Source organism: Phoenix dactylifera, chromosome 18, assembly GCF_009389715.1.
Source record: "Phoenix dactylifera cultivar Barhee BC4 chromosome 18, palm_55x_up_171113_PBpolish2nd_filt_p, whole genome shotgun sequence".
Taxonomy (NCBI): domain Eukaryota; kingdom Viridiplantae; phylum Streptophyta; class Magnoliopsida; order Arecales; family Arecaceae; genus Phoenix; species Phoenix dactylifera.
In genome coordinates this window covers 9,661,342-9,803,853 of record NC_052409.1, presented here as the reverse complement: position 1 = coordinate 9,803,853, position 142,512 = coordinate 9,661,342, and the positions used below count along the sequence as shown (strand labels likewise).

Here is a 142,512-nt window from a genome sequence, read left to right as displayed (position 1 = left end):
GGGGGGAAGCTCTTCTCTTATTAGAGGAAGATTAAGGAGTTTCAGACTTCCTGACATTGAATGGACAAATAGACCTGAGTTTCTCGGGCCTAGGTTTACATGGTGCAACAATCAGCAGGGCCGGGCTAGAGTTTGGGAAAGATTGATAGAGCTTGTGTGACAGCTGGATGTCAGAGTTTTCCAGATATCGTATTAGACACCTGCAGAATTGTGTCGATCATAACCCTTTATTGATGAGTAAAATGCCATATCCAGTCCGTTCCCTTTAGATTTGAGAAGTTGTGGCTTTGTTACCGCGATCATGGGAGATGGTGAGGGAGGCATGGAGTGCACCAGTCAGGGAGATGCTATGTACCAGATGTCCACAGATTGGAGTTGACGAGGAGACGATGAGGAGGTGGATCATGAGGAGGTAGGAGATATTTTTAGGAGGATCGAGGAGTTAGAGGAGGCTTATCGCCAGGTTAGCAGGCTCAGAAGGCTCAGGAGGGGGGTCTATCGAATGAGGGAGGGGGAGGGAAAGCTTAGATTACTATTGGCCACTGCATGACACCCTCCTTAGACAGCAAGAGATATTCTGGAGACAGAAATCGAGGGTACAGTAGATTGTGGAGGGAGATAGAATAACTAGATATTTCACCAGGTGACCAATGATCAGGAGGCACCAGAACAGGATTAGCGTTATTAGGGTGAGGAATGGGCAGCTGTCGGAGGATCCAGATATGATCTGGAGGACTATTGAGAGTTTTTTCAGGGCTAGATGGACAGAGTAGACTACGGGTGGGAGGCCTAGTGGAATATACCATCGCCTTTGGTCGGGGTGGTCAGAGGAGGAGACTGCAGCATTGATCAGGTCGGTATCGGAGAGGGAGATTAGAGAGGCGGTGTGGTCCCTTTAGGGGGACAAGGCCCCAGAGCCGGATGGTTTTTCCACCTTTGTTCTTCCAGGATATTCCCGGTCCCTATCATGGGGAGTCTGACAGGCTAGTATGGATGCCGACGGAACGGTTGCGGGTGCGAGCTAGAGATCTTCACGCTCTGATCAGTACGGAGCCAGCTCGATAGATTAATGGTGGTTGGATATGGAGGCTGCGGATTCATCCCTGTGTGGCGCTCTCGGCTCTTCATCTGGAAGGTGACTTGGGGCTGCCTTCCAACCATGAGCTTGTTAGTTCGGCGTTGCATGCGGGTCACTCATTGTTGTAAGATGTGTGCAGATATCGAGAAGACCACCAAGTATGTTCTTCTGCAGTGCCCTAGGGCCCCGAGAGATATGGAGGAGGTTATCGGTCCTACTACCCGACTCGGTGGTATCGACGCAGGACCTGACTCATTTGCTGAGATAACTCCCATGCGGAGACCTAGATCTGCTGAAGTAGGAATTCTTATGGCATACTTGTCCTACTACATTTGGTAGGAGAGGAAACGCCGGCTTGTTTGAGGGGAGGAGGTCGTCTCCGAGGATGGTGGTAGATAGAGCGACGCTACATACGGGGGGGTCACCGCGGCTTGTCGCTGTGTTTTCTCTGGGATGGCTAGGGATAACCTGGGGGTACTTTTTACGCTGTTTCAGCACCCTAGTTTGCCCTTGTTTCTTAGATACCCCCACCCTTTGGCCATCTCAAAGTAAACTTCGACAGCAGTAGGTCAGTGGATAGTGTGACTGAAGGGTGGATATGTGATCAGGGGACCATCTTGGTAGGATGATAGTTGCGGGAGGGCGGCGCACGCCCAGGACTTACAGTAGTCGGAGCCAGAGCTACGAGCAGCCTAGGAGGGTATATCCTATGCGAGGCATATAACTTGGTGTCGAGTGGGTGTACCTTGAGGGAGACTCATCTATAGTAATCGATTGGATCCGTGGGGTGGATAGGTATGCGTGATGATCATCCCCTTATCTGGGAGACTCGCAAGTTGGCTCAAATGATGAGCGGTTTTTAGGCAGCACACATGTTCAGAGAGGCGAACAAGGCAGCAGACTGGGTTGCCTCCTTTGTTGCCCGACACTCCGGAGATTTTTTTTGGACGTCCACATCAGACGTTTCTCCTCCTTTGTATTTTTTACTTTTCCGTGATCTGGCAGGATGTATTCACAGTAGAGTTATATGAAATGAGTAGCCGTTTTTACTATAAAAAAAAAAAAAAGAACGCTTGTAGTATCAAGGCAGTGTTGAGGAATTATACCCTGCACCTGCTTTGTAATATTCTACTAATCCATTTGCTTTGTCTCGTGGTAGTCAAACCATTTGGCTTTGTCTTGTGGTAGTCAAGACCTTCGGTTCATGTGCAGCCCTTGACCAATAATCGGGCTTCGTAACATTCTAACTGAACTATCTGCTTTGTACTTCATTTTGCAGACCAATTTGCATACAGCGGTTTGTTTGCCTGATGATAACTCCCATCTTGTCTAGGTGTTACTCTTTTCAAGAGTTGCTATTTCCTGAGCCATGGCCTCTTAGCAAATGAGAAAGGAATGCAGAATAGGAAGGTAAGAACTTAGTGTAGGAAACAAAGTTTGATACGGGGTAGGGAATATCCCGGAGGAGGGGAGACAAACAGGTCCGGTTGAACCAGATAGGGCTTGGATCGGATTTATAATAGATTAAAAATTTGTCTAGTAGAACTTGACCCATTTATTTAACTGGTCAAAAATCCAAACCCGTATCCGTTCATTTTATTAAACAGGTAAACTAACATGACTTATAACAGGTTGAAACAAGTTAAACATTAAGCATTGCCACCCCTATCTTGGAGTGGAGTAGAGGAAGCAAAGCCAGTTAATGCTGTTTGATGGTTGATAAGGACCCATCATCATTAATGGGTATCTCAAGGTTGATGGTTATAAGTTGGGATGGTGATGTAGGCATGTACAAAAGTCATTGGAGTGGTGGCAAAGAGGAAATGCAACCTCATCTTGTGGCTTATCATCTAGGTTTGGTTTCTCTCTCTTTGATCAAAAGCTTTTGTTTCTCACCTGAACCTAGATGTTCTCTGTGGCCTAAACCGCCTGATTCAGGCATCCGGAGCTGTACTGACAGCGAACTGGGACAGTTTTATAAACGAAAATGAGACCGGCGGATGGAGAAGGAGAAGAAAAAAGAGAGAGAGAGAGAGTGGGGGGGGGGGGAGGAGGGGGAGAAAGAGGGAGAGAAAGGAAGAGAGAGAGGAGTGGGGGGAGGGAGGGAGAGGCTGGGGAGCGCCGTGCGGAAGAAACGGAGGCCAAAGAGCCGCAGAAGGAGGGCTTCGCCTCTGGTCCCCTGTTTTATTCGAAACAGGGCCCAAAGGGAGCCTTTTTATTTTTTACATTTTTTAAGTAAAAAGTCGGTAAACCTTGCCAACGTTACTTAATGGGTTTGCCGACTTTCACTTAAAAATCGCAAAAATAAAAGGAGCTCTTATTTCGAACAAACAGGGACCGGAAGCGGAGCCCCTCCTTCGCCTTCTCTGCGGCAGCTCCTTGGCCTCCACCTTCGTGCGGTGGCTCCTGGCTCTCATCTCCTCCACACGGCAGCTTTCTGGCCCTCCACTGGCCTCCCTCGGCCTCCCCCTTCTCTCTCTCTCTTTACCTTTCTCTTATTCTCCCTCTTCTCCGTCTCTTCTACCGTCGGTACAGGCCCGGTAAGGCACGGCACAATGCGGGTGCGTACCAACCCGTGTTTGCCAAGCAACCGGTCGGAGGCCCGGTAGCAGCACAACAGATCCCTTTCTCTCTCTTTTTTTCTCTCTCCTGTACTCTCTCTCTCTCGCCTCTTTTATTGTGTCAGTACAAGCTCGATACAGTACGACGTGGCACGACGTAAGCCCGTATTGACCCGTGCTGCCGAGCAATCGATCCGAAGCCCGATAAAGGTATAGCAGACATTGAATGTACCAAAAGAAAAAAAACAAAAAAAATTGAATGTCCAGATCAATCATCAACAAGTGTAAGAAAATAAAATAGTAAGCTCTGGTGGGTGAGGGTGTTGGACGTCCTCCCAAAATATCAAAGTGAATTAAATCAAAGAATTGCTTTCATTATGGCTCAAAGAAAGGAGCTCTTTCTCTGTTTAGAATGGCAACAAACATAAATTTGTTGGATAAAGGAATACTAGGAATCATGCTCAAACATTGAAAAGATGGGTGCCCCAACCGCATGCATCACAATGAGTAGTGTCCTCTCCCACTCCAATCAGCCTCCTCGAGATAAGATCATGGATGAGACACGGGGGGAAAAGAACATGGCAACAGAGTATGAATTCCCACTTAATTTGCTGATAGAAAGCAAATCGAAATTGAAACCTAGAACACAGAACATTGTCTAGCACTAGAATTGTTGTCCAAGGTGTTCTTCATGAATGGTTATCTAAAATAGTTGATCCATTTGGTAATCTCAGAGGTCTGCTATCATTCCACCGTAGGCGCTGCACTCATAGTTGATCATGAACCCAGTTTCGAGCCTAAACTATATTCATTTTTATTTCGGCCGGATCTATTTAAAAGTTAACATGATCAGCTCTAGTCACACTTCCTTTAGTAAGGTTACTAAAACAAGATATGGCTGGTTCGCCTTGCTCCGATGATTCAATGCAACCAGAGCCCGTACCAGAATGATTTTACTTTGACTCACTGCAACTAGAGCTGGTTGCAATCTCGGGGCCCAACATCCTTCTGTATTTTTTTCTTAGATAACAAATGCACTTTCGATTTTCTATTGCTACATTTATGTTTCTCTCTATGTAGTTTTGGCTAAATTTCTTGCCTCATGGACACATGGTGCTAAGCCAACATGGATCTACATAATAATTAAATGAGTAATGTTATGGGCTCTTATCATATGCACACAAAACAATTTTTTTTACCATGTGGAAGGATCAGTGCAACTTACAAGATTTAATATCAAACACGGGATTTGCTGATTATGAAACTACCAAATCTGCGGGTGCGAGCTTGATGAACTTTTCATCTGCAAATGAAATATTTATAAAAAAGATTCTAAAAGAAGTAATGCATCCAAGTAATTCCAGTGTATGGCTGCAGTTCTATGTATAAACCAATGCTATGGTATCTTGCAGTCCATAACCATTAGATCGCGTTATATAACAAGGATAGGTATCATTAGATTGATGGCTTATGTCAGTTATAGACCTTTAGCAATGTGTCAACCCTTACTATCTTCTTCATTGCAGAAGGCTTATAATATAATTAAGATAGAAACCAAAGTGCAACCAAAAATAAGATGCTTAGACTCTCAATGAGAGATAAGTCTCATTTGTCTTCCTAACAGTTTAGAAATATATCCATCATTTTTATACCATAACACAAATTTTCTTTATCGCGGCTCACTCTCCACCAGCTATTTTTTATCTCCACACCTATATAAAAGAAAAAAGTCATTAGATTTAATAGGGGAATATTAACAAAGCTGTTTCAAATAACCATGGAGTTTTTTTTTTTTTTTTTTTTTTTTTTTTTTTGAGGGCCGGGGGGGGGGGGTGGATAAACTACATACAGTAGAGATGCCACAAATTAGTTGAAAGGGATGCAAAAAATAAGCAAAATTCAGAATGCAAGATTTGAGTTTTGATACTCGACATACATAGATATCTCATATGCCAAATATAAATAATTTAAATGGTCAATTAAATTACATTACGTACCTTTGTTCTAATTTTCGATTTATTTATAGTTCTATAAATACACAAAAAGAAACATCCGATTCTTCTCTTGCATTTGATTGTAAAAATCGCCAAAACCTAGCAACCAATCTTAGCTCATCTGGTGGGGACAACCCTCCATTTTAAAGAGGTCTAGGATTCAAACCATTGATAATGGCATCCTTATTCTCGAAAGAGAGTTGCAGGGGAGAAGTTTAACAGATGGGCCTCATTTCAAGTACTCTTGTTCTTCTGAAACCTTGTTTGTTTCAATTTTTCCCTCGTTGCCAGTTAAAATAGAATTTACTGCTAGTTAACGTAGAAATTACTAATTAATAACGAAAATGTCATAATCTAATTTATCATCTTACAAATGTAGACTGAAAGGCTCGTTTGTTGCAAAATTATATATATCAGATCATTTTTTTCTATCCTATGCCATTTAAAGTGTTCCGACTAAATACACATCCCCCCCCCCCCCCCCCCCCCCCCCTCTCTTCCTGATGACACCAATTGCTGCTACAGGACATAAGAGGGAATAGAACATTCCAAGCCACGTTCAACGAATAAAACATATCCAATAAGTAACAAAATTAAAAAGATTTAACATCCTAGACAACACCAAGTTCATTCATGGAATAAAACATGAAACAAATTTAATGACGGAAGGCTTCAGATAGATCCAGTGATCCGTTTGGACCAATGTTCCCAGATTGCCTCAGGGCAGAAAGGCATTCACCAGTGTCCAAAGGAAAAGAATTACTAGGAGTATATTTGTGAGAACGCCACTTATATTGATTGGCATACTATAGCAGTTTCATAGTAGATTATGGAGTTACATCATCTCGAAAGTCTGAAGGTCACCGAAAATACTCTGACATGCAATTGATGACTGGTGGTCGCCTAGCATATGCAATCATTTCCTCGAGGTAAAAATTGAAGTGTAGTAAATGACAATAAGGAAAACTGGTTCAGGGTACACACTGTTGCTCCACATGCTGAGTGATGACATCTGGGCAAGACTGGGCTCGGAGTAGTTCCAAGCGATGGAAATGTGGGACAAACTGTAGGACATAATCTTCATCTGCAGGCATGAGTTGATCAATGCAAGTCATCCCTCATTTTTTGATAATAATAGAAACAGTAATCCAAAGCACATAGAGGAAAATAGACTGGTCGATGCTACAAAAACTTACTCTCTTTAACAGTTCCGTAGAGCCAACATAGAACCTCATCGGCAAATGCCAGGCATACCCCACCCTGCAATGTTTAGAACACATCTTTACTACCCAATGGAATTGCACTCAACATTAACCACTGACTGAATAATCATTTTACCATGTACAGACGATTTTATGCACAATATACCTAAATTCAGATCTAGAAAAGTTCAAAGTGAATATTTAGCTTAGAATTATGGGTAACAACTTCAGAACTAGCTGGTCACAGTTGTGGATAAAGACTACCAAAGGAATGGAGTCTTAAAAGTACTCACCAAGACTACACTAAGGAAGAAGTCAGCGAAAGTGATCTCATAACTAAGAAAAGCAGTATCAGAAACGAAGAATGAGGGAGGTACCACTCTCCCATTGGGAACAGTTAGAAATCATGTAGTACAGGGGTGGAAGGTGAATTTTAGAAGGATGAAACAAAAACAAGCAGCAGTGTGCACAACACGGCAGATTGCCTCCTAGAATGCTATATGGGCTAGTTTTTGCCATTAACAGATTTTGGACCTGCTATACTTTAACTTATAGCTTGATATTCGAACCCTGCCCCTCTATTGGAGGACAAGAAAATTAACATTTCTAAGCCAAAAAATAACTAATACGAGCTCCTTGTTCATTGAAGTAATCTAGTTAGACATAATAGGTCATATTGATAATGAGCTCCTTTTTTTTATTCTTCTACACAATAAAACATTTGGTCCTAAATATAAAAAACAAATCACAATAGTTCAAGTAGACCTATTGGTTTTCCAGCCTTCATACCCTTATGCTTAAAGTGCAGTTGAAGAGATGGAATTGTATGTTTTCCAGAAAATACACTATCTAGTACTTCTTAAGCAGGTAGCCACACGTTAAAATGATAATGAAAGGTAGGAATTGGAAAAGACAGCATCAATCTCCTCATTGTATTTACATGTATTAATTTGCATACCTGCCAATAGTTCTTCATTTTCACTCTCTGTGTTATATCTTTGGTTCTTAACCTCTCAGTCCGGACAAGTATCCCAGCATCATTCCTGCATTAGGCAACAAGTTTCAGAGTATTAATAAGCATAAAATGTTACAAAATCTAGCAGAACAAACAGCTCAAATTTATTGTATGATCTAACCAGCTCCAGTAGTGAAACCACCAACAATAATCAAACAGTAAATTAGTTTGGCCTCTCAACCAAACCATTGACCATGAGTAAAGTAACACCATTTAATGGAATTAAATCACCCTCTAATTCTTAAGCTTTTTATTAACAAAATAGAAAATAACAGCATTTTAAAATGAGGGTGCATGCGGCCACATATGCATATGCAATCCTTTGACTGCACTGCATTGCCTATATGTAGTTAATATCTGCAGTCATGCCGCATATGGACCAAAAGGCCCACATAACATTGTGCCGCAGCATATACAGCCTGCTTAGCATGGTGCTGCTGCATATATGACATGCTTAGCATTGTCGGTTCACATATGTGGCCCACTTTTATGTGGACTCATGTGGATACAGTGGCTTCAAGCTGATAGTTTGGTTGGATGCCGATTTTCAACAGGCTGGATAGAGGTATTAAAAAAGTCAACTTGTTAACTATGTTACAGTTGTTTCTGCTAGGTGTAAGCAACAAGTAATTTTATGTAGACTCATGTAACTGGAGCAGATTCAAGCTGCCGGTTTGGTTGGACGTGGACAGGCTGGATAGAGGTATTAAGAATGTTAATCCGTTAACTATGTTATAATTGTTTCCGTTTGTTGACCCTAGTATAATTTTGATGTTTACAAAGCCATTGAGGTCATGTGGTAGTACTAATGCCATTAACTCAATTGATCTAGTACATAAATACTTAAGGAAGAAAGAAACGATATATTCTTGATATGCTCTACATATACGATTGAAACAACTCTCAATAACCCATCTAAAGACAAATTTAATAGAAAAACTTAAGGAAAAACCTAAATTTCAGTTTGACAAAGTTAAGAGTCAAGTTTCCTTTGTTAAAGGGCAATTCTGTATTTTCCATAGTTAAAGAGATGAAATTTTTATATGCCATGCATCCTAAATGAAAATAAATGACTCGCTATGTCTTATATTAGTTTTGTGTGCAAATCTAACCTAAAGATGCAGAAAATCAGGATTGGAGTCGACCCCAGAAAGTTTGGAGCCGACTCTGGCAGATTTGGCACAGTACTAGGGTCGGCCCTAGAAATTTGGCACAGTACTCGAGTCGACCCTAACCAGTTTCAACAGAAATTTGCTCACTGGATTTTCTGTCAGAGCCGACTTCACCAAAGCTCGAGTCGACCCCATCAAAATCCGAGTCGATCCCAGCTTGTATCGACAGAAAAGTGTTCTCTGGAATTCCGTCAGAGCCAACTCCATCAAAACTCGAGTCGACCCAAGCTCGACTGACAGCCTAACGGCTAGTTCTGCAGATGTACTTTTTAAGGCTCCAACGGCTATAAATGACTAGTTTCTTCAATCCAACGGCTAGAAACTGATTTTTGGAGGTTGGAGAAGTATTTAAGAGCCACTATTCATCAGAAAAAAATATCCTTTTGAGAATTTAAGTGAGCATTCAAGAAAAAGAGATATTGAAGAGAGTTTCATTCATTGCTTCAGTTCAAATCCAAAAGAAGGATGTTGAGCAGAATTCAAGTGCCTTCAAGAGCTCAACCAATTCATTAAAGAGTGAAGCAATCTCAATGAAGAAAAGAAAAGTGCCTTCAAAGTGATAACATTTCTCTTTTCTTCTCTTTAATGCATATTTGTCTTATTTGCTCATTAAAGAGCTTTATACTTTGATTTACTTATTCTTCTTGTAAGGTTTGTTGGTGAGCCCGTAAAACCAACTATGTAGGTTTGTTGGTGAGCCCATAAAACTAATGGTGTAGGTTCTTGTTGGTGATCCCGTAAAATTAACTGTTAAGTTTTTGGGTTATGAGCCTGGTAAAACAATCCAACTGTAATCCGAGGGGTTATAGTGAATTTCCAATGGAACGCTTGGAGAGTGGATGTAGGTGCCTTGGAGTGCACCAAACCACTATACGTGCTTGTGCTTGCATTGTGTTTACTTTGTGCCACTTACTTTATTTCCTTTATTATATTGAGTAGTTGCTCTAGCTTGATTTCTTAAAGTGATTTAATTGTAATTGCCTAGAGTTTAATTACTCTTGCTTCCACTGCACTTATACTCTTCACATAGGCCAGATTGAGTCTTCATTTACAAATTAATTTGAGGTCATAAAATTTAAAAAATCCAATTCATCCCCCCTCTTGGGTTGTCACCTTGGGCAACACCGTTCAGTGTTAAGCAACAATTAGTAAGCATTTATTGTTAGCTGTTCTTGTTACTAGTATTGCTATTATTTATCCAAAAAATATTGCTAACACTACTGTTTGTATTCAACATATTTATATTTTTGAACAGTTAAAAATAGTAAATGTATTATGCAACAGCACACACGGCCCGCATATTGCACGCGCACTATGAGGTCCCTTGACCGCCCACGTACCGCTACTGCTACCACTTCCTGAAACATGAGGAAAGAATATGATCTGCATGAAAATATATTGTTGCGGCTGTTGCTGGAAATTGGACCCGGGGGCTGCCGCGAACCGAGAGGGGAGGAGCTCCGCTGCCGGGACGGTGGGGTGGCGGTGCGTCGACTGGTGGCGTCCTCCTGGAGAATCCTGCAAGAAAGCCGGTGGCCGGGCTTTCCGGCGCCGGCCCTCCGAAGCTTAAGTCAGAGGGGGTTAATATGTGGGGAGTCAAGGAGGAGAATGTTTGTTCTCTCTTTTTTGTGTATATCTGTGTCCGTGTGTCTCCTTTTCCCCCCAGGTTCTCTTTTATAGGAAGATATTATGTTACCTGGGAGGTGACAGAGAAATTTGTCTTCTTTTGTGATAATTGGGCACGATCACGCTCATTAATGGCATTGTGGAGAATAAGGCCGGATCAGGCCGGAGTCAGGGAGTTGTCACGGTTGATCGGACCCGTTGGGGTGGTTGAACCGCCGGCCGTGGTGGGCCTGGGGTTCGTAGATAGCAAGTGCATTGATTGCTGAGTGAACCGGTGGTCAGGGAGAGCCATATGCTTTGATGGTTCAGTGATCCGGAGATCATCTTGAGCCGTGTTCATTTAATGGCCGAGTGCATCGGAGGCCTGAGGGGGTCTCATGCATTAATGATAGGGCGTGCCGAATGCCGGCAGAGATCACGTGCCTTGATGACCTAGGAATGGTGGCAGATTGTAGTGGAGTCATGTATTTAGTTGTCAGATCCTTTAGAGGATTAGTTGGAGATTGGATATTTGGCTAAGGTACGGGCCTGGCTCGGGTGCTGAGCCGAGCCGGTTGCTTAGCGGAGTGTCCTGTGGCGGGGTTGCTTCTCTTGGTCGGCGCTCTTTGGTCGAGCACCTCTCTGGTCGGCGCTCTTTGGCCGAGCGCCTTCAGACTGGCACGACTTGGGTTTTTCCCCCAACACTACCCCCCGACTTCCGAGTTCCAGCTGGCCACCAGCTTGAGCGCGGGAAGTAGTTTTAGTCGGGCCATTATGAGTTAAAAGAGAATTTTGAATTATCGCGCGTTTCGAATTATCGGGCGCTTCGAGGTGCCTCTAATGGGCGGCGTCTCTTCTTTTCCGAAAATGCCTCATTATTGGGACGCCTTCTCCGAAGCGTCCTCGCGTCGTGGGCTCATGATGGAGCCGCATGATCCGACGGGGCGCTTCTGTGTTCGAAGCGTCAGCCCGAATTAAATGTGGCGTTCCGTCTTTTGGGTCAACACGCGTCGTGATCCGAACGGGGAGCAGCGTTTTTTCTCGCTGATCTGGGCCGTTGGAGGGATTTATATAAATCCTCACCTGGCCTCCTACTGCTTTCTTATTGTCTCCTTCCTCCAGCTTTTCTCAGTCCGAAGTTTCCTTTCTCCGGTATCTTTTACAGGTTCCTTTTCCTCTCGAACCTTTTCTCTTCCTTCCTCCTAATGGGTTCCGGTCCGAATGAAGTCGAGTCCACCATGGGTGTACTGGAGGTCGAAATGACCGAGGAATGGTTTTTTCCTCTACAAGGGTTCCGTTTGGAGCCCGCCAGGCGGGGGGATCGGGTAACCAGTCCTCAAGGCACTCTGGGCCGGCCTACGATTTCCTCTTCACGGGTTCGTGAACGAGTTGCTGACGGAATACCAGTTGGTTCCGGCGCAGCTCGCTCCGAATGCCTGGAGGACAGTGGTCGGTTTCCTGTCGCTGTGTTTAGCGTACGGAATTCCGACTTCTGTCAACGTTTTCCGGCGACTTTTTATGTTGAAGTCGAATCCGGGAGACGGAGAGTGGCTCTACATCGCCCTTCGGGCGGGTCGGCCACTCTTTCAGGGCGCTCCTTCGTCCATTCATGACTGGAAGAAGAAGTTCTTCTTTCTAGGTTCTGAACGGACATGGGGGTTTGATCCTAGGTGGGGGCCTACCCAGCTCAGGTCCGTCAACAAAGTCCCCAAGCTTTCTCCGCGCGAGCAGGGGATCATCGACACCATCCGCAGCCTCGGGGATGGTATTTTACTGAGCGGCCTCATAAGTGAGGACGCTCTAGTGAACGTTGACCTGAGCTCGACGCGTCCTCAGGGTAAGGGTAACAGTAGGGTGTCTTTTCCATTTTGTTACAGTTCTAAATTCTAGTCCTGCTCGTCCTTGCAGATATCGCAAAGATGGTGACCAAGAGCGAGGTTCTATACGCCCGGTTCCAGAAGAGGGCGGCCGAGCTCTCGGGAGAACCGACCGAGCCGAGAAAGAAAGCAAAGGTCTCGGCGACCGCAGCGGTCGAGGCGGGCGCTCCTCGCCCCGCGCACTCCGAAGCTGGTCGGGGGGAGGGCGCGGGCTCTAGTGGAGCTACGGTGGCGCTCCCGTGCCCGGCGCCAATTTCACGGATCCCTGGTCGGCAGGAAGCCCCAATCGCCGACCAGGGGGTTAGTTCAGCGGGTTTGGCGCTCGCGCCCCCCGCTCCGGTTTTGCGGCAGTCAGATCGGCCGCATGTCCGACCCCAGCCCTCCAGTTCCGAGCCGGGGAGCAGCCAAGGAGCTGCGGGGTCGGCTCCGCCCAGGTCAGCCGAAGTCGGCCTTCCGAACCCGTCGGGCTCACGGGAGCGGGTGCCTTACGCTCCCGTCTGGTCGGTCTTCGAGGGCGATTCGGCCCTCGATGATCCCCAAGTGGCGCGCGAAGTATTCCGGGTCGCGCTACTTCCGGCCGATCAGGCCAAAATACGGTCCATGAACTACGGCGCCTTCATGGACTCCACTCTTTGCTCTGCCGTCCGGGTAAGTTAGTCTTCCTGTTTGTACAGTTATGCAAATTTTATTTTTAGTTTCTCATGTTTCTCACGTCTCTTTTACAGCATCTGCACGAGACGGAGACGCTGATGCACATAGTGCAAGACTACCGGGAGCGGGCCCGGAGGCATCAGCGGGGGCACGAGGAGGCCGAGGCAAGGTGCCAGGCGTCCGAGGCCGAGCGCCAGGTGCTCCAAGTAAGGGTGGGAGCGGTCGAGGACGAGGTTCGAGCTCTGACTGCCGAGCTCGAAGAGGAGAAGGGCGCGCACACTCTGGCCAGATCCGAAGTGCGCGCCACTGAGGCTCGTCTGGCTGAGGCCGAGCTGGCGCTGGCTACCCGCGAGCAGGAGGTGGGGAACGCCCGCCTTAAAACCTTAGAGCTCGAGCGAAAAATAAAAAACCTCGAGCGGAAAGCCGCGTACCACGAGGCTCGGGAGTTAGAGGCTCGGGAGCAGGCCCAAGACACGGTTAGGCTCTTCCGCGAGTCGGAGGAGTTTCGTGACCTTCTGGAAGAGGAAGGCGTGAACGGGCTGATCCAAGGCTTCAAGGACTTCCTCAACCAACTGCGGCGGCTCCTTCCTGACTTTGACCTGAACATGCTCAGACCAGGAGCAGGGGTCGAAAGGTCGGAGGTGGAGGCAGAAACTCCGAAGGCCGACCAGGGAGGTCTGGCCGAGGCTGTCCCCGAGGTCACCGAGATGGCCCGAGGCTGTTCCTGGCGCTGCCGAGGAAGAGGCTTTGATCGCAGAGCCAGCCATTCCTGAAGTCGCCGAGCCCGAGCCTTAGTATAGTTTGTTTTTTTTTTATAGTTTTTTTTTTTTGGTGTAAGTCGGGATGGCCCCCACACTTGTTAAGGCCGAGCCCGAGCTTTGTACTTAGCCTACGGGCTTTTTGAAATAAATATACATATTTGTTATAACTTGTAGCTTGACTTGTGCTTTGGTTGACTTAGATTTCTTTCACTTGGATCCGCTTTTAGGCTCCAAGGGATTGGGCTCTACGGCCCCAACTTCGTTCGCCACATAGTTGGACTTGCGTTTAGGCTCGGCACAGCCGAGCTTAGGTCCGAGTTTCCGTTGCTCGGTCCTAAGATCAGTAATATAGCGACGCTTATGTCTAGGATGCGCTTGCGCTCGGGGGGTCTTTTCGAGCTTAGCTCAGAATTCGACCGAGCCCTAGGACTGGTCACTAGATTTAAAATTCCTAGTGAACTTTGGGCCCGGATCTCGGGTTGCCGAGGCGGATGATCGGATTTTTTCCGACATACGAGTTAAAACGTCTGTCAGCTTGAGATGGGAATTCATCGAGCTGACGGCACAGACTAAGCTTGCCATTGAACGGTGTACGTAGGAGGGGTGAGGCCGAGCGATGATTGGCCCGGCCAGGTACCTCGACGATGGTCGGGGGTTCATTCAGGTAGTTAATTAACCAAGAATGAAAATAAATGAGAATGTAAAGACATTAATTGAATGGGTACCTGGTACCGTGAGCGTTCTTACGCCGAGGCTGTGAACTTCGCCTGGCGACTGAAGACGCTCCTCCGCTCGGAGTCCGTTCTTTGAGGACGCCGGCAAGATAGAGGAATCCAAGAACGAAAATAACCGAGATTATGTAAAGACATTAATTGAATGAATACCTGGTACCGTGAGCGTTCTTACGCCGAGGCTGTGAACTTCGCCTGGCGACTGGAGACGCTCCTCTGCTCAGAGTCCGTTCTTTGAGGACGCCGGCAAGATAGAAGAATCCAAGAACGAAAATAACCGAGATTATGTAAAGACATTAATTGAATGAGTACTTGGTACCGTGAGCGTTCTTACGCCGAGGCTGTGAACTTCGCCTGGCGACTGAAGACGCTCCTCCGCTCGGAGTCCGTTCTTTGAGGACGCCGGCAAGATAGAAGAATCCAAGAATGAAAATAACCGAGATTATGTAAAGACATTAATTGAATGGGTACCTGGTACCATGAGCGTTCTTACGCCGAGGCTGTGAACTTCGCCTGGCGACTGAAGACGCTCCTCTGCTCGGAGTCCGTTCTTTGAGGACGCCGGCAAGATAGAAGAATCCGGTTTGTTGTCAATCACGGACTCTTCGTTGATCACGAACAGGAGATTGAGTCGAGCTCCGTGATCGATGGAGAACGAGCCGGGCTCGTTGGTTGATGGAGTCCGCATCCCGAAGTATCGGGGCATCCCGACCGTGGTCGGGGTAGGAGAACGAGCCGAGCTCGTTGGTCGATGGAGAACGAGCCGAGCTCATTGGTCGATGAAGACCGCATCCCGAAGTATCGGGGCATCCCGACCGTGGTCGAGGTAAGAGAACGAGCCGAGCTCGTTGGCCGATGGAGAACGAGCCGAGCTCGTTGGTCGGTGGAGAACGAGCCGAGCTCGTTGGTCGATGAAGACCGCATCCCAAAGTATCGGGGCATCCCGACCGTGGTCAGGGTAGGAAAACGAGCCGAGCTCGTTGGTCGGTGGAGAACGAGCCGAGCTCGTTGGTCGGTGGAGGCCGCATCACGAACTCACGAACATCTTCAGGGAGTCCACGTAGGTACTCCGTCATCCCGAAATATCGGGGTATCCCAACCGTGGTCAGGATAGGAGAACGAGCCGAGCTCGTTGGCCGATGAAGAACGAGCCGAGCTCGTTGGCCGATGGAGACCGCATCCCGAAGTATCGGGGCATCCCGACCGTGGTCGGGGTAGGAGAACGAGCCGAGCTCGTTGGCCGATGGAGAACGAGCCGAGCTCGTTGGTCGATGGAGAACGCATCCCGAAGTATCGGGGCATCCCGACCGTGGTCGGGGTAGGAGAACGAGCCGAGCTCGTTGGTCGATGGAGAACGAGCCGAGCTCGTTGGCCGATGGAGAACGAGCCGAGCTCGTTGGTCGATGGAGACCGAGCCTGGTACCATGAGACAATTTAGGAGAATTGGTGAGTTTGAACGAGTGCACAAGCCGTCATAAAATGAAATTTATGGTTAAATAGTAGGGGACCCCTCAGGGTTCTACTGGTAGTACACGCGGAGATTTTCAGAACTCCAGCTTCGTGGAATGGGAGTCCCATCTAGAGACTCTAGCTTGTAAGTTGCGGGCCGGCGGATGCGCGTGACTCGGTAAGGCCCTTCCCAATTTGGAGCCAGTTTCCCTTGCTCGGTTGGTCGGGAGGCCTCGGCTCTTCTGAGGACAAGGTCCCCTGCTTTGAAGGATTTGACTTTGACCCTGGCGTTGTAGTACTGTGCTGTCTTTTGCTGGTACCTCGCCATGCGAACTCGGGCGGCCTCCCTTGTTTCCTCGATCAGGTCAAGGTTGTTCCTAAGCTGTGAGGAGTTGGAGCCGGCATCATGGAGTTCTACCCTCGGAGAAGGGAGCCCAATCTCCAACGGGATGACAGCTTCCGTTCCATACGTTAGATTGAAGGGAGTCTCGCCGGTGGGGACACGGAATGTAATCCGGTAAGCCCACAGGACATTGTATAGGTCTTCGACCCATTGTCCTTTGGATTTGTCGAGCCTGGCTTTGAGCCCCTGCAAATTAGTACGGTTTGTTACCTCGGTTTCTCCATTCGTCTGAGGGTGCGCGACCGAGGTGAAGCGGTGGTCGATGCCAAGCTCGGAGCAGAATTCTCTGAAATGGAGGTTGTCGAACTGGCGGCCGTTGTCGGATATGAGGATACGGGGAGCCCGAATCTGCAAATTATTGACTTCCAGACAAAATCCCGCATCTTCTGCTCGGTGATCCGGGCAAAGGGGCTCGGCTTCTACCCACTTTGTGACAGTCGATGGAGACAACCAGAAATTTTCTTTATCCGGTAGCCATAGGAAATGGTCCTAGAATGTCAATTTCCCACTGGGCAAAAGGCCAAGGGGAGCTGATAGAAGTTAAGGGAGCCGAGGGTCGGCTCTGCCGTTGTAAGGCTCCACCTGGGGCATCTTGAACCGCGGCGGGACCGACTCGTCTTCAATCTCCTGGGAGAAGGGAGACTTTGTGGTGAACTCGAAGTCACCATCATGTCCCGGTTTCCTTCCGTGGAGTGCCTGGATCTGGCGTTCCAGCTTCTCGACCTTCTTGTCGAGTTCATCATTCTGGGGGATCGCTGCAGCGGTTCGTTCTGGTGCAAGTTGCCCTGGAACCGACTCAGCCTCCGAGGGTTGTGGCCAGCCACCAGGGCCTCTAACTGGATGTTTTCTCCAGAGGGAGGCCTGGACTTGAGAGTCCTGACCTTGAAGGGGAAGTCCGCTTGTAGGAGGCTCCGGTTGAACTGGAGCCGGAGGGAGCGGTGCCGTCGGGATGCCCCTGGGTTGCAAGCCTTGGACAGCGGTGGCCAAGGCCTGCACCTGTTGCACCAGGGCATCAAACTGCTCCGGTCGAACTTGAGGAGTTGATTCGGCCGGAGGCGGCGAGTTCTGGACAGAGTGTCCAGGACTAGGTGGAGGACGTCGAGAGGCATTGGAAGCCCCCTCACTTCTTAGTTTCATGGCAGCAACTCGGGCCCTTCCTCTAGCGCCAACTGTTGCTAGAAATTGGACCCGGGGGCTGCCGCGAACCGAGAGGGGAGGAGCTCCGCTGCCGGGACGGTGGGTGGCGGTGCGTCGACTGGTGGCGTCCTCCTGGAGAATCCTGCAAGAAAGCCGGTGGCCGGGCTTTCCGGCGCCGGCCCTCCAAAGCTTAAGTCAGAGAGGGTTAATATGTGGGAAGTCAAGGAGGAGAATGTTTGTTCTCTCTTTTTTGTGTATATCTGTGTCCGTGTGTCTCCTTTTCCCCCCAGGTTCTCTTTTATAGGAAGATATTATGTTACCTGGGAGGTGACAGGGGAATTTGTCTTCTTTTGTGATAATTGGGCACGATCACGCTCATTAATGGCATTGTGGAGAATAAGGCCGAATCAGGCCGGAGTCAGGGAGTTGTCACGGTTGATCGGACCCGTTGGGGTGGTTGAACCGCCGGCCGTGGTGGGCCTGGGGTTCGTAGATAGCAAGTGCATTGATTGCTGAGTGAACCGGTGGTCAGGGAGAGCCATATGCTTTGATGGTTCAGTGATCCGGAGATCATCTTGAGCCGTGTTCATTTAATGGCCGAGTGCATCGGAGACCTGAGGGGTCTCATGCATTAATGATAGGGCGTGCCGAATGCCGGCGGAGATCACGTGCCTTGATGACCTAGGAATGGTGGCAGATTGTAGTGAAGTCATGTATTTAGTTGTCAGATCCTTTAGAGAATTAGGTGGAGATTGGATATTTGGCTAAGGTACGGGCCCGGCTCGGGTGCTGAGCCGAGCCGGTTGCTTAGCGGAGTGTCCTGTGGCGGGGTTGCTTCTCTTGGTCGGCGCTCTTTGGTCGAGCGCCTCTCTGGTCGGCGCTCTTTGGTCGAGCGCCTCTCTGGTCGGCGCTCTTTGGCCGAGCGCCTTCAGACTGGCACGACTTGGGTTTTCCCCCCAACAGCGGCCAATCAAGAACAACTCCCACCATTAGGGCAAAACATATATGCATCAGTGATGGTGGTAGGACTGGGATGCTGATGCCCCTATTAGAATAATTGTGATATCCTACGGGTAGCCCTTGTAAAATCTTTGACCTTTTCTTGATTTTTCCTCACCACGCAGTCTATCAACACCCAATCCCCGGCTATCATAGTCTTCCTTATATCTTCATCACAATTTACATCAAGGTTTTCCTCAATTTTTAGCCAAAGAATAACTGAAAGATGCATCTTCCATCCAAGTTTGCCAACAGAAAACTCACCTACCCACCATATATTGCATAATTTTTTATTAGATATAATATGACCTGAATGCAATTCATGACAGCGCAAGTACTTCACAATGGAAAATAAGGCGGGCGAATCTAGGACTCTTACAAGTTTTCAAATGAGACCTCCCAAAGTTTTCTAGTCATTAGAAGCGGCCATTTATGGGGGAATGTCCAAAAATAACCCCCACGAGTATTTGGCATTTTATCAAGCACATACAATGGATTTGGAATGTAAATTCAAGCCTTACTTTGTAAGGAGAACATTTATGCTATCATAGCTAACCTATTTGTTCATAGTCTTTAGAATGTGTGCTCTAGTTATTTTTAACAAATTCACGCTCTAGTTTTTTTTTTTTTTAACACATTCACATCCATATGATTTGTCCAGATGCAACTGAATGGGGCCCTTTATTGTTGTTCCACTATTTATTTCCTTGTGCTTTGGAAATGATCTCAATAAACTGTGCAGCTTACATCTCAGATCACAATGAGGTTCATGCTGTACATCACTAAGCTGTCTTAGCCTTTTAATGGTTGGTTATAGCATGGTTACTTAGGTTACCATGCAATCAAATCAAAGGAAATGCAACCCAACATAGTATAAGCTATTATGGCAAGAAAAGGGGATAAATGATGTTTAAGAGACAGAACTACCTGAATCCAATTACAATATATGGAACCCCAGCAAGAAATGATTGGATCTGCAAGAATGAAAGTCAAGTTAAAATCCTCAATGCCATAATGAAGCATGCCATCCATATAACAAACTTAAGATTCCACATGACAGAAAAAAGTGAAGTAATCTTGTTTAACATCTCTTAAACTTATATTTAATTTATATCAGGATAACTCACAATGCATTGTAGAACCAGAACTTCGAAGGCATATATACACATTATAAGAAGATCGTTATAATCCCCTTTTGTTGGCTAACTGTACATCCCTTATTAAGCAGGCAAATGCCTTACCACAAACCAGACTAAAAACTGAGCCAAACAAAAAATAAAAGCAGTACTAGAATAAAATTAAAAAAAAAAGCCAATTAATTAACCACATATATTCACATTAGAGCAACCAGCCCCAACGGGCTCAAGAGCATTGGCACGAAAATGGCAAAACCAGTCAACAACCAAAATGCTGCAGATTAAGCAGATCCTGGTAAAAGACGACAGCAGTGCTAATAATATGTAACATGTATGGACAATTTACGTTATCCAACAAACAAGGAACTCTGATGTTCCTGTATGACTCGTGTGAATCTTTTTTGACATTTTGCAACTTATCAAGGATTTGGCTTTAATTATTTAAGGTGCCTGATAGAAATGATGGGAACAGGAAGAATCAATGGATGAACGCATGATCAACTTGTTTGCAGCTATTTAAAGAATGTTTTTGCATCAGTTGCTACTTAAAAAAGCTTCTTACACAAAAAAATTGCTTCATAAAGTCAAATCATTCTGTTGTAAACTCTATTCTGCCAAAGAAACGTTGCAAAAAACTGAGAAGAATGAATACATGGTACTTTACAAAACATTAGGAGCATCAAACAATTTCAAACTCAATTGTTATATGCACAGTTTCATGTTCAGGCAAAACCAATCCAAAAGCAACAGGTATCCATCAAATTTGATCAGTTTCAGGTCACGACGACAAAGCTTGGTTGAAAACAGTCTCCAAGTTTCATTTTAGCATCTGGGTTTTGCTTATGGATAATAAATTGCACAGCAGGAGAAAATTTTCAAAGATAAACTCTAAATTTTGCGAGTTTTGAGAAGTTCTATAAGAATTTGGGTGCTCGAGTTTGATAAAAAAGAATTTAAAATATTTTTTATGTTCAGGCTGCTTCCAATAGGTCTAGAACCATGAACTGTCAAAAGACCCTTAACAAACAAATAAAATGCAATTACAGAAATTCAGCAGAATTTTTTTTCTTATCATGAATTTGATAAATTGATGATGAATTTAACTTCTTAATTGTTGAAGACTTACATTAAAAAATTAATCAAAACATAAAGTAGTCCCATTTTCTCTCTCATATTCTAGTAATTTAGTCGCGTTTACATCCATGTCTATCATAAAGGAGGACTGGAAGCAGATCTGACTTTGTTATCCAACTGCATCATTGACATCAGTTATAAGTTGATTTATTAGCAGCTTCTGTAAGAACTGTCTGACTTGATCGGTAGCAACTAGCAAGTAACTTTCAAAACCATCAAATATCGATAATGCATTGGTCTATCTTGAGTTTTGTCCAGCAGCTTAATATAAGCAGATCTCAGGTGCTCCAAATGCACAAACACATATCAGCTCATCAATGTGCTTCAAAATGTGCACAATGTCCAGCTTCACAAATAGAGCGCACGCATGCGCAGCTCAACTTGTCAGTGCACTCCAAAATGAGCAAAAAGACCAGTTTCACAATTATCATAAGTTCTCACACACACAAATGAACTCATCAATGTGCTCCAAAATGTGCAAAAAGACCAGCATCATAAATAGCATAAGCAGATTCAAGTGTGTAAAACATACATCCACACATATCAACTCATCAATGCACTCCGAAATTTGCAAAATAACCAGCTTCACAAATAGCATAATCAGTGAAAAATATACAACAAGTCTATGCTCTATTACTCTCCACATTATATATCCTTCATCTCTACCATATACACACACATATATCAACTCAACAATGCACTCCAACGGATCTATCCTCTATTATCCTGTAGGATCAATGAAGTCTTTCACATTATATATCCTTTCGTTCCATGAGATTCCTTGCAAGTTTTAGGTGCCGAAAAATGTACTAGTGCTGTCTAAAATTGAAGTGTTGCCCTCACCTCTATAGATACTCCTGCAAGCATTAGCAAGAAGTTCTTCACATTAAATGCCCATGTCTAGAGGATTCCTTAAAAATATTAGCTTTTTGAGAAAGTACTGAGATTTCCTTAAAAATTGATGCACCCCTCTCACCTCTTCATATACTTTCTCCTAGAAGCAACACAACAACCAGTATATCTTAAACTCTCACAAAACAAATTTAACTTCAGCACCATTCCTTCGTAAATCTGAGTGCTACAAGTAACCATGGTTTTTATTTTTGAAGAAAATATTACAATATTATTCTGGCAAAGTTTTTCAGGCAATTGGTTATTTAGAGTTTTATGGAGTTTGTCTCTAACGTAGGTCAGTTCAACAACCTACTTCAACAGGAATGTCATGAGTAACAAGAACTCTCTCAATGTTGTTAGAAGAAATGTTAAATTGGTGGCACATAGATCCTTCCTATCTACACCACTACCTACACTGAGCCATTAAGGAAATGAAGATCATAGAAGTGGCTACAGGTGTTACCCAGAACTTCAGACAGGTGACAACTGTCCTTGAGTCCTAATGTGTCTGACCATTTTTATATAAAATTTTATAAAAATAAGCATATCAGAATAGTAACATATGTAGACTGTTAATCTAAGTGAACTAATAAATGGAGCATTTTCCTTGCATGACACCTAAAAGCATCGATAAACTTCATGTGATATTGTTTAACATTTGCTACAGTTGAATGTTTCTAAAAGTAAACTCCAAAAGGATGTCCCATGCACCGATACTTCCAGCTGATGTAAGCAGCATGCTCCATCTTTTAGTGCCAACCAGCATCATGCTATGTTGTGTCAAATTGATGAAAAGAGACAGTTCAGTGTTCCTGAATATGCACATGTAAGTTGCAGTACTAGGCATTCACTTTTGGTCTTTCACATTTTAACTTTTGGCTTTCTCATCTGTAGGTGCTTTGTGAACTTTCTTTCTTTCTTCTACTTATCAACAATTAAATAAAACAGGGAGCAAGAACTCAGAAAAGAGCAAAAGAAGAGAATATTGATCAGAAAAGGTACAATATACATGAATTGCATGATTAAATTGCAAATAACTAGAGGATCCGGCAAGTAGGATTTTGACTTTAAGAAGTCATATGCATTTACAACAAAAAAGTAACAGAATCATACCCAGAATTTCAGTAGCTTCTCCCGTTCGTATCTTTCTTCTGTACGATAATCCAACTGTAGTGAATGACAGTCAAAAACCAAGATTAGATGAATAGACTATATAACAACACACTCTAGATTATAGAAAGAAATATTTACCTCCCGGCTTGTTTTTAACTCCACATAGAATCTCCTTCCATCATCAGTTGAATCACAGCAGTCCATCTCCGCACCCATAATAATACGATGTGCACCTAATTTGGTTTTAATTACAGAACAGAATTCTACATTTGCATCAATGCCTTTGCCATCTGCATCAATTTCTCTGGAGTTCTCAGTTGCAAGGTTCTCAAAAGCATAGCCCCAATAACATCTGCCATAAATACAAGCAAAATAGGAGGTTTGAGGTGCAACTCTTCTATAATCCCCAAAACAGAGGATACTAGCTAGATTGCAACTTACCACACATTTTTTCAGCCTTTATGCAATTTTATGAACATAAGAGACTATGCATGCAAAGCTAGCAGCTTCAAGAACTATGGTGGAGAATTGAAAGATTCGGAATATTTGTTTTTGGAAGGCATACATGTCTACATTCCATCCAGGCTCATTTGCTAGACCAATACTTATCACTATATGAGAAAGAAGGAGCCAAAGAAGTAAAGTTATCTGAATTTCACAGCATCAGTAAGTCTTAAGTCTCCAAGAATTGATACGTTGATTTTATGCTACCAACCATAGAGTAAAGATAGAAAGTGGTAAAATTAAAACAAAACCTACGATTTTGATGCCACAAGACACTAAAACAGTAAGGATTACCTTCGACGGTCTACTTCACTTTGTGGTCTTTCAGGAAGCTTATGCACATCAAGATAAACAACACCATTTCTTTTGTGCACACCCATTTTCCATGGCTCATTTCTTATATAAGCCGTAGTCAGTATCTGATGATACAACAGCAAACTTTTGACATTCAAATCCATATAAAAGCAAACATGAGTTGCTTCTCAACGCTCAAAATTTTAATATTTTCAGTCAGATAGAATTGTGATTTGAAACTGTAATCTAGAAAGCAGGTGCTATAAAGTCTACACAATGGAAAAAGTGCATACCTTGTTGAGATTGTTACGGAAAGTCTGCCAAACAGCCAATAGACAACATAGAATAAGTTAAAAACAGAACAGCATGCATCTTAGTTACAAGCATGAAGCAATTATACAATTCTTGTGTAAAGAGAACAAGGTTAGATGATACAAGGGTATAGAATATTACCACAAAATGTATATTTTGAAGAGGTATATTTTTGTTTCTTATGCAAGCAAGAAGATCACCAAAACCTTCAGAGCCCAAGTCTGAAAGAGAAAAAGAACAGGAAGTTGCGGGCATAGTTACACCCACTGAACAAAACCATGACAAACATGGTGATAAGTGTAAAGAAAACCATTACCGGACTATCAGGAAACTTCAAATAGCAAAGTATCAGAAATTACAGACAAGCAACCAGTTTCTACTCTCAGCAAATTACTTAATGATAGAGAGTTGCTCAATTAACTATAGTAGAATTGAACGACTTCTATGTCAAGTAGAAAAAAGAAAAGGACATCAAGATAAGTAGTGAAAAACATAAGCGGACTGCCATTGAAGTCATAGCATCAAAAATTCACCCATCTTTAGTTAATAAACACCACCACCAGGAGAACATAAAAAAATAATGCCACCTCAGGCAGAAACAGACAAGAAAAAAAGTTGCAAGACACCAAATCGCACTAACACCTCCTGCACACATGCACATGCATGCATATGCATATGCATACCAAGAAAAAAAAAAGGATGGGCAAGCACGGATGGAAGGAAAAGAGCATCAAAGTGAAACTTCAAAAATTAATTAGTTAGATATAAACAATACATTCATGAATATCAAGCAAAAGCCAAAAGAAAAAAATGAGCACATTAACTTTCACTTTTCAATTCTTATATAATTGATTAACAGAAAAATTCTATCAAATAAGGATTTTAGCATCAATGAAATTAAAAAAATTAGAAAATCAATTTTTTTTCCAATCAACGTTAAAAAGGTGTCTTTGGTGTCATACTTCTTTTATGTTGTCAACTCTCAATTCACTCAGATCAACAGGTAGACCCAACTCCCAAGCTAACATGTCAAAGAAATGCATTAAACTTCTCTTGGCAGAAAATCATCAAATCCTTTCTTAAAAGATCCATGTACCTAAGGATTGAATTTTTGACTGAAGCTGATCAATTCTGCTGAAAAGATCAGTTTCGGCCTGAAATGATCCAAAGTGATGCATTCTTTTAACCAGTTTCAACTGGTCACATCCAGCTTTGGCCAGTTTTTGTTTCAACCTAAAAGATCAAGCCTGAATTTGTGTAGATGGATCTCTTGGAACAAGGATTTACCCCTTGGTGGGGGCAAAAGCAAAGGTATACAGCCCACCCGAACAAATAGGAAAAATATTATTAGTTACAATTAGCTATATTTCCAATTCAAGAACATGGTATCATATGATCAAATGATCAGAAAGAAATTGAATAGCTAGTTTCATGGTTTTATTTTCGAGATTATGTGAGAACCACACATGTATTGGTAGGCAATAATTATTACCTCTTTTTTCAACAAATGATTCAAACCCTTGATTCAGATGTGCTCCAACATCCTGACAAATAGAGCGTTTGAAAAGTCTCTGGAAAAATTAAATAAAAAAGAGAGAGAACACAAGTTAATGTGAAATATTGACATGTCAAAGCCTCTGTATAAGCAATACATAATCTCTGCATTGATGTGCATCAAATTAAGCATGCAAAAATACCGAAAATCCAAATATACTTTTGAAGAGGTTATGGAATTTCCAATATTATTACAGCACAACGAACAAGAATCAGACCAAAAAAAATACCTCATCAACTGCAGAAAACATTTTGGCAGATTTCGTAAAGATAATTGAGGTCAGAGGAACAACAAAATTAGCTTGCACTAACCACAGATACAATCAATAAGAGATATTAAATAATAGCTCAAGACTCTCACCAAGCTGCGGTCATCCAGAAGGAGGTTGAAATCAACTCAATCAATGAGAAAAAAAAAAATGACCAAAGTGAAATGTTACAAGAAGATCTACCACAAACAAAATTAGCTTGCACTAACCACAGATACAATCAATAAGAGATATTAAATAATAGCTCAAGACTCTCACCAAGCTGCGGTCATCAAAATAGACATCTCCACCTTCAACCCGGCTATAGCATGCAATCTCACAAGGCTTTCAGATGAATTTCCAAATGATTACAAATGACTCAGCATATCAATGTGATGAAAGAAATGCAATAACTAGCATAAAACAAAGGGAAATGTCTGAAAGTACCTCTTGAATTGCAATGGCTTTCCTCGACAAAGTCTCTTCACTCTTTGTAAGCTTCATTTCAGAGACAAAGCGTTCATCATTACGCCCATTTGCATGTGAAAACCTACCATAGCCAAAGTTTTGCCTTTGCATATATCCTGGTCGTGGAAGCAGAGGTGGACCTCTATCATTGGGGTATCCAGACTGCCATCTACCACGTCCAAAATTACCTCTACCATGGTTGTTAGTACTTTGAAGAGGTGGTAACACTGCCATACAGAATTTGTCATTGCAAGTGAAATTGGTTATCAAACACATCAAAAACCATAACCATCAAGCTCCCAAATATTTAGGTCAGCTTTATGACCATTTGTTTCCACAATGTTCATATGAAGAGCAACCCTAATAAGAAAGCAAAATTTACTTCGTTGCCTCTGGTCTGCATGCTCAAAAAGTCTATGATAGAAGTTCATAAATCCAAATTTCCTTTAAGATAGCTGCTATCTATGAGAAAACTTGTAATTTGATTAAGTTGACAAAGAATTATTTTACTAAATGCCTTCCCAGTGAAAGGACAAATTATTAAGGAGTTAAAGACTCTTGTCAAAGTGACATGTAAAGCAAGAAGCATGAATCCAACCCAATTCCATTAAAACTTAATTAACTGATGAGGAAAAAAAATCAATTGGAAGGAGCAAAATTCTAAATCAAAATGGTAGAAAACTGCCAAACTAAGGGCCTTCATCTACTTAGATTCACATTTACACAATCTTATCTCATCAATTTTTCTCAAAAAGGAATTACGTGATGCACTCAAAGCTTCTTTAAGAATAAATCAGACTATAGAACCATTCAGGCGGCACAAGTGAATCACTTCCTTCGCTATATTTTCATGGAACTAAGATTTAACTGGAAAGAGCTCATTTACTTAGTTCTGATTCACACAATCGCCAAAATTGAGAAACAAGCCAAACTAAACTAACTTTTCATCCATCAAAGCAAATTAATAAAGCACACAATCAGAAACCAAACATCACTTCGAACTTATAAATACATCCACGCAAAATTCATAAAATGTGCAAATGTCGGAAAATTAAAAATGGATCGTCCAAAGAAAAACCCTAAGATATATATAATCTATCAAATTAGCTCAAATCCATCAGAATTTAAAAAGGGGGAAAACAGATAACTTTTTGGAATCCATACCGGGAACTGGAAACGGGCTACGAGCCGGCGTTCGCATGTACTCCTCGTTGTCGGAACCAAAGAGATCCCTCTCCTCTTCTTCCACCGCCCCGGCCCCGATCGTGGTCGCGACCGTGTCGTCCTCCTCCCCATCGCTGCTGCTCCTACTGCTGCTGCCCCGGCTCCTCCCGCTGCCACTGCCGCTGCTGGAGGAGGATGAGGCCGAAGAGGAGGCAGAGGAATCGCGGCTGCCGTCCTCCTCCTCCTCATCCGCCTCCCCGCGTCCTCGCTCCTCTTCCTCCTCCTCCACCTCCTGCTCGAAATCCTCCCCAAAGACGTCTACGTCTTGCTCGGAGAAATCCATTTCTTTCGCTTTCTCCCTCTCGCTCCCGGTTTCGGGTCTCAGCACAGAGAAAGAGCGAAGAGAAGAAGCGCGAGTGTTTGATGTTTTAACTGAGAGAGATGATAGCGTGGTGGCGAGAGGCGAGAGACCTGATAGATTTCGGGGTTGGGGTACCTGGCCCTCTCGTACTGGAGGAGCCGCTCGAGGTGTCAGAAACCGCGAGCGAGCCCCAGACCGAGCCAGTTGTTTCGAGGGTTGGCCGGGTACGGATGGAGATAAAAAATTGTTACATGTATATTTGTACCTATATTTTTTAAAAAAATATAAATATAAATATAAATATTAAATATTAAATTTAATATCTATATTTATTTTAAATAAATATAGATATAAATTAGATATTAAGTATATCTGTATTTGTTATAAACGAATATGGATATGAATCGGATAATAAATATATCCATACTCTTTTATTCGAATACAGATATAAATCGAATACTTTTTTGGATATTAATCAAATTTAAACAAAATTCAAGCTATGTATGTATATAAGCGGGTCCAAACTATAGGTAGAGTAGCGATAAAGCTAAAATTTTCGAATGATGAAACTTGGGGGGTGAATAATTTGCTTCAGCCTTCTTCGCTATTTTTTATTGGTAAGGCTAGAATGATTGCAATGTTAATTTGGATCGAACACTAAATTCTAATTTTGAACAATACCATGATAGAACGAACTGACCATCATAAATGTGACAATTCGAGTACTCCATGTTCTATGTTATTATTTTCTGTTCTTTTTCCTAACCTCTTTGACACTGTAGATCCTGTCTAATCATTGAAGTTGAATGTTCATCAGCCTATGGACCACCTCATTAGTACCACCATCCTAAAAATACTTTTGAAAATTAAATAATCTATCCAAACTTATGACAATCTATAAGGTTCATAGCCATGCTTGAACTGTACACATTTATAATCAGGATGGTCTTGGTTATCTGAACCTAAATAGATTTTTTGAAAAGCATCCTCACTTAAATCCATTTATGTTAAAGATATTAAAATAAGTTGATTAGCTCTAGGTTAAAAATTTCCAGCCCTAAACTCATGGATGTTCTAGTTGGCCCACACCTAACCAGGTTCAAGGTCTCTATTTGACCAACCAAAATAGCGAGCCGCTCGGTCATCCTATGGGTTATCCTCTCCAGGTATATAGGGCTCGTTTGGTTCGCAGGAAAAAGAGGGGGGAAAGTGTGGTCAACGGGAAAGTAATGAAATGCCTCTTGTTTGGTTGAAGTTTTCAAAGGAGAAAGATGGGAAAGTTGTATTCCCATGAGAATATGATTCTCACATTTCATGGAAAAGTCTTTCCCATGAGAAACATGGGAAAATTACTTTCCTATGAGGTGGGAATCACTCCTTTTTTATTTTTTTCCAAAAAGACCCTTCAGCATTAAAGAAGCATTAAAGAGGCATTAAAGACCTAATTTTTATTAAGGGCATAATAGGAATTATACATAACTTTCCTAGGAAAGTGGATGGTCAACCAAACATAAGCACTTTGGAAATTTGTCATTTTTCCATGGTTAACCAAACATGCCAAAAGTACTTTCCTAGGTATCCTCTTTCTAGGAATCTGATTCCCAGGAATCATATTCCTAGGAGGGAAAATACTTCCCGCGAACCAAACGAGCCCATAGTGTGCAACTGATATCTTTCACCATATCTCTATTGGCTTTTTCTAATTTATTACAGGTCGTCAGAAAAAAGAGGGTAATAAATGAGGAGCATCGTTTGCCTAGCCTTCTTTGAATCCACCACTTATTCAGACAAGTCCACATACATCTTTTATAGTTGGTACAAGCTTACGAAGAGAACGGGGTAAAAGTAGCCGGATGAGAGAAGAGAGCAAAGGTGGAATCTCACCAAAAAATCCATGAAGTCTATGGCGTAGATATCTTTGAGGAGGCCATGATAGAAGTCGATGAGGAGATGACCCCTCTCAAGAAAGAAGACAGGCTAGCCAGCTCCAAAAAAGGTTAGGCTAAATGGTTGGTTTTTTTTTCTTTCTTTCTTTTCTTCTAGTTTATTTTCTTGTTTTTGGTTGATAGATTAAATTACTGCAATATATTGCTGATCTTAGAGAATTTTGAGAAGAGGCTGAGGAAGCTTGATGAGAAGGTCTATTTCCTACGAGAAAAGGCGGCTAAGGTTGAGAAGGCAATTGGCACCACCAAAGGTATCTTATCTATCTCCACCACCTCTTCTTCATTTTTTTAATTGTTCTTTGATTGCCTTTTGCTTCGGACAAAGTTCAGTAAAACTACTCACTTGCATTTTGATACTTCTATATTGCTTTTTTCTGACATTTCTTAAGAGAACATAGAATATGTATGGTAGTGCATCATAAAAAGTGTTTATCATATAAGAATGGCAAAGAACTACCTTTAGGAGAAGCTTGAAAAACTCGCTTTTTGACATATATTTAGAAGTAACATCTACTCTATCTTAAAAGTTATGATTTTGCCTTGTGCTAAGAGCAAATATACTGGAGGTCCAAATGGAATAGTAAATTTAGATTTAATTAGCTCATGTGAACCTAGAAGAAATCCTAAATATGATTTTGTGATTCATTTTGAAGCCTTCATTTGAATCACAAACCCTATAAAGTTGGATTTGGTTCTATTTAAAGGTAACCCTGTTGAAACCGGATGTGTTTACAAAGTGCTTCTTGCTATGTTTTACCAAAAAAACAATTAAGTGCTTCTCCTCAAAGATAATGTGCTTCTTAAAATACCGTTCTAAAAGCATAATAAATAGCAAAGAGAGGCTTTTATGGCTTTATAAGGAAAAGCCAAAAAATACTTTTTGATTAAAAATTTTGTTTGATAGTGTTCAACTAAATTTGTTGCTTATGCAAGTAAAAGTAAAAATATTCTTTTAGGTTACATTAGAAAAACTAGTTCTACTTGTTTATGCTTTTACGGAGCACCAATTTGGTTTCCGTAGAAATTGTAATATGTCTCCTTTTGATTTCATATTAGATATGGGAGTTGTTGCAAATCAATGTCAATTAGGAAAACTCATATCTATTTATGTCATCTTGAACCTAACCCAAAGCTAAAGTACAATTCTATGGGTTGTTGAAATCCTTGATTTAGACTGAAATATATACAAATTTGGAATTAAAACTACTAGAGTTGGATCCAGCTCTTGAACTAAAAATGCTTTTGCATTATTTTAAATAACAACAAGTAAGTAAAAAATATATACATAGATATATAGATACACACACATATGTCTTTTAAAGAGATATGGAAGGGACATCCCCAAAAAATATTTCTCGATCACTTATGATGTCGTATGAACTATACTAGAGTTATAATTTATAACATAGTGACATGCTGATAATGATTAATGCAATCTCGAGTTCAACCTTCACATTTGTCTTACTGTTTACATCCAAATATTAATTAATCATCAACTAACTATAATAAAATACTTGATAATATTACATCAACCAAGATTTAATTAATCACATATAAGTTGATGCTTGGAGAGATCATGGATAGCTACTTCTCACTCATAAAGGAGGCCATATTTGGATGGCTAGTTGCTGGAATTAACTATCCAAAAGGAGTTATTAGGATGAAAAGGAGTTACTCATACAGGTAACAACTAATAACTAGCAAAGAGATAGTTACTAGGACAAGGAACTACCAAGAGAAGGTAGTTATTTTGAAAATTAATGCCTGTCTACATCATAAGAAGAAAAAGAAGGTTTTTCTTGCAAGGACTCATATCCTATACATATGAACATTTGACTACCTTGACACAGAAAAGGCTTCTATGCCTCTCCTATGTACAATGATTAGCATCAAGCTCTTGCATCCTTAATCCTAGTCTAAAGTTCTTTAACCTAAGCTCTCATTCTATCTTTGAGGATATCAATTGAGCATCAAGAGGATCCTCCATCCTTAACTCTTATTAGCTTATCTAATTCTCAGATGTGATGATTTTCCACCCCGAAGAATATTTGTCATATACCCCATTACTTTCTTTTCATGCAATCATGGAATGCCGTACCGGCCCGTACCGGCCGGTACGGGCCGGTACGTACCGATCCGGCCGTAGACCGGTACCGGAACGGATAAAAAACCGGTATTTCCCGGTTTTTTATCCGAACCGACCGGTACGGGCCCGTACCGGCCGGTACCGGCCTCGTACAGGTGCGAACCGGCCGGTTCGCACCGGTACGATTTTTTTTTTATAGAACCACAGCGTCGCGCGCTGTGGTTTTTGAAACCACCGCGTACTGGCCGGTACGGCGGCGCTGTGGTTTTTGAAACCACCGCGTACCGGCCGGTACGGGACCGGTACCAGCCGGTACGTACCGGACCGGACCGGTACCGTACCGGTCCGGCCGGCCACCGGTACGCCGACCGGTACCGGTACGGCGGACCTTGCATGCAATCAATCTTTTATTGGTATATGTTATTATTCTCTTATTTTCTTTATTTCTTTATAATATTCTTCACTTATTGCAAATTTTATGTCCTTTTACTAGGATAGTCAAATATACTCTCGTTGATTCATAATTCTATTGATCGACCTAGTCGATCTAGCATGCCGGTGATCTAATTAACTAATAGTTGTAGATTTCAGAAAATATTTTTGGTATGCCTAGTGTAACCTAATAAAATTAAATGCCAAAAAAAGCATTGAGATGGTAAGTGTGGGGGAAACTTTTCAAAGGAATAATCATATGAAAATTGTTAGTTGGATGAATTTATGATCGAGGAAAACGACGAGGAAGAAACTTTTGATTCTTATAGAGAAGTCTATATGGTTGAAACTTCTCAACAAAGCCACAAGTTGGCCAAGGGGACAGCACATAATACTAAATTTGGAGACCACAAAATAGCTAGCATATCAACAGGGAGATTCATTTCGTAAAATCGACTAAATGGTAGCTTGGACTAAATCGTAGCTTGTGCAGACTTATAGGCTACCCTGATAATTAAAGATATCATATAATTATATTTGTCAAGTGCCATCCCAAAAGGATCAAATGATGCAAATAATTTATTCATCATGAAAAAATATCTAGGAGGCAGTGTGTGACAATAAGTGATGCTAATAATGTTGCATTAATTATCAAAAAAATATGACTATGATGCACTTTCTAATAGTTGCATGTGTTTTACCATTATTCTATTTTGAATTAGTGGATGCATAGTCCCAATCATGATACTACTACCTGCATTTTTCTGCTATATGTGAAATTATCTTCTCTTTTTTCTCATAATTTATGTTCTTTATTGGACATTTTTTGAGGTTCTTTTTTAATTATTATATTCTCTTTTTTCTTTGTTATGGTTAAAACATGTTAGAAGACTCACATGATGCTTTTGTAAACTTGGATGAAAAAGAGGAAATCGATTGCCATTCCATTTTTGTCGGAAATGTAAGGCTTTCTAATCTTTGTTCTTTGTCGCATAGCTTTTCATGATGCGGTTTATTCTCGAGTTCAAATTATATAATGAGTTCTGTCTTAAATGTAGGGGTAAAATCCATGAAGGTTGTGCATCAAAACTACCTTTTCATAATTGAATCTAGATTGAAAAAAAAAAGATATAAGGCCCATAAAATTTATGCAAAAGGAGTAAAAGGGGAGAGAGATGGAGAGCTAACTTTTGTGTGTACTTGCACTAATCATCTTGGTCTCAATACTTATTTATTTTAATTTGAATAGATTGAAGTTGTCCATTGATCGGAATGTCTATTTAATAGGCCATATTATTATGCAACACCTCTTATTATGAGTTTTATGACCCACCAATTCTAAAATGCATGATGGATGCAACAAATTTGAGCTTCTACCCACTTTCCTTTTAAAGTGCCGGAAAGATGCAAATAACTTGAACTTTTACACACTCTCAAGCAATAAATTTTGACTTACAAATCATATTAGATATAGAATGCTTTTAGTTGAAATTGCTTTTACAAGTTGGTGGTACCTAATATCAATGAGAAAGTGTTTGTGGAGATCTAATTAGGTTATGATTAGATAATTTGTTCAGATGTCTAGAACATGTGATAGATAATATTCAAGTTAGATTTCTAACAAGATATAAATGATTTGAAAAAAGGATATGCAAGTAGCATTAATATTAAGATATCGGTGGAAGACAATTATAAAAGGATTGATTTGAATTTAGATCCCTTAGATTATGAAAGTCTGTCGTAGCATGTATTTAATTAATTTTACGGATGACAACACTCAAAATACAATGAAAGGTCATCAAGATAGATATTCTATGTGTTGAGAGTGGTAATAATCACATATCAAAAAGGTAGTGATGCTTATACAATCATTGGCCCATCTACCTAATAGCTTAAGGTTTTGGTTCAAATTTTTATTATGGTATCATAGCTCAAAATCCCACTTGCTTAATGATCCTCCATCACTCTCACTTGCAATCCACGTGTCGCCCCTCTCGAGTTCCATGCTAAATGGAGAGGAGGTGAGAGAGTGGCAACAATCTTATATCAGGTAGGACATCTCTTAGTGGTGCTTTTGTACTCATGGAGTCATGGGCCATCCAGTTTCTAGCTTAAGCTTTTGGGTTGGGAATTAATATGGCATCAGAGCACAAAATTCCTTTTCCACATCATTCCTCTTCAAATTTCATCCCCTCTCAGGCCCTACACATGAAATGGAGTATTGAGAGAATGATGATCATCCTACATCAGGAAAGGAAACAGCCTTAGTAGTGCTTTTCAGGTTGAAGTTTAACATGGTATTAGAGCAAACAATCCCTTTTAGTAGTGCTTATGTACTCATGGGCAGGGGCGGCCCAAGCCTTAGGCGACCTAGGCGGTCGCCCAAGGCCCCGTCTCGAGAGAGAGCCCCGCGCGATGGCATCATGGCATCCTAGGCTCCTAGCCTCTCAGCTCCCGCTCCTAGCTACAGTGTCCGTAGAGTAGAGGTAAGGCCGCAGCCGCAGGAGCCAACGGCTACCTTGACAAGACGCGGGTGCTCCACTCCTCCTCAATGGCTCAATCCTGATCCCATATTCCCATCGGCCAGGCCATCGCCCATCATTCCTCTCTGGCTCTCTTTAAAATCCTCATCGTGCTCCGCTCCTCCTCCACTCCTCCTCCACTCCTCAATCCTCTTCTGTTCTGTTCGACTGTTCCGTGAAGGCGTGACTGCCTGGGTGACTGGGTCGTCTACTCGTCTCCTCCGCGGCTCCGCGGCCAGCGCCTCCGCCAGTCCGCCTCCCCGCCTCCCCGGGCCCCGGCATCCCACGAGGTTGCGACGGTCCCCGCCTCCCCGTCGGGAGGAGACGACCGCGACCTCCTCGCCTCCCTCCCGGGCCCCCGGCTCCCGTGAGGCCGTGACCCCGTCGGCCCGTCCGGCTCAATCTAGCGAGCCGGCGAGGTCGTCTCCTCCGCCTGAGCGGCGAGCGCCTCCCCGGCATCCCGGCGATCCTGCGAGGCTACGACCTCCTCGCCTCCCTCCCGGGCCCCCGGCCTCGGCTCCCGCCTCCCGTGACCAGTGAGGCAGTGCCGCAGCCCGCAGTGACCTCCACGGCTCCACGGCTCCACCTCCTCGCCAGTTGCCTTCCTCCCCGGCCCCGGCTCCCGTGACCGTGAGGCGTGAGCCCGTGAGCCCGTGACAGCGTGACCTCCTCGCCTCCGGCCTCCCTCCCCGGCCCCGACGGTAGTCCCGTCACCCCGTGACCCCGTCACCCCGACGGGCCCGGCCGTCCCTCAGGCCCTCACGTCCGTCTCACTGGGTCTGTCAGTCTGTGAGACTGTGACAGTGACTCAGTGCCTCAGTGGGTCAGTGGCACCGGTGTGATTCTTCTAATCCCCTCTTTGTTTGATTATATTTTCAACATCCAGCGTTTAATTCCCCTAATTTTGTTGCAATTTCTATAATTTTGTTACAATTTTTCTCTAATATTTTTTCTCTTTTATATTTTAATTTGTTTGTAGTAATTGTCTTAATTGTTTTGTTTGGTAATATAATTTTTAGATTCAAATGTCTAATAGAAAATATGAATGTGGATATGAAAAACTTAAAAAAAAAAGAAAAATCGAAAAACTCGTTCAATCTCAAAAAGGAGCTCTAGATAGATTTATTATGACAAACAAACAAAACACTACATCAAGTTCAATTCAGGAATTAGCAACAGAACAAGCACCTGAAATAGAGCTAGAAGATGACATGAAAAGAATGAAACAAAATGAGATTGACAACCATATTCATGGTGAAGAACACAATGAGAAATTAGATGGAGATAGGATAAATAAGGATAGTGTAGAGCTTAATGAAATTAGTTCTATTTCTACAAATATATACGATCCAGGTCAATGGAAGCAAATCGATACAAAGTTGAGAGATCTATTAGTAGAAAGAGGTCCAATTAGAGATTATGATCTTCATTTTCCTAGGGATGAAAATAATAGGCACTTCTCTACGCTACATTATATTCGTAAATTACCTAATGGTGAAAAATATGATAGAAGATGGTTAGTGTATTCGAAGGATTTGGATAGAGCATATTGTTTTTGTTGTAAATTATTTGATTCAACACCTAACACGAGTCACTTAGTCAATGAAGGAACTAGGAATTGGAAAAATCTAAGTATTATGATCAAAAGTCATGAAATAACTAATGAACATATTACTACCATGAATAAGTGGATTAATTTAGAAGTGAGATTATTAAAAAATAAGACAATTGACAAAAGTCTCCAAGAACAAATAAACTAAGAGAAAGATCATTGGAAAAAAGTATTATTGAGAATTATTGCTGTCGTAAAAAATCTTGCAAAAAATAATTTAGCATTTCGGGGAAAGAATGAAAAGATCTATCAAAGCAATAATGGAAATTTTTTAAGTCTTATTGAAATGATTGCAGAATTGATCCAGTAATGCAGGAACATGTTTGACGCATTCAACATGGTGAAATTCACAATCATTATTTAGGTCATAAGATTCAAAATGAATTGATTCAAATGTTAGCATCTGAAATTAAAACTATAATAATTAAAAAGATTAAAGAAGTAAAATACTTTTCTGTAATACTTGATTGCACTCCTGATGCAAACCATCAAGAACAAATGATCCTAGTTTTAAGATGTGTAGATACTTCAACAAGTCCAGTAAAAATAGAAGAATATTTTTTAGAATTTTTAGAAGTAGATGTTACATCTGGAAAAGGCCTTTTTGGTGCACTTATAAATATAATAGAAAAATATAAACTTGAGGTTAATGATATAAGAGGACAAGGGTATGACAACGGGTCTAATATGAAAGGAAAACATCAAGGTGTACGAGAAGATTATTGGATATAAATCCTAGAGCGTTTTACACACCATGTGGATGTCATAACTTAAATTTAGTATTATGTGATACTGCTAACTCATGTCCTAAGGCTATATCTTTTTTTGGAGTAATACAACAAATTTATACTTTATTTTCTTCTTCTACAAAATGATGGAAAATTTTACAAGATAACGTATATACATTAACTCTTAAACTTTTGTCACAGACACGTTGGGAAAGTCGTATTGAAAGTGTCAAAGCAATTAAACATCAAGCTCCTAAAATAAGAGATGCATTAGTTCAATTAGCGGAAACTAGTGAAGATCCTAAAATAAAGAGTGAGGCTATATGTTTAGCTACATATGAAATTGAAAATTTTGAATTCTTGTTAGGCATGAATATATGGTACGATATATTGTTTGCTGTTAATTCAGTTAGTAAGAACTTACAATCTGAAGACATGCATATTGATGTTGCTATAGATCAATTAAAAAATCTTGTTTCTTATTTGAAAAGTTATAGGGAAAATGGATTCATGAATGCTTTGAATTCATCTAAAGAAATTGCAAATGAAATGGAAATAGAACCTACATTTCGTGAAAAACGTGTGATCCGTAGAAAAAAACAATTTGATGAAAATAGTAATGATGAAACAGCAAGATCAGCTGAAGAATCTTTTATAATTGATTACTTTTTATATATAGATTTCTTCAATTCAAAATAGGTTCGAACAATTCACCATATATGAAGATGTTTTTGGTTTTTTGTTTAATTTTAGAAAGTTAAAATCTTTGAATGAAGAGAATTTGAAAAAGTGTTGTCTTAATCTTGAACGGTAAATATTCTGATATTGATGGTCTTGATCTGTTTTCGGAGTTAAATGTTTTAAAAGAAATTTTACAAATAGAAACTAGTACCCTTATTGATACTTTAAGTTTTATTAAAAAAACAGATTCTTTTCCAAATGCATTCATTGCTTATAGGATATTGTTAACAATACCTGTAACAGTTGCTTCTGCTGAAAGAAGTTTTTCAAAATTAAAGTTGATAAAATCTTATTTGCGGTCAACTATGTCACAAGAAAGATTAAATGGATTAGCTATATTATCGATTGAAAATAGTATTTTAATGAATCTTGAGTACAAAAATTTGATTAGCAATTTTGCATCTTAAAAAGCTAGACGGATTATTTTTAAATAAAATTTTAAAATATTTTATACTTATTAAAAATTTATTATTATTATTATTATTTTAAAAAAGGCCTCATTTAGTGAGTTCGTCCTAGGCCCCCAAATGCATTGGGCCGCCCCTGCTCATGGGCCCGTCCATATATTAACTCAAGCTTTTGGGTTGGATTCTAACACAATGAAAACACCAAGAAATATTGTTATCTTAATCCTCGAATTGTTTTCCTTTTGATTGGGTGCCATAAATTATAAAATACAATGCAAGTTAAGATGCTGCTGGCCCAATATTGTTTTCAGTAGTGCAGTTCATTTTATCAAGTGTCCTTTTCAGCATTGAATTTTAAACTCACATAGGAGGAGAAGCTTTAAGCTTGTTCGATGTATTATGCTATCTTTTGCTTTCCAGTTTGACTTGGAACGGATATACAAAAGGGTTTTAAGGGCATAATAAGTTGGAATTGGCAGTTTCTAACACAAGGAACAAAAACTAGTTAATATTTTGTAGAGAAGTTATAAGGGACTATATTAATATATAATATAAAGGTCTATGTGATGATTGATGTATATATCATAGGAAAAAAAGCATTGACTCATCCTACTTTCTTAGATACCAATAGGACAAATATCTAAAATTCTATCAGATTATGCATTTGTATAACATATCAAAATTATAATATTATTATTATCCATCTAATAATTGATGATCACATTTTTCCAGGTTGATTATGTTTGCAGTCCTGAGGAGGTCCAACAACATTTCCAGTCTTGTGGCACAATAAACAGGGTAAAAATTTTGGCTAACAGCTTAGGCCAGCCCAAGGGATATGCCTATGTGGAGTTTGTTGAAGTAGATGCTGCTCAGAATGCTCTCTTGCTGAATGAAACAGAGTTGCATGGTCGTCCATTGAGGGTTTGTCTTAGTTGCTTAATAGAATAGCTTCATTGTATAACTTTTTCAGACAGTAACTTGTTAGGAAGAATAGCTTTGCTAATATGACCTTTGTAAAAATTTGTGTGGACACGCAGGTGTTACCTAAAAGAATTAACATTCCAGGAATGAAACAGAGCTGGGTTCCTTTTGGTTATGGGTAAGCTTTTTTTTTTTCTTAGGCTTTCTTGGCTTTATTTGCTTTTCCATGTTCAGAACAAAAATTGCCTTCATGTAGTTAAGTTCTTTTATCAAATCTTGAGTTCATAGGATTAGAGCATTTTCTTGGCCTTCAGCCTAGAGCATACTTGTTCACATTAAACTCTAAGATTAGCCTTGTAGGATCAGAGCTCACTTCTAGTGACACTAGAGTGGCACATAATTGAGAAGTGCAAGCTGACTCTGCAACTTAAATGTTTTCAGTTTCATTCTTTAGAAACGTAGGCTTCCTTTATTATATAGCACTGATGTAGAATATAGAGTTGATGTTTGATTAGAGCTTGCGGTCCAATATTGCTGATTTTAGTCAGCAAAGGTTGGACACTAAGATTGAATGTCGAATAGAACTATATAAAAAGATTAAAATTCAATCTATGAATCATATGCTTATTCTGGGTTGCTGGATATGATGATAAAAAATTCATTTGAAGAAATTTAAAAAGGAAAAGAAGATGGGATTGTGATCTTGGGTTATGAACTCTACAAAATTTAGTGGAAATACTAAAAAGGAGAATTATAAAATGGTTTTAACCACTAGGACTAAAAGAGACTTTTGCTGCCTGATTTAACTTTACTGTAAAGTTGCTTGCAGCTTGCAACTAGTGTCACACACCATCCCCTATTTCAATTTTATTTGGACACTCAAATAAAGGTCTAAGTGATTGCTTGTTTAAAATTTTTAGAAATTCTAATTTTTAGAACAAATCTGCACAATAGAAAGGTTTCTGAAATGGTAAGGCCAATTGGTTCTACTCCAAGTAGTACATTTAAATAGGTAGCCAGCTGCAAATGATGGAGGTGGGAAGCCAGGTGACATTTTGCTGTGAAGCCTTGTTACAATTTCTGACACTTTGAGAGCTGGAAACATAATTGAAGTAAGTTTAGAGCCAAGAGACTTTCAAATTCATGCCTTCTGATGGACTTTTGCATACTGAAAATCCTCATGATATCCGCACCTAGTGTGATCAGGATTCATCTGGAAAACAATTTCATCTGTTCCATCATTGGATGTTTATATGGCTGTATTTTCTTAGGGCTGGCGAAATTTTTTGTCCTTTCCTTTAATATGTTCTCTATTTGTTCAGATCAAACTATATGACTAGTGTTCCCAGCCTACAGAAGGTGGTTCTCAGAAAATGAAAACTTTTTCAGGGATTGACCAGAAAAATAGAAACAAAAGAGTCATTCTATGGAACTTGAGAATACTATATATCTTCTCTTATACTTTGTTCAAAGGAGGATACCTTGTCATAGAAAACAAAGTTTGATATCTATATCCTATGTTTTTTTTTTCTTTTCTACTTTTATGTCTCATTTATTTGTTTGTTCAGTTATTTTTCTTTTGTATCATTGATTGTCATTTTCTTGTGGGGAGATGACATTTCTTTGTTGGATCTTCTTTAGTAATGCAAGAAATTTATTTTATAATATCAAAAAACAAAAAGATCAAACCCAACCTAAAACTGTATGGAAACACTTATTTCTGTTGGAATTTGAATGAGTTTTAAAAGTTTTAAAGAAGTGTTAATAAAAAAGCCTAAAATTTTAAAAGAATTGTTGTAACCTTTAGGTATTTCAAATTCCATTTGGAAGTTTCAAAACTTTCCATTATATTTCTATGTCCCTAATGAGGCCATAAGTATTCAACCGCTATGGTTGGATTACAAAAGGCCAATATATATGGGCCATTCCGTGCACCTAAAAATAACACAAAATATCTTCTTCTCGCTCTCATAGTCTCTTCCTACCACCATTCTCTCTTATATAATTACATATATTATTTTATATTTTGGGCAATCGATATAGACTAGGTAATCTGTCTGCTATAGACGTGCACTGTAGATTAGATCCGCTGTGAGCTGTTTGGGTTGTATCTTGGAGCCGTTGTTGACCGCCAATACCTGCACGTGGGGAGGCAATAACAGTTTTAGACAGTGCGTCTCTTGGCGTGCCTCTCACACCTCACAGACCAAATAGTTCTTTGCTACTATTTTATTACAATTGTTAATTTTTTTTATATAATTTAAATATTTATTAAGCATCTTGTTAGACCAATAATTTCTAGGCAGCTTTTTGAAACAAGTTCTTTCTTACCAACCGGTGAAAACCTTCAGCTTTTGTGGAGTTGTTGAGAAAGCTAGAAGAAATGTTAAAAGAGAGAAATCTTCTTTTCTATGATATGTCAAAAAAAGAAAATTCAATGAGAGAAAAGTAGGGAAAGAATAAACGGCCAATTTTCTCTAGGGGGTAGTGATGTTGAGAGGAAATAACGAAGCAAGCGGATAAGTCATACATAAACTACTCTCTTAACAACTTCCATTGTAGCTCTCTCAACTTGACCAAAGAAGAGAATTATTACTTTTCTTTTCTTTTCTCCAGTTAATTTGCTGTTCTTTCTTTCATTTGCTTGGCAATTGTAAACAGCCTTTGAGTTGTTATCCAAAATCTTCCCCAGTTGTCTCCCATGGAACTGCATTCCTGAATTCGCATTACTTGCCATCTACCTTATAGTCTTAGGATGGTACTAGGTGGCAAAGTATAGTTTGAATTTTTTTCTGAAATATATGATTTTGATCATTCATTTATACAAAATATTTAAAGAAATGCCCAAAGTGTTGTAGAAAATTCTAGGCTTGTTTATAAATTCTCCCAACATCTCACAAGTCTTAACAATATTTTGGAACCTCTTGAGTTTATCCTTGGTCTTCCATAATTCTAGAGACTCATAGTCTCCCATCGCCTTGTTCCATAAATCCATGCCACAGGAAAGTAGCTGTCTAATTATTCATTATGTGAACTTGCACCTGCATGCCTTGCAGTCTGTTCGAATTGACTCTTTGACAATCCACCCCACCAAGTCATGACATAAATAATTTTTTTCTGATACTTCTACTTGATGTGAAAGTTAAATTGCTTTTCATAACACTACAATTGGCATTAATCATTTAACTATCATTCTAGAATTAGTATTTGATTTACAGTTTATATGATAAAAACATCATGCTTGCATTATAACACTTCATCTCATAAATAATAAGAACTGATTTATAGCTTCTTTATTTTTTTTGTTAGTGTAGATGTCTATGTGTTGATATTGAGCCCCTCTTTCCCATGGTCATTTTGCGTAAAAAAGGAAATAATAAAATGAGAACAGATATTTTTAATATAAGATCGAACAAGTTTAACAAAGATATTTACGAAATGTACTTCCTTGTCTCTATCGTAGAATTTAAGAAGTTTTTAATTTATAAAGTTGGGTACATGAAAGAATTTATTGTCTACGAATGTTCTTTTTTCTGCCTGCTACCAAATCGCTGATCAAAACCACCTGGAGGATGTACCAACACCCAGTAAATTAAACAAGAGGAGGCATGTCTTATTTTATAATGTTAATGTCTATCATTCATACTATGGGGGGCTTTGAACAAGTTAATATGAATTATTGAGAAATCGATATTAGCAACATAAGGTTTGGCATAAGCCTTATGCTTACCAAGTGGATCAAAAACAAGAATAACAAAGAACTAATTATTTCGGTCAAACCTTGTGATGCAGGAAATTCTCTTGCTATAGCAAGAGAAGGCTGTTCCTTCCCCTAGACCTACATCTCAGGACATAACCCCAGTGCTCAATCTTCTTGATTCCTCCATCTTGATTATGTATCGATAGTGAAGTAATTCCACCTTTTTATTAGCCAGATTAGCTGAATGTAGAACTAGCTACAGCTCACTTTTGCTTTCGGAATGCTGAAAGAAGCTTCTTGCCAAGTCCTTGCTTCTGTGCCTGTAAGGTAATCTGAATTCATAGGTTGCCCTTATCAGTCAATGAGTAAAATCTAAACTAAATCAGAAAATAGTCATCTTATTGTCAAGCTCTTCACCATGGTACTCATCTTGCTGCATGTCAATTCACTCCCTTTCTTCCTCCTCTTCTTCTTCTCTTGGAAGCTTGCAAGAGATCTCAGAACAAAGCTCGGTAGCAATATCTTCTTCCAGTCACCTAAGCAAGTTGGAGTTCTCCTGTATTTTTTGCGCTTGCGAGAAACTGGAACTAACTATATTGGAAACATTAATCAGTACCTTGACATGTCTAACCATTTAGAATGGTGATCAAGTTAGCAAATCATTCAAGAATAACCCAAGCACCAAGACCTTGTTGTGCTTTTTCTCAGGAGTGTAGGAGTTTGTTGTGCCATAACCCGGTGTCGTTGCACCATGGGCAAGTGCCCTCAGGTGCTGTGCATAAAGAAGCAGCTCAGCTTTCCGATCGTAGCCAACACTTGAATGTGGTCTTGGTCTGTGGCGATCAACATGGTGATAGTGGTGATGATGATGGTGGTGGTGGTGATTTATATTTGATGAAGCCTTTCTCCTAGTTGGCTTTATGGTGTATACTGTCACAAGCACTGCCTTCTCCCTGCGGCACCAGCCCTGCAATTAGAGACAGACCACGTATCCTACATAACATAATCTAACCAAATATAAGCAACATGGAAAGAGGAGAGAACTGAACTCACTGTTTTCTGCATGGAGAGAGAGAGAGAGAGGTATTGTGGAGGAAGATGGTTTGAGTGTAGTAGAGCTGCTTGGGATTGGTTATTGCCGGACAATGGCAAATGGCCGGCTGCAGGCCAAAAAACTAACAAAAAGAAAAAGAAAAAGGTTAGTACTTTGGTCAGATGGAAAGCACGAGGTGAATTGTTGCATAACCAATTGTAGGAGGCATTCCTGCCAAAAGTTAGGAAACAAAATGAAGACACTAAATTACTGATGATTTGTTCATCTACATTTTTTCTATTGCTTTTGGCACCTAACGTTTGGATTTTTATCTCTTGTATCCGTTGAAACCAATTCTATGAGATGGACCTTACCTATGCTTTTTTTATTTTAATATATCAACCTGCCTTTTAAGACCATCTTTTGTCTGGTGGTTCGGTGAAAAGATGTTGGGATTCACAGAAAGCTGAGAAAAACATGCATTTAGATGGACTGTGATTAGGTGTGATTAGAAATTCAAATTAAACTATTCAAAAGCTAAAGAATATTAAACAAAAGAGGGCGACTATCGGGACCGGTGCGGGCGTGTGTTTAGTCCCACGTCGGTTATTCATTGGGCAGATCTTGGGTACTTATACAGGATTAAGAAACCAAAATAATACCTTTTGGCTAGCTATTTTGGATGAAGTTCTGGATTGTTACAAATAGTATCAGAGCGGATCCGGCTCATAACCTACGTGAACTAAGAAACACTGCAGCAAGGATCCATTGGGGCTGACTACGGACCGAACGTGGTGTTTATGATTAGATTTGAATGGATTTGAACCCTCAACCTAACGAAAATGCCAGGAATTAAACGGGGGAAGTACGTCAGAACTGGTGCGGGCGTGTTTAGTCCTATATCGGTTATTTATTGAATAGATTTTGGATACTGATATAAAATTAAGGAACCCAAATAATACATTCTGACTAGCCATTTTGGATAAGGTCCTGGATTGTTATAGTGACATTAAAAAATATGTAATTGTACTAAATTCTAATAGTTTTTATTAAACATGCATAAGGCATGCAGTTTGAGATTTATAGGAAGTTGAAGGGTGCCGAGAGTTGGTAAAGCCTCGTTTCGGTACTGGAGACTTGGGCTTGATCCAGGGCTCCCTTTAGTATCAGGTCAGGCTTCCACTTGTTTTAGTTCCTATAAAAAGTGTTTTCTTTTTTAATGATAAATGCTAAGTAAAGAGGATTCATAAAGGTTTTAGGAATAATGAAGTGTTAGACTGGATAGGCATCACAAAGGAAGACTTATATCGAGATAAACTTTTAAATGTACAATTTAGTTTCACATTGCAAATAAGCCTGTTATTTCTACTTGGTTTATTTCTAATTTATAAGATGAAACCTGAAACCTTAATCTATTTCCTACTTTCAGGTTTTCCCTTTTTCCTTTTTTTTTTTTTTTCTATCGAATCGGAGTTTCCTGGAGGGACTAATAGAGGGAGAAATCGGATTGATGCAGAGAGGAGTAGGTGCATTGATGCCGCAAATTTGGGGTTCCAGAAAGAACGTCAAAGAAAGGTGACTTAGACTTCTCCTTCGACTGGTCTTAGGACTTTTTGACAAAAGCGCCAAAGCCGTCGAAAGGTAACTGATGCAAAGAAGGAGCTGTTCTCTTTTCACGAATCCAACTGACATAGGGGCAAGATCTTGACTATTTAAGGTATCCCAATTCGATTAGCTCTGAACTTTTGTGTGTGTGTGTTCATCTTTATGATCTGCTAGACTTTATGGATAAGCTGGTGTGAACCTAATTTTGATACAATCATCCTTGTAAGAAATCAAAACATTTTTCTTATAACTTCTAGTGAATCCAATAAAATAACTATTCTAAGGCATCCAACATTATCCATTTGTAATGTTCATATAGAGTATTTCAGTTGAAGCAATATGAAAATCTTTGAAACTATGTGAATGAACTGGTTTCTCATCAAGAACATGGAGCACAAAAGAAGTTGTGAGGGAAGTATTTTGCGAGTCTCCACAAATCTCAGATATAATGATGCTAGGCTTATGTGCACCCTGGAATGGAATAAGGTTGATTAGAGAAATTATTTATAAACATAACTAAAGGAAGAATCGGATGGAGGAAAAATGGACAGATTTTTCGGTGGTCAGCATAATCGACAAGGTTAATTCAACCCAAAGATGAGATATAGAGTTTGCTTTGCATAGTTCAAGCGGATGGTGTTTCTTATAGGCATAGAGATCTACAATAATGCCCAGTGATTATCTAATATAGAAGGACCGGAGAGGTCGGTTAGATGAAAGAAACAAAGATAACCTGCCATAGTTATGAAATGTACCTCAAAGAGGCTTTGGAGACTTGCTATGTCTTGACTTTTTTTAGATGTATCCATACTAGAAGTGTATGAGATATCTGTGGCAATAAAAAAAAAATTAAGAAGATTTGGAGAGTCGAGAAGATGTAGTTAGATGCAGCTAAGCAGGAAGGCTATGCCGTCAACAAGCAAGCAAACAAACAATAGGGTAGATAAAAGACCGAGAAATAATCATCATGGTAAATTCTAACTGTGGTTTTCACTAATAATTAATTCAACCTGTTACAAACAACAATACTTCTTTTATTGCTTCCATGTTTTTAAACATATTATTATGCAAGCAATGTATAGACATATTGCATGAGAAAGTCATAGCAGAAAGAATTGCTTACATCCGTTTAAGAAGTAGCACCTGAGTTATCAAAATCCTTTTCTCTAGCAAATCCATGAATTATGGCATTGTAGATTGCCAAAGAAGGGACATGACCATACTTGTCCATATCATGTAAGGTAGACATTGCTTCTTTCATTAAGCACACCTTCAACACAACAACCAAATGATTCGCGAGTAATTAGCATCATTAATTTGGGTCATGTCTTTGCTTTCCAAGAAATATCATGCACTGAAGGTCATGAATTTCAATACAAACATAACAATTAGATAACTTCTTGGAATTTAAAGAATTTAACTAAAGAAAAACTTCTGATGCATCCACATAAACTTTCAAAAATGCTAACAACATTTCTACCTTAACTACAGCTTCTGAGAAGAACCATGAATTCCTCGATCCAACCAAATTGGGACGTGATTGATCCATATGAAATATTGGGGGCTGATCCTCTTTCTAAAGCGGAGGCGGTAGTTCTTTTTCCAGAAGAGGACTCAAAAGCAAATGCTTTGTTGTTCGAAGCGGCTGAATAAGCCTACTATTTCCATGAAAGGAAGGGCGTAGTTTCTTTTCTTCCACCAAAACCAGGAAAGGAGTTTGGGTATAGACTATAAAAAAGATATTTTACCAGATTCAACTAAGGATGAAAGCCTTGTTTGTTGTTGATCCTATGTATGGAAAAGGATAAGAGAAGAGCCTTTCAGGCTAAAGAAGCTTATTTCCATGATGGGAACGGGCAACAACTCATATGTAAAGGTTGATGTCTAACGCGAAAAAGGTTTTACAGGCATACGTACTGGAGCGGGGATAGGCCGATGGCTAGAAGGCTACTGAACGTCATTCTCAAAGAAATCCCACGAGGCTAAGCAGAACCAGGTTCATATGAAAAATGTTTAGTGGACTATTGCAAGAGACTTAAATGAATCTGAGTAGATGTGTGCCCATTAATTGAGTATGCATCAAACATTTTAGATACATATTAGGGAGTTGAACTGCACCAACAATGAGCGGAGAACAAACTCGAATAAATTCTACCATAATGACATCACAAAATGGCATTTTGTTGTTTTTGAAGCTTATTTAAGGATGGAGTTTTTTTTTACTTCCTAAATAATCAAGAAGTCAACCAATCACAATGAAAGCTTCTACTAGATACTCAGCGCCCATTTGGGTAATTCAGAAGAAATTGAGTTGAAGTTGCTGCTGAATACGTGGATTAAAAAATTTATTTTGGCATGGCCTATATCAATTAAATATTTTTTTGGTCCAAATCTTATGTAAGACTAAAAAAATTTATGTTTTTTTTTTTTCCTTTCCATACACAAACAAGCCAACAAATTGAAATTTAAACGGACTAAAAAGTGGACTATCCCTTTCTATCACAATATTTTATCGTGCACCGCAAGATCTCGACCAATCAAACGCGGCAGATCCCACGACAAATCCACAGACCCGACGGGCTTCCCGGAGATTAAATGCACCCGCGGGTTGATCATACCGCGAGATTCTTCCAGCGAGACCTGGTAGAGTCGCGATAGGCCTGGCAGGGGGTACCATTGTAAATAATTTGCAACACCGGGTCGCATACATTTTAGGAAACTACCGCGAAGCGCGCACAGTTCGGGTGGTTCTATATACACCCCCCCTATTGCTAAGGACACCCCCCAAAAACCAAAAAGAAAATACCCAAACTAACCTTTAGTGTAATTACCATATTGCCCTTGAAATTTTCTCAGTACACCCCCCCTTCCTCCTCACTGCCGCCTCCTCCTCCTCCTCCTCCGCCTCACTGCCGCCTCCTCCCCTCCCCCTCCTCCTCACTGCCGCCGCCTCCTCCTCCTCCTCCGCCTCCCCCATCACCCCTCCTCCTCCTCTTCCTCCCCCCCTCCCCCCTGCGCCCGCTTCCTCCTCCTCCCCATCCCCACCTCCCCGTCCTCCTCCTCCACCTCCCCCCTCCTACCCCTCCTGATTCCCCGCCTCCCCCATCACCCCTCCCCCTCCTCCTCCTCCTCCCCATCCCCCACCTCCCCGTCCTCCTCCTCCTCCTCCGCCTCCCCCAGCACCCCTCCGCCTCGTCTTCCTCCCCCCCTCCCCCCTGCGCCCGCTTCCTCCTCCTCCCCATCCCCCACCTCCCCGTCTTCCTTCCTCCTCCTCCCCATCCCCCACCTCCCCCCCTCCTCCCCTCCACCTCCCCGTCCTCCCCCTCCCCTCCACCTCCCCGTCCTCCTCCTCCGCCTCCCCCCTCCTCCTCCGCCACCTTCTCTCACTCCTCTTCCCCCACCTCCCCGTCCTCCTTCCTCCTCCTCCCCATCCCCCACTTCCCCCTCCGCCTCCCCCCGCCTCCCCGTCCTCCTCCTCCGCCTCCCCCCTCCTCCTCCGCCGGCGAGGTGCTCGTTGCTCGGGAAATGGCCGGGAGGTGCTTGAGGCGAGGTTTTTTGGGCGGAAGGGAGAAGCCGGCGGGTGTTTTGGAGGGGAAGAGCGGGGTGGGGGGGGGTTTGGGGGGTGTAGAGAGCAATTTAGGTGAGGGGGTGGGAAGGGTGGGGGGTAATTTAGAAATTTTTAATTTTTTAGGGGTGTCCGTAGCAAATGGGGGGGGGGTGTAGAGAGTATTTAATTTTTTTTTAATTTTTGGGGGGTGTCCTGAGCAATAGGGGGGGTGTATATAGAACCACCCGCACAGTTCGGGGGCTATAAATATCCATTCCAGTTGCCTCTATCCGGTCGCAGGGTTCTTTTTTTTCCGCATTTCTTCGGTGTCTTTGGTCGCTTTCGCTGTGGCACTCGGTTTCATCTTCTTCTTCTCCAAGAAAACCCTCGAAGCTTTTCGTTTTGTTTGAGAATGGATTCCTTCTTCCAGTCCCAGGCCGGTTTTGGAACCAGTTGGAGCTACGAATCGCTGAAGAATTTTAGGCAGATCTCTCCCGCCGTGCAGAATCACCTTAAGCTGGTTCGATTTGACCCCCAGAATCCCAACTTTTTAGTTCGCCTTTGGTTTTGATCGATTTATTTGGTGCTTGCTCGATTTTTTATTTTTTTGCCCTTTGCGAGGCTTCTTGTCGAATTTCTTAGAATTTTTCTTAATTTTGATGATTTTTGTGTGGTTCCTCTCTATTGATTTGACCGTTTCTTGATTTTATGGTGGCTTGTGGAGGAATTGTTGAGGAGTTTGCTTGTCTCTGTTTTATATGTTTAATTGATGGAGCTTCTCCAATTTTAGCCGTCTTCTTCCCTTTGCTTCTTTGTATGCTTGAACCTTCGTGGTGTTATCTTGACGATGTAGTTGGTGCTTGCTCGATTATTTATTTATTTATTTATTTTGCCTCTTTCAGGACTTGTTGTCGAATTTCTTACAAATTTTCGTAATTTTGATGATTTTTGTGTGGTTCCTCTCAAGTGATTTGACCATTTCTTGTTTTTATGGTGGCTTGTGGAGGAGTTGTTGAGGAGTTTGCTTGTCTCTGTTTTATATGTTTAAGTGACGGAGCTTCTCCAATTTTAGCTGTCTTCTTCCCTTTTCTTCTTTGCATGCTAGAACCGTCGTGGTGTTATCTTGACGATCTTGACGATAAATGGTGTTCCTCCGTCTTTCTTTTGGTGTTGATTGATCGAGTTAGTACTTTATGTGCAATTTCTTATCCTTTTCAAGGTTTTGTTGATAATTGCTAGAAGTTCTTCTTGAACATGGTTATTTGGCATGTTTTTTTGCATTGTTTCTTGATTTTGTGGTAGGTTGTGTGGAGACTGGTTGTTTTGCTTTAGGTTCTTTTCCTCTTTTACATTTTGCTGTTGAATTTCTCTTAAGAATGGTTGTTTTCGGTTAATTTGGTTGATCTTGCGTTGTTTGTATTTATAGTTGTCTTGATGTTGTGGTAACTTGTGCAGGAATTGGTCCTTTTTTTTCTTAAATTAGATTTGTATTTTATTGCTTGATGGGTTTATGTTTCTATGGTTGATTTGCTTTAATTTGTACAGTTTTTAAGAAAAAGCCTTTGTGATGCCTTTTTTTTGTATTATTTTTGGATGTCTCCTATGTCACTCCGTTCCTTTGTGATGAATTTGAAGTCTAATTCATTCAGGGGTTGATATGCAGGTTTACCTGACACTATGTGGTGCACTAGCGGCTTCTGCAGCTGGAGCATTCTTGCACATTTTGTGGAACATTGGTGGCTTCTTGACAATGCTTGGATGCTTCATAAGCATCGCTTGGTTATTCTCTTCACCTGTATATGAGGAAGTATGAATATCTATCCTCTTTGGCCATTTTTCAATTTACTGTATTCTCAATCTATAGATGTATATTTAACGGTCGTTGTTTATTGTTTATTGGTACAGAGAAAGAGATTGGGCCTTCTGATGGCTGCTTCCTTCTTTGAAGGGGCTTCTGTGGGTCCGCTGGTAAAGCTAGCCATCGACTTTGACTCAAGGTATGTTGCTTGAGAATATTGGTTGCTACAAGGTAGTGTCTTAGTCTATTAGATTTTTCTGATTTGTCAAGTTTGAGTGGATACTGTTAGAAGCTTGAGTGTGTTGATGGTTCTTCCTTAACTTTTTATTATTCTGTACTCTGTAGCATACTAACTCATAACTCCAAATGAATTCCATCAATTCTTAAAGTTGGGGACACAGAGAATGGGTGACAGATTTGACTTATGCAACTCTGCAGAGGGGTTGATGAAGGGGTTAGCATATTAGACCTCATGGTTAAATTGCCTCATATATCACATCTAGGAAGTTGACCAGCCAACCTAGTCTTCTTTATTTAATCTCATATATTTATATTTAAATCTTAAGAATAAGGAGAATATTGAAATGGTACACTGATGGATGGAGCTTTTAAGTAGAGGAAAAGGAATGCTGGGGTGCAATGTTTCTATAAACAGGGCACTCAGCAAGATCACATGCCACTTTGTCTGGAGATGTGTGAAGATGTGTGAACATAAGATTTATTGGAGAATGGCCACTAGAAGGTGAACTACATTTGTTGATGACTTAGGAAGAATGGTTACTTCAATTGCCATAGGGCTGCTCCCTCTAGAAATAAAAAGCAAGATTTCCTTGCTATCATGATTGTGCCCAAAAATCTATTTATACTTACTCCATCGGTGTATATTATGTTAATTTTAGTTAAGCTTGACATAATGCATGTATTGCTTTGTAAAGTGTCAATATTTGACAGCCATAATTAATCAAAGATATGAGAAAGTTCTAACTTTGTCCCTAGCAGTGACTTCATTCAATGGTTTTATTATGATATCTAAATTTTTTTCCATCTAACCTCTCCAATAGCCTTTAATTTAATAACATCAAAATGTGCAATTATCCCTTGTGAGCATCACTAGCGACTTGCTACTATGTAAATCATCTTGAATGATATAGGGATCGACATCTGCTAGAAAATAAAAGAGATTTGACCTCCTATCTATTTATTTTGTTGAGATGTTTACATGTAGACTGTTGTCTGTTAGTGGATTTAAGGGTGGTTCACTACACTGTCAAGTGATGTTGGCTTGACACCTGCCTCACAATATGTGAAGGATGTGCATCATGCAGATAAAACTTCTCAGTCAGAAGTGCTTTGTGTCCATCCATGCTCCCAAAATGTTTATTCAGTGCTGTATCTTATTTAAAAGGAAGAAAAAAAACTTTTACGGAAAATTACACTGTGATATTTAGCATTTTTTAATTTAACATTTAATTATAGTGTTGCACTTTCTCTGTTCGTCTGTTGGAAACTATCCGTCTCATAAATTGTTACATAGCGCAGGGCAGTATTTCACTACCCCGGCTGGTTTGAATTTGCATTTCTGTTGAAACCTGAACTTGATGGTTTATTGATTAGTATTTTATTGTTTGTAACTCATAATAATGTTGAAAAGCTCCCTAACAGACCCATGATTGAGAAATTTCTTAGATGATTTAAGAAGTCATTGTCATCTTACATCCTTGATGTTACCACTATACATGCATACAAAATTGCCACACCATCGATCGAGCAATCATATCTGAAACTTATGAGGATATGCTATTGTTATTGTTGATGTTTGGAAAGATGGAACTGAAATTTGAGTCTTTTAAGCTCTCAAGAGGTGAGTCATGTGCCTCGACTTGTAAAGAGAAACATAAATTATAATATGTGAAAAGTAAGAAAAGATCTGGTGTAGAAGTTCGCAATAATGTTACTTGAGCTTCCATGGAAAGCATCATGTAAAAAATAAATACAGATTTTTTTTTATTCGATTGTTGGTCAAAACCTTGAAATATAGAAGTGGGTTAGGCATGCTCAAATGAACCTCCAAATGCAATATAATTCCTTGTTCATCATAGGCTTAGCAATGAGCTCAAGGCCTTCTGCAGAGAGTCTTAGCTTGAGGCTTGGGGCAAGTTGTTCAAATAAGTTTTTTGATAATATTCATTCATCATCACCATTAGCAGAAAGGACTTAGTGGGGGTAAGTCTAACTGTTTGGATTAATGTCTTAATTTCCAGCGTACTTATAACTGCATTTGTGGGGACTGCTCTGGCCTTCGCCTGTTTCTCTGGAGCTGCCATAGTAGCTAAGCGGCGTGAGTTCCTTTACTTGGGTGGCTTGCTTTCTTCTGGCCTTTCCATCCTCCTCTGGCTGCAGTTCGCAGCCTCCATCTTTGGCCACTCTGCTGCTACATTCAAGGTCGAGGTAAGCTGTTGGCAGCATATATAATTGTCGATGACAATATATTGATTTTGATTTTTTAGCTTCTCCCTGCCTAGTAAAATGCTGATGGTGTTGTTCTTGGCAGCTTTACTTCGGGCTGTTGCTATTTCTAGGATACGTGGTCTTTGACACTCAGGAGATCATTGAGAGAGCACACCTTGGGGACCTGGATTTTATCAAACATGCCCTGACACTCTTCACCGACTTTGTCGCAGTTCTTGTTCGTATTCTCATCATCATGGTAAGCTGAGTTCTAAAATTTGTTGCTTTCATGCTTCGAGCATTTATTGTGGCTTCTCTTTGCACGCTAACAAGACATCTCCAAATTTCTATCCCTGCAGCTGAAGAATGCGTCCGAGAAGTCTGAAGATAAGAAGAGGAAGAAGAGATCATAAAGTTAGCTGGAAACGAAAACAGAGATCATAAACCTAGATGCTTTGCGTTGTGAATGCATAAAATTGCTACCTTTGTTCTCTTTTTTTCTGTAAAAAACGCTTTGAGTTCATTTCTTTTCATGGAGTATGGTTTGTTACTAGAGATGGTGTGTTGCCTGCTCAGGTTTGTGCATATGTACCGAGTCTGACGCGGTTACCGTGACGGTTTAAATGTTTTTGTAAACGTGACCTGCTGTGGAAAGGATGTAATCTAGCCAAAATAGGAACTCGTTGGGGAAAAAGCAAATCATCAGAACTGGCTCTCCATCACGTTAGAAGATTTCCTCTGTAGCATCTGCGTAGGTAATGTAGGTTTCCTTGTTATCAATCTCCATGTAGTTACATCGAACTTATCAAGAGGCCTGATGTGAAGGTCTCATTATTGTCATGAATATATATAGGCCGGGGTTGTACCTTCGGCGCGCGGAAGAATGGTTCGCCTTTCTTTGCACGAATTGGCTGATGAATTTGTGTACAGGCTACTGAATGAGAGAGTTTGGAGTGGTTTGAGAGTTGTGGGGTGTGCGATCCAATGGATGAGGCTGCAAAAAAAAAAATCGATCATTTATTTATGCGAAAGATACTGTGAAGGCTTGTTTGGGTTCGGTTCATTTGACCGGTTTAAGCACGGCCTATGGCGGGCGCGTTCGCTCCGCATATCCGTCGAGGGAGACTCTTGGTAAGAGTCTTCTTTCTCTCCGTCAGACGAGTTCAGTCGGGATAAAGAGTCGGTCACAAGGGTCGTAGGGGCTTCTCTACACGAGAGAGCTTATTTTCATCGAGTGCCTCAGCTTCCCTTTTTTTTTTCCTCATCGAGTCATGGTTTTTCGTTTTTGTGCTCACTGGAAGTTAAAGGCTGTCGAAGCCGAAGTAATGCTTTGTTCTCCTCTCCTTTGTTTTACCTCGATCAGGATTTATGGCCATCAGCCAAAAAATCGGCCAAAAATTAACCAGCAAAAGGAGATTATTTTTCTCCTATTTTTGGCCGAGTTTTTTTCTTTTTTTGGGCCACCAGTGCCGTTGCTTTTTTGTGCTGGATCTCTGGTTGAGTCCTACACGTCTATTCTTTTGCATGACAGAATCGTGGCTACCGGTGAATGGCCAATAGTTGAAAATCAATAAAAGGTCCGACTCTTCTATTTTTCGGGCTTTTTTCTTAAATTTTCTTGTCGACTGGCCATCGCCGCCAGCTGTCACCACTATCGCTTGCCACTTTGTCGGACTATGACCATAGCAGCCACCAGCCCGCCTCCCTTCTCCCCTACTTATCGAGAAAAGAAGAAGAGGAGGAGCAGAGAGAGAGAGAGAGAGATAACCACCCCTCTTTCTCTCTCTTATTTTTTTCTCCTCTCTACTATTCTTTCTCCACTTTCTCTCTCTACTTTCTCTCTCCTATCTACACTTTCTCTCTACTTTCTCTTTTCTCTCTCCATTTTCTATTTCTACTTTCTCTTTTCTCTCTCCATTTTCTGTTTCTACTTTCTCTTTCTAGAAGATTTATGGAACCTAGTATTGAGTCCTGTCGACTTGATCTATGAATCCAATTTGACTCTTGTAAAAGGTCCTGTTCTGCCTTAGTGCCCGAGTTGCCTACTAGCCGATCATTCTGACCCTGTTGAATGTTCTTGAAATCTTCATTGATGAACCATATTGATTAATTTAGGCCTAGATCGAGTCCATACTCTATGATTTATTAATCAAATCGTTCAAATAGGATCCATATACCCTATGATTTATTAATCAAATCGTTCAAATAGGATCCATATAAAAACACCGTTTGTCCGATTAGGTCTTCTCGTATTATTTTATTGAAGTCATTAATTAGAGATTAATTTTGTTGTTAATAATTTAAATAGGTCTAGTAGAGTCGACTAGTGAAGTTTGACGGTCTAAGCCGAAAAAGGTAAGCCTTATACTCCTTACTAATTTTCAAATTTTTATTTATTTTCTGGTATTATGAAAATAGTGTTGAATATTGATGACATCATATTTTCTTAAAATTAAGAATCAAGCATATGATATTATGAAACTCATAATTATGGCGAATTAATGGATCCATGATTGTTTTACCGTTAAGCATTATTTGTGAACTATGAACCTCATATTTATGAAATTATATTTTTGTTATGAAAAGAATAATTTTATGATTATTCTACAGTTAAATGCTTATTTATGGGCCATAAACTCTATAAAACCATTTAGTATTTTATTTATGTATGATTCAAGTAAATATGATTCAAGATATATGACTTAAGAAAAATTGTTTCAATGACTATAACAAAAAAGCTCTCATATAGCTACGTATGGCCCTTGAAAGTGAAGTAGGTCGACATTCAGTTTTATACGACTCTGCCAGCGGATAATAGTAGTTGGCATACAACCCTGCCAGCAGGTAATAGTAGTTAGCATACGATCCTGCCAATGGGTAATAATAGTTGGCATACGATCCTACCAACGGATAATAGTAGTTGATATTTATCGACTACTGCCCTATCACGGATATAATAATGACCTTAACATTTAGTTTGAGAGTAGTAATTTGATCAATGATAAATGATTTTATTTATGTTATCAGCAGGAACCATGTTTTATGAATGATTTTTACATATTGGATTGATTTTATGACTTATTTTAATATACTGTACTATAAAATGCTTTATTTTGTAATATATGTTGTTTTTTTTAAATAATGCAATGATATGCAAAAACTTATGCTTGATTCGGTAAGATAATGAAAGGTTTACTTACTAAACTGTGTCGCTCATATACTTTTATTTTTATTTTTCTCTCACTAAACGAATAAAATCAGTAGGGACAGAGGTTGGTTTAGGCTTGGAGTTTGCGCTAGGAAACTTGACGATTTTTTAAAAAAAATAATATTTTAAAATTCAATATGAATTTATAGCCAATAATTTTTTGAATAAGGATTATAGATTTAGTATTTATGTTTGAATTTAAACGTTCTAAATTGATATTGTATTTAATAGCTAATAAAATTAAATTTTTATTTATTTTATTATATTTGAGATGGATTTAAAAGATAAATATAATGTTGGTTTCGTATTATCGTGGATTATACCTTTCGATAATATGGCCATATTATGTTTTGAATCTCGGCGTGATAATTATGTTTTAGAACTAGGGCACGACGGATACAACTCGAGCTATAAACAAACTGTGCAGGGGTGCGATGAGTTTGGCCACCTAATGAAAGGAAAAACCTTTAACCTAGGTCAAGAGGGTAAATCATTGCTTCTCTGATATTGTTCAAAGTATTGCAACGGTTTTGCGATGCTCCTTATCAAAGAGTTGAAGGCATGGACAAGAGGATAAGCGCGAAAAATCATGGCTAACGCCGTCCTTGTATACAAAAAGTTCTTCTGGCACAGATGAATGTTCCTGCGATTTTATGGTGATCTCTCACGGTGAACAGGACAGAACAAAAATACTATTATAGTACGATGCCATAATTGGTGGTCACTTGTCACCCGAGGGATTGTGCCCGGCAAGTACGCGCTATAATTATTTAAGTCCCGGAAAGTTGAATGATCGGTCGAATCTCAGTCCGAGTTGCGAGTTTTCGGGGGGAAACTCATGGAAGCGGTCCCTTCACAGTCCCTTCACCCGTGACCCGCCCCTCTCATGGGAATCCACCTTGCCGAGGAGACGAGGATGTAAGGTCTTCTTCCTCCTCTCCTTCGCCCCAGACGCTACCCACCAGCATTTCCATGGCCTTGTTCTCTCCCCTTCCCACCGCCCTCTCCACGGCGGCGGCCTCCGAGTCCGGGAGTCAAAGTCCAGCATAGCTGCCTCCGAGCCAAAGCCGAAGTCGGAAATCTGGCAACTCGCCAACTCGGAACCCGGAAGCCTCCAGCATGGCAGCATAGCTGCCTACGGGCTACGATCCAGCCATCCTGGCATCTAGCATCCAGGAGTGGCCAATGGGCAACGGACAACGGGGTTACTTAATTGCGGCTTACGGGACAACACTTCTTAGCGGCATAGGCGCATAGCCCGTCTTCTCCATCCGCCGTAGTCACCAGAATCCCAGTTCCCAAATCCCGCCCTCTAAAGTTCTAAACTCTTAGTCTCTTCTTCCGTTCTTCGGTTCTTCCTTGATCCTTCTTGCTCCTTTAGTTCTTCCGTCCACCGTCCTTCGCGGCTTCGCCGGTTTGCCCGTTCGCTAATTCGCCGTCCCTGGTCGCCGGCATCACGGGCCCACGGGGTGACGGCAGACGGCGTCCCTTCAGTCTTCTCCTTCTCCGCTTCTCGGCTCTCCGCTGCTCCGCCCTCTCCAGCGGCCCAGCCTCCATGCTCCAGGCGGCAGGTACATGCTTTTTTTTTTTTGGTCTCCTTCTCCGCTTCTCGGTCCTCCGCGGCTCCGCCCTCTCCAGCGGCCCAGCCTCCAGCCTCCAGGTGGCAGGTACATGCTTTCGGCTTTCCTCATTGTGCTACGGCTACCCAAGTTCCTTCATTCCTTGTTAAACTAATATTTAATAAGTTGTTTGAGTTGTTTCATGTTTATCTGGTTATGAAGTTCAACTGTTCAAGGTTTTTTTTTTTTTTTTTCAATTTCATATGCTGATATGCATGTACTGGTGTCTGGTGGTATCCCCGTTACGCCGTATCAGAATGCCTGTTGGACTTTTCTTTGATAGTTAGATTTATACTTTTCCTCCAATTTGTTGTCCCTTCTGTTGCAACTTGATGGTTTCCTGGATTTCATAACAGTGTGCATTGATATGCTTCAGATTGCAAAACCACCGCTTACTGAATTATTATTTGGGTGTCAGATACTCAGAATCTCAGATGTGCAGGGAAGACTTCTGTCTGAAAATTTTTTATTTAAAAAAAAAAAAGGTCTTCTTCAGTGAGTTCGCCTTGGACCTCCAAATGCATTGGGCCGCCCCGGGGCAGGAATGGTGGTTGGAGAAATTGGAGAAGATGTCGGAGGGGAAGAAGGAGAGTCCTTCGGACTCTAATGGCGGTGCGGTAAATAAAGCAGTTTGAGAACAATGGGATGCCGTTATAGATGCCGGTGAGACCATCGGTATAATTTAAATTGCTTCTTTTATAATCAGATCAGAACTAAATTTGACATTAGTTTATTATTCTTGTTTTCTAAGCATGGGGGTGGGATCTTTCTTTCAAATAACGGTTTGATTTGTCCCTGGATTGTTGGGTTTAGCCCCTAAATTCTGGTTTATTTTTCTTGTTCTTCTGTTTGGTATCATTGTTTCGATTGTTTGCCGTAAGAAAACTTAATTTCGCTCAAGATTTTCGTGATGGATTTTCTTAGTTGACATTGGGCAACAGTTTGGGGAGAAGAAAAAGAGAACTCAAAATAACCTTGAATTTGTTCTTAGCAGTTATCAACGTTCTGCAAAATTTTCTAAATTCTGGTGAGTGGTTTAAGAGGTATATACAGTTCACAGTTCTATTAGATGTTGAATAATCCTTTGATTGGTCTGGGATTTTCACAAAGTGGATAACAATTTCTGTCACCGTAGCTGTATTATATGTTTCATTCTTTGATTGTTAAAAAAGCTTAGAAACTTTTTATTGAATTGAAGGCCTGTAACCTTATAATGTCTATATACTTTCATAGCTAGAGATATGTATAACAAGAGTGTTGGGTCTGGTTGCCATCCTCCACGCTTGATGAAAGGTTTCCGCATATTTGCTATGGATTTTCTCTTCTAACTCAGCTAAGTCGAGGAAGTCCTAGGATGTCATCCATGTCTGTGGGGCATGTGGATGCCTTCTGTGCCCCTTTCTAGGTTATGGCACCCCTGTCTTAGTGGCCCTTCAAAATGAGATAACCTACGAAAGGAACAAAAAGAGAGGAAGGTGATGATCTCCTAGAGATTCAATTACTTGAGTAGGTTGCACTTGTTCTTAGACATCTTCGAGCTTTGGAAAAGCCATGAGGAGATCATCACTCAAAAACTGCGAACTTGATTGTAGAGATGCAAACCAGATTTAACAGGGCCCATTTGTATGGAAATCCTTTTCCTTGTTACTCATTTTGGAAAGCCTGCCTGTTGTGGCACATGCTATAACACCAATACAAACAACATAGAAATGAGCCTAAGCAATCATGTTTGGTGACAAGCCTATAATGCAAAACTTCAATAAAGTTGAATGAAAAATTAATTTTGCGAGCTTCTAGACATGATTATATAATTATATACTGTAGTTGGTGTTGCTGGGGAAGCATAAATGAATCTCTGTATGGTGTAGCCGGGCTTGATGCATAGCTTGATTCACAAAGATATTTTTCACATGAACTCCACAACCCCAGGACTTGAGCATCCACTGGATTCATTAATTGTCAGAAGATATACCAAACATAACATTCTAAGCCGATCCTAGTAATCCTTAGAGTCACTTGTTTTTTGCTAATGGATATTTGTTTTTAAAATATATCGCACATTTGACATCATGTCCTATACTTCTAGAGGCCAGAAGGAGGAAATGGCTTGAAGATTATTCTGAAGCATCTAGCAATGAGGAGCCCATAGTTTTTGATACATCAATCATACCCTGGTGGGCATGGATCAAAAGGTTTTACCTTCCGGAAGCTGAAAGACTGAATGGTTGTTGATCGTATCTCTTCTGAATTTTTAGATGGTTGGTTTTAACATTTCCATCTCAATGTACTTCCAACATCTGCAATTATGCAGGACGTGCTGCAATTATCGGGTTTTTTATGGCTTATCTAGTTGACAGTTTACGGGTTTAGGTCTTGTTGATCAAATGGGAAACTTCTTTGGCAAAGCTATATTGTTTATAGCAGTAGTTTGGGTGCTGCTAATTAGGGGAATCAAGGATATTGAAAACCTGAAAAAGATTCTTGTGGAGACAACATTCTATGACAAGCAATGGCAAGCAACTTGGCAGGATGATACCAGTAGTGATTCCAATAAGTAACTGAATTTTCCAAAACAAGTTTCGTTGTACCTGGTGCATTTTTACTTTGTAACTTTGCTTCTTATGTGTCAGTGAGCTGATTTTGTAATTCAACATTTTTTTTTCAGGACAAGATAATTGAACTATTATGCTCAGAGTTCAATTAGTGCTATGAACCTTATTTCTTATAAAGACCAATGTCCCTTTAACTACTAATCCAATGAATCTTGGCAGTGATCTATATGTGCCCAAGAAGCACTAGTGTCAAGCAAACTGTTTGAGAAGAATTTTAGGTTATAATCCTTTCATCAACACTGCTGCTGCAGCAGAAAAGGGAAAGGCAATTGCATACTTTGTCTTGGACATTTTTGAGCTTTAACAGGTTCCATTTGTATGGAAAACCCTGTTCTTTGTTGCTTCAATGTCGGAAAGCCTACCTATTGTGGTTCATTCTGTAACCTAAATATGAACAATAAGGAAATAAATCTAAGCTGTCATGAGTGGTATAAAAGCCTTTAACTAGTTCTTCTGGAAAGTTCCAAAACTTATAGCAGCCTATAAAATTAATTTTATGAGTTTCCAGGCATGATTAAGTTATATTATTGTAGTTCTATGCAGTTTGGGAAGTACAAATGAATTGCTGGATGAAAGTACGTATTGCTAGTGGCAGCAGCCGAGCTTGATGCATAATTTGATTCGAAAAGATATTTGCCACATGAATTCCACCACCCCCAGACTTGAGCATACACTGGAGTCATTAACTGTTAAAAGATATAACATTTTAAAAATATTATGTTATAAACCAAAAGCCACTTTTCCAAATAATTCTTGCGGTCACATGCTTTCGCTAGTGAATATTTTCTTTAAAACTTATCTCACGTTTGACATCATGTGCTATCCTCTTCGACGTTTAGAGGAGGAAATGGCTTGAGGATTATCCTGAAGCATCTTACTATGGGGAGCCTATAGTCTTGGATGCATCTACCATACCCTGGTGGGCATGGATCAAATGGTTCCACCTTCCTGAAGCTGAAAGACAATGGTTGGTTATGTGGCAGTGAGTTTAATTTGTAAGTTTGCTTCTTATGTGGCAGTGAGAGCCGAGAAGATAAGTGAACCATTATACTCAGAGTTTAATTAGTGATATAAATATTATTTCTTTCAATGACCAATTTCTCTTTAGCTACTAATCCAATGAATCTTGGCATGTGTTCTATATTCTGTTGTTTTTTCTAGTATTCTGATTCTTTTCAGGTATTGTCATGAGTTTCTGTGATGCAGAATTCTACTGATCTTTCTGGTTTCATTGAAATATATCGAATGGAGCAGCAGGGTGCTTCAAGCACCTCCTGTCAGGTTTCATCTTCTCTTGTAATCTCTACATTTCTACAACAATTGTTTTCTTGACCATGGCCAGCTTCTCTTTGCTGTCATTTGGGATGTGTCTGGGACTTAACTGTCACATAACTTGCCCCAAATTTAAACTTAACCCACCATATAACGTTTGCATGCATATGTTGCTTTGGTTCCCTGTTCATATATATACAGAAAAACAGTTTTGTGGGGACCTGATGCTCTTCAAGTTGATCAAATGTATGCATGCTTGGAAGGTTACATTTTAGAAGTGTTTGATGAACTCCAGGTCGACAAGTAGAATAAGATATGGTGCTCTAATCTTTAAGTGTCTGACAGGGTCAACACATGATGACCTGGAAAATACCATCTCATGATGTCTTAACCATTAGAAAGATGACAAATCATATAATAGATGTGACTCTAGAGTCTGAAGTAGCGTTTCTCCTATCAAACATGAGACAATCCTGTTGTGGCCCTGCATCTTAATATATTCAGCTGAGCATGTTTAGATGCAATTTTAACAAAAGATGTCTTAAATCATGTTCAGACATTTGGCATCAGCCGGCTATAAGGTTGGCTACGGTGACCAATGAAATAGCTGTTGCCATCTAATTTACAAGTTTAAGACTAGAGAAGCAATTGGGGTGGCAAGTACCCAAGTTCTGTGAAGTTTGCATGATGAAGATGAGAGTTAGCTCTTGGATAAATATGTTTGCATCATGGAATGGTTTTTGCTCATTAGGAATGACTATCAGCAGCTAATTTTGTTATTAAAAATAAATATACGAATAATTTTCAACAATTTGTGATTTCTTTAAGGAACTTGAAGAAATATATGAACAGAATGAAAATGTAAGATTAGCATGGACATTACTTGCAACCATGAAATGGTCAAAAAATGACATTTTTTTAACAATTATTAGGTGACAGCTGATTTGGATGACGCCTTGAAAGCTAATATAATTCTCTTGCTTGGATGTGGTTATGTTCAACAGCATTATCTCTCTCTCTCTCTCTCTCTCTCTCTCTTCTTGGTTTGGCCAGAGGAGCAATATTATCTTCAACCCGTTTGACAAGTTCATGAATAATTATTTGAGCACGTTTAGTTCATCTATCTAAAGATTCAGTGAAGAGTTCCTGGTTCTTTGCAAGGGAGGTCTTATTGACCGTTCTAATTTATGAGAATTGTCGTCTTCCATTACAATAATTCAAGACAAGCTATGCTCTAAATATCTTATGCTGATTGACAATTCAGTAGGTATATGTCACAATCCAATGTTATATTTATATGCGATAAAAATGGTGCTAACATCACAGATCATCAAATGATAATCTAAAATCACTTGGACATGCTGCAACAGCCAGGCCATGACAAGCAGCCATTACCTCCTGATTTTATAAAATTCAAACCAAAGAATCCATTAAGGAATGACAAGTAGCCAATACCTGCTGAAGCATGCATGAGCTAAGATGAGAGTTAACATCGGTGGATACATTAGCATCTAAAGATGCATGTTTTTTTATGGTTTAATCTCCATGAAGTTTCTTTGACCAAGAATGTTTTCCTATTAACCATCTCCATGCTGCTGGAAAACATAACCTGATGTAACAAAAGAGGGTTAAAGACAAGATGAGTTCTGCACAGGAAACGTGGGAATGTTTCCTTACCCTTGTATCTCTTGGTGCCTGCTTGATGCCAGAGATCTGCTGCACTCTTTCTTTTGGTAAGGAAATGAAAAATTCATTGCTTTAGTTTCAAGAGACTTCAGATATGGCATTAAAAACATATTATTCTGAAATATCAAGAGGAGGTTTAATTTAGGCATGAATGTGTGTATAAAACAGTAGACATGCACAGCTTGGTCATGCCATGTATGTGCAGTTAAGCATGTCAATATACCCAAGACAAAAGGCCAGGTACTTCTGGCCAGTGACGACCAATTAAAAGTAAATCTAGATCATTTTCTTCAAGCACACAAAGAAGAAGAAGACTCTTTCTTTTGTACATACTATTTAAAACACATATTCAACTGGAAAAACATGAGATAGAAAAAGAAACAACTCCTAAGTAATGACTACCAACAATCCTTATACATCCAAACATTCACTTATCTCTATTCATATACTTAATTCAGCATGAGTAACCATCTTAGTTCCCATCATCCCCTTCACATCACCACCCTTATAATCTTTGAGCCTGTCTTTCGACCGGAATAAACTCATCACCCCCGGGCATGTATCGGTTTCTTCTATTCCTTCTCCGATTGTTGGAGCAACCATTAACATGTTACACAAGCATTTGGATTCTCCTCAGCACACTGAACGCAGTGGTACACAGTCACATGAGATTTGTAATCCTGGTATGCTTCTTTTTTCTTGTCGCCCCCTTCCTTCTTCGGCTCCTCTTTCTTCTTCTCTTCTTTGGCTGGTCCGACCGAAAGAATTTCGGTGTACCAGCATTTCCTTAGGTTGCGGACAACATCAACCGGGTCGACGTCTCCGGTCACCGTCAACTTCTGCTCATTCATGTCTATGGCGAGGGAATCAATCCCTGTTGAAAGAATATTTAGCAATACTTATTCATGCATGAGAAGGAAAGAAAGAAGGAACGGAAAAGGCCATTACTTTTTATAATTGTTTTACTAAAATTCAGTAAAATTCATGGTTTTAGTTACGCAATTTGAAGCAAGAAAGCTTTTAGGAGCACTTGTGGACTTGGTTAATCATGAACTTTAGAAAGCTCTCTCTTTCGAACAGATTTGCAAAGATGAAAAGATATGAATTGATACCCTGGAGGCTGGAGACTCTTGCCATAGCCTTCGTTTTGGCCTTGTCATCATGCAAATACAATTTCAACACAATCTTCTGCAGTTACCACAAATAGTTAAGTTCATTAGTTATAAACTCATTAAGAAGAATCAGAAATATTTATTCAAAACTATAGAAATAAGAGATTCCATAAAGAAGAGAGAGAGAGAGAGAATAACAAAAGAATCCCACCAAGAAATATTTTTTGATTCTAGGAGAAAAGATCGAAAGCAAAAAGTTATAAAGGAGAAAGAAGGGAGGAGACCATCAGCTTGCAAAAGGCATCCTTTTGGGATAGTGGGGGGGTGAATACAAAATTCATTCATTACTCTCAAAATGAATTTTGTTGATACAAATAACGAAGATGTTACCTTCTTGTCTGCAGACATCTTAAACAATCACAAATGAAAAAAGAAGAGAAGTGGAATTCAGTGGGAGAAGAGGAATGCAGAGTGAGAAGAGTTGGAGGTTAAAAAATGAAAAACTTGGGAAGATCACTTGTAGTAGTGGGTAAGTTATATAGCGCTTGGATGAATCTCAAATTAGCGTTGCAAACTGTTCGTAGTCTTATTATGTCATGTGGGCTTGGACCAGCTTGAGGAGAGTGGGAGGATGCCTCAGTCGTCTTGACCGTCTTGTGTGGTCTCAAGCCAATTCGCTGGCCAAGAATTTTTAGCTGCGACTGACTGACGGGGACCAACCAGTCTTGTTCTTAAGAAATCTGGCATTTAAATCGTGATGGTGTCGGATTACCATTAATTGTACTATTCGAAGTATACTCTTCTAAAAATTATTTTTAAATCATAAAATAAATATTGTTTTAAAAAAATATATTTTATTAATAGTGCATGACTCATCAAGTCAATATCAATTAAGATAGCTATCACTGATCATCGTCATCATTGTCGTCATCGTCATTTCATCATCGTTGCCGCCACCACTGAAAGAAAAAAATCAGTACAATTTCTTCACCGGTTGGGTGAAGGAATCAACTGGTTGGGTGAACGATGCACCTAAAGACTATGATCAACGCTTGCTTGATGTTGGTATGGCTCTAGTCACAGTCCTAGTAAAAACGTTGTGTGCATGCATGTTCGCCATGATTGTCAGGTCTTTTTCTTGATAAATGGATGCTTGGAAATATAGCTTGTCCCCTGGCCAAGCAACTGCACCAGTCAAGGAATGGGTGGTTCTTCCTAATTTTTCAAGTCTAGGGATGATGTGATGCTGCCGACAAATAATGGGCAGGCATGACTTAATTCTGTGTGGGACAAACAACCACAATTGTCATTATGGAGTACAATATGAGGCTGGCATCTTATTCATCGAGGATGACTCGTCTACAGTGATTGATTGGATTCGAATTACCGACAGATATAGAGTTGGCCACCTTTTGATACGGAACACTCGCACATTGGTGAGGGAGCTGATCTCTTTCCGGATAGCTCATATATATCGGAAGGCGAACAGTGCAGCCGACTGGATCGCCTTTTATGTTGCCCGGCACTCCGGAAAATTTTTTTGGACTAGCTTAGTTAGTATTCCACACTCTTTATACTGTTTACTTTCACTTGATTTGACAGATTGTACTCACGTTAGATCTACATCAATGGAAATGCCGCTTTTGACCAAAAAAATTGTCATTATCTGCCTAGCCTCTTTGGGTGGGTTCAGCTATTCTAATTTTTTTTTTCATAGGCCGGGATGTGAAGTTGACGGCCGCTCTAAAAATGTTGGCTCATCCTCTAAAAACTCAATGTGGTTTGCAAAACTAATAATAATAATAATAATATTTTTTTTAAGAAATTAATGCTCGAATATATAATGCTTAGAAAAATAATTTTTGTATATTTGATTGAGTATAAAAAAAATAGTACATTGCAGAATGGCTTATATTTGGTTGAGTACGTCCACTATCTGCCTTAAAATTGTCATTGGTGGCGAGTTCTATCGTATGATCTTTGATCTAGGCGTTGTTCAAATGCCCTCTCATGGGGAAGATCTTATGTAACCTGCTTTCTCCGCACAGCCAAATTCAAGAATATCCAATATACTGGAAAAGGCTTTATATTCCCTTACCCCAGTCTATGGGATAGTGCATGCTGCAACCAAAAAAAAAAGAAGAGAAAGAGAGAGATTTATATCCTGGATGATCCTGGAGGAATAATTAGGAATGGAGATAAATATCCCCCTTTTTTTTATCCTACAACCAAACGTGGCCAAAGTAACTACTAATGGTTAGGAACTTTCAAATGATGTACCAAGCATTCTAAAGCTATGAAACCCTCTTACCATAAATCCATGAACTGAAGATGCCTAAAATGTACTTGCCAGAAACGTCACTACCACATTTGCCGGCCATGCAAATACCTTTTGGAGAATCCAGCTTGTGGCATTAACTGATAGCCACCAAACTTCTTTCTAATACCCTCGTCAACTCACTTCAAATGCTAACAATCCACTAACCAAACTCGGTAATACTGGTCGCTGAACCCTACTTGGCTTATATAGCACCAAGAACCTGCATTCTCCCTATTATATTTTGGCCTAATATGATCACAAATGAAGATAGAGAATTGCGTAGAACTGATTCGGAATGTTAAGAGGAAGAAAGCTGGTACGGGTCCCGATTGAGTAGCTGTATGTTGATAAAAGGATCATTTGAGTTCCAAAAAAGCCGGTACGGTACAAGATTTTTTTTTGCATACTGAGTATCGGTACGCCACTAGTACCGAGTATCGGTACCGAACCGATATGGTACGGTATGCCAGCCGGTACGGCGTACATTCTGTTAATAAGGCCAACACAGACAAATGTGTCACAAGTAAGGTTGCAAATGGGTTGGGTCGACCTGTGATCTGATCCGATCCGATCCGCGTAGACCCGATCCATCCAAATTTTAGGACCCGCGGGTCCAAGTCGGGTCCTAAAATTGGACCTGAATTATTTTTTGGGTCGGGTCTGGATTTACCGAACAGACCCGATCCGATCCGAATGGACCCGAAGAGAGAGAGAGAGAGGGGGGGGGAAGCAAAAGAGAGTTTTTTTTTTTGTAGGTCATGGTACTATTGGTCGTTTTTAAGTGAATTTATGGCGGGTTTTCAAGGCAGACAGGAAGGAGATATGGGTTTCTTAGGAGCTTGTTAGCTTGCTCCCTAAATGATGGAAAATGCTAGCCAACGAGGAGGGAAAGCTTTGTACCAAAAAAAAATGGAGGAGGAAAAGCCCTAAGGGGGCGTTTGATAACCCCAATAGGATTACCACGGTGATCTAAGATCTCCGGTGATCCAAATGCTGGGGTGATTTAATCCCCGGTGATCTAAGATCAATGTGTTTGGTAGGCCATGGTCCAGTGATTAAAAATCCCCAGATATCCATGAGTAACTTGTTTGGTATGGTAGGGGATCTAAGATCACTGACTACATAATACCACAAATATCCTTGATATATCTTAGATGGATTTTTTTTATGTATTTTTAATTCTCATGAATTAAAAATATAAGTCAATATACTAATTCCTATAATAGCTCTATAATTTTGTCACATATTCTACTTTTAGTAGCCCTTATCATATATTTGTTAATCATATCAAATATATTATAATAAAATATTAATATATTTATCAATATATTAATTATTAATATATTCTATAAAAATATATTTATTACTCCTATAAATTATTAATCTTATAAAAATATGTTATTTTTTATTATAGAATTAATATTTTTATTTATACTTATAATTGATTTTTTTAATACTAATAATTATTATGATTAGAAAAATAAGGTAAATAGGAGTAATATAGTAATATATTAAATATTTTTATTATATAAATATAAAATATAATAATATATTTTGACTAGAATTTAAAATTATCCTTCAATAACAATAGGATAATAATATGATTAGTAATATATTATAATATAATATATATCATTAATATAATATATAATATCAACATAATATATATATATATAATATTGACATAATATATTGATGGTATATTGATATATCATTTTTTCTGCTATCTTGAGGGGTATTTTTATCTTTAACTTTCAACACAGGATCACTGCCCTGGGGTGATCTTGAATTTCCGACCTCAAGGACGAGTATCCTATCACCGAGTTGGGGGATGATTTGAGGAGTGGAGGTAATTTAAGATCATCGCCACATAGGATCACCGTAGTGCAACCAAACGCGGTGATCTTATCACCTTCATCCACATTACCCTTGATCTTAGGACGATCACCCCATACCAAACGCCCCCTAAGGGGAGTAGGGTTCAAGCGTGGAAGGATAGCAACAAACTTAGGTTGACAGAATCCAAAGGAACCTCGGCCCGTCAGTATTCTCTCTCCATCTATTACACTGTTGATACCTCTAGTGTCTCGGTAGCTGGCTATTTTTTTTCCCTTCTGTTTTTTGGTTTTTGTTTCTTTGAACTTTTGAAGGGAGAAAGTGAGGGAAAACTGAACTGAATATGGGTCATGTGCCAGTTTTCTGCAATGGATTTGGATTTTGGAAGAGGGTCTGGGATTTTTTTTTTGTCCTCGTGAGAGGGGAGCTGGGAGACACCAAGTTCCATCCAATCAGTCATATAGATAAAAAATAGTGTGATATGAAATTTGGCTTGTAGACCGACTTAGTTAGTAAGTCAGTTCTGACTGGAGGTCAGTTGCAAGTCTTTCAAGTTCCCCGCACCTCACAAAAGCACAAAGGGACCGGTTAAAACCAAATCCGATGCGACTCGGATCCGACCCAATCAATCGGGTCGGATTGGAATCACTCAGGATCCGACCTGATCCGACCCATTTGCACCGAGAGAGCGACAATACTTGAGAAGCCCGAGCGGTGAAGGAAAAAAAAAACAGAAAAAAAAAGAAGAGTGGCGGAAAAAAAAAAGAAGAAGGGAGAGCAGCAAGCGCGCTGAGGCAGCCACCAACCTCCATACTGTCATCATTTTTTTTCTTTTCCAGAAATTCAAAACAGATTTTTTCTTTGTCTTCCTCGAGTGTGGTTTTTCACATGGAGATTTAACAAATTGAGTTTCTATCTAAAGTTGTGTTGGATGTTATAGAAAGTTATACTATTCATTGGTAGAGATCTCATTACATTCTTGGGTTTATCAAATTTTGGTGGTTTGGGTAAGATCATGGTTACTCTTAGAAAGGTGATACAAGAGTGTTTCCCAATTTATTGAGCACTCAAGTTTTGGGCATAAACTTGAGTATTGTAAATTCTATATTTATTATAGTGGATTGATCGAATTTGCCCCGTAATTTTTTTCCTCTACACTGGAAGATTTTTTCACGTAAATTTGATGATTTTTTTTTTGCTCTCCAGATGTTTGATATACCTGTGTGAATATTACTTTTAGTTGATTTAGTAATTTGGCTTAGTTTATTCTGCAATATCTTTGTTGTGGTGCCAAAGGAGCTGCTGAACTCTTTCTTTTGGTAAGGAAATAAAAAATTTATTGCTTTAGCTCCAAGGGACTTCAGATATGGCATTAAAAACATATTATTCTGAAATATCAAGAGGAGGTTTAATTTATACATGAATGTGTGTGTAAAACAGTAGACATGCACAGCTCTGTCATGCCATGTATGTGCAGTTAAGCATGTCAGTATACCCAAGACAGAAGGCCAGGTACTTTTAGCCAGTGACAGACCAATTAAAAGTAAATCTAGATCATTTTCTTCAAACACACAGAAAGTCCAAGAAGAAGAAGAGGTGTGGAAACAAATCTCATGAAAACAGAAATACTTTACTTGTTAATCCAATTCCAAGGACTCTTTCTTTTGTACATACTTATTAAAACAGATCTTCAACTGGAAAAACATGAGATAGGAAAAGAAACAACTCCTAAGTAATGACTACCAACAATCCTTATACATCCAAACATTCACCCATCTCTATTCATATACTTAATTCAGCATAAGTAACCATCTTAGTTCCCATCACCCCCTTTACATCACCACCCTCATAATCTTTGAGCCCGTCTTTGGACTGGTATGAACTCATCACCCCCGGGCTTGTATCAGTTTCCTCTATTCCTTCTCCAATTGTTGGAGCAACCGTTAACATATTACACAAGCACATGGACTCTCCTCAGCAGGCTGAATCCAGTAGTACACAGCCACAGGAGATTTGTAATCCTCGTATGCTTCTTTTTTCTTGTCGCCTTCCTTCTTCGGCTCCTCTTTCTTCTTCTCTTCTTTGGCTGGTCCGACCGAAAGAATTTCGGGGTACCAGCATTTCTTTAGCTTGCCCACAACATCAACCGGGTCGACCTCTCCGGTCACCGTCAACTTCTTCTCTTTCATGTCTATGGCGAGGGAATCAATCCCTATTGAAGGAATGGAAAAGGCCATTACTTTTTATAATTCTTTTACTAAAATTCATGGTTTTAGTTAGGCAATTTGAAGCAAGAAAGCTTTTAGGAGCACTTGTGGACTTGGTTACTTATGAACTTTAGAAAGCTCTCTCTTTCGAACAGATTTGCAAAGATGAAAAGATATGAATTGATACCCTGGAGGCTGGAGACTCTTGCCATAGCCCTCGCTTTGGCCTTGTCATCATGCAAATCCAATTTCAACACAATCTTCTGCAATTACCACAAATAGTAGTTAAGTTCATTAGTTATAAACTCGATAAGAAGAATCAGAAATATTTGTTCAAAACTATAGAAATAAGAGATTCGATAAAGAAGAGAGAGAGAGAGAGAGGGGGGCGAGAGAATAACAAGAGAATCCCACCAAGAAATATTCTTTGATTCCAGGAGAAAAGATCAAAAGCAAAAAGTTATAAAGGAGAGAGAAGGGAGGAAACCATCAGCCTGCAAAAGACTCCTTTTGGGATAGTGGGGGGGAGAATACAAAATTCATTCATTACTCTCAAAATGAATTTTGTTCATACACCTAACAAAGATGTTACCTTCTTGTCTGCAGACATCTTAAACAATCACAAATGAAGCAAGAAGAGAAGTGGAATTAAGTGGGAGAAGAGGATGGCAGAGTGAGAAGAGTTGGGAGGTAAAAAAAATCAAAACTTGGGGAGATCACTTGTGGTAGTGGGTTTGTTATATAGCGGTTGGATGGATCTCAAATTAGCGTTGCAAACTGTTCGTAGTCTTATTAATCCATGTGGGCTTGGACCGGCCACTCTCAATATTTGTCTTCACGTCTTGTAGGGTCTCAAGCCAATTCGCTGGCCAAGAATTTTTAGCTGCGACTGGCTGACGTGACCAGCCAGTCTTGTTCTCAAAAAATCTAGCATTTAAATCTTGATGATTATGCTATTCAAAGTATACTCTTCTAAAAATTATATTTAAATTATAAAATAAATATATATTTTTTAAAAATATATATTTTATTAATTGGGCTTGAGTCGTTCGGTCAATATAAATTAATATACTAACAAGTATCATTGGTCCTCATCATCGACGTCATCAATGTTATCGTCATCGTCCCCGCCGTCGTCGCCGGCCAAAGAGAAAAACCAGCATAATTTCTTCACCGGTCATGTGAAGGAATCGACTGATTGGGTGAACGATGCACCTAAAGACTATGATCAACGCTTGCTTGATGTTGGCGTGACTCTAGTCACAGTCCTACTGAAAAGGTTGTGTGAATGCATGTTAGCCATGATGGTCAGGTCTTTTTCTTGATAAATGGATGCGTGGAAACATAGCTTGTCCGCTGGCCAATTAACTGGACCAGTCAAGGAATGGGTAGTTCTTCATAATTTTTCAAGTCTAGGGATGGTTTGATGCTGTGGACAAATAAGTGAGCAGGCATGACTTGATTCTGTGTGGAACAAATAACCGCAGTTATCATTATCTGCCCAGCCTCTTTGAGCTGCTCCAGCTATCCTAATTTTCTCTTTCATAGGCGGGATGTGATGCTGATTGTTATTCTAGAAATATTGCTCATTCTTTAAAGACTCGTTTGGTTCCCAAAAATAAAAAATAAAATAATTATAATTATAATAATAAAATAATAATTTTTATATGTTTAGTTGACTATAGAAAAATGGCACGAATGACTTATGTTTGGTTGAGTACGTCCACTATCTTAAGAAGAATTTCAACCACTGTACATCTTACCATCATCATAATCCATGGTTCAACACTCATTTTTTTTTACTTTTGAGCATGGGGCAAATGGCAAATATCTGTTTACTCTTTATCGTGAGGGTGTTACACTCCAGGCTATGCATGTATATCGTGAGACCAATGGAGTGGCCGACTGGATAACGGCGTATGTAGCGAGCCACTCAGGAGACACCCTATGGGCTGGAGAGAAAGAGATGCCCGGAGCATTTCGAGACCTTTTGTATTCCGATTCTATTGGGTGTATTCGTACCCGTGATGTATGAAATGCCCGTTTTAGCGCGAAAAAAAAAAACAAACAAACAAAAAAATTTATATATCAGTCTACTCTTTATGTCTTATATGTATGCTTATTTATATCATGGGTAGCTTAGATCTAATGTCACTCATGCAAGAATTAGTCTACAAGTAGTCTTCAATCCTTGTACGCATGAAATTTCAGAGTACTCAGGAACAATCAGCAGGCAGATCGCTCAATGAAGATTGGTGCATTAGCTGTAGCTCATTATGTGGACTTTAAAAGCCTCACCAATCTGCAAGGCTTATTGATTGATGAGATTGGAATTCTGCAGGTTTTGCTAATAACCTCTCTTGAAAAAGATTGTCATAGTTTATCCAAATTCCTTCAACATTGATGATATGCAAATTGGACCTCCAGCTTTGAGTAATGCTATGGGGCGCCCATTTTATGCACAAGTAGAGTATGAGGACATTAGTGCAAACCAAGGGCTGGAAATAAAGTACCCAGCCAGCAAGACCCTAAATTTTAAAGGAAAATAAATCTAAGGAGGAGTTGATTTCCCCTTAAAAAGGAATCAATAAAATGGACTTGAGTTGACCATGATTAGTAGGAAAGGTTTTATTATTCCCATTTAGTGTCATATTATTGAGATTTTAATTTATAGCTGATCCATTGGAAGGAAAAACTTCTTTTTTGGGGGGGCAGGTGGAGGGTAAGGATTAAAAATGGGGAAAAATTCTTAAGAGATAATACTGTCTCTAACTCCACATGTTTTCTTTTATTTTTTTTTCCCCTTACTTTTTAGTTAACTCAGCGTGTTTTCATAATGAGCATTAAACTGAAATTTTCACCTGACTGTGGGGGACTACACAGGCATGTTGGCCCCCAGAATCAAATAAATCCATCATGGTACAAAATAATAGCTTTTATAATGATTTCGAAGGGCACTACTATATTATAGATATGATTCATAATGGGTATGTAAAGAATAATCATATTTGACCTTTTTCAAGAGAGTCATATCCGAGTGTTGCTCTGTTATAGCAGATGTTATATAACAGAAATAATAACAGTGTTGAGCATATGCATTGCCTTTTTATACAAATTATTTTTTCAAAAACTCATTTTACCATTCGAGAAATTGAAGGTAAATATTTTTTTTACAGATAGTGATATGGAGAATAGCATCATTAATTTTTCTTATTCTTCTAATACTGCCCATTAATTTCTACTAAAATGTTTTACAACGAATGCTACAATTATTTTAATATTAAATATTTTCAAACAACATCATGATGGGGCAAATAACAGCCCTCGCAGTCGTTATATCAACAAATAATGGTTTTGGACTAGAATAAGGCCAGTAGCGAAAACATGCAATCCACCAACTGTATGTTGCGTTAAGGTGCTGTTCTTTGCCTGGTTACAGTTGCAGTTGCTACAATTAATTCAGACATTCAAAATAGCTTTTTGGATGCCTGCAATTGCAACTACAGGCTAACCGCAAAAATGGCTCAAATCTTGTAATTGGAACTGTAAATAAATTTAGCTGCAATTCCAAGTACATGATTCATTGAAATTGGAAGCAGCCCTCAAAGAAATCCCCTCAGCATTCTCCAACTGTTGAAATTTAACATTGCCCCGAGTACCTGGAGATCGGGCAGCATACCAACCAAAGCAGAAACAATTTACATCCCTGCCAACTTTAAGGTTAAGTCCTGCAATGCAAGTGTGAGAATTAATTTCGGAAGTTGCTGATGATCTGACAATGAGAAAAATGCTCCACCTGTGTCCACACTTCAAATAATTTGTTATTTCATTTTGTTAAACACTCGTTAGCATTAGATTTTGTACTCTGTGGCAACACTTCAAATAAGCAGTGCTGCTTGGTACTATCCTGTACCCTTACAAAAATAAATACAAGACACATATACTTCATCTCCGGAAATGTATATTCACAACAGTTGGTTGCATATATGTCTGCTGGATGGAAAGAGCAAATGGTAAGTAAGGATGGAACAGGAATGATGAAATTCTCTTTGGCCTGCCATCAGAACCACCAGCCTCGGGTCCTATACAAAAGAATCAAAGTCCACTTAATTCACTAAACGACGAAATAGATGAGTTCTGAAACAGCTTACATACTCATCACTGAGTCTGTTGTGAAAATGAGGGATGAAGAAAATATTATCGCCATGATAATAATTATGTCTTGAACTCATGTCAGTCTCCATCAACTAGCAGGCTTATGAAAATATGCAGCAGAAATTACAAAATAGTCCATGAAAATGGGCAGGCTTTTCTTATCAGATTATTTGGGTAACGTGCATCACATTTCTGGGGCTCTAGTAAGGAAGGCACCGGTAACTCCATTGGAAGGGAGAAGAAGCATTGATGGTAACATCCTGGATACCTCCAGAGGTTTAAAATGAAGAACAGTATAGTGGTATCTATCAGCCAAAATGCACTGCGAAACATGAGAAAGCAGTAACTGATTGTTGTCATAGGGGCTGAACCCAAGTCAAGAGCGGGAGTTGAAGCACAAGCAAAAGCTGGTTTACCAAACATAGAAAAGCACAAGCCACAGCCTGGTGCCAGAACAGGGTGAAAGAATCTAGTCACATTCTTCATAATATGACCTATTAAGGGTTCTCCCTAAAACTTTGATCCAATTAATCATCTTGAGGTGTACCTGGTTTTATCTTGAACTTAAGGATATTCGGCTGCCTCCTTGAAATGAACTTTATTGGATGTTCAGTAGAGTGTCTGTGGCGAACTGTTGCTGAAATCAACTACAAAAGGACAAAAGCAACAATCAGGCAACAGTTGTAACATAACATCAATGATGAAAAACCATTCAACCTACACATTGAGCACCTCTTATAGGCCAGTCAGAAACAAATATTCAATAACAGTGTCAGAGACAAATTTATAATCTCAAAAAAAAAAAAGACTAGTGATTTGTACTTTAATCATATCCGGATATCCAACAAGCCACATCCCACCTTACTTGAGAAGCAGACCAGAACTGACACCATACAGATAAAGCATGGGAAATGTCGGAGTATGGGCTCTCTATCAACTAAAGAGTTGGCATAAGCTTATTTACTTTAACAGACTTGGTTTAACACCGAGTTTGAGACAACATAATAATATTAATATTTTTATATAGGGATATTCGATACCAATTTTCTATCAGATCCACAGCAGGTAATGATCCAGCTGATGTCAGGATATGCTAGGAACTGCATAGTTTATGATGTACAAGGATTCCAAATGGTTGGTTAGATATATGACAAAGTTCGCCATCTTGGTACCAGCCCCCTATTGGTACTATCTTGTTACAATGTTGATATATCTTACAAAGGTCGGTTTGGTATGCCGACACTCGATACGTCTGCTGTACTATGTACCTATTCAGTACTTGTATAGTACAGTACACTCGATTCACACCGATGCTGACTGGTACAACATACCATTATATATATATATACACACACACACGCACACATACATACCATTATATATATTTTCATTTAAGTGAACTCATCGTTGAGATTTTAGGGTTTTGCTGTCACTTAGTGACTACTTCTTCCCACACTCTGAGGTTAGTAATTAGTGCTACCATAGCATGTGGCAGATAGATCAAGTGATGGCCAACAAAACCATACATACGCTGCATACAAACAGTTCTACTTGAGAAGCAAATAAAAAATTAAAAGACCATCATGGTCAGTTAGACCTAACTATTAACCTATATATTCTTTATTATATTCAACTATGACTGTTCATTGACATATATAGTTAAAAAAAAAAGCAGGGAAGGGATGCGTGAAGAAAATAAGACAATGTAATATCAACCATTTAGTACCTGATGGGATCATTGAGTGAAGATCAGATAGTAGAATTGGCAAACAAAGATTTAAAATAGAGGAGAAATTAATATAGCAAAAGAACATAAAAGTGATAGGAGGAGAAAACAGAGCAAGATGACCTATGATATGAGAGAGAGTGTATGTGTTGCTCTGGAGGGGCAGGGTATGGCATGTGCCTGCACGTGCATGTTATTATCCTCATGAATTTGGGAAGGTTCTTGTTTCGCAAAACTTAGTGATGGGTTATTTTGCTAGGGGGAAAAATATTACCTTCTTTATAAGTTAAAAATAGGTTTGAAGTATTTTATGATTATAAATTTTATGCTTCTAATGATAATTTAGTCAATTATGTCTAGTTAAACAAGTATAGAAAGATGGATAATTAGACATTTTTCACCAAACAAGAAGCCCACTTTATCTCTTTTGTCCTTGATCAAGAATATAAAAAGGGAAGAAGAACAAGGAGAGTTTTTTCTCTTATTGATAACATAAAAAGGGAAGAATAATGAGAAGCAGCGGGGGGAATAAAAAGAGAAAGAAAGAGAGAGAGTGGAGGGGGGCGGAAAGGGGAAAAGCATTTAAATGTGGCTGTTAGCTTAGGGAAGCAGCAGACCACATAGTTCCTAGAACTTTATAAGACTCCACATCTAGCTTAAAATTTGGAAGTGTTAATTCTCATTAAACTAAGTAATTAGATAAAGATAAAGGCCATAAATTTGCACAGGTGCAACCATTAATGATTTTATATTTTTCTAATGGGTCATTCAACTTAAAGCTTAGACTCTATGTGATAGCCATACATGTCATCCGTAAAGTAAGGTTTGATATCAGTTTCAGTATCAGTTTTAGCTAGGTGGAATCAGTTTTGATTTCAACAATTTTAATTGAAAATGAAAAGGAGAAGATAAGAAAATAAAAGTAGTGAGAAGTTGAATTAGCTACATCGTTTTATTCACAGGGCTAAACAATTATTGGACAACTACAAAAATAATATCATATATATTAGAACGAATAAGTTAAAAAGGACTTATTTTTAAAATTTAATAGGCCATTCTAATGTTTTATGAATGTCTGCAAAAGTGTAGAACTAAATGCTATCAGACATAAACTATACATCATGAATTCTAAAAATTTGATAATATCACAAAAGTACCAATATAAAATTTATAAAAACATAATCCTGTAATCGTACAATTTGGCAACTGCATATAGCTCATTGATTGGTACCAATATGTCCTTTCTGCCAGGCATTAATGGGCATCATATAAGAAGGGATTCTTAAGCTGCTGGACTTTGAGTCCAATGAGGAAACCCTCCTCAAGTTGGGATTTCTATTATTTTATGCATAGTAAAAGTTATCTAGATTAAGAACCTAATACAGCAAATTAAACATAAACAATTTCAACGAGGCATATTATACCTTTTTAAAACTTATCATGCATCTAAAATCTTTAGCAACCATGTGCATTGGCACGTACATTATGGCTAGTTATTTTAAAGTTTAATAGGTCATTTTAGTGTTTTATCAATGGCTGCCAAAGAATAGAACTGCATGCTAACAGGTACAGACTAACATAAATTCTAAAAATTTGATGACATCACACAGAATACTAATATAAAATTTATAAACATAAAACACAAATAATATAAGTTGGCAACTGCACATAGCTCACTGATTAGTGCCAATATGTCATTTCTATCAAATACTAATAGTCACTATCATCACATACTTGTGGCTGTCACCACTGCTGGAGCATGGTTGCAGTACACACCAAAAATATATCAGTTTGTGTTTGTGTTTCTGTGTGCTTATGAAGCAAATTTTGTATTACAGAAAGCAATCGACACTCTCAAACGTCATTAAATGGACTAATAATTAAGTGAAATTAGAAATAGCAGGAGTTGACCTGCAAACATAGCAGAACTGCCACTTTTGATCGCAATGAAAATTATGATGATGAACAAGGTGATCAGTAAAATTAAGTAATCCAATTTTCACATATATGATAAACTCTGACTGAATAGATCAGACCTTTTCATCATACCGAAAGAGTGATAGATCGAAATATGGTGAAGGACTTTGGGACTGGCAAGTGCATGGTAACGAAGTCATCATCTTCTTCACGAACTGCCAACAACAAATAACATATAACTTAAAATAGAGAGGGCATACAAAGAGCAAATAGGTGAAACATATGCAAGCTTTCTAGCATATCCAGATCCTTAAAAATCTTCAGCCAATAATGTAGTTGTTACTAATGGATGCAAACCAGTCGACATACTGTTTCTAGGAAAAAACACTTATTTTGCCTAAATATATACAATCAGCTCCATGTTTCAGAAGTTAACTATAGGTTGTCATTCGTGTACAATGACTCAATGAGACCTATTCTCAATCATCAATATACCAAAAATATAAAAACTGAAAAAAATAGAGACATTGCAATTATAAGTCATGCTACCGATTTAAACAATTGAACCTCCATTAGAAAAATTAAATAAGAGATAACTAATTGTTTAAACCGTACTCTCCAATCCCAAATTCTGATACAAGGAAATGTAAAATATTAAAAAAATTAAAACAGAATTAGACAAGATCAGGGTTAGAGTAGTATATGAAACAAGAAAACCATAAATAATTTAGCATCCTAAAATTACTTAGATATTTAGAACAAATTCTAAGATGGAATAGCTACATAAGCAAATAAAGTTAACAATCACGTCGCAAGCTTACAGAAAGAGCATTTGGTGAAGCATGGATCAACTGATTAAATTATATTTCTTTAAAAAAACATTATAATCCCTGCATAACTATACAATGAGCTAAAAGAGGTAAGCCCATACCTCAAGAACTGAGCATTACCTGTGAAATGTTGTTTGTTTTGTTTTTAATGCACCAAAGCTGATCGAGAGCATGGGTGTTATTGGAATGAGAAGATATAAAACTTGCATGCAAAGAATTTCTCGAATTTGCATGAAAGTAGTCATAGAATTGCTCAAACAATGAGTAAAGCTCCTCTGAAGAATTCTGCAGAAAATAAAACATCAATACAAATAATTGATTCAAAAATGCTATTTTAACAATGACCGCATTGGTATAAAGCAACTACCTGATAAAATGCAACAATCTCTGTTGTTTCCATGTTATACACAGCAAAGAATGCTGGTTGTTGATCAGTACTTCGGGCAACCTAAATTTTTAAATATATGGAAAATTGAAGATTTGATGAAAAATCACAAAAAAAATATATAACCAGATTTAAGCATACGAAAGTGAATATATTTTTCCCAGAAGTAATACAATCTAATGATACTTACCCCTCCATCCACACTGCCAAACTTAATTAAAAGGTGATGACGATCCAAGAACTGCACCTGTTCAGAGTGTTCTAGTAAGCTACAACTTGGAACAAATCCTTGAGATTATAAGAAAAAACAATCAAAAATCTCAAAAAAAAAATCAGAAATTATTGGTCCAGGCAATCAACATATACAAAATTTCATAAGAAAGAATAAATTCTCATTCAAATTAATCTCAAAGTGAAACAAAAATCGTAATCTTTCAACATGTTAAACAAAACTATTGAACTTGTAAAAGGAAGCATGAATAATGCATACCTTCCACATGATGAGATCAACATAATCTTGAAAGTGAAAATAGAATTTCTTCTTTAAATGTTGAACCCTCTGGAACAAAAGCATGATTTCATCATTATCCTTTTCCAAACAACTCTTCCATAGCCGGACCAAAAGTGCATTACCAATAAAAAAAAAAAAAAGAAACAGTAAAAGAAAGAAATGATGTTTCATAATTTTAAATGTTATGGAGATATAAAGCAACTAAACAAGTTGCATCAGAATACCTAAAGGTCAATATCTAAATTAGACGAAAAGGACATTCAAAAAATAAGGATACAATCATAAAACCCAGTAAGACCACATAGCCTCTTTCACCTTTGTGTTTTCCAAGATTCGTCGTCTCAGTACTGAAATCTGTATTGGTGCCATACTAGCATGGTGCCGGTACGGTACAAAATTTTTTTGGCATACTGAGTATCGATACGCCACCAGTATCAGGTACCGGTACCAAACCGGTATGGTACGGTACACCGGCCGGTACAACGTACCTTCTGTTATAAGGCCCAACACAGACAAATGTGTCACAGGTGATATAGACACAGGCATCCGACATATTAAAGAAAGCAGTATAAAGACACATGGATATGTCTATGAGCATATAGTCAACATATATGAATTCATTGAAGTATCCATCGTTGTCAATTTGTCATATAGCGTGCCTCTAGATGATGGACATAGCCTGTCCCCCAGCAGTTCGCCCAAGCACCCAACAGTTGCTCAAATAATGAAATTGGTATAGCACCATTTCATTTAACTACTTCATAAATATCATTAACCTCCATATATCTCTCAAGTAACAATTAAACATGCCTCAAGGCATAAGCAATTAATTTAGTGTATGAGTACTCATTAACAATTAAAAAACACTTTCAACATGCACTATAATTTGTATTATCCACACTAAACTCATAGATAAAAGAAACATAAGTAATAGCATACTTATTATTGTCTTATGATTCTTAACTCAAGCAGTATCTATCATTGAGATTTCTTCGCCACCCAACTTGTAAGACATGGGATCCCAAACTTAGGGTATGAATGAAAGAATTTAGGGGTCACTTGTTTAACACTTAACACATTTTTTACATGATTTTGTTTGGAGTCCAATCCAATGGTCACATTCCCTCATTAACATTCATGAATCATTTACAATAATAAATTAGAAAGAATAAAAAAAACAGAGGTTACAAGAAAATATGTAATAGGCTGAATATATAAATGTAATCGCATCCATGTGTTTTTATATATACATAAATATCTACATATGAACACATATATATTACATACATACATGTCCATATATGAACATACATATATTACATATGTAAACTAAATATATAAATACATAAATCCATACATATGAATATGTGGACAAATATACAGCATAGACTACATCTCATCAAATCTTTTGTAGAGGATATAAAAGCTTTTTTAAGCATGATTTACATTGTTGACCCATTCTTCATCAGCTCAAGATTTTGGGGTCAAGTGGTATTTTCCAGCAAATCTTTATATCAGTCCTTTCCTAAACCCTTACTGATCCCCTTCCCTTCACTGCCCTACATCATATGGTATCAGCACTTAGATTGCCAGAGATCATTAGTTCAAACCTCCTTCAAGTTATTTATTTAAGTCACCCAGTTGTCATCTTGACTTGTTTCAGTTGTTGTGACTTGTTCTTCCTATACTTGTTTATCTATCCACAGGTGGTCCAGGCCGCACATTGACGGCAGGTGTTAAGCCTTACATACATCATTGTCCCAATTCTTGGCAACACAAGTTTTTGGGGCCAATTAGTTGACAGACCTTTTAGTCCTTGATGCTCATCAAGATTCATGCCCCAATAGCTTTTAAATATATGCATGTCTCATGTCCCATTATTCCAAAAGGATAATACCATGGATGCACTACCTTGATTCACACCAATGGTTAAAAAGTTGTTACCTCCACTACCAAATATTTGATGGGAAGTGTGCAGTCCCATTCTCTGTCCGACACACACACATGTACCTATATGTGCATGCATAAATATATGGCAGCCTAGATGGGTTTCACTTGAGGCATCCTGGTGCCTATCTACCAATTAGGTGAACACCTGCAAGGTTGCAACAGCAAATATGTTTCCTATTATAACTATAAAGCACGGATGTGTTTTAGATACACATGCCACATAAGCCCAACTATATTTTTTGCTATAACTAAAAAAAAAATCAAAATGTCTAATTAATTATTGATTGACAAGAATAATATTATCAAGAATCCCCAATGTGAGTCTATCATGAGTGTCACACGTTGATATGCAATGTGAAATTTATCTCCTAGCATATGAATATTTCAACTTTCATTATACTTTTTCTCTGTTTTTTCTGTTATAACAAGCAATTTGAGAATGTTCCTACCATTTGGATTTTGGAATGTGCCATAATCTCATCTCCTCCCTTCCCCACTTCTTAAAGGACAAAAACGCAATGTGATTTCTGTAAGCCCAGTAATAAATTAATAGCCATTTTACTATTTTTACTTCCCCTTGTCCATCTCTTTTTCTGTTACAATATCAGCTCAGATATCTGATGAGAAGCCTTTTTCAGATTTTTTTCCCACTTTTGTTTGTGAAAAGATCAGCATCGACTCCATGATGGATTTCACCGTGCTGAAGACCCACACTTCATTCAGACATATGACTGCTCCACAACTGCTGTAAAAAGTAGGGTTACTGATGCTAATACAGAGTTTTTTGTGTGAACATGTATGCTTGCAAGGTTTGAACAAGTGTGAGAGCATGGAATGCCGTACCTGCCCGCACCGGCCGGTACAGGCCGTTACGAACCGGTCCGGAGGCAAAACGGTACCGGATCAGCGTGGGAACCGGTACCGCGGGTTGGTTTTTGGAAAACCGACTAGTGCGGCTTCTGTACCAGTTGGTACCGGTCGTGCACCAGTGACGTACCAGACAATTTGCACCGGCACGTAGCTTTTCTTTTTTTTGAGCACAACGCCGCGCGCTGTGGTTCAAAGAAAAGAAGTGGCCATTGTCGGCCACTTCTTTTACTGTGGCCGAATGGCCATAGTAAAATTTTAAAATTTAAAAGAAGTGGCCGACAACAGCCACTTCTTTTTAATTTTTTGTGGCCGAAAGGCCACGCGCTGTGGCCCTTTCAGCCACATCCCAACCAAAGCGCGTGGCTTTTGGGATTAAAAAGGCCACGCGCTGAATTCTGTCGCCGAAATGGCGACAGATTGTTTAATTAAAAAAAAATCTCCCCCCAGACGCAGGTCATGCAGTTCACTCTCGTTTGGCTATAAAAACCAAACGAGAGCCTCAGACCCTCAGGTATCCAATATAAATGAAGTGGCCTCTGAGTCTCTTAGGGGTAACCAGAGAAGGGCAAATTTGAGAAATAGCCCACAAATTGAGGAGCATGTCCTTCCTAAAAAATCAAGCGAAGATTATTTAAGGTGTGATTTCTTTCTCCTATTTTATTTCTTTAATTTTATTAATAAGTAGCTTAAAACAAATAGTTTAGAAATTGCCAAAAAAAAAAATTATGCCAAAATTTACCATTTTGGCTTAATTTTTTGATACGTTGTAGATTTATGGTAGGAATGGAGCCATCAAGGAAAACCAACCCCACAAAGTGTGATATTGGCTGGTCTTATGGGCGAAGAGTCGGGGAGCGACACCAGTTTCAGTGCATCTATTGCGACAAGGTCTTCAAGGGAGGAGAGGTAATCTGGTTGAAGCAACACTTAGCCGAAAATTCCAGTGAGGTTGTTACGTGTCCGAATTGCCCAGGCGAGATTTGTGTGCTGATGAGGCAGAATCTCGCTCAGGTCAAAGAAGCGAAGGAGAGGGCTTCCAAGTAGAGAGCGAAGGTGGATCGCCGAGCAGCAAAGCCATCTTCCTATCACTTTAGGGAGCTAGAGAAGATTGAGGATCTAGAGGAGGAGGCAGAGATCCAGGCTGCCATGCAGGCAAGCCTGGATGATCAGTGGCAGCAGGAGGAGGTGGCCAAGCATAGGGCTCAATTTGGGCCCTCTATCTACGAGTCGGGTGGCGGTTCCGGAAGCACCAGGCAAGATCCAGAGTTCATAAGGACAATCTCAGTTAGAAAGGGCGTCGGCAGAGAACATGGCCGGATTGCATCTATGTTGAGTAGTTTTGGTATCCGAAAAAAGTCATCTAGAAGGATTCCACCAGGAGCGACAATAAATAACGTAGATCTACATGCTCTCCCCAGCAGAGATTCAAGGCAGCAGAGGATAGACTCAATGTGGATGAAGGATAAGAAGAAAACTATGTGGTGAGTTGTTGCATCCTGGTTTCACTTCAGCCACATCCCAGCGAATGTAGTAGACAATACGTACTACAGGTATGCCATTTCCGCCATACAAGCTGCCGGTCCCGGTGTAGTTCCTCTAGGCCTGAAAAACGTATACGGTGAGCTTCTACACAACAATAAAGAGGAGCTGGAGAAATGGATTGACTTCTTCAAGAGCAAGTGGCCCATATAGGGACTAACCATCATGTGCAATGGTAGGACCGGTCCGACCAAGCGGAGCATCATGAACTTTCTGACATATTATGATACGAAGACCTTTCACAAGTCGATTGATGCTTCGGCTCATGTGCACGACACCTAGTACATCCTAAAACTTATGGAGGATATGATTGATTTGATAAGAGAGGAGAATGTCATGCAGGTCGTCACTGATAATGAGCTGCAATATAAAGCCGCCGGAAAGATCTTGATGGAGCGGCGACCACATTTTCTGGACCACATGTGCTGCACATTGTATCGATCTCATACCGATGGACATTGGAAAGATCCGTAAGGTGGAGCAAATAGTGGAGACAGCCCAACGCAACTAGTGGTTGTGAGCGCAACCGGTCCACCTTCGCCCTCATCCACAGCAAACAGAGGAACCGTTTGACACAACAACGCCTCAACGATTTTGCTTATGTGTACTACAATCTGCGGTTGAGGCTAAAGAGCATTCAGGACGAAATGGAGCTCAAGTATGCTGATCCGAACTACGGAACCTTCACCGATTATGACGATGATCTACTGCTCGGCTGGCTTGTGGACCAGCAGTAGGAGCCCAAGCTTGACAAGCCAGGATCACCTCTACGACCAGCCAGCTTCATAGCCACCGAGGCTAGGGTCGATCCAGAGCAATGGACTGAGCGCAATATTCCACGCACTTCCAGAGCTGATCAGCTACAGGCACAGGGGAGCCAGTCACCACATAATTGGCACGAGACACCCTCTCAGAGAGCTGATCGAGAGATGCTCAGCAGATGAGGATGACATAGCCAGGCAATGAGGGCGGGAAAAAAAAAACAAAGGGTCCTAATGGAGAGTATCAAAGAGACTTTGACCAGCAGCAATAAAGGTTCTGGTGGTGATGGATCTTCTGGCCATGGAGGGAGCGAAGGACAGTATGGTACTTATGAGACACAGTCGGAGGGTGGTCTTCATTTCACCGATGAGTCCCAATTTATGGGTGTGCTACCCAGGATACGGACCACGATCGACTATATGATAGGGTCTGAGGATATCATTGGATATAGAAGACGGGCTCCTCGAGGTTGTTCAGAAAGACATGATACCGCTGCAAATGAGGTCGCATACGGATACGGATTCTATTATCCACAACCTCAGCCAGACAAATATAGATATGGTGCATCGGATTTTGCTTCCGCCATATTCGGATGGGCTCCTACACAGTCAGAAGACACCTCTCAGACCCAGAGCGTGAGCGAGAGATTCGACAATTCTTCTAATCTGAAACGCGCTCCTTATGATTGGGTTGATCTGCCTCCTCCTGACTATACTTATGATCCGGATATCTGTGAAAGCCATCGGCACTCATCCCGATTTTAAATATCTCAGAGTGCTTTAAATGTATGTAAATGATTGTATGTTAATTTGAAGATATTTTTTATGTGAATCATTTTATCATTTCTATCATTTCGAATGGAACGAAGTAATAAGATGCATCATCTATATTTCAACTTTCAACCCTAAACCTAAACATAGAAACATCAAAAAGCATGAAAAAAGCAATAGAAAAACGTTAAACTTCACTTAATTTCACAAAATAAGATCCAACAGCGACAGTAATTAAAAAAAAATAACTGTCGGAACCCAAAACCCAGCCCTTCAACCAGGACCGGCACGGGACTGGTACGGACCGGACCGGTATGCCAACCAGTACCGGTACGGCAGACCTTGTGTGAGAGTGCTCTTTTTATTCTCTACAACCTGGAAGTCCGCATGCTTGTCCTAGCCAAGAGTGTTCCCAGCTGCTTCATTTGAAAGTGCAATTTGGCATGTTTCACTATGCAAGCAGGCAAGTTCACCCATATGAATTTGGATCTACATTCTACAAGCCTCTAATTAAACAAGTCACTGTTTAATATTTCAAGACTGCTGCTATGTTTGTCTAATAATGTTTGTCTAATAACATCCCAAGGAAGGGTGTAAAATTGATTTTCGGTGCAATACATGGGGGTTAGAGTGTTCATTTGGGGCCAAAATGCCAACCAATGTCTGCCAAACCAGCCCAAAGCACCCGATCTAGGCCGTACCAAGCCAAACCAGCACGAGACCGGATCAGCTCGGCCGTGGAATTCGGAACTTGCCCCCAAACCAGTTAGTTTGAAGCAGAACCGATGCAAACCAGGCGGTTCCCACCGGTTCGAACTGGTTCCCTACTCCCCCTCCCTTTTTAAGTAGTGGGAAGGCCTGAGAAAGCTTCCTTCATGATTTTTTCAAATCCCCTCGTCGCAGGCCAAAAAGCATGTTGATTTCGACGATTCAAGAATAATCCAACCCAAAACAAGATACGTTTTGTTTCTCCTACCTCATTTTCTTCTTTTTTTTCAATGCCAAAAAATTTTCAAAAAAAGGGGAGGTCAGGTCAAAAATTTCGATTTTGGCATGATTTCATGATAAGTTGTAGATCCAAGGTCCGCCAAACCGGGCCGAACTGCCAGATTCCGCCAGTACCGAATCAATTTGGTTGTAAACCAGATCGGTTCGCTAATAAGAAACGGTTTTGGCCCGTATGGGCTGGAACCACATGGGACCGGCCGAAACCTGTCCTTTTCGGGCCAGAACCGGTCGGTTCCAACCGGTTCGATGCCGACTCGGTGCAAACCGGTCAGTTTCCACCAAGTCAAGTAGTACTATGGCATTATTGCCATAGTAGCCTACTGGGGGCTTTAAAAGCCCTTCAGCAGCATTGGGAAGGCCCGAGAAAGCCTTTCCAATGGTGAGTTGCCACAGTGCCAGAGCTTCTCTAGTCCAAAAAATCTACAAACAACACCGATTCAGGCTATCGGAAGGAAGATCCAAGCCTGAATAAGGTGTACTTCCTCTTCTCTATCTCTTCTTCCTTTTTTGGGGCATATTAAAAAAATAGCTCAAATATTGCAAAATGAAAGAAGATCATGCCAAAGTTTTGAATTTGGGCATGATTTTTTTATATGTTGTAGATCTATGGATGATGTACACGCTGACATAAAAAATTTTATTTTTTAGATTTTATATAATTTTTAAAAATTAAAAATATATTTTTGGATCTGGATATCTACAAGAGCCATCTCCACTCGATCCGATTTTAGATATTGGCATGTATATTATACTTTAAATGTACATAACTAATTGTATTATTTTATATTTTTATGTCATTATTTGAATTGAGAATATTTTATATTGTTCATTTTATGATTTGTATCATTTTAAAGCAATAAGATGCATCATCTAGATTAAACCGGAATCATAGAAACATTAAAAAAAACATCAAGAAAACATCAAAAAACCATCAAATTAAACTTAAATTTATAAAAAAAAGTTCGAAAAAAGTTATTACCAATTAAATTTTTTGAGAACCGCAAAAAAAATTAGGGCATGCCGGTCCATGAACCGGCATCGAATCGATACCGATCTATACCGGACGCCGCCCGGTATGGATCCCGATACCGAATCAGCAGATCTTGTGTAGATCTATAGATGAACTACACAATCCCACTAAAATTCTTAATTTTTGGATTATATATAATTTTTTAATTTAAAAAAATATTTTTGGATTAAAAATTAAAAAAAACAAAAAATAACTGTAAAATTAGAATCTTATTTAGGGGCATACAAGCTACTCTCCAGCTAAATTTGGTATCCATTTATTTAAGTTTTAAAGCAATCATGCGCATAGTAGCCTAGGACTAAATTTTTAAAAAAATGAGAATTAAGTAGTCTTTGATGCATGCCCATGAGCTTAGAAAAAATATATGTAGCATCCATTGTAGAGTTCTAGCTATCCAAATCCTCTCTCAGACGGTATCTTCGAGTGGCTGTGAGCACAATTGGTCCACCATCGCCCTCATCCACAGCAAATAGGAAAACCGTCTGACATAGAAATGCCTCAACAACCTTGTATATGTTTACTACAATCTGAGGTTGAGGCTGAAGTGTATTCAGAAGAAAGTAAAACTGAAGTACACGAACCCGATTCATAATGCTTTTGTTGACGATGAGGATGATCCTATGATCAGATGGCTTGTGGGCCAGCAGCAAAAGCCAGAGCTTGATGAGCCAGGATCGCCTCCACAACCGGCCAATTTTGTAGCCAACAAGACTAGGATGGATGCAAGGCAATGGGCATATCGCAATATTCCACGCATCTTTGCAGCTGATTAGCTATAGCCATAGAGGTCAATGTAGAGCTGGTCCTTATATGACTTCTTGTCTGAGATATCCTTCCAGAGATATAATCGAGACTTAGACGAGGTAACCGCGCTACCTAGTCGACTCAGGAAGGCGACATCCATCCTCCCAGCATTGCTAGACAGAGAGGGGCACAAAGAAAAGGCATGCAACTGTTTAGCGCAACAAAAAAAGAAAAAGTAGTCACAGCCTTGATGGAGAGTGTGGAGAAGTCAATTTACTTAGATTCAGAGATCAGAAAGAGCAGCGATGATAATTCCGATGGTCATAGATCTGGTGGCCAAGAAGGGAGTGGACATAAGACCACCGTTTATGAGACAGTCGCAGGGTGGTTTTTGATTCAATAGTAAGTCTCAGTTTAAGAATACCACGCAGGATAGGGACTACGATACATAATCTGATAGAGCCCGCGAGGATACGATTGTATATTAGAGACGGGCCCCTAGAGATCCTTTAGGAGGATACGATGCAGTGACATATGACTTAGCATATGGAGTAGGATCCATAGACATCAGGTTCTAAGACATATGCTGGATTCTATTACCCACAGCCACAGACAGTCTACGAGAGACATCGCCATTCGACAAGATTTTAGATATCGGTATATATGTTGTATTTTAAATATATATAATTAATTGTATCATTTTACATTTTGTCTCACTAATTGATTTTAGAATATTTTATGTTGCTTCTTTTAACATACATCTCACTAATCATTTTATGTCCTACATCACTCTAAAACATCAAGAGGCATCATTTAGGATATATCGAGATCATAGAAATATCAAGAAATATCAAATTATATTTAAAATTATTGAAAAAATTGTAAAAATTGATTACCATTAATTCAAACTCAAAAATATTGAAAAAAATTGGTATGCCAGTTCAGAACTAGCATGCCATTGTGTACCATGTGTTGGTACATACCAGTTCGGTGTCATACTGAACCGGCTGCCGACCGATACGGGTCTCGGTACCGGTTTGGTAGATCTTGACGCCAACTTTGCCTTGGTAGTTCCCACAAATCCATGATTTATAACTTTTTCAAGGACCTTTTGGGGAAGATGTATCATTTCCCATATTTTAGTATTTCATGCATTCGAAACATAGAAATAGCCTCTCTACATACAAGGATAAAGTTTTATATATCTGACCCTCTCCAAACCTTTCAATAGCGGGAGCCTCTTGCACTGGGCCACTCTTTTTTAACCATATATTTTTTGAAAAGAATATTAGTTTAGAAATTATACATAATTTAGCTAGGTCCAAACTTCAAATCAATTTGTGATTATTATGGTCCCTACGAGCTCCTAGACTTCCTAAAGTGTGTCTAAAAAAAAGTCCACATGAAAAGACCCTAGGTCCTCTTCTTCGCATGAATAAAATCAATCTTCCCAGTTTGTTTTGTATCAATATATGAGAATCACAAAAAAACACACAATACAATGCAACACGATAATTAAAGGATAAAGAAAAAAAAAGGATAAAGAGAGCATTCTCCAATAATCTTCAGCAACTAAAAACCATGATATCAAAAATACTAAATGCAAACATCAGGTAATATACATACAGGTAGAGTGAAATGCAAATGTTAAGTACAGAAAATCAGAAAAATAAAAATCTATCTTCTCAAGACAGTGAAGTTTGCAAAACTTGAAGAAAAATAATAAATACACCACATCATCCAAGTACATAGCATACAGATTAGCTAGCACATTGTCAAATTCTAGTAATCAGGAAGTAAAAAAGAACATAAGTTATAAAAGCCTACCAAAGTTGGATCTGCTTCTTCATTCCATGTTTTACGAAAAATAAATGAAAGCAAACGCTGCTTGATACCACTAAGAAGAGAAGTCCCCTGTGTAACCTGGTGATGTTGAACGTCATTAGCTACTTCGTGGGCAGATAAATCATCTAGCTTAGATTTATCCAAGATTCCCATGCACTGAAGAAAATGAATCAGGTATAACAGATCTTATAAGAAAGATTATCACGCCACAACTAAGTATTGTGAGATCTTTAAAAATGAAAAACATAAGGAGATAAAATTATTGTCATGGCTATACCGTAAGCTGCTCTATTTCGCACATATCATAAAAGCAGATTAAGATGACAACCCTTACATCTTCATATCTTAAAGAACATTTGAAAGTTATTTTGATTAAGCAATAAGAATGCTTGCAAAACACATGAATCAAGATATTGCCTCCACACCAGCAATTGCAACAAAGTGATTGAATTATAAATGAAACTTCAGGAAGATCATATTCCAAAACAAAGGAAGGCATTAAGTACATATGCATTGCTGCGAAACACCAGCACAAATTCTATGTAGATCAAAATGATTAAATCATCCCTAATCATTTGCTTGATTTACCAAACAGCTTCGCAGAAACAACAAAAATAAGTTCAATAACCCTACTACTCAATGCCAATGCACCACAAGCTGTAATAATCCCACTGATCAAACTGACATGATGACAAATAAAAATGCTAGATCTTAAGATGCTTTTACAAATCAAAGAAAACAAGAACAAAGACCATGAGCTTTTTCTGTTTGAAGAAAGGTGAAAATAGAAGACCTGAAATTTTACTATTTGTAAAATTTGGATGTAGAAGGAAGAGGGTAAGTAACTTGTCACCAACCCAAAAGAGATGCACATAACAAACCTCAAAAAAATTATGCATTCGAGAAACAAAGGTTAGGCAAAACATGGAGGACAGGGAAGACATGACAATTGCATAGTTATACATCTAAAGCCAAAGTAACAACTTCATCCTCTCTACGCTCAAAGCAGGTAGTGGAGAGATACATGAAATCTAACCTGGCCCAATGGGGTACACAGCATGCAAACAGAAAGAGAGAGAAGAAAGTATATTTTGATCATCTAAAAGGAGCACTAAGTAGTTTCCTATCTAAATATGCTTTGTCCTTGGGAAAAAAATATACGACAAGCAAATAATCACATCCAATTCTATACCTCCTACACATGCACAGCCCCATAGATTGGACCTTATGTGTTAATAAGAGATGTGGCTATTAGTATTCCCAAAACAATATGACAAGAATCATTTGTTAATAAATACATATTCATGTTTCTTCATCTCTTTAAAACAAAAAAACAATACATCCTAATAGAGCTGGATGTGGGTCTGAAATAGACATGAATTTAACTAGACTCAGCAATATAATTCAAACATTATATGCTTCATACTTGTACCTAACATGAACCTGATCTAGTAAGAATTGCAACACTGTTAGACGACCAAGCAACTGGACCAGGTCATGGTTTACAAGATAGATTTAAAGCCATTCTAGGTCTGCTCTAGCTCAAGCAATACTAGGTCTGAAACAACTCATTTACACCATTTAGCATCACAAATAGCACGATCCAACCTAAAATAACCCAAAGATGTTATTTATTTCTTTTAGAGAAACAAAAAACACCTATTTTGCATCATTGCAATTATAGTTGTTGTAAGCACTGGTTAAAAGAAAAGTCATGACAATGCATTGGTGGTAGGACGGCGTCTTTAAAGCACTAATGCCCAATGTTGTCACGAGCAACTAGTGAGGTGCCTAGGCATGACCACCTAGGTGCTTGGACAACCAAGCACTTTCCAATTCTGAAGCCGTCATTCAACCAGAACCCTGGACAACAAAAAGGAACTTATATCCAAGTACATGCTTGCATTTCTAGTTATGAATCAAATCTTGATTCTGAAATCTGTATATAAAGAGAACAAAGAGGCAGAAAACAAGGTATACACACAGCAAGAAACAGATAATTGTCATAACCATGATGAAGAAGGCTTATTCATTACCACACAAAAAGGATATAATTCATTTACAGAAAACCAATATGGTAACACTTATGTGTGCTGCCATTGTGTGTTTCTCAAATTCGAGAACCGCTACAAAACGGTAGGAAAGAGAATGGGATCTCTCTTTCCAAATTTGATCACGAGATTACTTCGGACACAGAGTTCAGCACATTGGCATGGGACTCAGCAGCCAAAACAAAATAATAGCCACTGATTTCGGTTAATAGAAAAGACATTTTTTGGTGGGGGGGAGAGGGGAGGAAACTGGGTTATGTATGCCCTTCATAAAGGGGTTTCTTAAACCTTTTCTCATTAGTGAATTTCTATTGGATCACCTTCACCCAGCTCCATGGTAGGTTAACCTTGTAATATCCTATGTGCTATTTTCTTTTGTTATTATCCTCTAAGATACTGTGTTATTTGTGTGCACGATCTCTTGCATCAGGAATTCGGTTTCATATCGGGTTCGTCCAGGGTTCCACTCAGGGCACTTCCATGTAAAACATATCAGATGAGAGTAATCCATGCCTTCATTTTTTTTCCCCAAAACAGCAGTAGTGCGATCTTAATAATTTTCTAAATAGAAAGTATAGAAATTTATTCCCTAAAAGATTTATAACATAATACCAGATGCAACTCTTATCAAATCATATGATATTTTGAGCAACGTACAAGAGACAAATGGTAACCAAGTATAAGTCCGATATATTCCTCCTTAGTAATAAAACCATGATAAAATATGAAAAAAAAAGAAGAATTTAATCTGCATTATATGCAATACCCAATGTCTATTTAAGTTGACTATAATCTCATCAAGCTTGGGAAACTAATTTTTTTTCCAAGTAAGAAAATTACTTACGTGAGCATGGGAGTTAATAAATAACTCATCATCTTCTCGGCAGAATATACCTATATTTCGTACATCAACAAGGTTTCCAGAATCCCGAATTTGTAGTATATGTATTGTTTGATATCGAAGAGACATGATACACAACAGATCCTCATACAAGAAAACACCCATGCTCTGGGCCAAGTTGACAAAATCATTGCAAAAGGCTTTCTCATCTAATATGACTCCATCTTCCAGTCTGACACAAAAGTTATAAATATAATAATTATAAAAAGGAAAAATGGAGAACCCTTATGGAAAGCACACATGGTAAGTATTAGCATTTTCATCTACCTCACAAGGTAAAATGTTATCCTTTCTATTGAAGGGACTCCATCTATTGCACCCTCTGTGGTAGGTGCATCATGGCTTTGTGCAGTTGAGGTTGCAAACAAGCCGAACTGGTGGCTCTCCATATAAAGAAAGAAGTCCTTGCAAATAAACTCATTGCTGGATGCAAGAGACACACAGTAGAGCTGGGTGAAAAAGCTGTCGAACCTCTTTGCTTTCTGGGGCAGACTATGTGAATCGCAATCTTCTCCCTCGCACGAAAACGACAACCATGTGGGTCTGTAAACAATCAGATCCTGGTGATTCCTGCTAAAACTCACAAGGTATTGACCATCATCTGTAAACTTGCGAAAGGAATGGTCTGGACAATCGATATCATATATAGTACAGCTTGGAACCAAATTCTCATAAAAATGTCTAACAAGATTAACCTGTCCACATTAAAAAATCTGAGGTTTTTACAGATTCAAAGCAACTAAACATAAATATAGAACAAGATGGTCTCATTAACATCAAAAAATAGTGAATAATATGGAATACATTAGTCAAACTTAACAACCCTTAAATGCAACAATGACAGCCAGTGTAGTATAAAGTTGGAACCAAGAATAATACGGAATACATTAGTCAAACTTAACAACCCTTAAATGCAACAATGACAGCCAGTGTAGTATAAAGTTGGAACCAAAAACATTCAGCTGTCAGATCCTCACTGTGATTTCTCACCCTAGAAGATCCTTCTTTATTTTCAATGATTAAATAGTATGGAAAGGAACAAGAAATTCAGACCAGTTATCAGAAAGCATCTGATCATATGTTGATCAAGAAGATTCATGAAATATAACATGCATAAAGTTATTTAGCACAACAGTGTGCATTTCCTAACTAATATTTCAAACCTTATAACATCTTCTCAGGAAAGCTGGGTCAATCTGACAACCTCAAGGTACTTGCATAACCAACTGATATATACAACAGAACCAGATCCAAATGGTAAAGTTTTATAAATCCCAATCCAATGAGGCTTTTCCCCTCCCAAATGCTGCTATTCGTAATAAGTACGTAACCAATAAACTTAGTTTCTAGTCTATAGTTCACTTGGTTGACCGGAAAATTTGCTATCTTCTTCACATTCTGCATTCAAACTGAATTACCCATAAATTTAAAACATTCAGGAAAAGAATTACACCTTTTCATCAAATAGGGACTAGGTAACAGATCAAGTCCAGTTCAAGGCCAATGACCAATCTAATGGGACTTAACTCCTTGAAACCTATTTCAAGGCCGATGACAAATCTAATGGGACTTAACTCCTTGAATCCTATTTCACCAATCTAACAGGACTCAACTTCTTGAATCCTATTTACCATCTGCCTCCGCAAAGGCTTGCATAATCCATCAACACAACCTTCACCATCACTTCATAGCTTCAAAAAATGATAAGTCGCCCTTTCCCGTCAACACACTACTTTATCAGCATTCTTCATCCGAATTACGGAAGTTGTTCCAAAATCCATGCGAGCAAAGAGGAATGTCGATGCCAAGAAGGCACTGAGCAAAGGGAAACTCATGCATTGAACCCCCGCGTAAAATCCATACTCCTCTCATCGATCTAGCCAACCTTGAAGCAGCAGGCAGCTCAACAATCGATCGCACACAACAGATTTGCAAATTCCGTTTTAATTCAGAACTCATGGCTCAAAAATCTCTGCTTGTTACACCCATCTTTACTTTTACAGCTCCCCTGCTTCTTTCAGACACTGGAAACTGACATGCATAGACTTACATGGTTGTTCAGGAACGATTAGTATCGAATTGGGGCGGTTAAACAAACGATTTGGACAAAATGTTTCTTTGATGCTTTACCAATTACATGATGATTCATAAGAAGAAAGCAAAGAAAGAGAGAGAGAAGAGAGAGCAATCAATTGCAAAGAAGATGAGGGCAACAGGAATGGGGAGAAAGAGAGAGGGAGGCGTACACTGGCCCCAGGGCGAGGGGTGAGGATCTGGCGCTCGAAGACCCTGGCAGCGAGGTTGTTGCTCCTAAACATCGGTACGGCGGACGGGAGGAGGCGGCGGGCGGCCAAACCGAGGCGAGGGAGGGGTGGCTGCGGCGGAGACGGGCATGCCTCTCCACCATCCAACCTTTTTTAGAGAGAGATGAAGGCTGTCCCTCCGCCTATGGGGTGGCAGCACGTGTGGTCTTGCCTACTTGCCTGCCTTCTTCACTCGCCGCCTTCGTCGCTTTTGGCTGTCGATAACACCGCTCTCTCTCTCCGGGAAAGTTTGTGAGGACGACAAAGGGACACGAAGAGGCAGGGGCGAACAAGTGGGCCCCAAACCAGAAGTTAACAGACTCGTTTCGACAAAGAGATTCTTTTTTATTTTTTTTGTTTTTCTATGAATCTCCGAATATTAAAACATCCAGCATGTTTTTCTAACAAAATAAAAAAAAATGGCATGAACATCCTTCTAAATATTGAATTTTGTATGAATACCCTTCCAAAATTGATATTTATATGTATGACCTCGTAAAACTCTATTATTGTACAAATACCCGTAATATAACAGTTGTTTTAATGGTATTAAAAAAATCATATTTATATTAATTAAAAATAAAATAAAATTTTAAAATTATGCTATTGTCCTTATCTTTTTCTATTTGCATGTCTACCTATTAAGGATATTTTAGTCATTTTAATTTGAAACTGTTAATTTTTTAACGTCATTAGATAGCATTGGTATATATGCAAAAACAAAAATAAAAAGGGTAGAATGCCAAAACAAGTGTTTTACAAGGATATACATACAAATATCAATTTTGGAAGGGTATTTATGTAAAATCCGATATTTAGGAGGGTATTCATGCAAAATCCGATATTTAGTATAGATTGACTATTGTATCCTTTAATATATTTTTGAATGTTTGATGTAAAAGATATCTAAATTATGATACTTGATTTGTTATTTTTTAAAAAAAAAATACTTAAACCCATTCAATTTAAGGCTAGTTTCGTTATGTATCTCACAACTTTAAAAAAAATTCATAATGATCTATAAAATTTGATAAGTGGTTCAAAATAGTCCCAATATCCATCTCCGTTTACTTGAAGTTATTGGATTCCGTTATATGATAATTATGTGAGATATTTAGGATTGAATTGTGTTGCTGACAGGCTCCCTATAGGTGATATTTATTTGGTACCAAGAGAAGAAGTTAGGACTTAGTTTGGAAAAACTTGTTTCTTCTCTATAACCTAATGTTTGATTGTCTTCAGCCACATCTCAGGTTTTTCTCCTTTTGGATCCAATTCTATCATTATGGAAGGAGGACTCATTGCAAAATGTCGTGGATGGCGCAACCCTTGATGGGCATTTTTATAGTTGTTCAATGTATGAAGTTGGTTTTTTTTAGTTGAATTCACCTTCTTTTGCACTATACAGATCTCAAAGTATTCTAAACTCCATTATTTATATGCTTGTATAGATTTTCAAAGAGACCGTACTAAAAAAAGATGAATACTTCTTTTGTGTGGAAGATACAAACCTTTCCTAGTTCCTACGCCATCAGAATTTGCCTTCAATCTTCATCCAAGACACCTGAGGTGGCTCCCAGGGGGAATACATTGGACCCATTGCTGCATGGGAGGCTTCCGTGCCAATGTAGCACAGTGGGCAGCCAAGCCGAGCCTTCCTGATAACAGTATTAGTAGTACCACAGTACGCTGCAAAACAAAGGAGTTTCTATTCTTTCAAGGAAACCAAAGAAAAACATAAAATAAGGAGATGAGGGTCTCATGAAAAAAAAAAAAGAAAAAAAATGATAGAACAAATCTTAAAAAATCCAATCCCCAAGCGAGCTTGGATTCAAACTTATGATCTGGGACTAGGCATGGACAATGCAGAGGCCTAAACTTTCATCAACAATCCCAGCGGTAGGAGAGTGCTTTGTAGCCAACGACATCCCTAGAGATCAAAGGAAAAAGTTTTGGTGGTTACAGATAGAAATTAGGAATAAAATCGAGAGCTGGTATGGCATTTTAATAAAGTATTTGATTCTATTAGCATAATTTTAGAGATCACATAACAACTTGTATTAGCTTATATTTTTTTTTTATTAGCGTGATTCTGTATCGATCGGTATTTTTTTTCTTTCTTAGCCTGGTCTTGTTAGAGTGATTTTAGGGATCACATAACTACTTATATTACCAAGTATTATTTTTCTTTATTAGCATGATTCTATATCAATTTATATTATTTTTCTTGTCTGGAATCTATATCCGAGTATTTATAACCCCTGAAATTTACTGAATATAATGGAACAGAGAAATAAAATCATTTTTCTCTCTCTCTCTTTTTGTTTTTTCTCTTCTTATGCAAATATTTTAACATGGTATCAGAACTATCGATCACATAATCTACCGCCAGCATCTCTTCTATCTTTGTTGTGGTCATCGTTGACATGTCTAGAAGCTTTGAAGACCCCATTGTTGATCTATCAGTCTTTGTTTCTGGGTGATCACTACTTAAAAATCCTTTATTTTTCGATGGATTTGCAAATTCTCTGTCTCCCCACATATCCTCTATTTTTGATAAATTAATACTCGAAGAACATTTATTTTCTAATAGATCTACAGCTCCTTTCCACTACTTTTTCTCTCAGCTTCAGATCTTCGGTCGTCTCTCCTCACCGTGGCTCGGTCTCTTTCTCTCCATCTTTGGTTTTATTTGTTGCTTTCAATTTCTTCACCATCCAGTTCGAAGTCTCTTGGTCATCTTGTATGGTGCCTCCATCTGCGAGAATCATCGACCTTCGGTTGTCTTCTCTTTGAGCTTTGTCCTCGCTGCAATTGTTATCTTTTATGTCTTCTCGCTGCCACATCAGACCAATCAATCAACCAATGCTCCTCTTCCATGGTATCTCCATCTACGAGGATCGTCGACCTTCAGTTTCTTTCTCTCTGAATTATGTTCTCATTGTAACTATCATCTTCTATATGTCTTCTCGCTGTCGCATCATCAGATAAGTCAATCAGCCATATCGACAGACATGTCAGCCTGCTGCATCAGTCAGATACATCAGACTGTTATATCGGCTTTTGAGTTTTATGTCAACTCCTATTATGCTACATCAGCTTCTGAGCTGCTATAACAGCTACATCAGGTTCTATGCTGCCACATTAGCTCTTGATCTACCAATACGTTAATCTTTGAGCTGCTATGTCAGCTCCAAGTCTATCACGTCAATTTCTGAGCTACTACTTCAACCCTTGATCTAGTATGTTAGTTTTTATGCACAGTCGTGATCTAGTTTTCAAACTCAAATTGGCACTTATAGTACCATCTTAAGTTTGAAAAGGGATGCTAGCATAATTTTAGAGATCACATAACTTATATTTGCCCATATTATTTTTCTTTGTTAGCATGATCATGTATCGGTTAGTATTTTTTTTTTTGTTAGCATAATCTTGTTAGAATAATTTTAGAGATTATATAACAACTTGTATTAGCGAGTATTATTTTTCTTTATTAACATGACCTTATATCAGCCTATATTATTTTTCTTGTATGAAGTCTGTATATGAGTATTTATAACCATTAAGATGTATCGAATATGATGAAATAGAAAATTAAAATTATTTTTCTTTTTCTTTTTTTTGTTTTTATCTTCTTTGCAAATATTTTAACAGACTTGATTTCATTAACAAGATTATTTTATTAAAAAACAACATGTATGTAGTGCTATCCACAATATTTACACTTGATACCGTTACTCTTAATATTGTCCTCCATGTCGCAGAGGTAGTACCCCTTCTTGAAATCCATATCTGATAATTCTGAGAATGGAAAAGCTGTGAAATCCATATCTTGAAATCCTACATCACTTCAATTCAGCTCATGAAATGGAACTGACCAGTGCGTCCCCCTAATGGACATTTTGGATTAAACCTTCAATTCTTTCTGATCATCTTCGGCAGGATCTTACTAAATAAACTCAGAGCAGCAGTCATTCACCGAAGAGAATTGTTTAAGAAAAGGTTTAATTCCGAACTTCTTAGAAGGAACTCATGCTACCCTTAGGCCTATTCTAACCACAAACCTCAGTCTTTGAAGCTGGATGCATTAAATCCTTCATGGGCCTATCTGCATTCATGGAGGGGACATTACAAATTATATATAACTCAGAGAGGTTGAAGGGTAATTTTGTCGATTACCCAGGAAAACATTGAGCTGTCCAAATGATATTATAAAGTGGAAGACTACAAAGTCTATCTTCATCTCAAAAGCAGGATAGGACCTCCAAGATAATCTTGTGCTCACAATTGTCAGCTAGTCCTATTTTCTTATAGGAAAAGGACTTAAAAGCCTCATCTTGAAACAAAAATCAAGTGCAATGGCTGCAGAAAGAAAAATAAAAATATCCTCCAATACATAAACTGCTCCATCAATAGAATATGCAATGAAGCTATCATTGTTGAGTTCCAAAGGCTTCCCAGCATCTAGTGCAGCAAGGCCTGAAAATTCAGGAAACATAGTTCAAAATTCGACTCTCATAATTCATTACGAAGTTGAGAAATAAAAACATTGATGAGCAACTAAAATGCCTGAATATTGGAACACACACAGAGATTGATACCTCTAACAAAGCCAAAAGCTGCTGGGGCCCCTGTTTTTAGCTGAATATTGTCCAGATCTCTTCTTATTGCGTAACGGAAGGTAACTCCAAACAAAGCACAGCTAATGAAAACAGTTGCCAAATGAAGAAGAAGTTGAGAAAAGCTGGTTGCTTGATATAAATAAATGGGCAAACCAGCAAGCATGCCAGCTACAGATGAAATTGATGCAGCTTTTAGGGACTCCAATCTCTCTACATTTTGGTCAATCTCTTCAGGTAAAACGTCTCCAGAGTTGTTTTCATCAATGTCAGATGACAGAGAGCGTTCAGCTTCTTCCACCATAGTTCTTGCTTCTAATAAGTCCCTTTGTGATTCTGCGATCTATAATGGAGGATAAAAGCAATATCATAAAAATATAGCCACCAAATTGTATAAATAGGAGAGATGTGTAAGAGATGAAGTTTCAAACTGGATGTGCTTCCATACTTTAAAGAGTATAAATAGCAACTATTAGAGACAACTGTGTCCTCCAACAACAAATAGGAAGGTGACGAGAGGAAAGTGCTGAGGTGCAGAGGAATTGCCAAGCTGTAGTCGACTACTAAGAGGATTTTTGTCCTTAGGAAAAGAAGTTAGATATTTGTTACCTCTCCAAGCTTTAAGAAGAATCACTGCTCGAGGAACTAGATGGTAAGTAACCATGTAAGCTTTATTTTCAAATGCAGCATCAGTTTTAATCTACAAACAGCAAGCTTCAGTTGGACGAGAGATGCCATCTATATCATTTAACATGACAAGCACTCGAGTTCTAAAGAAGATGAAAGTGTACTATCCTTCTATGTTCCGATGTAAAATGGTAAATTGTGACATGCTGATTTTCATATAATATAGAAGATGCAAAAAGATGCTAAGCCTGCCAACCTGAGCAAGATATCATGTTTGCAGTCAAGTAAAAATCCCATTAAGAACTGCATTAATGAAAATGAAAAAAAGGACCTAGTGATCTGCTAAAAAATGATCTTGTTGACTCAAAGAATCAGACAACTCCTGGAAGTGTTCTACTGCTTCCATTATTAACTACTTAAAGTACCTGTGTGTTTCCATTGCATAGAAACTGTAAAATTGCAAATTGTTTAATTTCACATCAGGAAAACAAGCAATTCAAACAAAGCAAGGCATTCATCAAACTTTACTACTGTTTATTAATCTTGATGCTTTTAAGAAAACCGATACACATCTGCTACCTAATAATATTTCAGTATGTTAGAGTCTTGGGATCTTTTATTGTGCCCTTTTGATGTTAATTTTGTAGGTCTTTGCAGGACCATAACAATTCTCCACATATTAATCAAGAAACATTTTTACATCTAAATCTAGATGATTCAAGAAAGAATGTTGAAGGGTTGATCTTCTTCTGTCGGTTCATAAAGAGAGTTCATCTTAAACCCCCTGAAACTGTATTGTTTCACCTCCATGAATTACTAATAGAGCATATCAAGTTGCTAAGACCTATAACAGTGTTTGCATCACGCCCCAAACAGGAATCTTGTTTCTCTGATGAGGTTGAGAAGCGAAACTTGGGTAAAAGGGTAGTCAAAATTCTCTACTGTTTGACAAAAGCTTTCTTAGAAAACTCATTCGTGAACAGCTATAAGCTTTCAGTTCTTCCCAAACATATTCTACACGATTTCCAACAAAATTTTCGCAAATATGTTCTAAGCTAACATAATTCATTGAGCAACAGTATGACAGCACTAGACTTGAAAAACCCCGATCCCTGATCCCCATAATTCTTGGTTTGAGCAAAGAATCGAACATAAAGCGAGCGGCCCGAAGCTTACCTCCAACTCCCTGCTCTCGAGCTGGCGGACGTACTCCTTGGCTCGCAGGGCTTCGGCCTCCTGCTTCTCGATGTCGGCGAGCGCCTGTCTCGCCCGGTCCACCCTCCGCGACGCCTCCTCGAGCCCGTCCAAGAGGGCCCGGTTCTCCTCTCTCCTCAGGAGCTCCTCCACCCGCTCGCCGACCATGCCCGACAGCACGTCCTTGGCACGCGAGGGCTGCTGTTCCTCCCTCCCCTCCCCGTCGCCGGCGCTGCAGCGCGGCCGGCGGAGGGAAAGGAGAGGAGGTGGGGAAGGGATGGAGCCAGCGACGGGAAAGGATGGCGTCGAATTCGGCTGGCGGCGGGAGTGGGGGTTGGTGCTTGCGGAGATTTTGGGCGAAAATGGGAACGATTGTCGTAGGGAAAGGAGAGGTGGATGCATCGCGCCGCGCAATACCGTATCGAGTTTTTCTTAGAAAAACGGTAGAGAATAAACACAGATTTTGTTCATTTTTCGTTGAGGGGTGATGGTGAGACATCTCCCACCACACCACACCTGCTTCTTCTTCTTCTTTTCTTTTTCTTTTTTTTTAATTTTTTTTAATTTTTTTACAAAAGCAGATGTATGATAGGTACATCTAATAAATCAAAAAAATAAAATACTACGAAGTGACAGAGGCAACTCCCTATCTTCAGCCCACAGGGTGCTACCCAAATGACTGGCTATATAAGAAGCCATCCAGTCCGTAGCCCCATTAGCCACCTACTTTTTGTAAAGCCAGCTGAAATTAGTGGGTGTCACACCCTTGGTTTAAAACAAGAATGTTATCATCATTATAATCGTTTTGTTTTTAAAAACCATGCTTAGATTTTTTTTAAAAAAAATAGAATCTAAATAATTTAGAATGTCTAGGAGAAATTACGTAAAGGTGTAAACCGATATCTAACTTCTTAATCATATTCTCTCATAAATATTATTTTTTATTAAAAATTTTGATGGAGGAAATCTAATATGAAATATATCTCTTTTAGCTAATATTATAATATAGATTTAGCATTATAATCATCTTTTAGAATATAAATAATAGTCATTAGTTTTACTTGTATCTTTCTTTAATATTTTTTAAATTCATATTTTTGTATTATTTTTTTTAAAAAAATATTTGCCATATAAAAAATAATATTTTATTGCCTAATAAATAAGGATGGAATAATTATGTTGTTATTTTATTGTTTCTGTATTTTTTTAATTATGAAAATGCTTGTTTAATATTAAAACTTGAAATATCATTTTTGGAGACAAATAATGGCCACTGTAGCCATTATAATAGTTAATAATGGTTTTGTTAGAGGGTCTATTATAATAGGTAAAATGATTTGAGGCCTCCGTTATGCACATGTTAAAAATTTATTGAGCCCGTAATAATTGACTCAACAACTCTATAATCAACCAAGCTGCTGTATTTCGTAACAAATCCACGAGTTGTACCAATTCTCTCTCTTGTCACGAGGCAAGAAAATTATTCATGTACATATAACAGGAGCAATGTTTCGTTACTTTTATAAACGAATGATGCAATTACGAAACCTTGACATCCACCTATTCTTCCTCTTAAATGGAAGTGAGGGAATGATAGTGGGGCTCTTCCTTGTCATTTACAATAATTTTTTTCTCCTCTGAATTTCTTACTCTCCATTGACCCCACCACTCTTTATCTCATATGATCTTTAAAATTACACATTGCTACATATTTCAGGATTAAGAGAGGTAGGCCGAGCAAGCAGAAACAATTATTTGTTCAAACTTGCAACGTGGCGATAGGAATCACACTTCCTAGATTGCCCTAACAATATACACTTCCAACTATTCAAATGAACTGACGATATAATGCTTATCTCATATTACTTGCATCAAATTGTTATATGAGAGGACTCCATATTACTCATAGTTATTGCTGACAACCTTCTTGGCTCAAAATGCGCGGATTTTATGCTCCAATTGGACACAACATGTGCTTGCTCGCAGGCTTGGGAAATTTTGTAGCCCATGGAGTCATATGCTTAGAAGCTATTCTCCCTTGCTCATGAAATTCTCATAGTGGTTTTCCCTCTTGGTGCAGGATGCTTCAAACCTTCGATTATATTTTTCTCTCCATGCATGAAATTTCCTTTGAATTTCGTGCACACCAAGGTCGGTCTTGGTTGGGTAAGTTATGGGCCTCCATAATTCCATCGGCCCAATTATGGCAACCCACATAAATTTCTAGGCTTCAGCCCATTTAAGAGTGGGGTGTCATCGGATTACCACTCTCTCTATCTCTCTTACGCTGATACCCATCGATCCGACTTCCCCACCGTTTTCCTAGAGCGGAAACCGATGGCGGCGGTCTCCTCCTCCACCACCATCGCCGCCACCGGCAGCCAAAGAAACCCCCTTCTCTTCTTCCCCAAAACCCTAAATCCCACAAAGCCCTCCTTTCTCCCCTTCAAATCCAATCAAACCCTCGCTCCCGTCTCCATGTCGATAACCTCCCAATCTTCCAAGAAACAAGCCTCCTTTTCTCGAATTAGAGCTGCCGCCTCCTCCCTAGTTCCTGATCCCGGTTCCCACAACCCCGATTCTCGGACCCTCAAGTCTCGCCTCGCTGCCGGCGAGACCCTCTACGGCCTCTTTCTCCTGAGCTTCTCCCCGACCCTAGCCGAGATTGCCGGACTGGCCGGCTACGACTACGTGGTCGTTGACATGGAGCACGGCCCCGGCGGCATCGCCGAGGCCCTCCCCTGCCTCCGCGCCCTCGCCGCTGCCCGCACCCCGGCCATCCTCCGCCTCCCGGAGCCCTCCGCCGCCTGGGCCAAGAAGGCCCTCGACCTCGGCCCCCAGGGCCTCATGTTCCCCACGATCGAGACGCCGGCAGCCGCCGAGCTTGCTGTCTCCTACTGCCGCTTCCCGCCGCGCGGCGTCCGGGGGTCCGCCCACACGTTGGTGCGCGCTTCCGCCTACGGCATTGACGACGGGTACCTGGCACGGGTGGAGGAGGAGCTGCTGGTGATGTGCCAGGTGGAGACGACGGCAGGGGTGGCGGAGATCGAGGCGATCGCTGCCGTCGAGGGGGTGGACGTGGTGCAGATGGGGCCGCTGGATCTGAGCGCGAGCATGGGGTATCTGTGGGATCCGGGGAACCGGAATGTGAGGGGGGTGATGAAGGACGCCGAGAGGAGGGTGCTGGGGATGAGGAAGAAGGTGGTGCCTGCGGAGGGCGGCGGCGGCGAAAGGGGCCCTTACCTCGGGGGGTTTGCGATGCCGCACGATCGGCCGGAGGATCTGAAGTTGAGAGGGTATCATATGGTGGCGGGGGCGGTGGATCTGGGAATATTCCGGCAGGTGGCGGTGGAGGACGTGCGGCGGTGGAGGAGCGCGGAGGTGGAGATCGGGGAGGAAGACGATGAGGACGAGAAGGCCAAGGACGACGAGTACTGGAGCGAGTGAAGTGAGTCGAGGGACGCGTCAGCCTGGGATGGAAGTGAGTCGGCACGGCAACTTTTTTGCCTCTTTTTTGCTCTTTTATGTTTTTAGGGTTTTTTTTTCTATCGTTTTATTTGGCTGGAGGAGAATTCAAATAATAAGAGGTTATTTGCAATAAAATGAAAAAGGTTTGCTCACGAGCCCATTTGCGCATGTCTACTTGACCCGGGCTAACGTATAGCAACAAGCAAAATCGATATTCCCAAAGCTTAAGGCCAAAGGTCAAACTTTTGGCAAACGCGGTATGTTCCTGAGATTTATGGTGGATAATGCCCTTGTATAGACGGCGAAGCTCAGTCACACTATATTTGTCAAAGGGACTCTGACAGCTCAGAACATCTGAAGTATTTTTTACCAGATATCTTCAGCAGTATTGCATACGATGTTTTTCACTTGAAAGCCTACACCTCCGCATTTCCTCAAGATCAACTTCGATGGATCTGTCTTGAACGGAGGTATGAGGGATGGTGCGGGTTTTGTTATTCGGGATCCATCTGTCAGAGTTGTGGCTGCAGGAGGCAGTCAACTCTTCGACATATCGGTTTCGAGTGCGGAGTTGAGGGTCGTTTGGGCAGGCTTTTGTTACGCGCCTGGTATATTTTACGGGCCAACTCTATTGTCCTGGAGGAGGACTTGGCCACGATCATCAGTTGGATCCGGGGTCTCAAGGGGTAATGGTTGTGTCCACCTTTTGCTCTGAAATATCTGGATAATAGTGAGGGATGGAGGGGCCTTCCAGGTCAAGCATATTTTTCGTGAAACTAATGGGATTGCAGACTGGGTGGCTGCTTATATTAGCTAGTTACTCCGGTAGTACCCTGTGGGCTGAAGATGGAGAATTGCAATAAAAATATAAAGATGTATATTATATTTTTGGATGGCCTTAAGATTATTTTGGCCATTAAAAATTTTTCTTGGCATCTCAGATTCTATTTGAAGTTGTCGATGTGATTAATATTTTATTAAATTATAGATTAAAGTGTTCGATAAAAAAAATTAGAAAGATAAATATAATTTTTTAAAATTATTAGACATAAGTGTAATTATTTTTAACTTCATGAGGGGTTTTATAATTTAGTTTAAAATTTAATGACTTTCTCTGGTTTCAGCTTTTGGAGTCTGAGAAAATGTGCAGGTTTACTAATCTGGCTATTTGCTAGAATTTGGGAGATTAAGAATATTCTGGATAAAGCTATACTTCATTGTATAGTTCAATTGCTCGCAATGTCTCTTAAAAATAAAAATAATAAAAATTTGGACTCAATACCAGGTCCTATCTGCTAGTCATGTCGTGCAATCTTTCATTCCAATATGAAAATTAAAAATTATTCAATGTAAATTAATTTCAAAATATTTAAGTTTGTAGTTCAGGATTAAATTGAGGAAGTCCAGTAGTACTAAATCATAGGCCTTCTGCCAATGGTAGAATTGAAGAGGTCCACATTTGAGAGCTGTGGAGGTGCAACTTGCAAGGGAGAACCAACACCACCTTGGGGTCAACCACCCAGCTTATAAGTTGGTGCAAATCAGTCTCTTGACCTATCTTGATATGAAGTCCAATTCCAAGAACAATGGCCATGTCCAAGAAAATTCCTTCCTAAAAGAATTATAATGTAGAAGATCCATGTCAAAAAATTCTGTTTTCTTCTTTTTGACTGCAACAATACTACTAGTTATAGTTAATTCACTAAATCACCAGCAAGTTGCAGTTCAGTGACTTTAGTCTAATATGGAAAGATGAGCAGTTTGAAAATCTCATATAAAGATTGACTAAATCCTGGATGTGCTAAAATATTCTGGTGTATCTTCTTTTTTTTCTAAGTTTTAAATGAGATCATACAAATTAACAAAATTAGAGTCTCATACTCCTGCAAGCAATGCAATTTGGCAAGAAGAACCAAATTGCATAACCAAAAAAAAATCAAAGAATCAGGGCACTATGCCACTCATGGCATTTATTAAGGTTCTGGATTCAAGGTTGTTATAACATCTTAGTATCTCTCATGTGCAACACACCCAGAGTCATTCAGGAATGTTTGGTTTACAAAGCTATCTGATATCTTCCACATAGAATAGGTTTTGCTGCATAGATAAGTGGAGGAAAGGAATGGTTGGAGATATCAGAGGAGTTTGTTGTCTCCTTTCCCATCCCCAACAACAACAACAACAACAACAACAAGGTTGAATAGTGTTATTTAAAAAATTATCCAGGATTTTGCTAGCTATGACCTTATCCCACTAAATTTTTCTATTATCCCACCCCTACCCACCAAAATTAGAAGACTCTTCTGTCACTTAACCATCTCCTCCCCACCTTTTTCTTCATCTTCCAATGTGTACATGATTTCACATAAGCAAGGTCCATCATCCAAGTATCCAAATAGGCCCTCAACGTATTTCTTATTACTTACATAAAACTTAGAAGTGTAGCATGGAAGAGCTTCTGCATCAATTGATGCATGATTTCTGCCATCACTAGGTCTCTACTTACCAAGGGGACATAATAATGCAGTTAACATAATTAATGCGTATCAGAACCACAACATAATTGATGGTTATCAGCAAAGTAGGACAATGAGCTGTATGGGAAGTATGGGGGAAGAGAAGTCACCAAGTTAGGTTGTAGAGAAATTATAATCAAGCAACAAATTGACTTATGTCAAGGTTTTTCTGAATGATAATGGATTAGGTCTTGGTTTCCAGGGTCTACCTCGGTGCAGCATGAGGTATGGTTGGGTAAGAGTTTGGGAGAGGCTAGATAGAGTAGTTGCTGCAGAACAATTGATTCATTTGCTCCCAAATGCAAGGTTCCCTATTTGCCAAGGAATGCTTCAAATCATTGCCCTTTATGAATCAAAGTTTTCGGATGGTAAAGCCAATAGAGCTAGTTCATTTAGTTTGAGAAAATGTGGTTGTCACATGAGGGTGTTGCTGAGAAGGTTGGAAGAGCTTGCAATGGCAGTGGTTACCATTTTCTCGGGGACTATGGTTTCCTAGCTGCTAAAATCAACAAATTTGCACTTAGTAAATGGAATAGAAGTATAGTTGGGAACAAAGTAACCGAGATGAAGGATGACATTTTGAGGTTGCAAACTTCGGGACACCTTGATCATTATAACTATATGCAGTTATTGGAGCTAATCAAAGAGCATAACAAGAACTCGGAAATGCAAAAGTATTTTGGAGGCAGAAGTCAAGAGTACAATGGCTAAAAGGTGGAGATTCACGTACTTTTTTCTCCCGATAGAATCACTATTTTACAAAGAAGAAGGAATAGAGCTATTCTCATTTATAAGGTCTAGATAGGTAGTGGAGGATTTGTATAAAGTCAAAGAATTACTAGTTGATAATTTTAGGAACAAATGGAATATATTTTTAGCCACTAGTCCCTTTAAGCTTCTTTCAATCCCTAATAGTCCTAATATGGAGGACAATCAGTTGCTTATGGCAATTGTTACAGAAGATGAAATTGAGAGAACTATGAAAAGAAAAATTGCTGATAAGTCACCGAGACCTTATATGGATTCCAACATTTTTTTTCAAAAGACATTTTGGGCAAGCATTAAAAATGAGGTCATTCCTATAGTGGAAGATTATTTCAAGACTGGATAAATGGTTATGTATTGAAATGTCACTTGTATCGCTTTAATTCCAATGAAGAACAATGCCATGATACCCGATGACTACAGACCAGTAAGTCTGCTTAATATGCTTTATAAATATTTGTGGCTAAGAATTTCTATCTAAAATCATCTATGAGAATCAAGGTGCTTTTGTTCATGACGGTAACATTTTAGATTGTATCTATCTGGCACAAGAAATTATTCATTCTTTAGAAGTGGCTCCTAAAACTAGAACTCTTTTGGCCATGAAAGTGGGTAGGGAAAGTGTTTATGATGGGGTTAATTGGCACTATCTTTAACAAGTCCTTTCACCTTTTGGTTTCTCTACTAGATTCATTGCATGGATCAAAAGGGAGTTACCCTCTTAAAGTTCCCCTTCTAGCAGCAGAAATATTAGCCCACTTGACACATTTGATTAAGTCATGGTTTTAAACAATGGTGTTATGACCATTATAACAACGATTACAAAGATTTAGCAATATAATATAATATAAATATAAATATAATTTATTGTAATATAATATAGCAAGACAATATAATATAACAGGTTAGAATCTAGTCTATGATCATATTATATTATTATTAAATATTATTATATTTAATAATAATATAATATTATAATAGAATATAATATAATGTAATATAATCTAATATATTATCTTTTATATTATTAATCATATATTATAATATTATTATAATATTAATATCATATATTATTATAATATAATAATTAATATTTTAATAATAATATAAAATTATGGTTGTAATAATATGTTATATTATGTATATAATAAAAATATAAAAAATATATTATATTTTAATTATGTATTACTATAATAATAATACCAAAATAACTTTCCAACATAGGTCAGAAAGCGCATTTGGGAGAGCCAAAATAATTTTTTGATTTTTTACCAAACATCTTAGAAGAGTTGGCCTTCGATTATTTTGGATTCATCGAAACCATACAAGTAGATGTAGGCAAAAAAAAAAAAAAAAAAATATTTCGATGTATATGTCTTAGATGTAAAATTATATCTATATCTATATAAAATTATATCTGTATACAACTTTATACGATAAAATTTATATGATCAAGATAATAAAATTTATATAAAAAATATACATATGTGGCAGAAAGAATTATATTATTTTATCTTTCCCATATTTCACAATAAAAGAAAAAAAATGAAAACCAGAACCATTCCACGTGGCACGGGAGAATTGGTGCTTTTGATAATTTTAGTACTATGGTTGGGCCAATAACGTACCGGATTACAGGAATAATTCATAAGCCTAATTATATACATTAATTAAATAACGACCACCAGATTAGCGAATCGATGTTTATACACACCACCCCCGGATCTCGACACCCCCTCCGCACTCCCCTTAATCTCGGCGACGGAAGAGAGAGGAAGAAAGAACAAGGCTCCCCGAGTCCCAAAAGCATTCTCTTCTCTCCCTCCCTCTTCCACTTCTAAGGAGGCATCTGAGAGGAGGAAGAAATGGAGGCGTTGTACTACCTGCTCTTCGGAGGGCTGTCGGTGGTGGTGGCGCTGCTGGAGTTCAGCAAGACCAGCAAAGACCGCATCTCCACCTCCGCCGCCTTCAACTCCTTCAAGAACAACTACATCGTCGTCTACTCACTCATGATGGGTACGTCCAAATCTTATGACATTTCCCACCGACTTCCAGATCTGATCCGGAGGAGAATTTTTGGTCGTTTTGTAATGATTTGGAAGTTTTTGAAAGGCCCGAATCTCTTTGTTCCTACATCTGCCGATCTAATATTTCTATCTGTAGATCTAGCCTTTTTCTTTGATATAGTTGAGTTAAAATTACTTTTTATTTTTCAAAAATGCCGATTTGTGTGTAGATCTAATTGTTCGAAACCCAATTGTTTGCTTTGTGGGAGGAAAAGCGAAATCGAATTTATGTATCGATGAGTTCACCTTTCCTGTTTGACTAGTGAACAGATTAGATCTTTAGATTTGTTTTTGCTAAAATTATGAGTTTTTTTTTTTTTGGTGTCGGCAGCTGGAGATTGGTTACAGGGTCCCTATGTCTACTACCTCTACCATACGTACGGTTTCGGGAAGGGAGAAATTGGTCGGCTCTTCATTGCCGGATTTGGATCCTCCATGATCTTCGGGACGATTGTTGGATCTCTGGCCGACAAACAGTGAGAATTCCCTTCTGAAACTTGTGAATTATATGGTGCTTTGCCGTTGATTGTTGTTGGATTTAGATTTTCTTGTTTTGGGTATAAAATTGCAGGGGTCGGAAGAGGGCTTGTGTGACATATTGCATAAGTTACATACTAAGTTGTATCACCAAGCATTCTCCAGAGTTTAAGGTGTTGATGTTGGGCCGTATATTAGGGGGAATCGCTACATCGCTCTTGTTTTCAGCTTTCGAGTCATGGCTTGTTGCTGAACACAACAAGGTGATGTGTAACTAGTTCCTTCAAAGAGTTCTAGTGCAGTCAAGATATGGAATATTTTTAAGGAGAAGATTACTTTCAATAGGAAAGTTTCTCGCCGCTTATAACATGTTACTTAGCTACTGGATCATGTTAAGAGTCAATATTAATCAATATTTTTTGCTGAGATGTAAACATCTGAATAGGATCTTCCAGTTCATATATCACCAGGCCTGTTGTGCTTGTTTACTTGCTATCTAGTTATGCTTTGATTTATATTTTAGCCAGGATGCTCCTTGTATATTTTTTGCCATATATTTTAGCCAGGGTGCTCCTTGTATATTTTTTGCCTTTTCCATGTAGGGGATACATGGCTCCCACAACCTACATCCGTAATGATTGTTAGAAGTTTTGAAACCCTACCTCAGTACGTCTGTTTTTAACTGTTGCAGAATTGTCATTTAAATAATATCATTACTGTGAATTTTGTGGGCAGATATTTGGTTTCATTCTTTTTTTCTTCCACTTGATGCATCAACACCATCGTGGCATACTTCTACTTTGAGATTTTTTTCTGAGGGAAATAATTTGAGATTAATTTGAAAGGGAAATTTACTTGTAGCATGATTCTAAGAAAAATCTAAAAAATATTGTGTTGGTTCAGGGAAAAAAAATAAACAGAAAGAAAGGGATATGTGACTAACATGTTTATACAAGTGTCTATGAAACTTTGGAGACCTTGATAAAGAGTCAATTGATAATTTATGATACTTTCAATATTAATTGAAATATGCACACTGGTTATTTTCACAAAACTACAGGAAAAACCTCAGATAAAAATTAAAGGTAAGCCAAGAATTATACAATTATCTGTAGATGTATGGAACTTGCTATATAGATTCTTTGAGCTAGTAGTACTGATGTTGCATATGCAATGACACTGTTAAAGCGTGATATATACTGTTGACCCCTTTTCCTAATAGCTGAACTGCTGAGGCTTTTGGATTCTAGTGGCTAGTTCACTTCGCATCAAAGTAAAAGGACATGGGTTCAAATCTCCATTTAGGCTAATTTTTCATTATACCACCATTTGTTATCTTTTATTCTCTTGATTTGTTCCTGGTCGGGTCATTCTTGACTTGTTCACACCTTCATGTTCTTGGTCCGGCAACACTAGGGGATGGGGTGTGTTAAGGCTTGATAATTGTTAACCCTTTCCCTACCAGCTGAAGCTTTTAGGATCAAGTGGCTAGTTAACTATATTGGGTAGTAGTTAACTATATTTGGGATTCTTCTAAATAAAGGATCTTCATTTTATATTATAAGATCTAAAAATCCTGTGGACTAAATCCCTGAGAAGTTCATATCTTCTTCTAATGTTTTGCTATTTTTTATCCTCTAAATTTCTGAAACATATATCAGAAATCTGAAGTTTTTAGAAATACTAAAACATAATTATGAGAAATAGTCCCCCCAGGTTCATATGGATTTATGGCTATTAGTGGACATTTGCATTTAAATGTCAACTATGCTACCTTATTACTCTCTTTTGCTTAATTGATGATAGATATTTTATAGATTTGTATGTTTCATCAATTATTATTTTGAATTTGCAAGAAGCATGTGGAAAATTAATTTACTATGATAATTAGATAATCTTAAAACATGCATATTCATGAACATACCACATGCAGGTACATAAATAGATTGTTAGGCCTATATTTTTGGAATTCATAGAATTCAGTTTTGAAGCTGTTGAAACTTTCACCTGAAACTAAATCCAAGCAACAGAAATGATAAGAACCGATACTATTACATATTTTAAGTGTATGATCCAGATATTGGGTCGCTAGACTAGCAAATTGTATTTGTGAAGACTTCCAGAGAATTTCCTGAATTTTTATATGGAAGCATAAGCTCTCTTTCATAGCTTTGCGATCAAATTTTGTATTCTTCATGCTGATGTCCCTTTCATTAATCTTGTACAGAGGGGCTTCGAACCACAATGGCTCTCCCTAACTTTCTCAAAGGCTATATTCATTGGCAATGGTCTCGTAGCCATTGTCTCTGGGCTGTTTGCTAATTTGCTGACTGATACCTTGGGTTTTGGTCCCGTGTCCCCCTTTGATGCTGCTGCATGCTTCCTAGCAATTGGCATGGCGATTATCTTATCAACATGGGGTGAAAATTATGGAGATCCTTCAGAAAACACGAATTTACTTAGCCAATTTAAGGTTGCTGCAGTCGCCATTGCTTCTGGTAAGTATGCTTATTATTCTCGTTTGAAGGAGTTCTCTTACTATTATGGTTACTGAGGTCGATATTGTGATGATCTGTCATTTCAGATGAGAAAATTGCTTTGCTGGGTGCGATTCAGTCACTGTTTGAAGGCTCAATGTATACCTTTGTATTCTTGTGGACTCCTGTTTTAAGCCCAAATGATGAGGGCATTCCTCATGGTTTTATTTTTGCAACCTTCATGCTGTCTTCAATGCTGGGAAGCTCCATTGCATCTCGGCTGATGGCCCGAGCGACACTTAAAGTTGAAAGTTATATGCAAGTTGTTTTTGCAATCTCTTCATTCACTCTTTTCCTTCCTGTTATCACCAGTGTAAGTCTCCTGTTTTCTTCCTCTTCTTGAAATTCTTTTCATGTAATCATTCTTTGATTTTGCTGCCATTTTGAACAGTTCTTGGTAACATCTTCATCTGTAAAAGGCGGGAGCATCTCGTTTGGGGGTTCTATCCTGCTATTTGGTTTCTGTATCTTTGAAGCATGTGTGGGGATTTTTTGGCCATCTATTATGAAGATGAGATCTCAGTACATTCCTGAGGAGGCTAGAAGCACAATCATGAACTTCTTCCGCATTCCCCTGAACATATTTGTTTGCATTGTGCTTTACAATGTAATCATCTAACTGCTTTGTGTTCTGACATTTTTTCATTATAACATAGCTCCGTACATGATATGGTATTGCTGTTGCAACTTTAGGTGTAGTGACCATCAGTACTTTGACTTCAGCAACTTGCATTATGTGCTAATTCATATTAACTGGGGTTATTGTAGCGCGATTACTATTTGCAGTATGTGCTTATTCATTTTTCCTGCTGCATCTTTTTTATCATACTTAATTTGATTTGAAAGGCAATGCACAACATTTCAGTTATCTTATTGATAGTTCTACTGCCATTTGGAAGGTGATGCATTCCCTATGACTGTCATGTTTGGCATGTGCGGTATTTTCCTTCTCATTGCCGCTGTATTGCAAAGGCGGCTGATGGTGGTCGCTGAGAATCACCGATCAAGTAAGTTCAGCATATCACTTGTTTGTATCACCAGAATTCATAATACTTATTCTCTCAACTATTAACATTTAAGGGTGCCTTTTCAAATATATGCTATCTCAAATTTGAATAAACACAGTTCTGGATCTTTGGCTTGGCCCTGCAAAGATCATGAGTTAACTGCACTTCCTAAAATTTTACACTTGCAAACATACTACGTCCTCCATCCACAGTTGTTATATAATCATTGAGCTTCGTCCCGACTGTTTGTGGTCCACTTTCGACTCAAGAGAAACTCCTTTGCTATTTGAACGTTTTCTTCTCGTGATTTCTAAAATTTAAACTGGACAAATATCATAACTATCTCGAAGTAAAACCTCTGATCTCCTAAAAGCTAAAAACATTGCCTTTTCCTCCTGATATAAAATTCCTCAAAAGGAAGAGAACCTAATTGCAGAATTTTGCTGTTTATGCATATGGAAATCAGAAAGCAAAAGGATGAACTTAACCACTTAATTGACAGCTGTCATCTTTAATCCCTCTTCACTTATTATCCGGTTGCAATGCCTGCAACTTTTTTATGTCCAGTCACTGGTTTGCATTTCCTCTCATACTTTGCACCTCAAAAATGGATGCTGTTAGCTATAAATGAATGCTGTTTGCTATAAATGAATGCTGTTTGCACCTTAAAGACAAGCATCCTCCCTGATTTTATCACGGGCTCCTCCATTAACCAGGTTTTCGGCAGCAATCCTTAGGGGATTCATATGGAAATCCATAGAAGTTCTTTAAACTTGATAGGTTATAAGTCATCCATATATCCAAGTCCATTTCATTGAGATAAGGCTAGTCAATTCAGATTAAGGTAACTCGGTGCTTTTTGGTTGACATGTTTGGGAAAATGAAGATTTCTACTTCATAAAACCAATAGTTTTAAATTGTGATCGTTATGAACTGGAAGAGCAAGGCAACAACTTGTTTTCATTTGGAAATCCGGGTTCTTTTTTCGATAATAATAATAAAATGTGATTTTTGGTGTCCAATATCTAACTACTTAAATGCTTCAACTGGCATGCTGTACTTCTAAAAAATAGTGAAAAATTTTGAAACAACCCTGTAATATATGCATTTTTTACCTGTTTCTACTTCTATATCAGCACATGAATGTGTTCCTTATAAAGTTTTGAAAAACTGCTAGTTTCTCATTGTTATTAATTTTAAGCAGGGCCACAAAATTGGACAGCAATGAAGGAGAGGGATGATGAGGCAGCGCCACTGAATATCTGAGTAGCAGGCTGATGCTTGGTGCTTGCACGGTAATAGCTGCAGCCTATCACGATAATATAGTCCAACTGTGTTGTACTTCCTGTCATCATGGATCTGATTAATAATTTGAAAAGTATGCTGTTGCCGAAGTGTGCAATCAGACAGAAAGCATTTACGTAAAAATGCTCCAAGTGATGTTCCTTCAGTCTTAGATTAGCAGTTAAGAGAGTTCTTCAAGAGGTAGGTTGTGCCAAAGTATACAAACATCTCTACAAAGTTGTGGGAGCTAGTTGGCTGATGGATGGCCTGTTTTGTAATATTTAGCCTCCTGTTTTTCCTTTGCCTTTTTTTTTTCTTTTTGTTTAAGACATATGTATCGTTGGAATTTATTCTTCAAGGCCTTAGTATCTGCAATCATGGAGAAAGATGGACATCTAACTTGTATTCTTATATATTTATTTTAGCTGACAAATGGACTATTGGTACCATGGTCATATCATTTTAATAATATAAGGTCTTTGTTCTTTCGTAGACAAATGGACTATTCTGATGTTTTGGTTGTTTAGGTTTCATCTAGTTAGCATGATTACTTTGTTTTTTTTATTCTGTGTTCAAGGAACCAGTGCCATTTATGCTTCTATGATCATAGTTCGTGAGCTCTGATTATTGGAGTGTGCTGGACCTTAATATTCTAGTTCAGCATGTGGTCCAAATGGCATTTATATCTATATTTTTTATAGTAAAATGGCATCCATGGTCCTTCGCCACAAATTTATATATTTAGGGTGATTTTTTTTTGCTTAGTGGATATTGGATCATGTTCATTAAATCAATTCCTAGTCTTGTTTTGTGGTGAATATTTTTCTGATTATGAATGGAAACTTCTGTTATTTGAGTATTAGAACTTGGACCATTACAGGTAACTGTTTGGCCCCAGCTTTCCGCTGCATGAAGCATCAACTCTCCTCCGTGGACAGTGTCCAGCCAACCAGTGAACCACATGGCTTCACATATGAAAGTTGCAGTAGAATATCTGGTTGACTAGCATCCGGTCGTGGGATAAAGTGGAATAAACAGAAATAGAATACGTAACTCGACGTAATTGTATTAAAATGGTTTATCATGGCTTTTGTACCATAATTTGATATTGATGACAATGTCTGTTGGGTTTGAAGACAATACAATTTTCTTCTCTAATATGAAATCAATGTTGTAATTTCATGCTTATATGTGTGCACTGAAATCTCTTTTTTCTGGGCATATCATGATCATATCGAGCATGGCATATATGTTCTTTAATGTATAACAGGAGGGTAGAGGATAGGAAGTGGGTGGCTGCAAAATTTGTAGACGGGCACAACCATGACTTGATACAGTTCCTTCAAAGCTTGCTTTCTTGGATCTCATTGGAAAATCGGGAAGGAAGTGAAGCTGATAGACACTTTTCACAAGCAGAATATTTGGATGCAGCAAATCATGGGTGTCATCTCTTCATTGTTTGGCGGTCCAGAAAACGTGTCATTCACAAGGATGTCAGCAATTGTCGAATAGATCTCTGCAAACAGAAACCATCATCAGCGTTGCTGTCCAACGCATTGTGCAGAGAAATGCTGAAATTGGCTGTTGTGGCTGAAATTGTCTGTCCGAGGACTTTTCACATCCAATTTGCTCTCACAAATAGATTTCTTCTGGTTTTGCAGCCACCACAAAGCTAAGTTAGATCCTTGTGTTCTTCCCTCTAGAAGTATTTCAATTGTTTTTTTTAAACTTACTATTTTATTTTCCTATGTTATGATTTTTTTTAAAAACTTTTAATTGCTTGTTTACAGGGAAGCGCTGAAAAAAATAAGTGGGACTCTAGGATGGCAAGGTTCTTGCAGAAAGAACATTGTCTGCTTCTGTTAAACTATTTTTTTAATGTAATGAGCTAGAACTATTTTTCATGTTCTTATATGGCGTGCTCGAGTTAATGGATCTAAGAAAGCTGCACTTGATTTTGGATCACTTTTGGAAGCATAGCTGGTGTTGGGGGAAAAACCCCAAAATCATACCACTACGGAGGCGCTCGGCCAAAAAGCGCCGACCAGAAAGGAGCTCGGCCAAAAAGCGCCGACCAGAAAGGAGCTCGGCCAGAGGGGCGCTCGACCAGAGAGAGCGCCAATCTGAAAAGATGCTTGGCCCAAAAGTGCCGACCGGAGCGCCAAGAGGCGCTCGGACCAACCAACGTCCCAAAGTAGGGATGTTCGGCTAGAAAGAGCCGACCAGGAAGACGCTCGACTAAAGGGCGCCGACCAGAGAGAGCGCCAAGAGGCGCCCAATCAAAATAACCAAGTAGAGATGCTCGGATAGGAACAACCGACCAACGGACGCCGACCAGAGAAGCGCTTAACTAGAAAGCGCTGACTAGAGAGCGCCAAATAGAGGTGCTCGGCTAGAAGGTGCTCGCCCAAAGGGCGCCGACCAGGAGTACTTGAAGCAACCCCGCCACAGGGCGCCCCATTGGGCGACCAGCTCGGCTCGGCACCCTTGCCGAGCCGATGCCTTAACCAAATGTTCAACCTCCGCCTAAAGTCCAAGGGACTTGACAACTCCTACGGCTTGCGACCTGCCACTATCTCCAAGCCATCAAGGCATAAGATCTCCGCAGGCGTTCGGCACGACCTGCCATTAATGCATGAGACTCCCTCAAGTCTTCGATGCACTCAGGCATTTAATGAACACGGCCCAAGACGATCTCCGGATCACTGAACCATCAGAGCGTATGGCTCTACCTGGCCGCCGGTTCATTCGGTAATAAATGCACTTACCATCCACAGACCCCAGGCCCGCTACGGCCGGCGGTTCAACCACTCCAACAGGTCCGATCGACCGTGACAACTCCCTGGTTCCGGTCTGATTCGGCCCCGTTCTCCACTATGCCATAAATGGCCAAATCGTGCCCAATTATCACAGACAGGGACAAATCCCCCGGTTACCTCCCAGGTAACGTAATCCCCTCCTATAAAAGGGAACCTGGGAGAACCAAGAGGAGAGGACAACAAAAAAAATGGAAACAGATCCCCGGGACTGAACCCGCCGGGAAGCACAGACACAAGGGAGGACATCATCCTCTTCGTCTTCTTTATCTTATCCAAATGTTCTTGCTGTTTTCTCCAGATACTCTCTTCCCTGCTCTCTCCACATATTGGCCCCCTCTGACTTAAGCATCGGAGGGCCGGCGCCGGGGAGCCCGGCCACCGGCTTTTTGCAGGACTTACACCCCTCCAGGAGGACGTCACCGGCCGGCGCGCCGCCGTCCGCCCTTCCGGTAGCGGAGCTCCTCCTCCCCCTGTCCTGGCTTCGTGGTAGCCCCCGGGTCCAATTTCCAGCAACAATTGGCGCTAGAGGAAGGGCCCGAGTTCGCTGCCATGAAGCTAAGAAGCAAAGGGGCTTCCAACGCCTCTCGACGTCCACTACCCAGTCCTGAGCATTCCGTCCGAAACTCACCACCTCCGGCCGAGTCAACCCCTCAAGTCCGGCCGGAGCAGTTTGATGCCCTGGTGCAACAAGTGCAAGCCTTGGCTACCGCTGTCCAAAGCTTGCAACCCAGGGGCATCCCAACGGCACCGTCTCCTCCAGCTCCAGCTCAACCGGAGCCTCCTACAAGCGGACTTCCCCTTCGAGGCCAGGACTCCCAAGTCCAGGCCTCCCTCTGGAGAGAGCACCCAGCCAGAGGCTACGGAGGCTGGCCACAGCCTTCAGAAGCTGAGTCGGTTCCAGGGCAACCTGCGCTCGAACGAACCGCTGCAGCGATCCTCCAGAATGATGAACTCGACAAGAAGGTCGAGAAGTTGGAGCGCCAAATCCAGGCACTCCACGGGAGAAAATCAGGACGTGATAACGACTTCGAGTTCACTACGAAGTCTCCCTTCTCCCCGGAGATCGAAGATGAACCGGTCCCACCACGGTTCAAGATGCCCCAGGTGGAGCCCTACAACGGCAAGGCTGATCCCCTGGACCACCTGGAGAGTTACCGGGTCTTAATGGCCCTACAAGGAGCCTCGGAGGCCATGATGTGCAAAGCTTTCCCGGCGACACTCCGAGGGCCAGCCAGGCTTTGGTTTACCGGGCTGAAGCCGAGTACTGTCTCTTCCTTTGAGCAGCTCGGCAGACAATTTGCTGGCAACTTTGCCGCCAGCCAGCCCCAGCGGCGGACATCTGACTCCCTCCTTGACATCAAACAAAAGGAGGGAGAATCCTTCAAGGAGTACTTGGACCGGTTCACCGCCGCAACATGGGAGGTCCGGGAGCTTGACCAGTCAATCGCCATGTCAGCATTGAAGACTGGAGCCCGGTCCTACAGATTCCTCTTCTCGATCGAGAAGAATTTCCCCATGGACCTCACCGAAATGTTCGCTCGGGCGCGGAAGTATGCCAAGGCAGAAGAGGCCGTGGCAGTTAGGCGGGGTGGAACCGAGCAGAACCCCAAGAAAAGACGCCGCGAGGAGCGCGGCCGACCCAGAAGCCCGTCTCCACGACGAGCTAAGAATCCGCCCCGCCCGAAGAGTCCACCCCGATTGAGAGGACCGCCGCAGCAGAGGTCACTCCGCCCGAAGTTCCCACTGCAGGCCCGTGCACCTGAAGGGAGGTATGAAAAGTATACTCCCCTCAATGCTCCTCGGGCTGAAATCCTCATGGAGATTGAGAGTCGGGATTGCATCCGGCTCCCCCCTCCAAAGCCAGACACCAGAATCCGGCGTGATCTCCGGAAGTATTGCCGTTTTCACCGGGATCACGGCCATGATACCGAGGATTGTTATCAGCTCCGAAATGAGATCGAAGCACTCATTCGCCGAGGGGTGCTCGATCGGTTTGTGCAAGGCCGGCGTGAAGGGAAGAAGCCAGCCGAAGGAGCAGCACAGCCTGAAGGTTTCAATGCCAACAGGCCCATCGCCGGCGTCATCAACACTATTCGAGGAGGGACCTCGGCTGGGGAAGCCTCAGGGGAAGGAGCCTCCTCGAAGCGCCTGCGCACCTCTGAAGCCATCTCCTTCTCAGATGACGATCTAGAGGGAGTCGAAACTCCCCATGATGATGCCATGGTCATCTCCATGATCATAAATAAATTTGATGTAAAACGCATCCTGGTTGATAATGGAAGCTCGGCGAATGTTTTGTATTTTGATGCTTATTGTAAAATGGGGATGACAAAAGAACAGCTACGGAGGATGAATGCTCCGCTAGTTGGATTCACTGGGGATTTAGTCCCAGTAGAGGGCGAGATCGACCTTCTGGTCACAGCCGGGCTCGCCCCTCGTGTAAGTACCGTGGGTATGAGCTTCCTTGTGATACGCCTGCCCTCGGTTTACAACGCCATCCTTGGAAGACCAGGACTCAACGCCCTCCGAGCAGCGGTCTCAACTCACCACCTGCTGATGCGATTCCCCACCAGCCAGGGAGTCGGTGAAGTCCGAGGGGACCAAATGGTGGCAAGGCGATGCTACCTAGCGACCCACGAGGCAAGACGACCAGCCGAGGTGCCCGCCCCAACGACTGACCAGCCCTCAACTGAAGTTATGGAGGCACGGGTCAACCCCAGAAAGAGCGGGTAGAGCCTGGTGAGTTGTTAATTCAAGTTCCCTTACGAGAGAACTTTCCCGAGCTAACCGTGCAGATCAGCTCTGGCCTTGGCGAAAACGAGAGGAGTCGCCTCGTCGACTTCCTACGGGACAATATGGATGTCTTCGCCTGGTCGCCTGTAGACATGCCGGGGATAGACCCGGAGGTCATGGTCCACCGGCTTCAGGTGAAGCCGACCTGCAAGCCCGTGCGACAAAAGAAGCGAGGCACCGCCCCTGAACGACAACGAGCAGCAGCCGAGGAGGTCGGCAAGCTCCTTGAAGCCGGCTTCATCCGGGAGATATCCTACCCGGAATGGCTCGCCAATGTGGTCCTCGTCAAAAAAGCTAGCGGAAAGTGGCGTATGTGCGTGGACTACACCGACCTGAATAAAGCCTGCCCGAAGGACAGCTTTCCACTTCCCAGTATCGACCAGCTCGTGGACTCCACCTCGGGTCACGAGCTGCTGGCATTCATGGACGCCTTTTCCGGATATAACCAGATCCGCATGGCGCCAGAAGACGAGGAAAAGACAGCCTTCATCACCGACGGGGGAACCTACTGCTACAAAGTGATGCCATTCGGTCTAAAAAATGCCGGGGCGACTTATCAAAGGCTGGTCAGCCGGATCTTCAAAGACCAAATAGGCCGAAACATGGAGGTCTACGTGGATGACATGCTGGTGAAAAGCAAGGCGGCGCAAGACCACATAGCCGACCTCAATGAAGCATTCTCCACACTCCGAAAGTACCAGATGAAGCTCAACCCAGCTAAATGTGCATTCGGGGTCACCTCCGGCAAATTCCTCGGCTTCATCATTACACAACGAGGAATCGAGGCCAATCCAGAGAAGATCCGAGCCCTCCAAAGGATGACGCCTCCCAGGACGGTCAAGGAGGTACAGCGGCTCACGGGCCGAGTGGCAGCCCTCGGGAGGTTTATCTCCCACTCAGCCGAGCGCTGCCTTCCATTCTTTGCAGCCCTCAAGAAGCCGAAGAACTTTGTGGTCGGACGAGTGCCAGCAATCTTTTGAAGAGCTCAAGCACCTGCTGGCTTCCCCTCCCCTACTCACGAAGCCTCAACAGGGTGAGCTCCTCTACTTGTATTTAGCTGTCTCTCCTGTAGCAGTAAGCTCGGTCCTGGTCCGAGAGGAGGGAAAACTTCAGAAACCGGTGTATTACACCAGCCGGGTCTTAAGGGATGCTGAGACCCGATACTCCAAGCTTGAGAAGACCGCCTATGCTTTGGTCATCTCAGCTCGGAGGCTCCGACCCTACTTCCAAGCTCACACAGTGGCTGTGCTGACTGACCAGCCGATCAAGCAGATCCTGCAGAGATCAGATCGTGCGGGTCGGATCACTAAATGGGCCATTGAGCTCGGGAAATTCGACATTGAGTACCGGCCCAGACAGGCGATCAAAGCACAAGCACTCGCAGACTTTATAGCCGAGTGCACCATACCAGACGAGGTCGAGCCTGAACCTGAGCCACCGCTGGAGCGGACCCCGAGTTTTACATGGGCTCTACATGTCGATGGCTCTTCAAACTCGGGGGGTACTGGAGCAGGATTTATTCTCACCAGCCCGGAGGGGGTGGTCGCCGAGCAGGCCCTGCGCCTCGAGTTTTCTGCTTCCAATAACATGGCGGAGTATGAAGCGCTCGTCGCCGGGCTTAAGCTAGCCAAAGAGCTAGGAGTGAAGGACTTGAAGGCCTTCAGTGATTCTCAGCTCGTCAACCAAATTGTGGGCGACTTCGAAGCCAGAGACCCGACCATGCAGAAGTATCTCCAGAAGGTACGGGATCTCGCCTCGACCTTGGACTCTTTCCACATTCAACATATTGCCAGGTCGGAGAATCTCAGGGCCGACCAGCTATCAAAGCTGGCGTCCTCTCGCATGAGCGAGCTTCCCAAAGAGGCAGTCCTGGAATATCTCCAAAAGTCCAGCACAGACGAGCCCGAGCAGACCCTCTGCACCGAGCTCGAGCCAAGCTGGATGGATGGACTCATCAGCTATCTGCAAGACGAAACCCTCCCTGCTGATGCACGAGAGGCTCGCCGAATCAAGCGCCTCGCCACCCGATACATACTATACGAGGGAAAGCTCTATCGGAAATCCTTCACCTCTCCCCTTCTCAGATGCCTTCGCCCAATGGAAGCTAATTATGCCTTGCGCGAAGTCCACGAAGGAATTTGTGGAAACCATCTGGGAGGACGAGCCTTGGCCCATAAAATTCTGCGCCAAGGATATTATTGGCCGACACTCCAGAAGGATGCTATGGATTTCGTCCAAAGATGCGACCGGTGCCAAAGGAACGCCAATGTTCAGCGCCGGCCCTCGGCTCCTTTGACTTCTATCAGCTCCCCTTGGCCTTTTGCCCAGTGGAGAATTGACATCCTCGGGCCATTTCCTCTGGCCACCGGGCAAAGGAAGTTCCTGGTCGTCTCCATCGACTACTTCACTAAGTGGGTGGAAGCTGAGCCCCTCGCCCGGATCACCGAGCAGAAGATGCGGGATTTCGTTTGGAAGTCCATCATTTGCAGATTTGGGCTCCCCCGCATCCTTATCTCTGACAACGGTCGCCAGTTCGACAACATCCATTTCAGAGAGTTCTGCTCCGAGCTTGGCATTGACCACCGCTTCACCTCGGTCGCGCATCCTCAGACAAACGGAGAAACCGAGGTAACAAATCGTACTATTTTGTAGGGTCTCAAAACCAGGCTCGACAAATCCAAAGGACAATGGGTCAAAGACCTATACAATGTCCTGTGGGCTTACCGGACTACGTTCCGCGTCCCCACCGGCGAGACTCCCTTCAACCTGAATATGGGACGGAGGCCGTCATTCCACTAGAGATTGGGCTCCCCTCTCTAAGAGTCGAGCACCACGATGCTAGCTCCAACTCTTCGCAGCTCAGAGGCAACCTCGACCTGATCGAGGAAACAAGGGAGGTCGCCCGAGTGCGTATGGCGAGGTACCAACAAAAGACAGCTCAGTACTACAACGCCAGGGTCAAAGTCAAATCTTTCAGACCAGGGGACCTTGTCCTAAGAAGAGCTGAAACCTCCCGACCAACTGAGCGAGGGAAGCTGGCCCCGAATTGGGAAGGACCATACCGAGTCACGCGCATTCGCCGACCCGGAGCTTATCAATTGGAGTCTCTAGATGGGACTCCCATTCCGCGGAGCTGGAGCTCTGAAAATCTCCGCGTGTACCACCAGTAGAACCCTAAGGGGTCCCTCATTATTCAACCATTAAATTTCATTCTATGAATTTCACTCTATGAATTTCATTTCACGGTAAACTGATAGTTTGCGAACTTATTCCGAGCTCACCAATTTTCTTGATTATCTCATGGCATCAGGTTTATTCTTCTTCCCTAACCACGGTTGGGATGCCCTGACACCTCGAGATGATGGAGTACCTGCGTGGACTCCCTAAAGATGTCCATGGGTTTATGGTGCGCTCTCCATCAACGAGCTCGGCTCGTTCTCCTACTCTGGCCACGGTCAGGATGCCCCGAGACGTCGGGATGCCCCGGTTACCGGAAAGCTCGAGGCGTCGAGACATGAGTAGCGGTCCTCTCTGACCGGACGAGCTCGGCTCGTGCTCCATCGACTATTGAGTAGCGGTCCTCTCTGACCGGACGAGCTCGGCTCGTGCTCCATCGACTATTGAGTAGCGGTCCTCTCTGACCGGACGAGCTCGGCTCGTGCTCCATCGACTATTGAGTAGCGGTCCTCTCTGACCGGACGAGCTCGGCTCGTGCTCCATCGATTATTGAGTAGCGGTCCTCTGACCGGACGAGCTCGGCTCGTGCTCCATTTGTTGAGTAGCGGTCCTCTGACCGGACGAGCTCGGCTCGTGCTCCTACCCCGACCTCGGCCGGGATGCCTCGAGACGTCGAGATGCCCCGGTTTATCGGGATGCCCCGATACGTTGGGATGTTGTCTTTATTGGCCAAACGAGCTCGGCTCATTCTTTACCAGCTTCAATTAACGAGCTCGGCTCGTTCCTTTATCGCTGGATTTCTCTGCCGACGTCCTCGAAGAACGGAGTCCGAGCAGAGAAGCGTCTTCAGTCGCCTCGGCGCAAGGACGCACACGGTACAAGGTACCCATTTATTTAATGTTTTTTACATTATCTATTCTTCTTCTGGATTTCTCTGCCGACGTCCTCGAAGAACGGAGTCCGAGCAGAGAAACGTCTTCAATCGCCTCGGCGCAAGGACGCACACGGTACAAGGTACCCATTTATTTAATGTTTTTTACATTATCTATTCTTCTTCTGGATTTCTCTGCCGACGTCCTCGAAGAACGGAGTCCGAGCAGAGAAGCGTCTTCAGTCGCCTCGGCGCCAGGACGCACACGGTACAAGGTACCCATTTATTTAATGTTTTTTACATTATCTATTCTGCTTCTGAATTTCTCTGCCGACGTCCTCGAAGAACGGAGTCCGAGCAGAGAAGCGTCTTCAGTCGCCTCGGCGCAAGGACGCACACGGTACAAGGTACCCATTTATTTAATGTTTTTTACATTATCTATTCTGCTTCTGGATTTCTCTGCCGACGTCCTCGAAGAACGGAGTCCGAGCAGAGAAGCGTCTTCAGTCGCCTCGGCGCCAGGACGCACACGGTACAAGGTACCCATTTATTTAATGTTTTTTACATTATCTATTCTGCTTCTGGATTTCTCTGCCGACGTCCTCGAAGAACGGAGTCCGAGCAGAGAAGCGTCTTCAGTCGCCTCGGCGCCAGGACGCACACGGTACAAAGTACCCATTTATTTAATGTTTTTTACATTATCTATTCTGCTTCTGGATTTCTCTGCCGACGTCCTCGAAGAACGGAGTCCGAGCAGAGAAGCGTCTTCAGTCGCCTCGGCGCAAGGACGCACACGGTACAAGGTACCCATTTATTTAATGTTTTTACATTATCTATTCTGCTTTTGAATTTCTCTACCGACATCCTCGAAGAACGGAGTCCGAGCAGAGAAGCGTCTTCAGCCGCCTCGGCGCAAGGACGCATATGGTACAAGGTACCCATTCATTTAATGCTTCTACATTGTCTTGGATTTTTCTCTGCCGATGTCCTCAAAGAACGGACGCCGAGCAGAGGAGCGTCTTCAATCGCCTCGGCGAAGGAGAGCTCATGACACCAGCATATCATTACACTAAGTCCGGTGAATTCCCGTCACGAGTTGACGAGCATTCGACCCATTCGTTGGAAACGAATCTGGTCCGCCCCGGCAATGCGAGGGTCGAAGTTCACTAATTACGCAAAAATTTTAAGTCCTAGAGACCGCCTTAGGGCTTGGTCGAATTCTGGACTGAGCTCGGAAAGACTTTCCGAGCCCAAATCCTTGGTATAAGCACAAGCGTTGCTATACCACTGGTTGAAGGACCGAGCAATGGAGCTCGGCAAGCCAAACTTAAACTCAAAACCCTGTGGCAGGTAAAGCTCAGGCCCTATCCTCGGAACCTAAAACGGATCCGAGCAGAAGACGAGTTTTCGGAAGAGAATGTATATTCATTTCAAAAAGGCCCGTAGGCTAAGTACAAAATTTGGGTTCGGCCCTTACAAGTACGGGAGGCCATCCCGACTTCACAAAACAAAACAGAATTACACTAAGACCCGAGCTCGACCACCTCGGCTTCGGCAGTGTCGGGAGCGGCGGGCTCAGCAGTCGGGACCTCGACCTCAGCAGCGATGAGAGTAGCCTCGGGGGCGGCTTCGGTCGCCTCGGCCTCCGGAATATCTGCCTCCGCATCCGGCCTTTCGACCCCTGCTCCCGGTTGGAGCAAGTTCACGTCAAAATCCGGGAGGAGCCGCCGCAATTGATTGCGGAAATCCCGGAAGCCCTGGATCAGCCCATTCACACCCTCCTCCTCCAGGAGGTCGCGGAACTCCTCCGACTCGCGAAAGAGCGCCACTGCGCTCTGAGCTTGCTCCCGAGCCTCGAGCTCCCGAGCCTCGTGGTAGGCGGCCTTCTTCTCAAGTGTTTTTATTTCCCGCTCAAGCTCCGAATGTCGGAGACGGGCATTCCCCACCTCTTGCTCGCGGGAGGCCATCGCCTGCTCGATTTCGGCCAATCGAGCCTCAGCGGCGCGCAGCTCGGACCTCGCCAACGCATGCGCGCCCTTCTCCTCATCGAGCTCGACGGTAAGAGCTCGAATTCTTCCCTCAGATGCTCCGACCTTTTCTTGGAGCACCTGTCGTTCGGCCTCAGAGGCCTGGTACTTCGCTTCGGAGGCCTGGTACTTCACCTCGGCGGCCGTGTACCTCCTCTGGGCCTCGTCATACCCGCGCTGGCACCTCCGGGCCTTCTCCCGGTATTCTTGGACTAGGTGCATCAGCATCTCCGTCTCGTGCAAATGCTGTAAAAGAGACGAAAAGAAAAGTATTAAGGCGCCACTGGTAGAAAATCTATACGGATTACACAAGTGGAAGATTTTACTTACCCGGACGGCGTTGCAGTGAGTGTAGTCCATGAAAGCATTATAGCTCATGGACTGCATCATTGCCCGGTCAGCTGGGAGCAGCGCGACCCGGAATACCTCCAGCGCTACTTGAGGGTTCTCGAGGGCTGAATCTCCCTCGAACACCGACCAGGTGGGTGCAAGGGGCACCCGTCCCCCCGAGCCCGATGGGCCCGAAAGGCCAGCATCGGCTGGCCTAGGTAGAGCCGACCCCGAAGCTCCCTGACTGTCCCCCAGTTCGGAGCTAGGGGGCTGGGGTCGGACGAGCGGCCGATCTGACCGCCGCACAATTATAGCGGGGCGTGCAAGCACGGGACCCGCTGAACTCCTCCCCTGGTCGGCAACTGGAGCGTCCTGCCGACCAGGGACCTGTGCCAAGGGCGTCGGGCATGGGGGCGCCATCGGGGCTCCTCTGGAGCCTGAGCCCCCGGAACCCGGGCCCTCTCCTCGATCAGCCTCAGGGCGCGTGGGCTGAGAAGGACCCGCCTCAGAATCAGCAGGGCGAGAAGGCCCCGCCTCGGGATGCGCAGGGCGGGAAGGACCCGCCTCGGCCACCGCTGACGCCGAGGGAGTCGAGGTTGCCGAGACCTTTTGCTTCTTTCTCGGCTCGGTGGGCTCTCCTGAGAGCTCGGCCGCTCTCTTCTGGAAGCGGGCATAAAGAACTTCGCTTTTCGTCACCATCTTTGCGATGTCTGCAAAGACGAACAAAATTAGAACATTAGAACAATTAAGGAAATAAAAGGTTGATGTAACTATTCTTACCCTGAGGACGTGCCGAGCTCAGGCCCACGTTCACCAGAGCGTCCTCGCTAATGAGGCCGTTCAGCAAAATTCCGTCCCCAAGGCTGCGGATGGTGTCAAAGATCTCCTGCTCACGCGGAGAAAGCTGGAGGGGCCTGTTGATAGATTTAAGCTGGGCCGGCCTCCACCTGGGGTCAAACCCCCAGGACTGTGCAGAACCAAGGAAGAAGAATTTCTCCTTCCAGCCATGAATGGACGAAGGAGCACCTTGAAAGAGTGGCCGACCCACCCGAAGGGCGATGTAAAGCCACTCCCCGTCTCCCGGGCTCGACTTAAAAATAAAAAGTCGCCGGAAGATGTTGACAGAGGTAGGAATCCCCTGCAGTAAACACAGTGACAGGAAGCCCATCACTGTCCTCCAGTCATTCGGAGTGAGTTGCGCCGGAACCAACTGGCATACCGCCAGCAACTCATTCACGAAGCTATGAAGAGGAAATCGGAGGCCGGCCCAGAGTGACTCTGAGTGCACTCCGATCCGGCCTACCGGAGGATCGGTTATCCGATCCCTTCGCCTGGCGGGTTCCAAACGGAACCCGTGAAGAGGGAAAAACCACTCTTCGGTCATCTCGACCTCCAGGGCACTCATGGTGGACACTACTTCGCTAGGCAAAGAACCCATTGCAAGAGAGAGAAATCAAAAAGAAGAGGGACCTGAGGGAAACGCCGGAGAGAAGGAACTTCGGTCTGAGGAAGACTGGAAGGAAAGCTGGAAGCAGAAGGCAATAGAAAGAGGACAAGGGGCCAGGGGAGAGTTTAAATAGACCTCCCCAACGGCCCAGATTAGCGAGAAAAACGCTGTGTCCTGTTTAGATGGCGACGCGTGTCGATCCAAAAGACAGAACGACGCATTTAATTAGGGCTAGCGCTTCGGACACTAAAGCGCCTCATCGGATCGTGCGGAAAGGCGCCCGCAATCGAAGATCGTGTGGCCCCATCATAAGCCCACGACGCGAGGACGCTACGCGAAAGGTGCCCCTAATAATGAGGCTTTTCGGGAAAGAAGAGACACCGCCTATTAAAGGCACCTTGAAGCCTCCGATGATTCGAAATGCGCAGTAAATTAAAAATTTTCGGAATCCGTAACGGCCCAACTACAGCTACTTCCCGCGTTCCAGCTGGTAGCCAACTGGAACTCGGAAGTCGGGGGGTTAGTGTTGGGGGAAAAACCCCAAAATCATACCACTACGGAGGCGCTCGGCCAAAAAGCGCCGACCAGAAAGGAGCTCGGCCAAAAAGCGCCGACCAGAAAGGAGCTCGGCCAGAGGGGCGCTCGACCAGAGAGAGCGCCAATCTGAAAAGATGCTTGGCCCAAAAGTGCCGACCGGAGCGCCAAGAGGCGCTCGGACCAACCAACGTCCCAAAGTAGGGATGTTCGGCTAGAAAGAGCCGACCAGGAAGACGCTCGACTAAAGGGCGCCGACCAGAGAGAGCGCCAAGAGGCGCCCAATCAAAATAACCAAGTAGAGATGCTCGGATAGGAACAACCGACCAACGGACGCCGACCAGAGAAGCGCTCAACTAGAAAGCGCTGACTAGAGAGCGCCAAATAGAGGTGCTCGGCTAGAAGGTGCTCGCCCAAAGGGCGCTGACCAGAAGTACTTGAAGCAACCCCGCCACAGGGCGCCCCATTGGGCGACCAGCTCGGCTCGGCACCCTTGCCGAGCCGATGCCTTAACCAAATGTTCAACCTCCGCCTAAAGTCCAAGGGACTTGACAACTCCTACGGCTTGCGACCTGCCACTATCTCCAAGCCATCAAGGCATAAGATCTCCGCAGGCGTTCGGCACGACCTGCCATTAATGCATGAGACTCCCTCAAGTCTCCGATGCACTCAGGCATTTAATGAACACGGCCCAAGACGATCTCCGGATCACTGAACCATCAGAGCGTATGGCTCTACCTGGCCGCCGGTTCATTCGGTAATAAATGCACTTACCATCCACAGACCCCAGGCCCGCTACGGCCGGCGGTTCAACCACTCCAACAGGTCCGATCGACCGTGACAACTCCCTGGTTCCGGTCTGATTCGGCCCCGTTCTCCACTATGCCATAAATGGGCCAAATCGTGCCCAATTATCACAGACAGGGACAAATCCCCCGGTTACCTTCCAGGTAACGTAATCCCCTCCTATAAAAGGGAACCTGGGAGAACCAAGGGGAGAGGACAACAAAAAAAATGGAAACAGATCCCCGGAACTGAACCCGCCGGGAAGCACAGACACAAGGGAGGACATCATCCTCTTCGTCTTCTTTATCTTATCCAAATGTTCTTGCTGTTTTCTCCAGATACTCTCTTCCCTGCTCTCTCCACATATTGGCCCCCTCTGACTTAAGCATCGGAGGGCCGGCGCCGGGGAGCCCGGCCACCGGCTTTTTGCAGGACTTACACCCCTCCAGGAGGACGTCACCGGCCGACGCGCCGTCGTCCGCCCTTCCGGTAGCGGAGCTCCTCCTCCCCCTGTCCTGGCTTCGTGGTAGCCCCCGGGTCCAATTTCCAGCAACAGCTGGGGATTGAAATGCCGGAATTTCTTTGGGCTCCTATTTTCTGTCCCTGGTCGTATAAATGATTATAGTTTATTGACCAGTTTATAAAATCTTAGGTTTTCAAAGGCTGCACTTTATGTTGCAGGGTTATGGGGTCATTGTTAGATGTGTCATGCCTTGATCAGTTTCCAGCAGCTCATTTTGTTGCCCAGATAGACAACCCAAAAGGGGGGGGGGGGTGAATTGGGTTTTTAAAATAATTTGGCTAATTAAAACTTTGTGGATGATTAATTAAAAACTATAGCAAGTTATTTAATTAAAGCCTAGTGCTGTGAGTAATGTGCGGGAAAGAAGATGAGAGACAATGCACTACAAACACAAAGTTTTATAGTGGTTCGGAGCTAACCCTTGCTCCTACGTCCACTCCCCAAGTCTCACTTGGGAATTTCACTATAACCCCCTTGGATTACAGCCGGTTGTTTTGCAAGCTCACAACCAAACTTGTTGTTTTACGAGCTCACAACGAACTCGGTCGGTTTTCCCAGGCTCACCGACTAGAACCAACCCCGATTGTTTTTCCGGGCTCACAATCAAATCCTTACACACGTTGGTTTTAACTTGGCTCACCAACCAACCTTAAACCCCTTGATTCAATCCCCCGATTGAATCAAGTAAATACAAGAGATAGAAGAAAACAGAAAATAGCTTCTCAAAAAGCAGATTTAAAACAATATAATCGTAAAGGAGTTAGAAGCCCTCAAACGCTTTTAAGCTGGTGAAGAGGTATGGCTTCTGGAACTCCGGTCTCCTCTTGAAAGAGTGGTCGACTTGAATGCAGGAGGAGAAGGCTTTGATTGTTGGGAAGAAGTTGTTGGAGCAGTAAATGCAGATCTTTCCTTTTTCGTTTAAGAGCACTTGGAGAGCTTGAAAACTTGAATGCTTGGAGTGGAATATCTGTTCTCTGCCTTGCTACAGTCCTCTGTGGCTATTTAAGCCAACCCCCACGGAAACTAGCCGTTACTCTGCTTTTTCTGGCCGTTCTGCACACTCTGCGCAGCCTAACAATATGACCGTTGGTGGGTTGGAGTCGACTCGCGCGATCAGGAGTCGACTCGGCTGTAGCAGGAGTCGACTCACGCTTTTCCGGAGTCGACTCGGCAACTGTTCCAAATTTGAATTAAAGTTGCCGTCTTGACTGGGAGTCGACTCGTCTTGACCTGGAGTCGACTCGCCAACTTCTGGAGCTGACCTGGCAATTTTGGAGTCGGCTCATCCACTGAAGTCCGTGGATCCAATTTTGAATTTTGTCCACTCGAGTCGACTCGACTATCCTGGGAGTCGACTCGAATCTCAGAGCCCGAACTCCCGATTCTCTGTCTTTTGGCTCATCCAGTCTTGGAGTCGACTCGAACTTTCTTGGAGTCGACTCGGCTCTCAGTTTCCGAAAGTTGGTCTTCTGCCTTTTGACGTGAAGCTTGTCTCGGAGTCGACTCGAGCTGTCTGTGAGTCGACTCGAATCTCAGAGGCAGTAACATGGTCTTCTGTCTGTTGATGGTCGCTCAGTCTCGGAGTCGACTCGCGTACTGCGGGAGTCGACTCGAATCTCAGAGTCCGAAAATCGTTCTCTGACTTTTTCCTTGTGTTCTTCTGAGAGTCGACTCTTACCTTCTTTGGAGTCGACCTGCCAACCATCGGAGTCGACTCGCGTTCCACTGGAGTCGACTCGAATCTCAGACCCGAAAACTGCTCTCTGACTTTTCTTTGTGTTTCTCTTGGAGTCGACTCTTACTACCCTGGAGTCGACTCGTTGAACATTGGAGTCGACTCGCGCACTTCGGGAGTCGACTCGTTGACAGTTTCTGAGTTGAAGCTTTCTGTCCTTCTGTCTGTTCTCAGTCGGAGTCGACTCGTACTGATCTGGAGTCGACTCGAGCTCGTGCCAGTGAACTTGATACGCTTGGAGTCGACTCGTGATACTCGGGAGTCGACTCGAGTCTCAGACTTTGGTTCAGCAGACTTCTTACCTTATCCAAAATACTATGAACCAAATCTAGAGACACTTGGACAGGATTTTCACTGAAACACTCAATTGAATTCATTAGTAATCACAAGATATACTCAAATGCTTTGAGCTCATCAAAATCAAATGGGGTTTTAATCAATCACTCCACAATCTCCCCCTTTTTGATGATGACAAAACTTTGAGTATATGTAAAATGAATTGCTCATAAAACAATGAAGTAAAATCCATAAATGAATTCAAATGTCTGATAATTTAATTTATCCAAGTTTGAAAGGAGTGAAACATTAAATTTTGGAGTTAAAGCTCCCCCTTTCATTTGGAATTATATAAGCCTTCATATTATGCAATCAATTGTTTGGCTTATATGTCATTAATGATTTAGCTTGATTAAGATTCAGATTCTCTCCCTCAACATATGCATTCAACTATGTTTTGATTCTCTGAATTTTCTTTTAATGCTTTGAAGTTTTTGAACTGAATTTTATCTTTTTAGAGGGAAAATCTGTCAATTTGTTCTTGAGTAGGATTCAGCTAATCTCCGAATATCCCTTGAATAGATTCTGGAGATTACTCCATTAGGAGCCCCAAAAGAGAGATAATGAGCCTCGAGGTACCGAATCCACTTAGAACAAATTTGAGTGTGTTTTTAAGAGTTTATCTTTTTATTTATTTCCATTGATTTCTTTTACATATTTTTTCATATTTCTCTCCTTTTACACATTTTATACATATTTCTCCCCCTTTTTGTCATCATACCAAAAAGGAGGTAATCACACACAATCAATCATAAAGCAAAGCACATAATTGAAGATAAAATGTCTACTCATTGTATTGATATGAATGTGAATACATGTGAGAATACAATAAGTAAAGCAAAGCAAGACAAAACACAACTCAAACACATCTATGTCCTCCTCGAGGATGAAGCTCCCCCTCTCGAGGATGCATCTCCTCCTCTGGAGGATGTGGCACCTCCTCTCGAGGATGGTGCTCCTCCTCTCAATCGGCTCTGCTCCATGAGGAGGGTGACTGCATCTGTCACATGTCCGAGCTGCGTGATAATAGACGTGGTGGCTCTGCTATGTGTAGTGGAGAGCTCTGTCACCGACGCCTGAAGCCCAGTCACTGATGTCTGAAGTGCGTCCAGCTTGTCGATGAGTACATTCGCCAAGCGCTCGGCCCCCTCGGTGGTGGTGTGCATGTCACGACCTATCTCCTCTCGCATCTGTCGAGTGGAGCTCGTGACCTCACTCATGCTGTGGAACTGGGCCTGGACCAAACTCCGGACATTGTAGATCTCTTCCCGTACATGAGCCGTCATGTCAGTCACGACTGTCAAGGAAGGGACCAACTGAGAAGATACGGGTGCAGGAGTGGGGGCAGGCACCGCACCTCGGAGCTCCCGAAGCAGCTCATCCCTCATATCTCGGACGATCTCCTGCTGCAGCTTCCGGAGCTGCTCTGTATCAATACGGACCTCCATAGATGGTGGAACTGAGGAGGAAGGTCCGGCAGAGGTGGTAGGAGCAGGAGGAGTGGATGGGAGGTCTGGATGGTCTGGAAGGTCTGGGTAGTCTGAATCTGGCTCAGGACTGGGTGATGGTCTGGTGGTCTGAGCAGTGAGAGTGGACTTCCTAACCCAGATCCCTTCTCTCTTCCGAAACCCCATCCTGTGCATAGTCCCCGTACATAAGCGATCAGTCCATCGCAAGGCACGAGAGGGTTCCCTCTCAGGAATGGGAATCTCGTACTGCCTAAAAAGAAGAGTGAATAACATCCCGTATGGGAGTGAGAGCCTAGGTCTATCTAGGGGCTCACACATATACCTATAAATGAGCTTTGGGAAGTTGATCGGGGTGTCCTGAAGGATATAAGACATAATAGCTAAGTCCCTCTCATTCACAAAATCAAATCTCCCTGTCTTAGGGAAGATGGACCTGGACAGAATGCTCAAAAGGATTCTCACTTTAATAGGAAGTGAGCTAGCAGATACCTCATCTAGGGGGGACTGAGGTGGATGCCCTAAGACGACCGTAAGGGCCGCAACTCTATCCTCAGGGTGTGCGGGAGCCACCCCTACTAATGGAAGGTGAAGGATATGGGCAATGAGGTCCTCTGTGACACGCAACGGGACACCTACTACCGTGCCCTCATACCTCCATCTCCCCGATGGACGGTACTGTAAAACTCTTGAACTAGGCCAGGATAGGTGGGAAGGTCCAAGGTGAGGAAGTACTCTAGGCCCTGGGCTCTAAGCCTATCGCCTATGGTGAACCCCTCCCGGGAGAGATAGTCGAAATCGACAAACCTCCCGGAGGTGACGGCCTTCCCGGCCAACGGCCTAACGAGAACCACCCTAGGCGGGGAACGATCCGGAGGTGGTTGCCTCGCGGGATCGTGCCGCGCCTTGGAGCGCCGCTCGGGACCGGCCTCGGGACGGGACCTCTTCCTAACGACGGTCTTACGAGGCATCTTGACCTAAACGGAAAGAAAAATACCTAGAGGACGGTGAAGGACCGACAGAGGAAGCTCGGGACGGACCGGAAATGACTTAGGAACGGACGGAAACTCAATGTCCGGCGAAAAATCGACGGGAAAAGGGCTTGGAGACGATCGGGGATGACCTAGGAGTCGGCTCTAGGGCTTTGTGAACAGTGGCGGCTTGAGAAAAAGTGTTTGCGAAACGACAAACCTAGGGTTAAAAAGTCGGATCCCGACTGCGAGTCGACTCCCCTGAGTCGCGACCTCGAGTCGACTCCAGAATATGCGCGAGTCGACTCCCGACAGTGTGCGAGTCGACTCCCCCTCAGCTGCCAACTTTGCGAGTCGACTCCCGCAAATGCGCGAGTCGACTCCCCCTTAGGAGCCGGCTCTGAAACTTACTCGAGTCGTCTCTAACCTTGGCACGCACCTAAAAACCATGCCATAATCGTGCCAAAAGAGAGAAAATCACCTAATTAAGGACTGATTTGATGATCACTGCATAGAAACTCTATTTTAACCTCATTCTAATCATCAAAATCAATTAATCTAGTGAAAAACCCCACTAGGATGGATCAATCACTCCTAATCCCCTTCTAAGCACACTAAACCTCTCTTCACTTAGGGGTTTTGTAAAAATGTCTGCTATTGATTATCAGTACACACAAATTGGAGTGACACATCACCATTCAATACATGATCTCTTATGAAATGATGTCTTATCTCAATGTGTTTAGTTCTTGAGTGTTGAATTGGATTTTTAGTGAGATTTATGGCACTTGTGTTATCACAATTAATGGGGATTTTATCTTGTTTAATGCCATAATCTTCTAATTGTTGTTTAATCCATAAGATTTGAGCACAACAACTCCCGGCTGCAACATATTCAGCTTCTGCAGTGGATAATGCAACCGAGTTTTGTTTCTTGCTAAACCATGAGATTAGGTTTTCTCCTAGAAATTGACAGGACCCGCTGGTACTTTTTCTATCAAGCTTACATCCAGCGAAGTCTGAATCTGTGTACCCTATTAAGTTTAGGCTAGATTCTTTAGAGTACCACAGCCCTATGTTCTTAGTTCCAATTAAGTATTTAAAGATTCTCTTAACTGCAGCTAGGTGTGATTCTTTAGGATTAGCCTGATATCTAGCACACATGCACACACTAAACATAATATCAGGCCTACTTGTAGTAAGATACAGTAAAGAACCTATCATACCTCTATAAAGTTTTTGATTTACAGATTTACCTGATTCATCTTGGTCTAACTTACATGATGAGCTCATGGGGGTGCTGATTGACTTGTTTCCCTCCATATCAAACTTCTTGAGCATCTCCTTGATATATTTTGCTTGATTGATGAAGATGCCTCCTTCAGATTGTTTGATTTGAAGCCCGAGGAAGTAGTTCAGCTCTCCCATCATGCTCATCTCAAACTCACTCTGCATCAAATCAGCAAATTCCTCGCAGAGGCGATTGTTAGTAGCACCGAAAATGATATCATCAACATAAATCTGTACTAATAACATATCCTTATTTTTCTTTTTCAGAAATAATGTTGTATCTACATTTTCCCTAGAGAATTCATGTTCTAATAGGAATTTACTAAGTCTCTCATACCATGCTCTAGGTGCTTGTTTTAGTCCATAAAGTGCTTTGTTCAGTTTATACACATGATTAGGGTATTGATGATTTTCAAAATTAGGAGGTTGTTCTACATACACCTCCTCATTAATAAACCCATTTAGAAAAGCACTCTTTACATCCATTTGATATAGTTTGAAGTCCTTAGAGCATGCATATGCTAATAGAAGTCTAATTGCCTCAAGTCTAGCTACGGGAGCAAAGGTTTCATCAAAATCTATGCCTTCTTCTTGATTATAACCCTTTGCTACTAGTCTAGCCTTATTCCTTATAACAATTCCATTTTCATCTAGCTTATTTTTATATATCCATTTAGTACCTATAATTGGATATTCAGAAGGTCTCTCCACTAGATCCCAAACCTTGTTTCTAGTAAATTGATTTAGTTCTTCTTGCATTGCATTTATCCAATTTACATCATTTTCGGCTTCTTCTATATGTTTGGGCTCAAAGTGTGAAACAAAAGCTAGATGATTATTCAAATTCCTAAGGGATGCTCTAGTCCTAACCGGTTGTGATGGATCATCTAGAATTAGTTCCTTAGGATGCCCGTGAGCATACCTCCAAGCTTTAGCTAGCCCATGATCCACTATAGGCTCTTGGTTTGACGATTCTCCTTCAATCAACTTTTGATTATCATCTTGTAATCCCATCTCATCTATCTTTTCTTCAAGTATTTCAATATCATCATCAAAATTAACCTTCTTACTAGATGAGATGTCACTAGAGTCATCAAGAACAACATGTATAGATTCTTCTATAACTAGGGTTCTTTTATTAAAGATTCTATAGGCTTTACTAGTTGTAGAATAACCTAGGAATATTCCTTCATCAGATTTAGGATCAAATTTCCCTAGATTATCTTTCCCATTATTATGTACAAAACACCTACATCCAAAAACATGAAAATAGTTAACTTTTGGTTTTCTGTTTTTCCACAGTTCATAAGGTGTTTTCTTTATAATGGGTCTTAATAAAACTCTATTTAATATATGGCAAGAAGTATTAATGGCTTCTCCCCAAAAGTACTTAGGGAGGTTACTTTCACATAACATCGTTCTAGCCATTTCCTCTAGAGTTCTATTCTTCCTTTCCACAACTCCATTTTGTTGTGGTGTCCTAGGTGCAGAAAAATTATGGGTTATCCCCTTTTTACTACAAAATTCATCAAATAATTGATTTTCGAATTCGGTACCATGGTCACTTCTAATGGCTATGACTGAAGACTCTCTAGCATTTGTTACTTCCTTATGGAACTTTTTAAACATTGAAAATGCTTGGTCCTTATGTGCTAGAAACATGACCCATGTGTACCTAGAGTAATCATCTACTATGACTAGACCATATTTATTTCCACCTAGGCTTGTTGTTCTAGTTGGACCAAATAGGTCCATGTGTAATAATTCTAGAGGCCTAGAGGTAGAGACACATTTTATGGATTTAAAAGAGTTCCTAGATTGTTTGCCAAATTGACATGCTTCACATATTTTGTTCTTTTCAAATTTTAATTTTGGCAAACCTATCACGGAGTCTCTTTTAACTAATTTAGTTATTGTGTCCATGCTTGCATGACCTAACTTACGGTGCCATAACCAACTAGCATCATTATCTTTAGTTTCATTTACAACTAGATATTGGTTATGTTTTGCAAGATCTTCTAGGTCTACAACATATACATTTCCACGTCTAATCCCTTTAAAAACTAAGCTATTATCATTAGGATTTGTTATAATACATAGTGATGGTTTAAACATAACATCATATCCTTTATCACATAATTGACTGATGCTTAACAAGTTATGCTTAAGACCATCAACATATCTAACATTATCTATAAAAGTAGAAGGGGTGATTTGAACTTTACCAATACCAATGATGTGACCTTGGTTGTTGTCTCCAAACATCACAGCACCTCCCTTCTTAGCTTCAAGGGTGAAAAATTGGTCTTTATCACCCGTCATGTGCCTTGAGCAGCCACTATCCAAATACCAGCAATTTTTGTTGACCTTGGCTGCAAGACACTCCTACACAAGCAAATCATGTCATCTTAGGTACCCAAGTTTTCTTGGGTCCTTCATGGTTAGTCAAGTTGGTTCCTTTTGGAACCCATACCCTTTTAATTTTTTTTTTAGTTTTACTTTTCCTAAAATTACATACATTTGCTTTATGGCCTACTGTACCACAACAAAAGCAGGTTATTTTCTTAGTTTTTGTTTCCCCAGCTTTAACAAAGAAGTTACTAAGAAGTTTTTGCTTATTCCTTGATTTATATCCTAAACCGGCTTTATTAAACACTGCATGTTGACTATTTAGTATCATGTTTAATTTTTCAGAACTATAGGTAAATCTTTCAACTAAGGGTTTGTATTTGTTAAGTTCTTTAGTTAGTGTCTGATTTTCGGCTTTTAGATCATTAAGTTCTTTAGTAAGATCCTTATCTAAGGTTTGTTTATATTTTTTAAGTTCTGAAAATTCCTTAGTTAGTTTTTCATTTTCTTTAGTTAAGGTGTTGGTCTTTTGAGTTAAAAGTTGGTTGCTTGTTTTAAGTTCTATATTTTCTTTGGTGATTAAATCCTTATCCTTAACTAATTTATCGTATTTATGTAGGTATGATTGATTAGTTATTTTCAGTTCTTTATTCTTAAGATTTATAGCCTTATATTCTACCATTAATTCATTAAATGCATCATAAAGTTCATCAAAAGAAAAATCAGGATGCGTGTCGGAAGTTACCTCGTTTTCGTTGGCCATGAAACAGAAATTGGCCTTCTCTTCTTGTTCATCATCTGATGAGGAGGATGATGAGTCGGAGTCCGATAGGGTAGTGACAAGTGCCTTTTTCTTCTTGTACTTACTCCCCTTCTTCAGTAAGGGGCACTCCGCTCTTATGTGACCCGGCTTCTTGCACTCGTAACAACCAATCCCCTCATTTTCCCTTTCCTTACCTTTGTCTTTGCGGTAGGAATTTGAGGGGCCTCTCCTTTGATGATAGGACTTCTTGTGGTTGATGAATTTCTTGAACTTGCGCACAAGAAGAGCCTCACCACCATCTTCCTCATCTTCTTCTTCTTCACTGCTACTGCTGCAAGACAAGTCCTTGTTAGAAGATGTAGATTTAAGGGCTATTACCTTTTTCTTATGGGAGGACTCTTCCTCGTTGTGTTGTTTCATGGTGAGCTTGTGCGTCATGAGGGATCCAAGAAGCTCCTCAAGTGGTAGCTTGTTCAAGTCCTTGGCTTCTTGGATTGCTGTCACTTTAGCTTCCCACGACCTCGGTAGACACCGAAGGATTTTCCTGACAAGCTCACTGTTAGTATAGTTCTTGCCAAGGCTTTTTAGACCATTGACAATATCAGTAAACCTAGTGAACATGGATGTGATTGTTTCATTTGAATCCATTTTAAATAGTTCATATTTATGAACCAAGATGTTTATTTTGGATTCCTTGACTTGATTCGTGCCCTCATGGGTCACTTCAAGTCTGTCCCAAATTTCTTTTGCTGAATTACAAGTTGAAATCCTATTGAATTCATTACGGTCTAAGGCACAATAGAAGACATTCATTGCTTTAGAGTTTAATTGTGCCTTCCTCATGTCATGTTCATCCCAGTCCATTTCTAGTTTAGGTACCTTAACACCATCTACGTAAATGGATGGGATGTATGGCCCATTTACTACAATGGACCACATCTCATAGTCTTGGGCTTGGATGAATATTTTCATCCTAGCCTTCCAGTATGAGTAGTCAGATCCATTGAAGAAAGGGGGTCTTTGGGTGGACTGACCCTCAATGTGAGAAGATCCAAATGGGGTTGTCATTTTGATCTTTTAACTCTTGAGTGGAAGAGTTTTTGGCTCTGATACCACTTGTTGCCCAGATAGACAACCCAAGAGGGGGGGGGGGGGGGTGAATTGGGTTTTTAAAATAATTTGGCTAATTAAAACTTTGTGGATGATTAATTAAAAACTAT

The 142,512-nt window shown here is 41.0% G+C and overlaps 9 protein-coding genes and 1 long non-coding RNA gene across 29 annotated transcripts; 4 read left to right on the top strand and 6 right to left on the bottom strand.

The window, feature by feature from the left end:
- Positions 1-6,197: 6,197 nt before the first annotated feature.
- Positions 6,198-28,011, bottom strand: LOC120103668 (NAD-capped RNA hydrolase DXO1-like). 3 transcript variants are annotated; one of them, XM_039115628.1, is made up of 13 exons: positions 27,457-27,799; positions 26,272-26,519; positions 26,104-26,169; positions 25,515-25,593; positions 24,164-24,243; positions 24,004-24,027; positions 23,711-23,835; positions 23,051-23,264; positions 22,913-22,966; positions 19,563-19,609; positions 7,794-7,878; positions 6,830-6,893; positions 6,198-6,717 (listed from the first exon to the last, which is right to left on the bottom strand). In XM_039115628.1, the coding sequence occupies exons 1-13, from the start codon at positions 27,797-27,799 to the stop codon at positions 6,605-6,607; spliced, it is 1,542 nt and encodes a 513-aa protein (XP_038971556.1). In that variant the 3' UTR covers positions 6,198-6,604. The 3 variants fall into 3 exon arrangements, with proteins under 3 accessions (XP_038971556.1, XP_038971557.1, XP_038971558.1); XM_039115629.1 differs by lacking the exon at positions 26,104-26,169 and having other exon boundaries at positions 6,589-6,717; positions 27,457-28,010; XM_039115630.1 differs by lacking the exons at positions 6,198-6,717; positions 6,830-6,893; positions 7,794-7,878; positions 19,563-19,609 and adding an exon at positions 20,938-21,762 and having other exon boundaries at positions 27,457-28,011.
- A 1,569-nt stretch (positions 28,012-29,580) lies between these two features.
- Positions 29,581-47,792, top strand: LOC103716738 (polyadenylate-binding protein 1-like). Of its 6 annotated transcripts, none has more exons than XM_039115623.1 (6): positions 29,581-29,813; positions 29,919-30,014; positions 33,172-33,242; positions 39,024-39,215; positions 39,332-39,393; positions 43,624-43,971. In XM_039115623.1, exons 1-6 carry the CDS (start codon positions 29,747-29,749, stop codon positions 43,733-43,735), a joined length of 600 nt encoding a protein of 199 aa, XP_038971551.1. In that variant the 5' UTR covers positions 29,581-29,746; the 3' UTR covers positions 43,736-43,971. The 6 variants fall into 6 exon arrangements, with proteins under 6 accessions (XP_038971551.1, XP_038971550.1, XP_038971552.1 ...); XM_039115622.1 differs by having other exon boundaries at positions 29,582-29,813; positions 33,169-33,242; XM_039115624.1 differs by lacking the exon at positions 43,624-43,971 and adding an exon at positions 40,538-41,265 and having other exon boundaries at positions 29,582-29,813; positions 33,169-33,242.
- Positions 43,627-44,548, bottom strand: LOC120104439. The gene is made up of 2 exons (XR_005506869.1): positions 43,969-44,548; positions 43,627-43,882 (listed from the first exon to the last, which is right to left on the bottom strand). It is a non-coding gene; the product is annotated as an uncharacterized LOC120104439 (long non-coding RNA).
- A 1,586-nt stretch (positions 47,793-49,378) lies between the features above and the next one.
- Positions 49,379-54,051, top strand: LOC103716728 (bax inhibitor 1). The gene is made up of 6 exons (XM_008804851.4): positions 49,379-49,620; positions 50,764-50,907; positions 51,006-51,097; positions 53,160-53,346; positions 53,450-53,605; positions 53,706-54,051. The coding sequence occupies exons 1-6, from the start codon at positions 49,513-49,515 to the stop codon at positions 53,757-53,759; spliced, it is 741 nt and encodes a 246-aa protein (XP_008803073.2). The 5' UTR covers positions 49,379-49,512; the 3' UTR covers positions 53,760-54,051.
- Positions 54,052-63,883: 9,832 nt separating this feature from the next.
- On the bottom strand, positions 63,884-65,476 carry LOC103716727 (heavy metal-associated isoprenylated plant protein 39-like). The gene is made up of 3 exons (XM_008804849.4): positions 65,246-65,476; positions 64,856-64,931; positions 63,884-64,617 (listed from the first exon to the last, which is right to left on the bottom strand). The coding sequence occupies exons 1-3, from the start codon at positions 65,261-65,263 to the stop codon at positions 64,346-64,348; spliced, it is 366 nt and encodes a 121-aa protein (XP_008803071.2). The 5' UTR covers positions 65,264-65,476; the 3' UTR covers positions 63,884-64,345.
- A 5,152-nt stretch (positions 65,477-70,628) lies between these two features.
- LOC113462254 (heavy metal-associated isoprenylated plant protein 39-like) lies at positions 70,629-71,939 on the bottom strand. The gene is made up of 3 exons (XM_039115621.1): positions 71,811-71,939; positions 71,406-71,481; positions 70,629-71,223 (listed from the first exon to the last, which is right to left on the bottom strand). The coding sequence occupies exons 1-3, from the start codon at positions 71,826-71,828 to the stop codon at positions 70,955-70,957; spliced, it is 363 nt and encodes a 120-aa protein (XP_038971549.1). The 5' UTR covers positions 71,829-71,939; the 3' UTR covers positions 70,629-70,954.
- A 2,494-nt stretch (positions 71,940-74,433) lies between these two features.
- LOC103716726 (light-mediated development protein DET1) lies at positions 74,434-96,763 on the bottom strand. 13 transcript variants are annotated; one of them, XM_017845097.3, is made up of 11 exons: positions 96,459-96,762; positions 94,480-94,907; positions 94,156-94,384; positions 91,243-91,416; positions 80,722-80,835; positions 80,422-80,478; positions 80,214-80,294; positions 79,967-80,131; positions 79,136-79,231; positions 75,921-76,020; positions 74,434-74,946 (listed from the first exon to the last, which is right to left on the bottom strand). In XM_017845097.3, exons 1-11 carry the CDS (start codon positions 96,528-96,530, stop codon positions 74,774-74,776), a joined length of 1,689 nt encoding a protein of 562 aa, XP_017700586.2. In that variant the 5' UTR covers positions 96,531-96,762; the 3' UTR covers positions 74,434-74,773. The 13 variants fall into 13 exon arrangements, 11 of the variants coding, with proteins under 11 accessions (XP_017700586.2, XP_008803065.2, XP_008803066.2 ...); XR_605577.4 differs by lacking the exon at positions 74,434-74,946 and adding an exon at positions 75,016-75,300 and having other exon boundaries at positions 79,149-79,231; XR_605579.4 differs by lacking the exon at positions 74,434-74,946 and adding an exon at positions 75,016-75,300 and having other exon boundaries at positions 79,149-79,231; positions 80,722-80,790.
- A 3,907-nt stretch (positions 96,764-100,670) lies between these two features.
- On the bottom strand, positions 100,671-103,465 carry LOC103716725. Its single transcript, XM_008804842.4, has 3 exons — positions 102,938-103,465; positions 101,117-101,477; positions 100,671-100,994 (listed from the first exon to the last, which is right to left on the bottom strand). Exons 1-3 carry the CDS (start codon positions 103,355-103,357, stop codon positions 100,816-100,818), a joined length of 960 nt encoding a protein of 319 aa, XP_008803064.2. The 5' UTR covers positions 103,358-103,465; the 3' UTR covers positions 100,671-100,815.
- A 1,731-nt stretch (positions 103,466-105,196) lies between these two features.
- Positions 105,197-106,583, top strand: LOC103716724 (2-keto-3-deoxy-L-rhamnonate aldolase-like). The gene has a single exon (XM_008804841.4). It carries the CDS (start codon positions 105,293-105,295, stop codon positions 106,400-106,402), a length of 1,110 nt encoding a protein of 369 aa, XP_008803063.2. The 5' UTR covers positions 105,197-105,292; the 3' UTR covers positions 106,403-106,583.
- Positions 106,584-111,407: 4,824 nt separating this feature from the next.
- LOC103716723 (molybdate-anion transporter-like) lies at positions 111,408-118,263 on the top strand. Its single transcript, XM_008804839.4, has 9 exons — positions 111,408-111,720; positions 112,102-112,246; positions 112,342-112,510; positions 114,475-114,745; positions 114,832-115,097; positions 115,176-115,391; positions 115,684-115,791; positions 116,996-117,086; positions 117,956-118,263. Exons 1-7 carry the CDS (start codon positions 111,570-111,572, stop codon positions 115,699-115,701), a joined length of 1,236 nt encoding a protein of 411 aa, XP_008803061.2. The 5' UTR covers positions 111,408-111,569; the 3' UTR covers positions 115,702-115,791; positions 116,996-117,086; positions 117,956-118,263.
- Positions 118,264-142,512: the final 24,249 nt, after the last annotated feature.

Excerpts from the sequence above, each read along its gene's own strand:
- LOC120103668 (XM_039115628.1), bottom strand. The coding sequence starts at position 27,799 with ATGGATTTCTCCGAGCAAGACGTAGACGTCTTTGGGGAGGATTTCGAG. Across the intron at positions 23,265-23,710 it reads AGTGAAGTAGACCGTCGAAG|ATGTTATTGGGGCTATGCTT; the intron begins GTAATCCTTACT and ends TATTTATGGCAG. Across the intron at positions 6,894-7,793 it reads AAATGAAGAACTATTGGCAG|GGTGGGGTATGCCTGGCATT; the intron begins GTATGCAAATTA and ends TAAACATTGCAG.
- LOC103716738 (XM_039115622.1), top strand. The coding sequence starts at position 29,747 with ATGATAGAAGTCGATGAGGAGATGACCCCTCTCAAGAAAGAAGACAGG. Across the intron at positions 29,814-29,918 it reads GCTAGCCAGCTCCAAAAAAG|AGAATTTTGAGAAGAGGCTG; the intron begins GTTAGGCTAAAT and ends TGCTGATCTTAG. Across the intron at positions 33,243-39,023 it reads ATTCCATTTTTGTCGGAAAT|GTTGATTATGTTTGCAGTCC; the intron begins GTAAGGCTTTCT and ends ACATTTTTCCAG.
- LOC103716728 (XM_008804851.4), top strand. The coding sequence starts at position 49,513 with ATGGATTCCTTCTTCCAGTCCCAGGCCGGTTTTGGAACCAGTTGGAGC. Across the intron at positions 51,098-53,159 it reads GCCATCGACTTTGACTCAAG|CGTACTTATAACTGCATTTG; the intron begins GTATGTTGCTTG and ends CTTAATTTCCAG. Across the intron at positions 53,347-53,449 it reads CTGCTACATTCAAGGTCGAG|CTTTACTTCGGGCTGTTGCT; the intron begins GTAAGCTGTTGG and ends TGTTCTTGGCAG.
- LOC103716727 (XM_008804849.4), bottom strand. Across the intron at positions 64,618-64,855 it reads AAGAGTCTCCAGCCTCCAGG|GGATTGATTCCCTCGCCATA; the intron begins GTATCAATTCAT and ends TTCTTTCAACAG.
- LOC113462254 (XM_039115621.1), bottom strand. Across the intron at positions 71,224-71,405 it reads AAGAGTCTCCAGCCTCCAGG|GGATTGATTCCCTCGCCATA; the intron begins GTATCAATTCAT and ends TTCCTTCAATAG.
- LOC103716726 (XM_026808312.2), bottom strand. The coding sequence starts at position 96,530 with ATGTTTAGGAGCAACAACCTCGCTGCCAGGGTCTTCGAGCGCCAGATC. Across the intron at positions 91,417-94,155 it reads TTATTAACTCCCATGCTCAC|TGCATGGGAATCTTGGATAA; the intron begins GTAAGTAATTTT and ends CATTTTCTTCAG. Across the intron at positions 80,479-80,721 it reads TTGATCTCATCATGTGGAAG|GTGCAGTTCTTGGATCGTCA; the intron begins GTATGCATTATT and ends CACTCTGAACAG.
- LOC103716725 (XM_008804842.4), bottom strand. The coding sequence starts at position 103,357 with ATGCATCCACCTCTCCTTTCCCTACGACAATCGTTCCCATTTTCGCCC. Across the intron at positions 101,478-102,937 it reads TCGAGAGCAGGGAGTTGGAG|ATCGCAGAATCACAAAGGGA; the intron begins GTAAGCTTCGGG and ends CCTCCATTATAG. Across the intron at positions 100,995-101,116 it reads AGCTTTTGGCTTTGTTAGAG|GCCTTGCTGCACTAGATGCT; the intron begins GTATCAATCTCT and ends CTGAATTTTCAG.
- LOC103716724 (XM_008804841.4), top strand. The coding sequence starts at position 105,293 with ATGGCGGCGGTCTCCTCCTCCACCACCATCGCCGCCACCGGCAGCCAA.
- LOC103716723 (XM_008804839.4), top strand. The coding sequence starts at position 111,570 with ATGGAGGCGTTGTACTACCTGCTCTTCGGAGGGCTGTCGGTGGTGGTG. Across the intron at positions 111,721-112,101 it reads CGTCTACTCACTCATGATGG|CTGGAGATTGGTTACAGGGT; the intron begins GTACGTCCAAAT and ends TGGTGTCGGCAG. Across the intron at positions 114,746-114,831 it reads TGCAGTCGCCATTGCTTCTG|ATGAGAAAATTGCTTTGCTG; the intron begins GTAAGTATGCTT and ends CTGTCATTTCAG.